The sequence below is a fragment of the Moschus berezovskii genome, chromosome 15, assembly GCF_049115385.1.
Source record: "Moschus berezovskii isolate FMDL1 chromosome 15, NW_MosBer_1.0, whole genome shotgun sequence".
Classification (NCBI taxonomy): domain Eukaryota; kingdom Metazoa; phylum Chordata; class Mammalia; order Artiodactyla; family Moschidae; genus Moschus; species Moschus berezovskii.
Window position 1 is genome coordinate 30705191 of NC_142474.1, and position 116661 is coordinate 30821851.

At 44.3% G+C, this 116661-nt stretch overlaps 2 protein-coding genes, 1 non-coding gene and 1 pseudogene across 4 annotated transcripts; 3 read left to right on the top strand and 1 right to left on the bottom strand.

The window, feature by feature from the left end:
- The first annotated feature begins 12344 nt into the window (after positions 1-12344).
- PCMTD2 (protein-L-isoaspartate (D-aspartate) O-methyltransferase domain containing 2) lies at positions 12345-30760 on the top strand. The gene is made up of 6 exons (XM_055432943.2): positions 12345-12475; positions 16386-16716; positions 20791-20893; positions 21700-21871; positions 25793-25916; positions 28036-30760. The coding sequence occupies exons 1-6, from the start codon at positions 12389-12391 to the stop codon at positions 28413-28415; spliced, it is 1197 nt and encodes a 398-aa protein (XP_055288918.2). The 5' UTR covers positions 12345-12388; the 3' UTR covers positions 28416-30760.
- Positions 30761-64094: 33334 nt separating this feature from the next.
- GINS1 (GINS complex subunit 1) lies at positions 64095-82822 on the bottom strand. Of its 2 annotated transcripts, XR_016039149.1 has the most exons (8): positions 82644-82822; positions 77093-77157; positions 73933-74031; positions 73278-73368; positions 70992-71108; positions 69798-69872; positions 67917-68128; positions 64095-64219 (listed from the first exon to the last, which is right to left on the bottom strand). XR_016039149.1 is itself a non-coding variant. In XM_055432936.2 (7 exons), exons 1-7 carry the CDS (start codon positions 82716-82718, stop codon positions 68060-68062), a joined length of 591 nt encoding a protein of 196 aa, XP_055288911.2. In that variant the 5' UTR covers positions 82719-82822; the 3' UTR covers positions 65854-68059. The 2 variants fall into 2 exon arrangements, 1 of the variants encoding a protein (XP_055288911.2); XM_055432936.2 differs by lacking the exon at positions 64095-64219 and having other exon boundaries at positions 65854-68128.
- Positions 74213-74285, top strand: TRNAQ-UUG (transfer RNA glutamine (anticodon UUG)). Its single transcript has one exon. It is a non-coding gene; the product is annotated as a tRNA-Gln (tRNA).
- LOC129560728 (melanocortin receptor 3-like) lies at positions 82717-111993 on the top strand (annotated as a pseudogene).
- Positions 111994-116661: the final 4668 nt, after the last annotated feature.

Below are 116661 nucleotides of genomic sequence, written 5' to 3' on the forward strand. Positions count from 1 at the left end.
GCACCGATGCCTGTGGAGGCGACAGTGTGCAGGTGCAGATGTGCTTGCCATGCTGGTCCCCAGCCAGCTTCATCGTGGGTGCTCTGCCGGTGGGCTCTGTGAAGCCTGATTGGTCTGAAGACCCAGGAAGACAGCATGACTGGGAAGAGGGCCCTGGAGGTCAGCCTCCAGAGCAGGTGAGTGTGCATGTGTAGGGAGACCCGGGGCTGTGGGGGGTGGGGACAGGGCTGGAGCAGGGCTCCCTCCACTAGCCACATTGCAGTGAAGACTTCGGTGCGTAGCTGGGGACAGGTGGGCCATGGTGAGAGGGCAGCCGGGGAGAGGTCAGTTCCAAACCAGCCCTGGACTGGCCCTGGGCCTGGGCTCCGGCCAGGATGGACTCAACTGTGCCTTTCAGGGCTGTTCTGGCCCACAGCTGGCTGGGTGTACCAAGGGTGTGCCCCTGGAACGTGGGTGGCACCCCCTGCTGTGGGATCCCGGAAGACCTCTCAAAGAAGCTGTGTTTGGGATGTGGCTGGTGGGTCGGAGGAAGGGCTCGCTGGAGAGAGAGCACTGAGCACCTTGATGGATGCTGGTGTGTAGGACCCTGATATTGAAGAACTATGGCACAGAGGAGGCTGCTTGGTCCTGTAAGACCTGCAGATTTTCCCAACTCTGTTTCGGTTGCCAGAGTTCTGGGATGTACTAGGGAGCCTGGTCTCGGGGTTCTGGGTCCTCAGTATCTTTCCTTTGGAAGCTCTCGGCTTTCATCCACCATGATGTCCTGGGCTTCTGAGGGTTTGTCCACTGTGGGCTCAGCAGACTGAGCTTGAATGGGGCTCTGCCTTCACCCACTGGTATCTATGCCTGATGCTGTGGGCAGAGGGACCACAGTAGCCCCCTGGCTTCAAGCAGATGCAGCATCACCGTGATGCTAGAAGGTTGTAGAGTTCTGCAGTCTGATGATGACATTAGCTGTTCACCCCGAAAAAGCTGCTTTTCACCTCTTGCTTGAAGGGTCTACCTTCACGGTTGGAGGAGGGTCTTGGTGTCATTGGCATATGCTGTTCGGGACTTATTTTTGGTATGGGGACCTCATCCATAACCAGGCCTCCTCTCCCAGCCTGTAGCCCCTTCTTTTACACTTTGCAGGGAGTACAACTCAAGGCTTTATCCGGAGGGAGGGGAGCATTCCCCAGTGCCAGTCATCTTTGTTACGGGCCCCCTCTTGTTCTCTAGCATCACCTGAATCTGCCAGTTCCTGGCTTCCTGAGGAGTGGACAGCCTTGGTCCTGAACTTCCCACACTCTGGCTGTAATTTAACCTTTGGGTGTAGAAGCCATTTGCTACACGTTTGTGTGTTTTGGCTTCTAAATCACATTGTTGTCTCCTCTTCCATCTTCCCATTCCTGCCAGTTTATACCTTAAAAGTTGTCAGTTTAGCCAGGTCTTGAGAGGGTGCCAAGGCAGATAGGTGAGTCTACCTGCCCCCCTTACCTGGACCCACAGGTGGAGAGCACCTGGCTGTGTGTGGAGGCTGCCCGATTGCAGGAGAGACTTTCCCCCCTTCACCACTGCGCCGCTAAGGCTCATGGCTCTGTAGAGGCTGTGACAGCTGTGGGTGTGGAGGGTTCCTAACATGGGGCAATATAGGTCCAAACTTGCCATATAGGTCAGCCAGTGTTATAGACGCTTCCTTTCTCTTTGCTCCTCCTTCAAAATGGCTTCTCCAACAGAACTCCAGTCCCCACGTCAGCCAAGTGCCTGTCAGGTTAAACCACACAGGGGGCCAGGTGACTCGTGACTGTAGGCATCCTACCAGTGCTGGCAGCTGGCCTTTGGGAGAGGCCCTGTGGTCTCCTCTGTCGCCCAGCCCTCTGCCCCCACTAGCCTCTCCCCTTTCCCTGTCCCCTCATGTCAAAGGTGTGTGGGCAGCTGAAGTCTGGCCTCTCCCCTCCTGACACCTTTCATGGCTCCCCATCCCTCGGTCTCTGGGCCCTCCTCCAACCTGTCCCCTTGCACCCTGCAGAGGTGGCCCTGGGTCACCCCTGGCCCCTGCCCTCTCTTTCTCACCCTCCCTACAGCAGTGTGCCATGTGCAGAGAATGCCTGCACTGTTCCCCGAGGCTGCCTTTCCCAGCCTAGCGCTTTCTGGGTCTCCACTTGAATGTCCTACCTGTTGCAGGAGGGCTGATCAGGGTGTCTATTGTCAGGCCAGAGTGGGCAGGGAGATGGCTGCACTGGGCAGGAGGAGGGCCCAGGGCCCAGGCTGTGAATTAGGAAGATCCAGCTGTGCCCTTGGACACCTTGGCTAGGGGCAGCTCAAAGATGGGAGCCATGCCTGGCAGAAACCCGAGGGTTAAGAAGTCCCCAGACCTGCTTGGAGCATCAAGCGAGAGACCCTGAGCCTAACCCTCCTGATAGGGGGTTCCAGGGTGAACTCCAGCCTCAGCCCCCTGCCTTCTGGTCCCTCCTTCCAGATGCTGAGGGCTGAGAGGAAAGCAATCAGTGCTTCTGATTTGTAAATAGCATCGGTTTAAAATGTGAAGGGGGCTTCCCTGGTGGCTCAGATGGTAAAGAATCCACCTGCAATGAGGGAAACCTGGGTTTGATCCCTGGGTTGGGAAGATGCCCCTGGAGGAGGGCATGGCAACCCACTCCAGTATTCTTGCCTGGAGAATCCCCATGGACAGAGGAGCCTGGTGGCTTACAGTCCATGGGGTCGCAAAGAGTCGGAGACGACTGAGCGAGAGTGGCCACAAAGAGACAGTGTTTGTCTCCCTTCACCTTGAGCTCATAACAGATTGGATCTTTTTTCCCAGGATGAGGAGAAGGCTCATTACAGATCAGCATGTCTGTAATGTGGCCTGAGGCATTTGGATGCCCCAGGGCAGTGTGGGAAAAGCCAGGTGGAAGCTGACCTCAGTGTCTTGGACAAAGATGGTGATGTAGCCTCAGGCGGCCCCGCCTGGACATAGGGGGTCTGTGGCTTTATTTCTAGGTTCACACAGTCCATGTCCTCTGAAGGGAGGAGGGCAGACCAGCCACATGTTCTGATCTGCTCTCTGGATCCTCCTGGAGAGGGTCCACCTTCGCTGTAAGCTGGGGATGGTGCCGGCCACCAGGCAGCTCACATCTGCTGTCGGAGTGGCCTCGTGAACAGGAAGGCCCAGAGGCCCCTCTTCTGTTGTTGGTGAGGATTCACAGTCACTGGAGTGACCACAGGTTTCCCACAGAGTGGCCAGGCTTGTCCATGAAGCAGTCTCCTCCAATGCACACATTTTTGGTCATACGCAGAGAGGAGTAAAACATGGTCCTTGCCCTGGGATCACATTTTCCAGAACTTTGCTGATGATTCCAGAACCATCTCCACACTGTACCCTCCCCAGAGGCCCCTCCACATTTACCGTATCCTCAGAGGGTCCGGCGGCCTCCTGGCCTCATCTCCTGTGCTGACCCTGGGGTGAGGGGAAGGTCTGTCCTGAGTGATTCCCACCAAACTCGGGTCTGGGATCATGACTAGACCTACAAACACGTTTCCTTTGTGAAGTGCTGAGTACGGGGGCCTTTTAGAGTCCAGAACAACTTGAAATTGAGAAATGACATGTGCGTGTGCAGAGGGTTTCTTTACCTGGTCATAGCCCTCTCCAGATTTTTCAGTGCAGCGGGGACACGTCCCTACTCACAGTCCCCACGTGTCCTGTGAGTATGACACTAGGAGCAGTCCAGACCCTGGGCAAGTCAACCCCTCTGTATGGCAGTTTCCTTGTTAGTTCAGGGGGCGTACAAGCTGAGACATGAGTTCACTGCAGTGGGGACCAGGCCATTCTGAAACATCTGGATGCCCCAGCCCTTCTATCGCAGGTCCCTGGGAAGCCAGCTCAGAGGCATCTGTGAGAGAGGGTAATAATGGTGGTGATCTGCTCCGGGTCTCAAAGCTCACCCCCTGCCCTCAGAGCTTTGCCCCAGAGGCCATCCACACTCCTCACTCTTGCTGGAGGTGCTCTGGGGGCACTTTCCACAAGGCTTATGCATCCCTGGGTAACCAGTGGTGTTGGGGCAGGGGATTCTACTGCCGCCCCCCAACACCCTGCTGTATGTTGGAGCTGTGGGTCAGAACAGGCGACCTTCAAACATTGTTCAGTCACTCGAACCCTTTAAATGCAGTGACACCTGGAGCCTCTGAGCTGCTCTGGCAGAGGCTGAGGGTCAGGACTGGTGTGGTCATGCGGAGCCAAGCACAGGCTTCATGCTCAGTGGGTTGGAGGAGGGCCCAGGAAGCATATCTGGACAGGTGCAAGGAGCAACTCATGGAGGTGAGTTAGGAGTGCTGGGTGAGATCCCCTCATGGGGGTCCTGGTTTCTGATATGGTTATGTCATGATTTCTCGTAACATCTTATGAAAAACCCAAACCAACTTTTTACTTTACACAGGTGTCAGCTCGCGGGGTGTGAGTCCAGGCCCACCTCACACCTGGGGACCTTGAGCAGGATACTTCTGGCCTCTGTGCCTCAGCTTCCTTCTTTATAAATCGCTTCATAGCACATGCAGCTGAAGAGGTATGGGAGGGAGTGATGGGAGCCCAGACCCCAGGCCACACACCACCTCTGACACTCTGTGAACACCTCTAGCCCACCTCCCCTTCCTGCAACCCCATCAGCACCAGCCACCGTTCCTGGCTCCAAGGTCAGACCCCTGCTGTCTGATCACCGTGGCCAGCAAAGCTCAGGGCTTGCAGGTGCCACTGGGGCAGTGCCATGCCACCCACCTGGCGACCACACGTTGAAGGTGTCTGCTGCTGCCGCCCTCCCCTAGTACCTGGTTTTGTCCACCAACAGCTGCAGCCAGAGCTTCTGGAGTTTGCTTTCTCCAGACCAGCCTGTGACTCTAAGGCTGTTACCCACTCATGCTCTGCCCTCAAGCTTTCCCTCTCATGAGCCACAAAACATAGTGGGGGGTGGCTAAGGGGCTGGCTAAGGGGGAGGGGACCCTTGGACCTGGGAATAGCATCCTAAGAAATGGGGGTGTCAGCTTCTTGAGGGTGGGTGCTTCCAGCCCAGGGGTCCTGCAGACAGGCTTCTGGACCCTGGTCTGGCACCCCTTCTGTGGAAGGACCCGGTTCTAAGGTTCTCCAAAGAAACAGAACCAAGAGGTAATGTTTGTATCAGCCGTATCTCTTTCTGTAAGCCTACATTTATATCTGTATATCAAGAAAGATATGTTTTCAGGAACTGGCTCACATAGTGTGGACATGTAAATCTGAAATCTGCAGAGCAGGCCAGCAATCTGGAGACCTGGGCAAAGGTGATGTTTGGAGGTGGAATCCCTTCTTCCCTGGCCCCAGTAGCAGGGGATGGAGGGTGGGAACGGGAATGGAGGGGTGGGAGGGATCTCCGTCTTTGCTTTTAAGGCCCCAGATACATGGATGAGGCCTTCCTACATTTTGACAGATAATTTGCTTTATTAAAAATTAACTGATTTAAGTGTTAACTACATTTTAAAAATACCCTCGCAACAATACCTAACTTGTATTTGACAAAATATCCGAGCACCATAACTTAGTCAAGTGGACACGTAAAAGTAATCATTGCAGATTCCTTCCCTGTGTCCAGGCATTTCTAACCTTTTTTTAAGGTGGTCCATTCTAAAGGAGATCAATCCTGGGTGTTCATTGGAAGGAGTGATGCTAAAGCTGAAACTCCAATACTTTGGCCACCTCATGCGACGAGTTGACTCACTGGAAAAGACTCTGATGCTGGGAAAGGCTGGGGGCGGGAGGAGAAGGGGACGACAGAGAATGAGATGGCTGGATGGCATCGCCAACTCTATGGACATGAGTCTGAGTGAACTCCGGGAGTTGGTGATGGACAGGGAGGCCTGGCATGCTGTGATTCATGGGGTCGCGGAGAGTCGGACACGACTGAGCGACTGAACTGAACTGAACTGAAGATGAGACGTTATTTTTTAGAATCCCTTTCCAGTTGTTTTACATATGTGAATACATGTAAGTTCACCAGTATTTTCAGATCAAAATTAAAATGCGGTCACCTTATAGTACAAATAGCCTAGAAGCTTCAACTCATGTCTAAAACCGGGGTTAATTTCAATACATTTGGCTTAAAATGAGATCAAAATTTTTTTCTCTTCACACAACCTACTTTGGATGCTTTCAGCACACAGTGGCGACGCCTTGTGGTCAGTTTGGCATCCTGTCGTTGTTGTGGCCTGAAACCAGGGTGTGGACCCTTCCTGGCTCACTTCTCTGACCACCAGAGTCAGGAGTAAGAGTGTTTGCTTGGGCTGTGGTCCCCACCTTGACCACCCACCCACCCCCTGCAGTGAAGTTTGACGCGTCTGTGGGCAGTAAACTCACTTAGAGGCCCAAGATGCCTAGAGTAGGTGAGAGCCCTTCCTTCACCTGAGGAGACGTCGGAAGTGAGGCTGGTGGCTGGGGGGTGAAGAGTGGGAGGCATATTTTAGTTACTGTAATTGCAAAAGCAATTCTACCCCATAGTAAAAACAGACAACACTGCAGTAAGTAAAGTAAGAGGTGACATCCTTATCCAGGACTGAGGTGCACTAAGAAAATAATCTTACATATTTACCCCCATAATTATCATTTCTAGAGCTCTTCATTCTTTTGTGTAGATCTGTGTTTCCATCTCCTATTGCTTTCGGTATGAAAAACTAGCTTTATCATTTCACGTGTGGGTCTGCTGCTTCTAGCCTTTGTATTTCTAAAAAAAAAATTGTCTCCTTTTTAGAAACAAACTAATATGCTTCATTTTTGAAAGTAGTTTTAGGTTTACAGAAATATTGAGGGGGTAGTACAGAGACTTCTCACATATCCTCTCTTCCCTGCAAACAGTTTCCCCTATTATTAACATCTTGCATTTCTGTGGTACATTGTTACAACTGATGTACCAATATTGATACACTATTAACGTTCACAATTTACATTAAGGTCACTCATGGTGTTGTACATTCTATGAGTTCTGACAATGCACATGCCCTATAGCCACCACTATGGTATCACACAGAATAGTTTCACTGCCCTATAAACCCTGTGTGCTATTTATCCCCCTTCCCCCTACCCCACAAGGGCTTCCCTTGTGGCTCAGCTGGTAAAGAATCTGCCTACAATACGGGAGACCTGGGTTTGATCCCTGGGTTGGGGAGATCCCCTGGAGAAGGGAAAGGCTACCCACTCCAGTATTCTGGTCTGGAGAATTTCATGGACTGTATAGTCCATGGGGCTGCAAAGCGTCAGACACAACTGAGCGGCTTTCGCTTTCCCCTCACCTATCCCTGGAAACCACTAATCTTTTTACTGTTTCTACAGTTTTACTCTTTCTAAAATGTCATATTATACAGTATGTATGGAACCACACAATCTGTAGCCTTTTAAGACTGGTTTCTTTCATTTAGAAATGAGCATATAAGGTTTCTCCCTGTCTCTCCATGACCTGGTAACTCATTTCATTTTAGTGCTGAGTAATATTCCACTGTCGTGATGTACCACAGTTATGTACAAAAACTGGCAATTATGAATAAATTGCTATAAACATTCCTGTGCAGATTTCTGTGTGCAGACAAGTTTTCAGCTCCTTTGGGTAAATACCAAGGAAACTGCCGTATCTAATGATAAGACTGGTCTGCTTTGTAAGAAGCTGCCAAACTATTTCAAAGTGGCTGTACTACTTTGTGTTCCTACCAGAGATGAATGAGAGCTCCCAGTACTCCATTCTAATTAGCGTTTGGTGTTGTCAGTGTTTTGGGTTTTAGCCATTGTAACAGGTGTGGAGTATATCTCATTATTTTAATTTGCATTTCCTGATGACATAGGATGTTGAACACCTTTTTGTATGCTTATTTGCCATCTGTATACTTTTTTTGCTGAGGTGTCTGTTCAGGTCTTTGGCCCATCTTTTAATAGTGTTATTTAGTTTTTGTTGCTGTTGAGTTTTAAGAGTTCTTTATATATTTTGGATATAAGTCCTTTATTAGTTATGTGTTTGGCAAATAGTTTCTGTCTGTGACTTATCCTTTCATTCTCTTAATAGTGTCTTTCACAGAGCAGAAGTTTTGAATTTTAATGAAATCCATTTTATCAGTTTTTTCTTTCATGAATCATGTCACTAATAGTATATATAAAATATCATTGCCAAGCTGAAGGTCTCCCCGATTTTCTTTCAGAACTTTAAGGTGATGACGTGAGGTTTGTGTGCAGATCCACTTCTGTGTGTGTTTCAGCTATTCTAGGACTATTTGTTGAAAAGACTGCCCTTTCTCCATTAAATTGATTTGCTCCTTTGTCAAAGCAGTTGACTATATTTGTATAGGTCTTTTTCTGGGCCCTCTAGTCTGTTTTATTGACCCATTTGTCTATTCTTTAATCAATACCACAACTGTCATCCTTACTCATTACTGTAACTTTAAGTCTTAAAGTCGAGCAGTGTCAGTCCTCTAATTTTATTTTATTCCTTCAATATTGTGTTGGACATTCTTTTTTTTTCCTTACCACATAAACTTTAAATCAGTTTGTTGATATACACAAAACAGTGTGCTGGGATTTTGATTGGATTCCATTGGATCTACAGATCAACGTGGGAAGAACTGACATTTCAACAACGCTGAGTCTTCCTACCTGTAAATATGGAATCTCTATTCAGTTATTTAGGTTTTCTTTGATTTAATCAGAGTATTATAGTTTTTCTCTTATCCATCCTATACTTTTTTTGGTAAGATTTATACCTAACGGTATTTTTGGGGGGGCTAATCTAAATGTTATCATGTTTATTATTTCAAATTCCAATTGTCCATTGCTGGTAAATAGGAAAGAGAGATTAAAAAAAGATTTATTAATTTATTTTATTTTTGGCTGTACTGAGTCTTTGTTGCTACTTGTGGGCTTTCTCTAGTTGTGGCAAGCAGGAGATACTCTAGTTTCAGTGTGAAGGCTTCTCATTGCGGTGGCTTCTTTTGTTGCAGAGCACAGGCCCTAGGTGGCTCGTGGGCTTCAGCAGTGGCACTGCATAGGGCTTAGTAGTTCCAAGGCATGTGGGATCTTCCCAGACCAGGCATTGAACCCATGTCCCCTGCATTGGCAGTTGGATTCTTAACCATTGGACCACTAGGGACATTCCAAAGACAGATTTTTGTCTATTAAAATTGTATTCTGGAATCTTGCTACCATCATTTATGACTTTAGGAGGTTTTTGTTTATTTGCTTATATTAGATTTTGGTGTACATTCTATGTAGACAATCTTGTCATCTATAAACAAAGACAATTATTTCTTCCTTCCAAATCTGTATACTTTTTTTTCTCCTTTTCCTGTCTTATTGGGTTATCTAGAGCTCACAGTACAAGTGGTGAGAACATTCTTGCCTTACTACCCATTTTATGGGAAATATCTTTTCACCAATAAGTATGATGTTGGCTGTAGTTTCTTGCAGATGTTCTTTATCAAGTTGAGAAAGTTTCCCTCTAATTCTAGTTTGCTCTGAGTCTTTATAGTGAATGGGTATTGGATTGGTCAGATGTTTTTCTGTGTCTATCGATATGACCCTAAGACTTTTTCTTCTTTAGCCTATTGATGTAATGGATTACACTGAAATGTTAAACTAGCTTTCCATCCCTGGCATAAACTTTACTTGGTTATAGTGTGTACTTCATTCTATGCATATTGGATTAAATTAGTATACATTTGATTTTTGTGTCTATGTTCTTGAGAGATATTGGTTTGTACTTTGTTTCTTGTAATGTCTTTGTCTAGTTTTAGTATTAGGGCAATTCTGCTCTCCTAGAAAGAGTTAGGAAGTGTCACCTAGCTTATATTTCCAAGAAGAGATCATGTAACTGGTATCATTCCTTCCTTAAGTATTTGGAAGAATTCACCAGTAGACCCATCTGTGCCTGGTACTTTCTGTTTTGAAAGGTTATTAATTATTGATTAATAGATGTAGGACTACTCAGATGATCTATATATCCTTGCATGAGTTCGTTAACTTGTGTCTTAAAAGGAACTGGTTCATTTTTTAATTATCACATTTGTAAGCTAGAGTTGTTCACAATATTCTTTTATTATCCTCTTTATGTTAATAGGAACCATAGTGATGATCCTTATTTCATTTCTGATAATTAATAATTTGTATCTTTTTTTCTTGATTAGCCTGGCTAGAGGTTTATCAATTTTATCAATCTTTTCAGAGAACCACCTGTGATTTCACTCCTCAATTGATTTGCTTTCAGTTTCATTTATTTCTGCTCTGATTTGTATTATTGGTTTTCTTCTGCTCACTTTGGATTTAATTGACTCTTTGACGTGTCAACCCCAGCCTACTGATGGTAATGATCTCAGCTAGGAATGCCTTAGAACTTTCTGGGTGTGTATTACCCGTAGTGAGCCCCAGAGACATCCCCTCTACTCCTGCTGCTGGGGCAATTGTGGCTGGACCGCCCCTTGTGGTTCGTATATGATCAATGGAGGCACTTCAGCAAAAACCACGAGGGAATTCTGAGGAACAGAATTATCACTCACAGGTCCTGGAGGGTACATAACAAACACAGCAAAGTCAAAGTAGGAGAGGGAGAGCCTGGGGCTCTGTTTTACTAGGTCTGAGAGTGGAATGTCTGGGATTTCACGGAGTCCCTCCCTATGGTGTGCACCCCAACCCCTGGGACCAAGAATAATCCCAGCTTACCCAACTACTGATGTGTCTGGTAGCCTTGGCAAGGCACTGACATTTCTTTTATAGACAGGGAAACTGTGTGGGCTGGATGCTGTCAGGAAGCAGGGTCATCTAAACCAGTGATACCGGTAAGAGGCAGAGCAGAGGGAAGCTCAGTTGTGCTGACAGAGGAGTGGGGCTCACTGCTGTGGGGTGGGAGAGGGCACGCTGGTGGCACAGGGACCCGGTTTTGGCCTGTGCCTGGACACAATTGTGACATGGCCTTTATCAAGTGCAGCTCCTCTGCCAGGTGTCCATGTCCAGGAGGACAACCATGGGGCCTTGCTGTGAGTTAGGCCAACTTCCGCCATCTGGGCTGCTCCTCTCCTTCTTGGAGGGCATGCTAGTATCCACTGCAAGGAAATAAACTCTGTAAAGTGCTCAGCATGACGCTCAACAAAGACTAATACTGATGGTACGTTATCTGTCATATATATTAGGAAGACCACTGAACAGAGCCCAGGGAAGGCTGTGAGATGTGAGGTGGGAGGCCAGTGAAGAGGCCTCGGTAGTAGACATGAGGGAAGCAAGGCCAAAGCAGGGTGGGGTGTATGGAGGGGGTATCTGTTCACAGCAGGGAGAGGTCAAGGATAGCTTCAGGGCCTCTGTTGCAGACATCACAGGCTCTTGGGCAGGAAGGGCTCAGAGAGCTAAGGTGACTGTCACAATGTTGGCAGCAACCTCAGGGTCACTGATTCAGGGCTGTGGACGACCAAGGGAAGCAGGCCTTCCCTGGAACCATGGAAAGTGGTGAAAACTATGCTCTGAGTGGAGCTCAAATCTGGGGAGGAAAGTGGGGGCAGGAGGGGCCCAGGCAGCAATGCCTGTAGCTGTAGAAAAACAGGTAAAATACAGGGCTGTGTCTAAACAAAGGGTTCTGTTGCTAAAAACTAGTTGGAAAACCTATGTGAGGTTTGTGCTGAGCAAAAGTAGGATAGAAGCAGATCTCACAGAGTCTACTGGGAAGGCCAGGCAGGTAGCCCACAACAATGGGTGGCAACAGGGGGCAGAAGGCCCCAGGGCTACATGGGTGGCTGGGGGAGATAACCTGGAGGATCTGCTAGTGGGCCAGGACGCTGGGCAGGCCACTTCTGAGACGCAGAAAGATCATGACCGACGCCGGGACAACTCTCCCAGGAAGGGCTGATCAAGATGCGGCGCGGGTGAAGGCGGCAGTGAAGCCGGTGAGGGTGGGTGAGCAAGTATGGGAGTGGACCCCTCGCAGGAGTGGTCACGTCAGGGGCTCCTGGCCACTTCAGCTCTCCCTGGCCTGAAGCCATTGGATTTCTCTTGGCACAGCTGGATGTTTCTTGTCTTGCAGATCTTCGCTCGAATGTCCCTTCCGGGTCAGTCAAGCCACAGTAGACACCACCGTGCCAGTTACTGTCCATCGCCTCTGTTTTCATTACTTCCTGACCTGTCGGCCCCCTCCTGGAAGGTCATTTCTACAGGAGTGAGCCCTGCCGGTCGTGCTCACAGCTGGGTCTTGGCCCGTGCTGCGGCCTGGAAGTGACAGCGTTCACCTGCGGCTGCCCTTTGACCTCCGCATCCGAGCAGCTCTCTGGGCTGGCAAAGACCTCAGGATGCGGCTCCAGCTGCAAGGTTGCCCCGTTAAGCGCTGGGCCGCGGCGCACGCGCATTAGGGACGTGACGCGCGCAGGCGCAGTGGGGCGGCGGATGTTTACAGTGGCAGAGGTCGGCGCTGCGAATCGGCAGGCGGCGGGGCAAGGGGCTCCCGGGCGAGGGGCGCCGGAGGAGCTGCAGGTGCGGTCCGGCGGCCGATCCCGCGGGCCGGCCGAGGCGGGAGGTGGAGCCGTCGCCGCGGCTCTCGGCCCGGCCGAGGGGGTAGGGGGGCGGTGCGTCCCCTCGGCCCCGTCTCCCTTCCTCCCTCCTCTCCAAACCTTCCCTCCCGCTGGGCGCGGGCTCCAGGTCCCTCCCCCGGGGGCGCTCCCTCCTCTCCGCGTCTTCCAGTCCTTTTCCGCTGCTCTCTCGCCCCGACCCCAGCATGAACGCCCCTCCTCCTCCAAATCGGCTCCCGCCCCCTCGGGGGTCAGCCGGCGCGGGTTCCCGGGGGTCCCGAGGTCTGTCTCGGTGCGCAGTGTTCACTCCCCTTGGGTTGACTTAACTCTCCAGACGCGCAGCTCGTCCCTAAATTACTAAGTAGGAAACATTGGCCGTTAGCACGGCACGTGAGGAGTTACCGAGGTTTGAAACAGGTTGTGCCTTTTCAGAAGGTGGAAGAGTCTGTTAAGGGAGAGCTGACGCTTCCAGCCTTGGGTACTTGGCTTCAGGCAAGATCTGGAAGAGGTCTTCGGTTGGAAGGGAGCTCTCCTGGCTGTGGTCCCTGTGTTTTGTGTTTGCCAGGGCCTGTCTCTCCCAGGTTGATGTTTGCACCTCAAAAAAGGCCTTTCTCTAAATCCCCACTTGGTTTATGTGCCTGCTAACGTTTTCTTCGTTCGTTTTGGCCAGGGAGGGGCTGAAGTAAGCAGCTGCATTTTTAGTGTTGGGTAGACCGGCAGATTCCTGTAACTCAAGTCCGGACTTGCCTCACTTGGGTGGGAGGACGGTTGAGGCTCCTGAGACCAGCGCCTGGCCTCTCTGTGCTTGCACTTGGCCGGGAGAGACTCCTTGTTCTGACTGTGTGTCGGTATTTCCAGCCTCGATTTTAGAAAGCTTTCTTGTGTATTAAGTAGAAATTCTCTCCATCCAATACGTGTTCCACTGCTCTGTTTTTTTCAGGCCCATGAATAGTGTGTATATGGCAGACTTTCAAGTATTTGAAAACAAATCCCTTGCATTCCTTGTAGGAGTTCTGGTTTTCACGATGAGAAACGTCTCCATTTCTTCCCTTATTCCTCCGGCAGGAGGTGTGATTTTGCTTTCTTCTCCCCAGATTATCTTCCACCTGAGTTACTTTGTCCATGTTGCCCTTAGTAAGTAGCCTGATGAGTGTAGACTTGAATCTTGGCCCCGTTATCAGAGCTTCTTTGTTAACTGGCCCCTGTGACAGCCTCTTCGGCTACCAGTCTGAGACCTTCCTACTCCTGCTCAGCCATCTCCTCCCTGTGCCCTTGCTTTTGGTTTTGGAAGGAGCAGCCTGAGAGTAAGGTTGTCCTGCTGGGCAGTGCCCAGTTACATGGAGTAGTGAATTAAGGGTTGCAAAGTGTAACCAGTCAAGCATCCAGAAAATGATATCCTATTACTTTGAAAACTTGGATTAGAGTGGATTGTAGATCTGGATTTGGTTTGTCAAAGCCATCTCTGAGGTTGTTGTTGGTGTTTTTGGTGACATTAGACCTGATCACATTGATGGTTAGTAATAAGCAATGATTGTTTTCAGTGTTAGGAAGTGTTAGGTTGCCAGGCAAAGTTAATAATAAATATCAGAGCCTACGGATGGTCACGTGCAGCCCACCAGTGGCAGCAGATAAGGTTACCACATAGTTATTTAGCCTGTTGTTTTGGATAGGGATACCAGTGTGTTCAGAGTTAAAGAATTTTGCTCCCTTGAGAATTTTTCAAAGCAGTATTTGCTGTAGGGCAAAACACACAGGCCTGTGTTTGAATGCCAGCTCTGCTTACAGACTGGTGTGTAACCATGAGCAAAGTAACTTTTCAGTCCCAAGTTGCCTCACAATGTTGTGAAACCAAAATGGGGTTGTGACTGGCAGGTGGTGCCTGTAAAAAGATTGTGGTTATTTTTACTAAAAAGCTAACCTTTGCATGTGGGTTAAACTCTTAAAGTGAGGCAAAGTTGAAAATAAGGGATAAATGCTTGGTAGACAGTGAAACATACCCATCATATACTTGGTGTTTGCTTTCTGAGGATAGAACATTACACTCTGGGGGCTTCTGGGTGAAGAGGTGGCTTTCACATCCACCCTGGAGGATGTGTGAGAGCTAGACCTTTCCCTGAAGCAACCAAACAGGACTCCACTTTTAACTAGTGACCCAAATCTTAAGATGATTGTCCTAGCCTGGGGTATAGGCATTAGCCTCAGAACTAAGTAGTTCATCCAGGATTGAATTTGACCTCATTAACACTTCATCCTCTCTGGCTGAGTTAGTTGGCTGTGGTCTGTAACCACCAAGGGCTCTGAAACAACTTAAAAACAGGGTGAGAATGAAATAACTGGGCCATCCTAGTGACTTGAGAAGTCTCATATTCTGCTTTAAAATCTTGACGATGAAAATGAATTGCTCCAGTCATAACATGGAAGAGTGCTTGTGTTATGCCCCCACCTTTCACACACTTTGTGTCCTTGTGAGAAGCTGAAGATCCATGCTCCTGGTCAGTAACTTTCATTCCTGGGGCATGCTCTCCTACCGCAGTTGCTAGTTTTGTGTGTGTGGTGTGTGTATGGAATTTTTCTAGTGGCAATATTTGTGATTCTCCTTTTGCTGCTAGAAGTTCTCAGGATTGTGAGGGAGAAGCAAGCATAAACTTTGTAATAATAAAAATGTAACATTATGGACATCATCCTGATTCAGAAAACATATCAGCCTTTGTGATGTCAGGTTTTTTCTCCCCCCTCCCCGCCAGCAGTTATTATCAAGTGTTTTGTAAAACATTACCATTTTATATGAAGTGAAAGTTGCCTGTGGTGAGTATAAAATTGGAATTGTTCAGGAAGAGTAAAACCTCTGCAGATGCAGGATCATATCCCCTAGGAATCAGATGAAGATACATTGTACTTTAGTAGCTGGCTCAGAGAAAAGCATGTATTGATACATTGTACTTTAGTAGTTGACTCGGAGAGGAGGACATGTTACTTTTTCTTCTTGAAGGCAGTTTGGAAGAGAGCAGAAATGTCCTTTTTACTGTTGAAGAGGTGGAATGGTGGTATGGTAACTACTCAGGAGTTGAGGGAATTCTAGGAGTCTCCTGCTCCTGAGCTGCAGCCTTGTATTTGTTAAAATGAGGTGTTTGAGTTTTGTGGATGTTGTTTTGGCCTGAAGTTTTTACATCAGAACATCCAAATCAAAGATTGAATGGTTTGCTTGACTTGATATTTATGGGCATGTGGGATTTGGAAGTGCTAGGCAAAATATAAGACAACAGTTGAATTTGAATTTCAAAGTAACAATGAATACCTTTTTAGTATTTATTGACCTGAATTTAATTTTTTTTTTGCTTTTAAAGATGTATTTACAAAAGATCTACAGCACTTGAAATATTCAAAGAAGATCCCTCTTAGAATGATTTTTTAGTAAATATATCTGCCCACTTTTCATGTTTACATTCAATTATTTTTCCATTTGTGGAAATATCTTTGTTAAGATAGATGTATAAGCAAGATATTTTTAATCATAATTCCTTGACTTTCTAGAATGATGATTTTTAGTAAAGTCTTGAATTCTTTAATGATGTTTTTAAGTTGTCAGCTGTGTGTTAGGTATTGCATGTTCATTTGTATTCAGTTGATATTATAAGTTACAACTTATTTTTGGATGAATATAATTAAATTTGAAATTTAACTTTTTTGTTTGTTTTGGGTCTGGCATCCTTGGAAGTGGAGGGAGGTGTAGTGTAAGGGGCTGGGTGTTGAGTAAGTATATTCCATCTGTATTATTTTTAGAGTTCAGAATCTGAAATTGGTGTGTGTTTAGGACTTGTATTGTTCTGCTTTAACCTTTAATGTGAGTAGCTCTTTTGAAAATTCTAAAACTGCAGCTTTGCCTGAGTGTGATCTCAAAGATGGGAGGCGCGGTGAGTGCTGGTGAGGACAACGATGAGCTGATAGACAATCTGAAGGAGGCGCAGTACATCCGCTCGGAGCTGGTGGAGCAGGCTTTCCGCGCTATTGACCGTGCAGACTATTACCTCGAAGAATTTAAAGAGAACGCATATAAAGATTTAGCGTGGAAGCATGGCAACATCCACCTCTCTGCTCCGTGCATCTACTCGGAGGTGATGGAGGCCCTGGACCTGCAGCCTGGTCTCTCATTCTTGAACCTGGGCAGTGGCACTGGCTACCTCAGCTCCATGGTGGGGCTCATCCTCGGTGAGTCTGGCTCTGTCTCACGTATAGGAGGGAGAGCCTGCTGGCAACCTGTCCTTAGTGGGGGCCGAGTTGTAACTGCCCTTGGCCTGCCCAGCCATCGTGGTGTCCACACAGTTCTTGGGTTGGAGGGTGATGGTATTAATGGGGAAATTGCTGTAATGAACAGAAGAGTCCCTCTGGAGCTTTCCTGTTGCCCCCACCTGTGCCTCCAGCATCTGACCAGCACAGCCTCCTCTTGCACAGCAGAGGACCTGGAGACTGTATAAATCTGGACCTTATGGTGATTTCTTGATTAATACAATCACTCAGCCTGCCTGTTATTGTCTCTAAACTGGAATAATTAACTTTAAAGTCCCTGGCAGTTAAAAGTTCTTCCAAGCAGTTTTTGTTTTTGTTGTTTTAATACTAAAGGAGTTAATACTTGTAAGTTATTTTCAAATGTATTCCAGGGGTAGGAAAGATTTCACAAGTTATGCTATTTGAAGCCATTTAGCCTGTTTTCTCAAATAAGTTGTAATTATACATGGAAACTGACCATTTTAATACTGAAACATCATTATCAGATTACTGAAGATTTTAAAGATTCCTACATAGTAGGGGACAAGTGTCTGTTTTCACTCAGAGTCAGGTGAACAGTTCTGCGAGAGGAGGGCCAGGAGCCGCTCTGTGCTTTAGGAAAGGGCACTGCGGAGGAAGTGGGCTGGTGCCCCTCGGGGGAGGAAGACCTGGCTGGCCCGAGGCTGCTGGGGCCTTGGTACATGTGGATGTTGGAACTGACAAGGTTTGCTAAATATCTTAGGATTTTGGCTTAGGTATCTTAACATTGTTATCAAGTCAGTGTAAGATTCTGAATATTGGTGATTTCAAGTAATAACAGCTTAAAAGTCAAGTTTAATCATTAGCAGTACATTACAACATTGTTTCTCTGTGGTTATTACAGGCACTTTAGAAAATCTTAGTAGTCACTGTTGCTTTTGTGGGTATGGAATGAAATTTTTGGTTTCTTTATAAGTTCATATACTTCAGAATTTGGTAAAGTTTTGAGATTCTGATCATCTGACTTTGGGCTATAAAATATAAATTTGGGCTATATCCTCAGATTATTAAACGTGTAGTTTTTTGTTTTCTTGTTTTTTTTTAGGCTAAATGCTTTTTGAACTTGTCTTGGATTGAGACTGCTTTGCAAAGAGAGCTCAGGTTTTTCATCATTCTGGAATTAGTGAATTGTAATTCCCGCTGTTGGAGCTGAAAATTGGAGGAGCTAAGGATAAGGTGGTATTTGGGGGGAGGGGGAGGGTTATCAAACTGATTAGATTGGAAATGCTATTAAAAAATGAAATGCTTAGGAAAGGATGACTTAAAGGATGACTCATCTTCAGCTGACCTGGTGCATTTGACATTCTTTAGAAGCCATAAACAGCTCACGACGGATGTTGTTGCTTGTCTTTTCTGAGCCCCCACTTTCTCTTTTCTGGGGGTTTTGCTGGATGTCAGGGAGGAGAGTTCTGAAGGAAGGAAAGCTGTGTTTTTGGTTGTAATGGACACTGCGTGCTGCTTTGATGTATTTGAAGGCGGTAACTTGAGAGTCTGATTTCACGGGTAGAGTCTCGGATCTGCAGGGAGAAGGATACAGGCACTGGACGTTTTCACTCTGTGTGTCGTAGGCCTCCCTCTGTGGTTTATTCAGCTTCATGCTGCTCACTGCCGAGGTGAAGACTTTGCTGGTCTCCCAGTGCCTGAAGTCTTTCATCTGACTTAGGGTGATGTGGGGTCCTTCCTCTCTCTGCCCTGCTGCCTTTTCTGCCCCTTTGCTGTGCTTACGTTGCGACTCCTCACCTTGCTGAGGGTGCTCCTTTCTCGAGGTTCCAGTTGGCAGGACGGCAGGGGGGTGGAGGAGATATGGCACTTGTGAGCTTAACCTGACATTGTTGTGTGACGTGGGAGCTGCTCTGTCTGGGGGGCCTTGTGGGACCAGCTTCAGTGTTGTGTCCTTGGTACCACCATTCTGCTGCTGCTGCTGCTAAGTCACTTCAGTCGTGTCCGACTCTGTGTGATCCCATAGACGGCAGCCCACCAGGCTCCCCCGTCCCTGGGATTCTCCAGGCAAGAACACTGGAGTGGGTTGCCATTTCCTTCTCCATTCTGACCCGTCCCGAACTTCCTCCTCTTTCAGTCATCTTTTTATTGGAGTGGGTCAGGGGATATGTGTCATTACTTTGTTTGGTGTGAAGCTTCTTGTCCTCAGTAAGAGTCTAGCAGAGCTGAGGGGCTAATGAGAATAAGATGAGCGGGAAGTAAATGCCTGTTTTCTTGGTCTCTGGCAAGTGACCAAGAGAGCAGTGGGATTGGACCAGAAGTAATGTGGATGTGGTGTCACAGACGGTGGAAATGTGACTTCTCAAGTAGGCTGTGTTTTGATGAGAGGCGGTTTTAGCAGCCACTCTGTGTGGGAGGCGTAGAGAAAGGAGAGCGGGTGAGTCATCCAGTAGAGGCAGGGACGCCTGCACCTGGGGGAGCTGCTGGACCGGGAAGGGACCAGGTGAACAGTGGAAGCAGAGAAGTGTGGGCAGGACACAGATGGCTGCGTTTACCAGTGTTTCTGTTGGATGTAGGGTTGAGTGTTACACTGTGACTTTATATATATGTCTTCTAAATAAAGCCCTACCCGCCGTGTTCATTTTCTCATGCAGATTTTTTAAAAATCAAGGTATAACTTATCCATAGTAACTTGACACAGTTGCATGAAGCATGTATGAATGTAGTAGGAAGTATGAAGCTTGGTGACTTTTTACATCCTCCTCCATGCAAGCCCCACCCAGAACAAGATGCAGAGTAGAATCTGTGCCCCAGAGGTTCCCACGGCCACCTCTCCAATAGTAGGACCCCACCCCCTCCAGGGGGAAGTATACTCACCTTCATCACACAGATGAGTGTTGCCTGTTTTGACCTTCATACAAATGGACTCTTAAAACCCAGAGATTCAGTGAAGCTGTTTTGTGTCAGTAGTTCTCACTGAGATTTAATCCAGAGGCATTTGTATGTGGAGGAAGCACTTTTATCGTTAAGCCGGCTCCTAACTTTTCTCATAGCTTTATTCCAGTTATTGATAAATTTCTTTCTTTTCTTTCATTCTTTGATTTATTTGGCTGTGCCGGGTGTTAGTTGTGGCATATGGGATCTAGTTTCCTGAATAGGGATGGAACCTGGCCCCTTGCATTGGGGGTGTGGAGTCTGAGCCCCTGGACCACCAGGGAAGTCCCTGATAAATTTATTTTGATTAAAAAATATTTCATTGTGACTTTGGAATTACAGTTTTATTTTGATGATGATTAAAACTATTTTGTGAGGATTAAATACCACATCTGAGTGTCTGGGGAGAACTTTGTTGGAAAAAAGACCTGTGTCCACTTTTTTTTGCAAAGACACGTTTCTTGTTAAATTCATTGTTGTTCAGTTGCTAAATTGTGTCCGACTCTGTGTGACCCTGTGGACTGCAGCACACCAGGCTTCCGTGTCCTTCACTATCTCCCAGAGTTTGCTCAAACTTGTGTCCATTGAGTTGGTGATGCCATCCAACCATCTCATCCTCTGTTGTCCCCTTCTCCTCCAGCCTTCAGTGTTTCCCAGCATCAGGGTCTTTTCCAGTGAGTTGGCTCTTTTCATCAGGTGGCCAGAGTATTGGAGTTTCAGCTTCAGCATCAGTCGTTCTAGTGAATATTCAGGGTTGATTTCCTTTAGAATTGACTGGCTTAGTGGCACCTGTAACTCTTGGTTTCAGACCTTGGCTGTTTTACCTTTTCAGATGATTCTTTAAAAGTTTGAGGACAGGACGGTCAAGGCTTTAGGAAGCTGTGAGTTGGTAAGTTGGTAGTGCCATGTAAGGAGTATTGATGATGTGGTGAGCAGAGGCTAGTCTGCCTATTTAAAGATTGGATTGGGTGATTTCGGCCCAATAAATGTGAATTTCTGTAATTACACATATCCAGTCAAATGTGTTGCAGTCGATGAAATAGAAATAAAGAGTAGGGGTTCTTGTCCTCTTTGTATATGTTTTCTTATTCTGAAACCTTTCAGGCCCTTTTGGAGTGAACCACGGGGTGGAACTCCATTCAGATGTGACGGAGTATGCAAAGCAGAAGCTGGACTTCTTCATCAGGACAAGCGACAGCTTTGACAAGTAAGACCAAAACTGTCCATGGGTCTGGGTGTCAGTTATAACTTAAACTTTGGATTAAGTGGAAAGGAATCAATTTATTACTGTTCATGTTCTGGCAATTGTGATTAAACTGTGGCAGGTGAGTCAGTGATATGTGTGTGTATGTTCTAGTTATTTTAAAAATATTTTGTGCTTTTAAGGACCTTAAGTTGCTTTTTTTAATTATGATACCTAAATAAAGGTAATTTATCACCAGTGTAAGAGAAGGAAATAGAATGTTCATTTTTTCTTAATTTTCATATTTCCAGTAGAGGCAGCATTTTATCATATACTTGTTTCTGAAATGGAATTGTTGCACTTGTCTTTCAATGTACCATGTAACTAGCTCTTGCCATTTTAAAACAAGGCATTTAAGTTCTTACGTTAGGGATTAAAAGTTTTAGAAAAACCAAATATATTTTTTTCTCTTTTTACTCTATTAAATCTTGAATAAGATACAAAGCAAGATAGGATAGTAAAAGATAATGAAGATGTAAGATAATAAGATAATCATAACAGCAAAGATAGTGATATACTTGGAGCTTGGGTGACTTAAGCTGGGATTGGGTTTATGATACTGACTTTCATCATATTTTCTTTGGAATTTCTAGAGTTCTGTTTATTACTCACGTAGTTCTTTCAGAAGTCTGATATCCCAGCTTCTGACTCTTAATTTTATTATGTTGCTGTGGGATTGTACAGTGAAAACATAACCTATGTTTAACGTAGATGTACTGTATAGATTTGTTATGATATATGTAGTTGTGGAAAACATCTTTTACTTTCAGGTTTGACTTCTGTGAACCGTCCTTTGTTACTGGCAATTGCCTGGAGATTTCTCCAGATTGTTCTCAGTATGACCGGGTGTACTGCGGGGCAGGAGTACAGAAGGAACACGAGGAGTACATGAAGAGTCTCCTCAAGGTCGGGGGCATCCTGGTCATGCCGCTGGAAGAGAAGGTCAGGTCCTCTTGTAACTGGCGGTTTTGTGCATTCAGCTGTCTGCTGAGGTCTGTTCTGGGGAGTTTGACAGGCATTTTCCCTTATAACTCTTGTTACAAATCCCTTTGTCTCACAGATGAGGAAACAGGCTAGAGAGACAGCCAAGGTGGGGCGGGTCCTGAGGACTTGCCTAGGTTCTGATTTGATTTATTTTGGAGGAGAAAGGACACCTGAATACTTGCCAGTGGTTACGGAGTCCTTCCTTGTTTAAGATCTTGCCTGTTCTTGCTTTCTGATGCCGGCAGTGGGGCTGGCCCTGACCCACTGTTTTGTTAAGGGCCGTAGAATGATACTCCTCATCCTGTCGTTTCTCTTCATTTAGTAGCTGGAATACACAGGTGGAGAGAAGCACCCTCATTAGTTATTTGTTTACCCTGAGGTATACTTGATAAAAGGAGGCTCAGGATAAATTCTGATTCTTACTAACCTTTGTTTATCAGTTTTTCTCAATAATTGGTTTTCTGCTGCTGCTACTGCTGCTAAGTCACTTCAGTCGTGTCCGACTCTGTGCGACCCCATAGACGGAAGCCCACCAGGCTCCCCCATCCCTGGGATTCTCCAGGCAAGAACACTGGAGTGGGTTGCCATTTCCTTCTCCAATGTGTGAAAGTGAAAAGTGAAAGTGAAGTCGCTCAGTCGTGTCCGACCCTTAGCGACCCCACGGACTGCAGCCTACCAGGCTCCTCCGTCCATGGGATTTTCTAGGCAAGAGTACTGGAGTGGCTTGCCATTGCCTTCTCCGAATTGGTTTTCTAGCGTCTGCCAAAGGTAGTGACCAGTGAGGTTTTGCTTGATTTTTTTCGGCAAAATGAATTCATGCAAAAGCATACTTAGTATTTTGATCACTGTGTGACCCTTGTCAGAGTTCAGACTGTCTCACTTTGGCCATGGCTGCCTCTCCACATTGGCTCTTGGGCTCTGCAGCCTCAAGAATCTTTGTTGGTTTTGTTAATTTCTGGTAAGAAGATGTTCCAGACTTTGTGTACTTTTTTTTTTTTTTTTACCACAAACTTGGAATTAACTCTTTCTGAAAATGAATAATCCCTTTTCGTTTTCTTTGGTGGGAATTGGTGTTTAGACACCACAGTTGGGATCTTGAAGGTGATCGTGGATCTGTGTTCATTTTTCTGATGGACCACTAATGCTTGGGAGTCAACCACCACCCACCGCCCCAACACACACACTTTTTTTTTTTTTGGTGTGATGTTTTGGAATGAAAAGACACCATAGATTCATATCAATACTTCCAAATCAAGATCAGGACCAGGGTTTGTTTTTCTCACATTTTAGTGTTATATCAGTAGCACTTTTTTCTCAAACTGAAAGTCCTGATCCCCAACCACCCCGCTTACTGTTTATCTGCAATGCATGGTGTCATCAGCAGCAATCTGATTTCTGAAACTAGTGCAGGATTTTTCTTGTTTTGTCAGGGAGTGGCTTGGTGCCCCACTGTATTGTCCTTATATTCCACTAGAGATGTTCACATTACTATGTTTTAAGTTACTGGGAATTACACCTCTGTGTGAAGTTATGGCACTAGCCCCAGTGAGCTGCTCATTTGTTTTCTTTCAGTTTTGAGAGGTTGCCATTTTGGGGATCACAACTTTGTAAAATTGTTACAAGATTAGTCTAAGCAAGTCTAAGCAAGAAATACTCGGAATTTTATTCTGTGTATGTCCCCTCTTCTCTGCTCTGTTCACCTGTAGGTGACTTGTTTGTTTTTGGTTTATCTTTCGTTAAAAAAGTAGAAGCTAAAAAAATTTTCAGTGAGGGTACACACTTTTTTACACTCCACCCACCCATTCATACATATGAGAGCTGATAATTTTAAGTTTTATACATAATTTTTTTAAAAGTGATGTTCATTATAGCTAGAAATTCTTTTTTATCCCTGTTTTATTAAAATTTTTGTTGGTGTATAAGAATGTGGCTGTTTCAGATAGGCGTGTATAAGGCTGTGGCTGTTTCAGCTAGAGGTGTATAAGGCTGTAGCTGTTTCAGATGGGGTGTATAAGGCTGTGGCTGTTTTGGATAGGGGTGTGTAAGGCTGTTGCTGTTTCGAATAGAGATGTATAAGGCTGTGGCTGTTTCAGATGAGGTGTAGAAGGCTGTGGCTGTATCAGATAGGGGTGTGTAAGACTTGCTATTTCGGATAGGAGTGTATAAGGCTGTGGCTGTTTCAGATAGGGGTGTATAAGGCTGTGGCTGTTTTGCATAGGGGTGTATAAGGCTGTGACTGTTTCAGATAGGCATTTGAATTCTTTCTAGCCTTTCACTGTTAGAAACAGTGCTTCTGTGAAGAGCCTGCACAGACCGTGGACATTACCTTGGTTTTGTCTGAATCCGTGACCTCCTGCAGGAGTGCCTGACCAGAGGCTGTTTAACCTTGGCCATTTCAGAGGCGGGTCGCCAGGAACTGGTTCTTATTGCTGTTTTAGCAGTTTGCAGGATAGAGCCAGACGTTCCTGTGTTTGCTTTTCTTTCTCAGAGTATTGTTTTAAATACGTATTTACTTATACAGATGAGTATAGAAGTCTGTGTTGTGTTGCAGAAATACATTGTGTTAACATCTGGGATGTTAATGAGGGATGGAAGACATCTTTTCAGTATTCATGCAGAAGAATGCTCCAACATGAAATAGGGATTTATAGTTTTCTTTACAGGTTTACACATAGTTTACTGATTATATTCAGATATTTCACATTCATGATAACTAGAAATTCTGCTTTTAAAAGATTTTTGAAAAAAAGATTTTGCTGGCATATAGGAAAGTGTTAAGTTGTTGATGTTTGTCTGGCACATGGCTACTTATTTCTTTTAGTTCTGAGATCCAGGACACAGAGTCTTAGTTTCTAGAGGATTTGCTAGCTTAGATATTTTTAGATGAGAGTGCAATCATCGTGGCTTGTCAAAGCTGACCAGAAATCCTCCTGTGAACTGCTCAGGCCATTCAGCGCCTGCAACAGTCATGGAGCGTGTGCGCGACCGTGTTGTCCCGTCGCATTCTCGAGGTGCTCCCTGTACTGGGGTTCACAGGAGCCATCTGGCTGACCTACACTGCAGCATGTCAGCCGGACAACCCTGTGTCCCATGGGGGCTGCATCCCTGGAAGCACTTTAGACACATCGCTGTGCACCTCTAAGAGTGAGGCCAGGTACCCACACCCAGAGTGGCCCACTCACCTTTGAGGAAGCAGCACTGATTTGTGATGGTAGCTGCTGTTCGGTGGGGGCCAGATGGTCTCTTCTTGGAGTTCCCGTCCCCAAGAACAACAGCCAGGACTCAGTCTAGGTTGAAGGTTGCAGGTAGTTGTGTCTTTAATAACTTTTACTTCAGGATCGCCCTGGTCTCCCTACGTTTCCCCTACAACAGTGACTTCTTTGGAGAGTCTGTAAGAAGCTTGTCTTATCAGATTCCCCACATTCCTTCTCTTATTGTCTCCTTAACTTCTGTACTAGGAACTGGAGTACCTTTGCAAGAATGTCGCTAAGTTAGGTGTCGCTCTGGTCACGTCACATCAGAGGCCTGTGTTGTCCGGTGTTTTCATCTTTAGTGTCTGTGCGTTTTTAGATTGTATATAGGAGTGTTTATATTTATGAACTGAAATTGAAAGTGAGTGAAGTCGCTCAGTCGTGTCCGACTCTTTGCGACCCCATAGACTGTCGCCTACCAGGCTCCTCTGTCCATGGGATTCTCCAGGCAGTAGTACTGGAGTGGATTGCCATTTCCTTCTCCAGGGGATCTTCCCAACCCAGGGCTTGAACCCAGGTCTCCCGCATTGTAGAAAGACGCTTTACTGTCTGAGCCACCAGGGAAGTCCGAATATAAACTACCAGTAGTCAAATCTTTTGAATATTCTCATTTTAACCTCTGGGACAGCTGACTAAGATAACGCGCACTGGCCCTTCTGCTTGGGAAACCAAGAAGATTCTGGCTGTCTCCTTTGCTCCGCTGATCCAGCCCTGCCAGTCCGAGTCCGGGAAGTCGAGGCTCGTCCAGTTACGTGAGTGCAGAGATTCTTACTTACCTTTGAAATCTTTTTACTCTTTCTAGAATTTGAAGGGAAACAAAATTCATCAGGAACCTTTTAATATTAAAGAGCATTTTTCCACTCACTGAAGCCTTAAAGTTTTACACGTGATTTTTAAAAAATCACTTGAAATCATTTAAAAATTATAATTGGCTTTTAGCTTATTTTGAGTTATTTTAGGTCATTTGTGCTTAATTTTCAAGGGTGAAAAGAAACTCTCTAGAAAGAGAAAAAATAGAAGAGAAGCATGAGCTGAGGCAGGTGACTGTCAGCTGGAGGACCCGATGTGCGCAGTTAGGTTGTGGGAAGCACTGGGTGGGCAGGTGCTTAGACCTGAGTTCATCATGTAGGTGGTGGAGTCTGTCCCGTATTTTAAATAGAAGATATGGCACCTCTGGATTCCTTGGTGGTCAGGGGAAGATGACTTTATCGAGTGCTTGCTTCCCTGAAAATGCCTTCAGAACAAGTAGGCAGAGGTGACATGCGGGGGGAGGGCACTGCTGTCCAGAGCCTCTGCAGAGTTTTGGAAGGTGAGGGCTCAGGCCGGACCTGAGAGCAGTGACTTGGTCACGCTTGGACAGGATCATGATGGGGTGGAGGGCACCCAGAGATGCAGGTTTTAAGGCCAGGGCTTCAAAGCAAATGTGGCCCAATGAACAACTATGATGCTATTTAGGGCTCCTGAAGTGAACATTCCAGTTATTTGTAACTTCGTCTCCTGGGCCAGAGGTTCCTAGACTAGTAGAGTCACGTTGATGAGGGTCAGCTTTTGGATGGATAGGCTGGTGATCAGATTGAGGGCAGGGGCCAGTCAGGAGACCCTTAGGATTTTCCAGGCAGGAGATAAAGACCAAAGCTAAGACGCTGGGCTCCAGAGCGTCAGGGACTCAGGAGGCACACAGGGCCTTTCTGAGGGAGGATGTGGACATCAAAGCTGGCTGGCGTGTTGAGAAGGTAGGTGTGTGGGAGGCTTTGACCCCAGTCAGGCCTGGATTGGAACCCAGGGAGCCTTTGGCTGCTCTGTGATTCCTGAGGCCATGGGATAGATGTCAGACCAGGGCAGTAGGCATAAGCAGAGGGGAACCTCTTTAGGGAACATTCCAGGCTGGGTGGAAGAGGAAGAGGCAGCAGGAGAGACTGGGGCCAGGGGGACGAGGTGGCTTCCACCCGTGGCACGTTGGGGTGAGCTAGAGGCCAGAGCTGGCCATTGGGAAATCTGAGAAAGCATCCTCGGGGGTCACAGCAGAAGAAACGCCGAGTGGCATTTGAGCAGTTTGCTGTCGTGGGGTGTCTAGGAGCAGGTGAGTGCCAGGGCCCCTCCTGTGTCCTGACAAAGGAGCCTGGGGTCGCTGTGGGGCAGCGAGTGCAGAGCCAATTTTGTGAAGGCCTCTGTGGTTTGGGTAAGAGATACTGCAGGCAACAGGAGCCCTCTCTATAGCGTGGGTTATTATTTTTTGGAGAAGTTAGGTTCGGGGGATAGAAAGTGAAGCTCATTTTCAGTTTAATGTATTTAAAACATGATCGCTAATAATTCGTTTCCCCTCAGAAAAACCCTTATATTGCCATGTAATTTAATTACCAGATTTTATTTTTCCTTGATGTACTTTGGGAATTTTGTTCCTAAAAATGTTTTGGAACTGCTTGTTCTCTACTTTAATAAAAAAGGGAACAAATAGTTAAATTTCTGAAATACTGTGAAAATATTAAAATAGATAAAAGAATGCTGGAGCCCCGTGGTCACTGTATTTCTGCTGGATGAGAGAATGCATCAGTGCACACAGCAAATAGAGAAATGAAGCCAGATGCCAAAGGACCAAACCCTATAACCCTGATTCTGATTCTTCCACTGATTGATTATCCAGGCAGTGCTGCTTCCTTTTCTTATCTGATTTAAGGGTCAGTTTATTTGAAAATATGTTTTGAAAAATACCATATGAATGCAAATTAGAGCATAGATAACGTTTGCCTCCAACCCTCTCCTGTTCTTGTCACGTGTTTGTAAATATGCCAGTGAATGAAAATGAGGTTAGAATTTTCTCAGATGTCTAGACCTTGTGATGTCACGAGGCTGAGTCTTGTTCTTTGCATGCAGCACCCCTGGCGGTTCGCAGCCTCCAGGACCTGGCACGCATCGCCATCCGGGGCACCATTAAGAAGGTCATTCACCAGGAAGCAGTAAACAAAAACGGAAATGGACTGAAGAACACTCCCAGGTTTAAAAGAAGGAGAGTTCGCCGCCGCCGAATGGAAACGATTGTCTTTTTGGACAAAGAGGTCTTTGCCAGTCGGATCTCCAACCCCTCTGATGACAACAGCTCTGGAGACCTGGAGGAGGAGCGGCGGGAAGAAGAGGTGACCACCCCGCCGGACACCAAGCCTGAGCCCCCGGTGAACTTCCTGCGTGAGAAGGTCCTGAGCCTCCCTCTACCAGATCCCCTGAAGTACTACCTGCTTTATTACAGAGAAAAGTAGGTCTGTGGTCCAGGGGAGGAGACCCAGTCTGCCTGGAGGGCCACCGGAGCAGGTGCGCTGGGGAAGGAGGGGCCCCTCTCTGCATCTTGCCTGCCCTTGACTGTCCTCTGGAATGCCCGTCCCTCAGTCTGACTTCTGTGAACACAGTCCACGAGTTAAGGATGTTTTCTCAGAAGGGCGAGACCCTCCCTGGAGAAGGCGCTGACTTCCCGCTCTCAGGAATCGCTGAGGCCTGTGTGTGGAGGCGGCTGGGAGACTGTTCCTTACACGAGATACACTGCATCAAAAAGAAAATCTGAAGTTGAAATTAACCTATGTTGCTTATAAAATGTGAGAGAGAAAGCACAAGTTTTTAACTGTATAAAATCTTTTCTGAGTGGGACACGCCTGTGCCCAAGTTTGAATTTTATAGGATCAACCTTTTAATTACTGGCACCGAGTTTCACTAAGTAAGTGAAACTCAGTGAAAGCTTCACTAAATCCTTCAGTTATCTGGAGTGGGGAGACACTGAAAAGCCCTCCCTTATCTTAAGTAATGAAATCTTATGTGAATTGTCAGTTGTAATTTAGAAAAAGAAAAATTGTGATGGGGGAGGAATGAAAGTATGAAATTGCCAGGTGTCTTTGTGGAATTGTAGATTTCCAAGGAATTTTTTGTGACACCTTTGTTACCTTTAAAAGAACCGGCATTGAGTAATACCATCAAAGAAAATCCTGAAGGAGGAAATCAGTGTTGTGTTAAGAAAGAAGCTACATTGCTTGTGCCACAGTGACTGAGATGATCATTGATTCGGCTTTGAGGTGACAGTGTCTGAGGCTCTGTCCTCAGAGCACGTGGGAAGGTACTGGCTACAGAAAGTGGATTGGGGATGATGTGGACAGCCCGTGAATTTTTCTTCTGTTGGCTATTTTTCTGTAATCACATTACATTACTGACTCATAGATTTTATCTTTTGTAATTCTGGAGAAAAAGATTGGTTAGTTTTGTAATTTTTTTTTTAAGAACAAACATAAGTGATCAGCAGCTCTGTTGCAGTGGAGTGGTTTCACTCAGCAGTCATACGTGCAGTCCGTCTTCTCCAGGTCTGGGTGTTGAGAGCTTCCTGTCTTATCTCGTCCTGGGTCTTGAAGCAGAGGCCATCCTGTTAGTCAGGTGGCAGGATGTTTACAGGTGACACTGCTTCTTCCAAAACGTTGGTTCTTGTCAGACTTTTCAATTTTATCCAAAGACTTGTATAAAATCTTAATAGTAAATCCAAAATCAGAGTGCTGATGGAAGATTGATCATCCAGATTTTACGATTAATTTTATCCCTTAGCTTCTGAAATGTTGTTGGAGTTCAATGCCTTTGTGGTTTCGCTATCTTCACTGAGTTCTATTTTCGTTTCATTTATGCTTTTTAAATGTTGAACCATTTTATCATAGAATATTGTGTGCATGCACAGCTGCACTGCTCTGAATCAGTGCAGTTTATTATAAAGACATTTCTTCATTGCTGTACTTACCTGCGTTTCACTGGAAGTCAAGCCTCATTCTTTCAAGAGACGGAAGCGTGAGCCGTGTTTACTTGCTAAGGCTTCTGTTTGCAGACCTTGTTGACGTTATTCTAACTGATTTGTAGAGACCTCTGCAGCACATGGACATTTTTGGACATAATGTTAAATAAGTGATATCTGAAATCTGTTGTTATTAGGTGGCTTGACTGAATTTTTTTCTATCATTGTGTATGGATTTCCCTATTTTTTCAACCACATTTGCCTTTATCCTGGATTGTAAAAACTTTTTTACAATGCATAAGACATTATTTTCCCATATATATGTTAAACCCTTCCTAACATTTTGTATCTACATGTTGGTTTGTGACTTTTACACCACAAATCGGTTAAAAAAATATATATATAGAGATAGATAGATACTGAGTATACGTGAAATAATTTGATGTTGATCTATATTATAAAGGAGAGTCATCAGTGAGCTTCCCCATGTATCAGCACCTTTCTCTAGAGTTCAGTATGAGTGCTTTCTGTTTTCAAAAACAGATGAATTATATATAGTCTGTGTTGTCTGCAAGCTTTGCATTGTAAACCATAGACATTGGTTGACTTTTATGTTTTGAGTAGTCTGTATTTTTATATGTGACTTTTGTCTTGAAAGTAGTAAAGCCATAGACATGTGGAAAACAAATAATAAATTTATAAATATTAAGTATGTCATATAGAAATCAGTTGTGTACTTAATATTTTCCCAGTCTGGAACTTTCAGGGGATTAATGCAAGAAATAGGAAACAAAGACTTTAATGAGCTGATATTCGAAAGATTCCAATAAAGGTAATTAAGACACTTTAGCCTTCTTGGAATTGCTTGTTTCCTGTGTGGAATTAAAATTCTTGGCTACTTTTTTTTTTGTTCAAAAAATCTTTTAAAGTAAGTTTTAAAAAGTTAGGATCATGTGTTTTCTTTCACTGTATTATTGCTGAATTCTGTACCATTTTAGCACTCCTGGGTGGGGCCTGATTTGTAATTAAACGCAGAAAGTTGGAATAGACAAAGTCAGACTATGTGAACATAGGTGTCTGTAGAGTATCTGGTTAGTTTTTTGGTACGATTTCCCCCTATCATGAAAATATTAAAAGATAATTGGATAATGGCAGCATATCTTATAGGGCCATAGGGGTGAGGGTAGGGTTTAGGTGTAGGGTTGGTTGGGGGTCAGGCCAGGGCCATGGTCCAGATTTAAGGTTGGGGTCCGAGGGTTGTGGTCCAGTATGTTTCAGTTACCAGCATCTCGTGGTTGAGAAAAGGACCTCCCCTCACAGCCTTGTGGCCTGCCAAGAGAGACATTAATACTCTAAACACTTGTGTGTCCCTCCATAACCATCCAGCACTCTGTGGCCCTGCAATCCTTTGGCCTCCCAGTTGTCACAGACTTTTGACACTCATACTCATTAAGACTCAAAGATACGGGAGCAACTGGGCCTTTCCAGGGGAGGTTCACACTGCAGTTGCCTGGTCTTGGGGAGCCACATGCACCCGTGTGTGCTCTGAGAGCTGCCAATCCTGGATTCCATGAAATGGAGTAACCCTTGAGCCTCCCACTGCATCACTGAGCAAGAATTTCCTGACGACCGTAGCATGTAGTCTCTGCCCTTTGTAAAGAAGGGAGGAGACTGGATAAATGAGCAATATTGTTCTTGGGGCCTGGGTGAGGAATGCAGCCAGGGGACAGGCATGACTCCTGCACCCCCACCACCAGGGTGCCTTTTGCAAGTGAAGGGCTTCTTGCTGTCGTGGGAGGACCGCAAGGACTGAACAGGTGGTTGCAGCTCCTGACCTTCAGTCCCCTCCTTCCTTGGCCTTCATGTCCCATGGCTGTCAGTGATACAGAACCTGCTATTTTCCCCAATCCAGCATCTGTCTCAAACCAAAGCCCAGAACCTCAGCTTTCCTTTTGGAACTTTGTTATCATTGAATTGTTTAAGCAGGAGTAGGCTTGTGAGACTACTTAGTAGGCTATGAGTGGTGATGTTAATCCAGATTATGTGATTTTTGATAATCGGGTTAGTGGTATTGTTGTTGGCCGAAATGTTGGCCTTCTTTCCCCACTGAAGCTGAGACAGAGTTTGGAGGAAATAGAAAGGAGGCTTTAATTCTCAGCTGGCAGAGAGGGGAACACAGTAGGCTCGTGCCTCAAGAACGGTGTCGTCCCCCCCCGCCCCATGAAGAGTCTAGGAGCTTCTATAAGGCAAGGGCTCATAGTCAGGAATTGGTGATGAGAAACAAAGGTGATAGGATCTTTTTTTCTTCCTCTTGCATTTTTTTCAGTCATAAACTGGCTTCAGTAACCCAGTAACTGAGTCTGGCAGTTCAGTGGCTCTGCAGCCTTCTTTCTTTCTACAAGGGGAAGGGTGTTGTAAGGGTAAACACCAGATAGGGGATGTATTTAGCATAGAATCCAAGGAAAACATGTGAATTGTAGCTCCTGCAGAGTTAGGGGGCAGAAAAGCAAACTCGGTTACACACATTCAGAATTAGGAACTAGGAATGTTCAGACCTGCTCACTGTTCTCTTTATCTTCTTGTCCTCAGGAAAGGAAAGGGGAAAAACTCATTGCTCTTTTTTGTCCTTTTCACTGACACTGCAGCCGTATGAGCATGATTGGGATAATGATTTTTAGCACTGGAGCAGATTAAGATTTTGTACGTTCAGTTCAGTTCAGTTCAGTCGCTCAGTCGTGTCCGACTCTCCGCGACCCCATGAATCACAGCACGCCAGGCCTCCCTGTCCATCACCAACTCCCGGAGTTCACTCAAACTCATGTCCACAGAGTCGGTGATGCCATCCAGCCATCTCATTCTCCGTCGTCCCCTTCTCCTCCCGCCCCCAACCTTTCCCAGCATCAGAGTCTTTTCCAGTGAGTCAACTCGTCGCATGAGGTGGCCAAAGTATTGCAGTTTCAGCTTTAGCATAAGTCCCTCCAATGAACATCCAGGATTGATCTCCTCTAGAATGGACTGGTTGGATCTCCTTGCAGTATAAGGGACTCTCAAGAGTCTTCTCCAACACCACAGTTCAAAAGCATCGATTCTTTGGCGGTCAGCCTTCTTCACAGTCCAACTCTCACATCCATACATGACCACGGGAAAAACCATTGCCTTGACTAGACGGACCTTGGTTGGCAAAGTAATGTCTCTGCTTTTTAATATATTATCAAGGTTGGTCATAACTTTCCTTCCAAGGAGCAAGCGTCTTTTAATTTCATGGCTGCAATCAGCATCTGCAGTGATTTTGGAGCCCAAAAAAACAAAGTCTGACACTGTTTCCACTGTTTTTCCATCTATTTCCCATGAAGTGATGGGACCAGATGCCATGATCTTTGTTTTCTGAATGTTGAGCTTCAAGCCAACCTTTTCACTATCCTCTTTCACTTTCATCAAGAGGCTTTTGAGTTCCTCTTCACTTTCTGCCATAAGGGTAGTGTCATCTGCATATCTGAGGTTATTGATATTTCTCCCGGAAATCTTGATTCCAGCTTGTGCTTCTTCCAGCCCAGCGTTCCTCATGATGTACTCTGCATATAAGTTAAATAAGCAAGGTGACAATATACAACCTTGACGTACACCTTTTCCTATTTGGAACCAGTCTGTTGTTCCATGTCCAGTTCTAACAGTTGCTTCCTGACCTGCATACAGGTTTCTCAAGAGGCAGGTCAGGTGGTCTGGGATTCCCATCTCTTTCAGAATGTTCCACAGTTTATTGTGATCGACACAGTCAAAGGCTTAGGCATAGTCAGTAAAGCAGAAATAGATGTTTTTCTGAAACTCTCTTGCTTTCTCCATGATCCAGCGGATGTTGGCAATTTGATCTCTGGTGCCTCTGCCTTTTCTAAAACCTGCTTGAACATCTGGGAGTTCACGGTTTACATACTGCTGAAGCCTGGCTTGGAGAATTTTGAGCATGACTTTACTAGCGTGTGAGATGAGTGCAATTGTGCGGTAGTTTGAGCATTCTTTGGCATTGCCTTTCTTTGGGATTGGAATGAAGACTGACCTCTTCCAGTCCTGTGGCCACTGCTGAGTTTTCCAAATCTGCTGGCATATTGAGTGCAGCACTTTCACAGCATCATCTTTCAAGACTTGAAATAGCTCAACTGGAATTCCATCACCTCCACTAGCTTTGTTCGTAGTGATGCTTTCTAAGGCCCACTTGACTTCACATTCCAAGATGTCTGGCTCTAGGTCAGTGATCACGTTATCATGACTATCTTGGTCGTGAAGATCTTTTTTGTACAGTTCTTCTGTGTATTCCTGCCACCTCTTCTTAATATCTTCTGCTTCAGTTAGGTCCATACCATTTCTGTCCTTTATCGAGCCCATCTTTGCATGAAATGTTCCCTTGGAATCTCTAATTTTCTTGAAGAACTCTCTTGTTTTTCCTATTCTGTTGTTTTCCTCTATTTCTTTACATTTATCACTGAGGAAGTCTTTCTTATCTCTCCTTGCTATTCTTTGGAACTCTGCATTCAGATGCTTATATCTTTCCTTTTCTCCTTTGCTTTTCACCTCTCTTCTTTTCACAGCTATTTGTAAGGCCTCCTCAGACAGCCATTTCGCTCTTTTGCATTTCTTTTCCATGGGGATGGTCTTGGTCCCTGTCTCCTGTACAATGTCACGAACCTCCGTCCAGAGTTCATCAGGCACTCTATCAATCATATCTAGTCCCTTAAATCTATTTCTCACTTCCACTGTATAATCATAAGGGATTTGATTGAGGTCATATCTGAATGGTCTAGTGGTTTTCCCTACTTTCTTCAATTTCAGTCTGAACTTCGCAATAAGGAGTTCATGATCTGAGCCACAGTCAGCTCCTGGTCTTGTTTTCACTAACTGTATACAGCTTCTCCATCTTTGGTTGCAAAGAATATAATCAATCTGATTTTGGTGTTGACCATCTGGTGATGTCCATGTGTAGAGTCTTCTCTTGTGCTGTTGGAAGAGGGTGTTTGCTATGACCAGTGCATTCTCTTGACAAAACTCTATTAGCCTTTGCCCTGCTTCATTCCGTGCTCCAAGGCCAAATTTGCCAGTTACTCCAGGTGTTTCTTGACTTCCTACTTTTGCATTCCAGTCCCCTATAATGAAAAGGACGTCTTTTTTGGGTGTTAGTTCTAAAAGGTCTTGTAGGTCTTCATAGAACCGATTAACTTCGGCTTCTTCAGCATTACTCGTTGGGGCATAGGCCTGGATTACTGTAATATTGAATGGTTTGCCTTGGAAACAAACAAATCATCCTGTCATTTTTAAGATTGCATCCAAGTACTGCATTTTGGACTCTTTTGTTGACCATGATGGCTACTCCATTTCTTCTAAGGGATTCCTGCCCACAGTAGTAGATATAATGGTCATCTGAGTTAAATTCACCCATTCCAGTCCATTTTAATTCACTGATTCCTAGAATGTCGACGTTCACTCTTGCCATCTCCTGTTTGACCACTTCCAATTTGCCTTGATTCATGGACCTAACATTCCAGGTTCCTATGCAATACTGCTCTTTACAGCACCGGACCTTGCTTCTATCACTGGTCACATCCACAACTGGGTATTGGTTTTGCTTTTGCTCCATCCCTTTATTCCTTCTAGAGTTATTTCTCCACTGAGCTCCAGTAGCATACTGGGCACCTACTGACCTGGGGAATTCCTCATTCAGTATCCTATCATTTTGCCCTTTGTTACTGTTCATGGGGTTCTCAAGGCAAGTATACTGAAGTGGTTTGCCATTCCCTTCTCCAGTGGACCACATTCGGCTGTGGTCCATATGATCAGATTGGCTAGTTTCCTGTGATTATGATATCAGTCTGTCCGCCCTCTGGTGCCCCCTAGCAATACCTACCGTCTTATTTGGGTTTCTCTTACCTTGGTCGTGGAAAATCTCTTCACAGCCGCTCCAGCAAAGTGCAGCCGCTGTACCTTACCTTGGGTGAGGGGTATCTCCTCGAGGCCGCCCCTCCTGACCTTGAACGCGGAGTAGCTCCTCTCGGCCCTCCTGCGCCCGCGCAGCCACCGCCTGTTGGACATGGGGTAGCTCCTCTCGGCCACCGGCCCTGGCCTCAGGCGTGGGGTAGCTCCTCACGGCCGCACCTCTTTGCGTGGTTCGTTGTGCCGGGGCCGGCGTCTCTCGCGTCGCGTCTGCGCCGCCGGGGCCGGCGTCTCTCGCGTCGCGTCTGCGCCGCCGGGGCCGGCGTCTCTCGCGTCGCGTCTGCGCCGCCGGGGCCGGCGTCTCTCGCGTCGCGTCTGCGCCGCCGGGGCCGGCGTCTCTCGCGTCGCGTCTGCGCCGCCGGGGCCGGCGTCTCTCGCGTCGCGTCTGCGCCGCCGGGGCCGGCGTCTCTCGCGTCGCGTCTGCGCCGCCGGGGCCGGCGTCTCTCGCGTCGCGTCTGCGCCGCCGGGGCCGGCGTCTCTCGCGTCGCGTCTGCGCCGCCGGGGCCGGCGTCTCTCGCGTCGCGTCTGCGCCGCCGGGGCCGGCGTCTCTCGCGTCGCGTCTGCGCCGCCGGGGCCGGCGTCTCTCGCGTCGCGGTTTGTATGTAGTCAGTGCCAAATGTATTTGATGCTGTAACTAAAGAGATAATCCAGGTGCTGTTTCACAGGCTGCTTTGTGGTAAAGAATCCGCCTGCAATACAGGAGACGTGGTGGGTTTCATCCTTGAGTGGGGAAGATTCTCTGGAAAAGGAAATGGCAACCCACTCCAGTATTCTTGCCTGGGAAATCCCATGGACAGAGGAGCCTGGCAGGCCACAGTCAGTGGGATTGTAAGAGTCACACATGACTTAGTGACTAAAACAACTACAACAAATACCTCCCGTATACAGGTTGCGAACAAGTAAAACTGAGTTACTCCCTGAAACATCCAAAGCCATCACCTTAAATAACATCTTCAGCTAAAAACAGAAGAAAGGCATTGGGAGGTGAAGTCAGTTATGGCAGATTATCATGCGAAACACAGTAAAGAAAGGGTATGGTTGTTTGCAGATTTAAGTTGGGACCTCACCACTGATTAGAGTTACTTGAGTTTTAATTATCCTTGTATTTTTGATGCCAAGAAGGATAGCCCTTAAATATGGAGATTTCTTTGTTGAAAATGTCCTTCATAAAAGGGCAATTGCTACTTAGTTTTCTGAGATTTTTTTTTTTTTTTCCTGAAGCTGAGTTAAAGATCCTTACACCAGAGAGGCATATTTTGGGGTGGCATATTCTGTTTGAGTTCTTTTCTGTAGCTCAGCTGGTAAAGAATCTGCCTGCAATGCAGGAGACCCAGGTTCGATCCCTGGGTGGGGAAGATCCCCTGGAGAAGGGAATGGCAACCCACTCCAGTATTCTTGCCTGGATGATTGCATGAACAGAGGAGACTGGGGGGCTACAGTCCATGGGATCGCAGAGAGTTGGACACGACTGAGTGACTAACACATTCTAATTGCCTTGACATACCCCAATTTGCTTATGCACTCATCTATCGAAGAATATCCTGATTTCTTCAAGTTTTTAACTATTTTGAATAGTGCTGCTATGCGTAAGTCCATCTTATTTGCGTTTGGGCATGGATTGTCAAAGCCATTTTCTAAATACTGGAAGCACTATTGTTGATCTCCTCCAAGGAGATCAAACCAGTCCATCCTAAAGTCCTGAATATTCATTGAAAGGGCTGATGCTGAAGCTGAAACGCCAATACTTTGGCCACCTGATGTGAAGAACTGACTCATTGGAAAAGACCCTGATGCTGGGAAAGATTGAAGGCAGGAGGAGAAGGGGATGACAAGGATGAGATCGTTGGATGACATCACCGACTTGATGGACATGAGTTTGCGCAAGCTCCGAGAGTTGCTGACGGACAGGGAAGCCTGTGTGCTGCAGTCCATGGGGTTGCAATGAGTTGGACACGATTGAGCGACTGAACTGAACTGACCTTTTGTTGAATCCCAAAGTGAGGCTTGTTCGGCTTTGGAGAAAACTGCCCAACTGCGTGACAAGGTGGCTGTGCACGTGTCCCACTGGCAGTGAGGGGGAGTTCCTGTTGCTCCTCGCTTTGCAGCATTTGACATTGTCGTATATATGGAGTCTAGCGGGCCAGATTGGTGTAGGGTGATATCTCTTAAGGTGTAATCCCCTAGTGGGCTTCCCTGGTGGCTCAGACAGTGAAGTGTCTGCCCGCAATGTGGGAGACCCGGGTTCGAGCCCTGGGTTGGGAAGATCCCCTGGAGAAGGAAATGGCAATCCACTCCAGTACTATTGCCTGGAGAATCACATGGACAGAGGAGCCTGGTAGGCTACAGTCTATGGGGTCACAAAGAGTTGGACATGACTGAGCGACTTCACTTTCACTCTTAGGATATTTTTAATCTAATTATGTGATGTTTACTATCTGTATATATCTTTTGGTCAGGAGTCTGTTCAGATTCTTACCCATTTTTTATGGGATTATTTTAGAGGTCTTAGTCTATTTTGAGTCCAAATTCTTTATTAGCTATGTGGTTTACAGATATTTTTCTCCCAGTTTGTGGCTTGTCTTTAGACTTTCAGAATAAGGTTTCTGAGTAGAATTCTTTAATTTGATAGAGTCTGTAAGGTAAGTCCAAGGAGTCTGGGCAGAGCTGGGTCAGAGGACCCCTGCTTGAGACCAGAGGGGGTGTCTGGATCTCTAGAGGGGGATTTGGGCAGTCAACTTTCCAATGTCCCTTTATGCCACAGCTGGGACACGGACCTGGAAGGGGCCTCGGCTTTAGGTGTGAGCGGGCCCAGTGACCTTCTTTGCCAAATTTGAAGCAAGGCCCAGGTGGCTTCCTGTCTTTGTTGGTTGATGGAGGCTTAGAGCCATGTTGAGCAGCAGCTAAAAGGTGGTGTTTGGCCTGATTTCGTTTGGCCTTCTCTACCTTTGCCTGTTCTTCCCTGTTTTGAAAGCCTTAAAGGCTAATTTTAAAAGGCCTTGTTCAAGGGTTTGAGGGCTGCCTTCAGCCTTTTTTAGTTGGATATCTGGGGACTACCGGGAGATAAAATGGGTGTTGTGGACAATGGTGCCCTCTGCTGAAGTGGGGTCTGTTATTTTTGTAGGGCTTCCGTTAACCTGGCTAGAATTTGTGCCGGGTTTTCGTCTAGTCCTTGAGTTACTAGCTGGAGCTTATCAAAGATGATGGCTTTATGTCCTGCCTTTTGAAGGCTCACAATGAGGCAAGCAACCATGTGATTACAGGCTGCCTGCCCAGGTCTCCCTGCCTGATAATCCCAGTTGGGATCATCTCTGGGGACATGTGTATCTCATCAGCATGTGCCTGAGAGGCTTACCATACTCTTTCTTTCTCTTCTGGGAGAAGAGTGGAGGAAAGTATGATGTAAATATCATGGCAGGTTAAGTCATAAGACTGGATAAGATACCTGAATTCTTTTAGATAATTATCTGGCATCTGAGGAGAAGGAGCCAAGATGCTTTTTGATTTGAGATAGGTCGATAAGGGAGAATGGGGCATGAACCCAAACAAAAACGCCTTCTGATAAAGGGAGGAGAAGAGCAGGGAAAGGAGTGTGGTCCTGCCATGAAGTTTCCTGCTTTAAAGTTGTTCGGGACCTGGTATGGGGAGGGGATCTAGGGAGGTCAGGGTACAAACTTGGGACCCTTGGGGTCGAGGGTGGGGCTGAGGTCTCAGAGTTTGCCTCCAGCACAGGCAGGGGAGGGGGTGTTGGAGCTGCAGCAGCTGTGGCCTGTGCTTGAAAAGGAGAAAGGGAGGGAGGAGGGAAGGTGGAAGTTGTGGAACTGGATCTAGAGTGGCTGCAATGGGATTGGGAGCGAAAGGGGGAGCTCCCTTGAGAAGGGTGAGCTGTGGTCAGAAGGGTCGAAGGAAGAAGAAAAGTCTGAACAGGGATTGGGAAACATTGTATTAGGAGGATGTGGCCCAGAGTCGGCTAAGAGTATTTGAGCAGTAGAACAGGATTCACAGAGGGAGGGTCGAGAGCGAAGAGCAAAGAAAGCCTGAATATAAGGGATCTCTGACCACTTGCCTTTGCGGTGGCAGAAGTTATCGAGATCCCATAGAGTATTAGAGAGTTCCGTCTTCTGGCCATTGGGACCTACTATCAAGTCTGTATTGTGGCCAGACAGTGTTAAAATAGTAAATAAGTCTTTTTGGTCTTAACTCCCCTTGGAAGCCCAAGGCTTTTAAGTTTCAGAGAAGGCATCCTAGAGGAGTAGATTTTGAGGGCTGGGATTGAGAATTTCCCATTGTGGCTGAATAGGAAGGGTAGACAAGGGTGAGACAGCGAGGAGAAAGGTCCAAGAGAAAAGCCATCCTCATTCTCAGGACCTTCTCAGAAAGTGACAATAGTCTGCTTTGAAATGGGCGTCCCTGATTTCACAGTCAGACCGGGCACAAGGCCAAGGGCCAAAGGGCCGTGGGGATCCTCCCGCCTAGTGCTGGGACTTGGAAACAAGGCCAGAGAGAGAGGACCTGAGAGAATGGGATTTCACTCACCTTTGTAACCGATGGATGAAATATAGGCCGGTGTGTGGATGTCAGTCCAGCAAGGCAAGTGGAGAGTCCTGTCCTGGGGCTCATCTCAGTTTCTCGGCAAGATCTGGGGAGGGGACCACCGGAGGTGGGCTCGTGAGAGGAGCCCTCCCAGTTGTGGTGGATCTTCCCTCCTGGCACCAGAATGTAAGATGAGTGTGGAGAAAAAGGAGCGAGCCGGGCAGTCAGGCAAGCAAGGAAATTTATTAGAGGGAAATGAGAGGGTGACTGGCCCTTGGTTAGAACCTTTTCTGTCGAGGTTTTTCTTATACCCTGCCAATGAAAAATTCTCTGAAGGGGTGGTTAATTTTTAGCCTGTAGTTAAGTCCTGTGGTCATACAGCCGGAGGTCTGGAATCCAGTGGTCTCCTAGCCTTGAGAAGGTAGGCACCCGCGGGACAACAGAATGTCGTTTGGGCAATTTGGTCAGTCTCAAGGGTCACTGTGATTTTATTCTTTGTTTGCGAGGTCAACATAATGAGCCATTTTAATCATGAGCCCCCATGTAGGCCCTGTCAAAGTCCACAGTATTTTTTTCATCTGCATACTGGCTTTTTGTGTGTGGTATAGACGGAGCACAGTGTTCTTTGGTGTGTGGCACGGTTTATTGAGCAGACTGCCCTTTCCCCGGCATGTGTTCTTGGCTCCTTTCTTGTGAGTTAACTAACCACATGCCTGTAGGGTTATTTTTGGTCTCTCTGTTCTGTTCCTGTGCTCTGTGTGCCCATTTTTGGGCCAATTCCACACTTTTTTGGTGAATTAGCTACATCACATAGGGTGACGTCTGGGAGGAGATGCCTTCAGCCTGTTCTCTTTTCTCAGAGCAACTTTGGCTATTCAGAGGCCTTGGTGTTTCCATACAAATGTTCAGAATGTTTGTTCTGTTTCTGTGGAAAATGCCATTGAAATTTGACCAGGTTTGTTTTGCATTTGAATATTGCTTTGGGTAGAATGGACACTGTAACCATATTCTTTGTGTCCTTGAGCGCAGGATAGCTTTCCATTTATTTGTGTCTGTTCAGTGTGCTTTCACATCCTTAGTTAAATTTATACCTAGGTATTATTTGGGATTGTTTTCCTATTTTCTCTTTGTTACTTTGCATGTGCTTTCTCTAATTGTGGTGAGCTGGATTGGGGTGGGGCTACTTTTTAGTTGAGGAGCATGGGTTTGAGAGCGCGGGCTTTAGTAGTTGTGGCTCACGGGCTTAATTGGCCCATGGTATGTGAAATCTTCCCGGATGAGGGATAGAACCCATGTCCTTGGATTGGCTGGTGGATTCTGAACCACTGAACCACCAGGGAAGTGATTGATTTTTCATTCTATTGGCAAATATTGGTGTATAGAAAGACAACTGATTTTTGTACCTGGCAGTATTACTGAATTCATTTATTCTAACAGTTTTTTTTGCGGCTTGATGTGGAAAACTTGAATACAGATATCCCACTATTTCTACTACATCGAAGTCTCCCGCAACACCCAAGACATAGTGGCCCCTATTATAATCTCCCCCCCAAGCATCTTGATAACACGTGGACTCCTGTTAACAGCAATTAGCATCACCACTTTGGGTGAGCTGAATCTGATTAAGGCTTGGCCTCTGTAATGAAGTTTGATGCCTTCTCTGCTTTTTTTTAAGCACGGTTTTGACGTCGTTCTTTTGAAAAGTAGTTTACCTTCTGGTCATTTCAAGTGTATAAAAGTGTAAGTAGCAGTACAAAGTACTCCCATTTGCCAGGTCACATATGTGTTTTACCCCATATTGGGATATCCTACCAGGGAAGCAGCACAGAAACCCCCAAAGAGGAAATTTCATGGTTCCACCTTTTAATCCTATCCACAGGCCCCTTCAACCTTCACCCTTGCCCCAGCTGTACAGAAGTCTTTCCCATGCTATTCAGTTTTCTTTTTCTGCAACTACTGGTGACACTTTCCCTCCTTTTCAAAACCTTTGTGGATTTAAAGCACACAGGATGATTAGGACCTGGGTGGCCTTTTGTGTGTGACTTATTTGATTTAATGTCTTCAGTATTCATCCGTGTTGTAACATGTATCATAACTGCTTCACTCATCTCTTCATTGCAATTAGAAATATATAACATTGAGCATTGAAACCACTTCAGTGCAGTCTATAGCATTAACTACCCTCACTTTGTTGTACACATATTCTCACCACCGTCTCCACAGCTTATTCATTTGCCCATGAGAAACTGTTTAATTTCTCTACATTTTTGCCAACATTTTGTTACTTTTAGTTTTCTTGGTTGTAGGTGCTCTGGTATTGGAGGATATGGTATTATGGTGTCAATTTGCATTTACATCATGGGTAATGATGTTTCACATCTTTTCACATGTTTGATGACCATTTGTATGTCTTTGCTGGAGAAGACATACAAAAAGGACTATTCCAGTCCTTTTTCCATTTAAAAACTTGTGTTGTTTGCAGGAGCTAGCAGCGCACCCGGGCCCAAGTCAGGGCTGCCAAGCAGGCCTCTTGGTCGTACTGGTCTCAGTCTCCACGCAGAGGAAATCCGAGCGCCGGGATATTGCTCTCGGCTTTATAAGGGCGCCACTTCCTCCCTGGCGTTTGCAGGAGAGGGGACTCCAGGCCACAGGTGCCCTGGCACTGGAGAGCAAGGAATCTGCGGCTCCACGTGGGCGTGGTCTTAGTGTGGCAGGATTTACTCGGCACTGCTGCCTGAGAAACCTGTATGCAGGTCAGGAAGCAACAGTTAGAACTGGACATGGAACAACAGACTGGTTCCAACTTGAGAACGGAATACGTCAAGGCTGTATATTGTCACCCTGCTTATTTAACTTATATGCAGAGAACATCATGAGAAACGCTAGGCTGGATGAAGCACAAGCTGGAATCAAGATTGCCAGGAGAAATATCAATAACCTCAGATACTCAGATGACACCACCATTATGGCAGAAAGCGAAGAAGAACTAAAGAGCTTCTTGATGAAAGTGAAAGAGGAGAGTGAAAAAGTTGGCTTAAAACTCAACATTCAAAAAATTAAGATCATGGCATCTAGTCCTATCACTTTATGGCAAATAAATGGGGAAACTGAGAGACTTTATTTGGGGGGCTCCAAAATCACTGCAGTTGGTGACTGCAGCCATGAAATTAAAAGACGCTTGCTCCTTGAAAGAAAAGTTATGACCAACCTAGACAATATATTAAAAAGCAGAGACATTATTTTGCCAACAAAGGTCTGTCTAGTCAAAGCTATGGTTTTTCCAGTAGTCCTGTATGGATGTGAGAGTTGGACTATAAAGAAAGCTGAGTGCTGGAGAATTGATGCTTATGAACTGTGATGTTGGAGAAGACTGTTGAGAGTCCCTTGGACTGCAAGAAGATCCAACCAGTCCATCCTAAAGGAGATCAGTCCTGAATATTCATTATAAAGATTGATGCTAAAACTGAAGCTCCAATACTTTGGCCACCTGATGTGAAGAACTGACTGATTTGAAAAGACCCTGATGCTGGGAAAGATTGAAGGCAGGAGGAGAAGGGGATGACAGAGGATGAGATGGTTGGATGGTGTCACCGACTCAATGGATGTGAGTTTGAGTAAACTCCGGGAGTTAGTGATGGACAGGGAGGCCTAGTGTGCTGCAGTTCATGGGGTCACAAAGAGTCTGACACGACTGAGCTACTGAACTGAATTGACTGAATTTAAAATGTACAGAAAACTCCTAATAATGGTGAAAATACATTTGCCACATCACCTAAAATACTCTATGTGTTTTATCCAAAATGGGCTCATTTTTCTGTGGAACCAGCACAGTTCAGTTCAGTCGCTCAGTCGTGTCCAACTCTTTGCGACCCCATGAATCACAGCACGCCAGGCCTCCCTGTCCATCACCAACTCCCGGAGTTCACTCAAACTCATGTCCATCGAGTCGGTGATGCCATCCAGCCATCTCATTCTCTGTCACCAGCACATAACCCCTGTAATCAGGAAATCACATGGTTTCCAAATTATAATGTAATCCACAGGCCTGCTTCTATTTTCAGCAATTGTCCAAGTATATGAATGTATCTTTTTCCCATCCTCCTCTAATTTTTGTTTGGAGTGTTACTGAAATTTTCAGTCACTTGGATAACCTTGTGGATTTAAAGCAGTCAAGGTGAATATGTGATCTGAGTGGCCTTTTCTGTATGGATTTTTTCACTAAAGATATTTGTAGTGTTTATTCATGTTATAACATGTATCAATACCACGTTCTTTCTTTTCCCATTGTAATTAAAAATAGATAACATGCCATTTACCATTTAAATCATTGTAAGTGTACAGTGTTGTAGTATGAACTACCTTCATTTGTGCAGACCAGTTTACCTTGTACCTTGTGTGTGCTTTGGAGAAATCCAGGAAGTTGAGTCAGTGCTTGAAGTGCTTGAAATGGCCCAGGATATCACCTTAGACACCGTCTTCATCTAAAAACAAAACAGGGATTTCCCTGGTGTTCTAGTGGCTAAGACTCTGCCCTCCCAAAGAACGGGGCCCAGGTTCAGTCTGTGGTCAGGAAACTAGATCTCACATGCCACAGCCAAGAGTTTGTATGCCACAGCTAAATATCTGGCTTGCCTCAGGGAAGGTCAACCCAGTGCAGCCACATAAAAAAAATAAATATTAAAAAAATAAAAACAAGAAAGGGAGGGCGTGGTTGTTGTATAGATTTATATCTTAGCCTTTCCTATCAATAGTTTCTCAAGACTGTCTTCCTTCTATCTGGTATAGAGACTTCCTTTGAAGTGGAGATTTCTCTTGTAAATGTGACTCTCTGAAGAGCCATCTTGACTTGGGTTTCAAAGATGATCATGTGTCCTCTTAAAAAAAACTTAGCTCTAAATAATTCTCATGCTGAAAAAGTGTATTTTGGGGTAGCATTTGCTCCCCCTCACTTTGGCTGTGTCCATTTCCTTACACAGTCATCTATGGAAGACATCCTGACATTTGAAAGCTTGTAGCTATTACAAGTAGAGCTGCTGTGCCTGACTGCAAGATAGTTTTTGTTTGGATACTTTTTCAAAGCCTTTTTCTAAATACTAGACATGCAGTGTTCAATCCTCAAGTGAACCTTGTTTAGCTTTGGGGAAAAACAGCTAAGTTGCTCTGAGGCGTGTGGAATCTTCCCGGATAAGGGGTTGAGCTTGAGTCTCTTGGGTTGTCAGGTAGATTCTTTACCACTGAGCCACTGAGGAAGCCCCTGGGTTTTTTTTTTTTTTTTTTTTTTGAGTTTACTGGTTCTAATAGGTGTGCAATGGTACTTCATTGTAGTTTTAATTTGTAATTTCCTAATGAAAAATGATTTTTTTTAGTATTTTTGATATGTTTATTTACTATTTGTATGTTTTCTTTGGCCGGATGTTCACATTTATACATCTTTAATGAGGTTGTTTGTTCCAGGTTTTTTGGTATTGTTTGAGTACAAGTGTTTATCAGATATGTATTTTGTAAATGTATTTCTCTGTTTGTGGCTTGTGTTTAGGTTTTCTGAATAAGGTCTTTTACGAGTTTATTTTTTAATTTTTTAAAGGTCATGTTATAAATTTTATATCCTTTTTTTGGATAGACTTTTGTTTTTTTGTTAAAATTCATAAGCAAAACAGGTACTGTATAGATACAGCTTCGCATTTTGTCTGTTGAGAAGTTTGAGTGAATTTGGTGTAAATTGTAAAAATTTTCTTTCTACTTTCATTTGATTGCATATGGTTTCCAGTTATTTATGTATCAGGTTTTGGAGATGTCATGGGAAGTCAGTTTCCCCAAGTGAAACTGTGTCCATGAAACATCAGCTCTTTTCAACCCCTGTTCTGTCTTCGAATTTGACTTGCTTTGAGTTGATTCCACTATCTCATACTAGCAGAATCACAGAATGTTTGTCCTTCTTTGGTCTGGTTTGTTTCACTTAACATAATGACTATAAGGTTCATCCGCATTGTCAGAATTACCTACTTTTAAAGGCTGAATCATATTCCACTGTGTGTATACCACAGTTTGTTTATGGAATTGTCTGTCCATGGACACTTGGATTCCTTCTGTTTGTTGGCCAGTGTGAATAATGCTATAGAAATATGAGTATAGAAATATGTTTATTTTTATCAGCATGTTTTCTCAGATTTTTTGGGTACATAACCTGAATTGGAATTGACATATTGTATGTTAATTCCATTTATTAGTTTTTGAAGAATTTCTTTAATGTCTTGCACAGTGGCTGTACCATTTCACTGTATTTTTTGTATAGTAGAATATTATTGAAGCTTTTGCATGTACCCTGTTTTGCATATTAATTTGTCCACTGATGGATAGTTGAATGGGTTCTACCTTTGGGCTGTTGTGAATAATGTTGCTATGAATGTTTGTGTACTGGTTGTTGTTTGAACATCTGTTTTAGTTCATTGATGTATATATCCAAGGATGGAGTTAGTGAAGTAAACAGTAAGTATATTTTTATCTTTCTGAGGAAATGCCAAACTATTGTACATATAGTCTGTGCTATTTTCCATATCCACCATGTCCACAAGCAAAGTGTCAGGTTTCCAGTTTCCTACATTGCTGGTACTACTTTGATCTTGATTACAATCATCTAGTGAATGTGAACAAATATTGCAGTGTGATTTTAATCTGTATTTCCATCATTACAAAGGAAATATACCTAAGACAATTTTTAACTCAAACCTCAGCATCCTGCTTAGTAGCCATGGATGTTGCATTACCCAAAACTACTAACAGTTACGCTATATATTAAAAAAAAATCCCCCAAATCACTCATCAGAATTCATTAGGATAACACAACCAATTCTACCATGTTAGTAAATCCAAGCCCACTACAAATTTATGAAGATTTTGAAGAAAAACCTTATAAAACTAACAACAGAATACAATGAATGTCATCACTATTCTTACATGGAATGGGAACATGGCAATGGAGTGAAAATTCATCACTGTGTTTTGACTGTAAGAACAGTAATGACCAACGTTTGAAAATTCGAGGTGTTGATCATAACTGTTAACAGCGCATTTATTGATTTACCATCCCCATCAAATAATCTCATGAAACTTCCATTGCTTGCTTCATATTTGTTTACTTTTGCAAATGAAATCAAAACAGATTTATTCTAGCAATTCATTATACATGAAATATAAGTCATATGTACCAATATGTAAGCAGTCTATGGATTATTTGTTAATTGCATGAAAATGGAGGCTCCATGTTCTTTCTTTATTTATTCATGTAGCATGAAGCCTGCAGTGAGGATTTTACACCTTTTTAGAATTATGAACAGTAGAATCAGCTTACTGTTTCTTCAATAGCCATAGCATTTATACATTAACCTGTTACAATGAGGCTAAATGTCCTTTTGAGGAGAAACAGTTATGCCAAACTTTGTTTTAGCCATTCCTCCCAGCACTAAGTTAGTCAAAAGAATCAGGAGGATTCTGATCTGCATTTGATTATTTGCTGTCCATTTTATCCTCCCATTTTTTTTAATTGAAATTTTATCAGCCGATTACCTACTAATCTGTCATGAAACAGGGTCTGGTAATCCAACAGGGGTCCCATCCAGCTATACCAAAATCTCATTTCATCCAAACTACAAAGTTAAGCATCCCTTGGTTGCTTTGTTCTTATTAATAGTCTAGTTCCAAATCGGGAAAGGAGTACATCTAGACTGTATATTGTCACTCTGCTTATTTAAGTTATATGCAGAATACATCATGAGAAACCCTGGGCTGGATGAAGCACAAGCTGGAATCAAGATTGCCGGGAGAAATCAGTAACCTCAGATATGCAGATGACACCACCCTTATGGCAGAAAGCGAAGAACTAAAGAGCCTCTTGATGAAAGTCAAAGAGGAGAGTGAAAAAGCTGGCTTACAACTCAACATTCAGAAAACTAAGATCATGAACACTTCATGGCAAATAGATGGAGAAACAGTGGAAACAGTGACAGACTTTATTTTGGGGGTCTCCAAAATGACTGTAGATGGTGACTGCAGTCATGAAATTAAAAGATGCTTGCTCCTTGGAAGAAAAGCTATGACCCACCTAGACAACATATTAAAAAGCAGAGACATTCATTACTTTGCTGACAAAGATCCAGCTAGTCAAAGCTGTGGTTTTTCCAGTAGTCATGTATGGATGTGAGAGCTGGACTGTAAAGAAAGCTGAGCACTGAAGAATTGATGCTTTTGAACTGGGGGTGTTGGAGAAGACTCTTGAGAGTTTCTTGGACTGCAGGGAGATCCAACCAGTCAATCCTAAAGGAAATAAGTCCTGAATATTCATTGGAAGGACTGATGCTGAAGCTGAAGCTCCAGTACTTTGGCCACCTAATGCGAAGAACTGACTCACTGGAAAAGACCCTGATGCTGGGAAGGATTGAAGGCATCCCCAGTGCCTTCATTCTCCTCCTGAAGGCAGGAGGAGAAGGTGATGACAGAGGATGAGATGGTTGGATGGCATCACCAACTCGATAGACATTAGTTCGAGCAGGCTCCAGGAGTTGGTGATGCACAGGGAGGCCTGGCGTGCTGCAGTCCATAGGCTCACAAAGAGACACGACTGAGTGACTGAACTGAACTAGGGTCCTGATGTATGTAATCCCTGGCCAATCAGTTTAAAAAATCATCATGTCAGTGTGTCAATTTTTATGGCCCTCTTTTTGATCTCCCAGTTCTTGAATTTTCTTCTGATATTGAGTCTCCATCCCCTTACCTTTTCTCCTGACTTCAGGCCATTGTCTAAGGACCAGATGTATGTTCTAAAGTTAATGGGCCACCTGGTGTTTTTCACCTTGATCAGTTTCTGATTGTCCTGTCATGGGTTTGGGTGATTTATAGCCTTCAGGTCAAGGGGGCATGGAGGCATTCTCTTTGAATGTCAAGAAACTGGAACAGCCAGTATGGTTATAGATTACTGGAGTGAAATGCTCATGAGAAAAATAAGTGAAGATTGGAATTAGATTTTTAGAAGAAGAAACCAAGGCCTTGTTTTCTGTTGACCCTACACTGACTACCTAATATTTTTCTACCTCACTAGGACCAAGATGGCAATGAATCTGACGTCCAGCAGACCCCAAGTCTCATAGTATGTTGATTTTAGTATACTATTGATGTAGGAGATAGATGGGCTCCAGGTTAGACATTTATAACTGGCCTCCTGTTTGCATTTCGTGTGACACAAAGAAGTGGCCTTCAGGCTGGATGCTTACAACTGTGTTAACATTTCTGAGAGAAGAGATAGATGAGTATTTACAATCAACCTCCTGTTTGCCCTCTGAAATGGAAGTAACAACTGAGTAAATAGCCAGTGTTTGTCTCTTGTAAACACCTTCAGGTGATAGTCACGGCAAGGACAAAGTGGGGGCAAAAGCCTGTGTGAGTAAAGGATTCAGGGATCTCTGCCCCCCACTCTTGGAACAACGGAGACCCTACACATGCACAGAAAGGCTTCTTGTGGGTCAGAACTCGAGATAATGCCAGGCCATAATGAGTCTTGCTCCTCCCAGAAGCCTTCACTTCGAGCTCCATCTTGGCTGAGGGGTGAGTGTGCATCCAGGGGAGGGTCCCAGGGTAGGTCAGGTGTGGGAAAAGAAACCAGATAATTGGGCTGAAGGTAGCCAAAGACCTGGAAGAACTGCCCTCTGTAGATGACTTAACTACCTCTTTACTGTGTGCCCCCTCACTGGGGGGGGGGGGTGGTGCGCCCACACCCTTTTCTGCCTTGCTTCTATCTTAACTAACCATTTTTCTCTGTGCTCTCCCACTTGTTGTTAAGCTATGTCTCTAACAATAAATTTTGCACCTGCATTTACAGTTTCTGCCTCCATGGTAAAAGCATTTTTCATTGGGGCAAAGATCTGGGGAAAAATAGCTTCTAGCCTCTAGCCCTTACTGGTCTGGTGGCTAGGATTCCTGGTTCTTATCCAGGTTTCCCATGTTCAGTTCCTCGGCAGGGAATTAAGATCTCTTCACGTCCCCGCTCGCTGCTAACTTGATCATTATATTAAATGACCCACCAACCATTGGCCATGACCCAACATGAAGAACCAAAAAAAGGTGAAAAGGAGGCGGCACCCCACTAACTTGGAAAAGCCCTAAATGTACCTGCCTCCCCAGCATTAGCCTCACTCTTCCTCCCTTTGTCTTTGCTGTTTAAAATCAAACCACTCTCTCCAGGTGGGTGAGAAGTTGAACTGTGAACTTTGTTCCCACTTTTCCACTCTTTGGCCCCTGAATAAAGTCTGTGCTGAGTTGGTCTCAGCTTTGGTTTCATGATTACCTACTTGAACCTGAATGGAAAAAAGAAACCTTCCTTGTTGAAGGCAGAGAGGCTTTGGCCAAGCTAGGGCCTGAGCAGGGTCCATAGGGCTAACTTGGTAAAAATCTATAAGGGGACTGTGGTCTCTGCCTGTGGGGTGGGTGGAGGGTGCACCTACAGCCACAGCAGCAGCTCCATGGACAGTGCAGCCCCTCCTGGGCCTGGACTGTGTGCTCTCGTCCCCACACCCTGACACCACCTGACAGTCTGACTTGGTGACACTGGCTGCTGGGCGTCAGGAGGGACCCAGAAGCATCACTTGGAGCCAGATCAGATGGGCCGCCTTTTCACAGGCTGTGGATGTACTGGGTATGAGGACTTTACATGTAGAAAACAAACAGAGCCGCTAGAAGCACATGTGTGCTGTGGATTTGAAACCTACGTGCAGGACAAGAGTTCCCACTGGACCCTGGGTTGGAAGCTTCTGCACAGGTGATGGCCACCATAGTGCTTCCTTGCCAAGTTCTCCAGGCCTCCCTGGTGGGCACAGCTGGACCCACACCCCACGGGCTCCCTGACCCAGAGCCTGAAGAGCTAATGCTGGCAGGGCCTGGGGACAAGAGTGGTCACTCCACCAACCACCAAAACCAAGCCCATCCCAGGCTCTGCTACAAGTCTGCTCACAGTTGCTCTCTGGATCCTGAAGACAGACATGCAGGAAACAGGGGCCATGAGTCCCATATTGATAATGTTCTGTGGAATTTCCATGAGACCCCTTTCTGCCCTATTTTGTGCAAATGACTAGTCAGTCCATGCTACTGTCACCCCACGAGCAGCCTGAGAGGCTGAGGCTCCAAGGAGCCAAGTAACCCACCCAGAAGGACAGATGGGCAGCCATGGAGTGGGTGGGGTCTGTGCCTGCCACTGCCCAGGGTGACTGCTCATTCATAGCACGTTCACATCTGCCTCTTTCACCCTCTCCCGGGGCAGCAGCTCAGCGAGCCTCATCTTAGGGGGACTCAGTCACCTTCTTTTATCAGGACTCTTGTCTCACAGTCCTGTTTCTGGGCTCATCTGAAAGGCTTGTCACTCTGAAGTGGATTCAGTCTCACATCACCACGGTTGCTTTCCTGGATCACACTTACCACCTGCTCGTCCACTCCCAGCTCAGACCAGAAAGGCCCCCTCGGGCCCCGAGTTCCATGGCTCTGCCTGGGCGCTCACTCCCCTCCAGCCAGGTCCTTCCCTCTCACATCCCCTGCAGGGTCACCAGGAGCTCCCACTGCTTGGGGCAGGCTGTTTTCTCTGTCCTGGGGAGGTCTCCATGGTTGTCAGGTGCAAGAACCAACAGGTACCTGTGGGACCTCCCACACACAGCATGGCGGCCAGCACCCGCCTCCTGCCCTCTTCCCCCTGGATGGGCCCAGGGTGGGTTCTCATCTCATCCCAGTGCTGCCTACGGGGAAGTTGCTAAGTGACTCTATGCCTGCTGTACAGAGAGGGTGCTTGTTCACAGACCCCTCCCAGGAGCATAGGGTTCTGGTGAGCAGACTCCTCCAAAATTGTATTAAAGGTTTACGGAGCGTGGCCCTGCCCATCAGAACAAGACCTAGTTTCCCCCTTGGTCAGTCATTCCCATCAGGAAGCTTCCACAGGCCTCTAATCCTCCATCAGAGGGCAGACAGGATGAAAACCACAATCACAGAAAACTAACCAATCTGATCACATGGACCACAGCCTTGTCTAACTCAATGAAACTATGAGCCATGCCGTGTAGGGCCACCCAAGATGAACAGGTCATGATGGAGAGTTCTGACAAAACATTGGTCCACTGGAGAAGGGAATGGCAAACCTCTTCAGTATTCTTGCCTTGAGAACCCATGAACAATATGAAAAGGCAAAAAGACAGGACACTGAAAGATGAACTCCCAAGTTTGCCCATTATGCTACTGGAGATCAGTGGAGAAATAACTCCAGAAAGAATGAAGAGATGGAGCCAAAGCAAAAACAGCCCCAGCTGTGGATGTGACTGGTGATGGAAGTAAAGTCCGATGCTGTAAAGAGCAATATTGCATAGCAACCTAGAAAGTGGTTTGACCTCAAACTGTAAGTGGTCAAACAGAAGATGGCAAGAGTGAACGTCGACATTTTAGGAGTCAGTGAACTAAAATGGACTGGAATGGGTGAATTTAACTCAGATGACCATTATATCTACTACTGTGGGTAGTAGTAGAAGAAATGGAGGAGCCATCATAGTCAACAAAAGAGTCTGATATGCAATACTTGGATGCAGTCTCAAAAATGACAAAATGATCTCTGTTCATTTCCAAGGCAAACCATTCAATATCATGGTAATCCAAGTCTATGCCCTGACCAGTAATGCTGAAGAAGCTGAAGCTGAACTGTTCTATGAAGACCTACAAGACCTTCTAGAACTAACACCCAGAAAAGATGTCCTTTTCATTATAGGGGACTGGAATGCAAAAGAAGGAGGTCAAGAGATACCTGGAGTAACAGGCAAATTTGCCCTTGGAGTGCAGAATGAATCAGGGCAAAGGCTAACAGAGTTTTGCCAAGAGAACGCACTGCTCATAACAAACACTCTCTTCCAAAAACACAAGAGAAGACTCTACACATGGACATCACCAGATGGTCAATACCGAAATCAGATTGATTATATTCTTTGCAACCAAAGATGGAGAAGCTCTATACAGTCAGCAAAAACAAGACCGGGAGCTGACTGTGGCTGAGATCATGAACTCCTTATTGCCAAATTCAGACTTAAATTGAAGAAAGTGGGGAAAACCACTGGACCATTCAGGTATGACCTAAATCAAATCCGTTATGACTGTACAGTGGAAGTGACAAATTAGATTCAAGGGATTAGATCTGATAGAGTGCCTAAAGAAATATGGACGGAGGTTTGTGATACTGTACAGGAGGCAGTGATCAAGACCATTCCCAAGAAAAAGAAATGCAAAAAGGCAAAATGGTTGTCTGAGGAGGCCTTACAAATAGCTGTGAAAAGAAGAGAAGTGAAAGGCAAAGGAGAAAAGGAAAGATGTACCCATTTGAATGCAGAGTTCCAAAGAATAGCAAGGAGAGATAAGAAAGCCTTCCTCAGTGATCCAGGCAAAGAAATAGAGGAAGACAATAGAATGAGAAAGACCAGAGATCTCTTCAAGAAAATTAGATACCAACGGAACATTTCATGCAAAAATGGGCACAATAAAGGACAGAAATGGTATGGAACTGTGGTGCTGGAGAAGACTCTTGAGAGTCCCCTGGACTGCAAGGAAATCCAACCAGTCCATTCTAAAAGAGATCAATCCTGGGTGTTCATTGGAAGGACTTATGCTAAAGCTGAAACTCCAATACTTTGGCCACGTCATGTGACAAGTTGACTCACTGGAAAAGAGTCTGATGCTAGGAGGGATTGGGGGTAGGAGGAGACGGGGACGGCAGAGAATGAGATGGCTGGATGGCATCACTGACTCGATGGACATGAGTTTGAATGAACTCCGGGAGTTGGTGATGGACAGGGAGGCCTGGCGTGCTGTGGTTCATGGGGTCGCAAAGAGTTGGACACGACTAAGCGACTGAACTGAACAGAAGCAGAAGATATTAAGAAGAGGTGGCAAGAATACACAGAAGAACTGTACAAAAACATCTTCATGACCCAGATAACCATGATAGTTTGATCACACAGGTAGAGCCAGACATCCTGGAATGCGAAGTCAGGTGGGCCTTAGGAAACATCACTATGCACAAAGCTAGTGGAGGTGATGGAATTCCAGTTGAACTATTTCAAATGCTAAAAGATGATGCTGTGGAAGTGCTGCACTCAATATGCCAGCAAATTTGGGAAACTCACCAGTGGCCACAGGACTGGAAAAGGTCAGTTTTCAAATGCCAAAGAATGTTCAAGCTACTGCACAATTGCAATCATCTCACATGCTAGCTGGAGAAGGCAATGGCAACCCACTCCGATACTCTTGCCTGGAAAATCCCATGGACAGAGGAGCCTGGTAGGCTGCAGTCCATGGGGTCGAGAAGAGTCAGACATGACTGAGTGACTTCACTTTCACTTTCCACTTTCATGCATTGGAGAAGGAAATGGCAACCCACTCCAGTGTTCTTGCCTGGAGAATCCCAGGGATGGTGGAGCCTGGTGGACTGCCGTCTATGGGATCGCACAGAGTAGGACACGACTGAAGTGACTTAGCAGCAGCAGCACATGCTAGCAAAATAACACTCAAAATTCTCCAAGTCAGGCTTCAAGAGTACGTGAACCGTGAACTTCCAGATGTTCAAATTGGATTTAGAAAAGGCAGAGGAACCAGAGATCAAATTGCCAACATCCGTTGGATCATCAAAAAAGCAAGAGAGTTCCAGAAAAACAACTACTTCTGCTTTATTGACTATGCCAAAGCCTTTGACTATGTGGATCACAACAAACCGTGGAAAATTCTTCAAGAGATGAGAATACTGGACCACCTGACCTGCCTCCTGTTAAATCTGTATACAGGTCACAAAGCAACAGTTAAAACTGGACATGGAACAACAGACTGGTTCCAGATTGGGAAAGGAGTATGTCAAGGCTGTATATTGTCACTCTGCTTATTTAACTGTGCAGAGTACATGATGAGAAATTCTGGACTGGATGAAGCGCAAGCTGGAATGAAGATTGCTGGGAGAAATATCATAACCTCAGAGGTGCAGATGACACCACCCTTATGGGAGAAAGTGAAGAAGAACTAAAGAGCCTCATGATGAAAATGAAAGGGGAGAGCGATAAGGTGGCTTAAAACTCAAGATTCAGAAAACCAAGATCATGGCATCTGGTCCCATCACTTTGTGGCAAATAGATGGGGAAACAGTGGAAACAGTCATAGACTTTATTTTTGGGGCTCCAAAATCACTGCAGATGGTGACTGCAGCCATGAAATTAAAAGATGCTTGCTCCTTGGAAGAAAAGCTTTGGCCAACCTAGACAGCATATTAAAAAGCAGAGACATTACTTTGCCAACAAAGGTCCATCTAGTCAAAGCTGTGGTTTTTCCAGTAGTGATGTATGGATGTGAGAGTTGGACCATCAAGAAAGCTGAGCACCGAATAATTGATGCTTTTGAACTGTGGTGTTGGAGAAGACTCTTGAGAGTCCCTTGGACTGCAAGGAGTTCCAACCAGTCCATCCTAAAGGAAATCAGTCCTGAATATTCATTGGAAGAACTGTTGCTGAAGCTGAAACTCCAATACTTTGGCCACCTGATGTGAAGAACTGACTGATTTGAAAAGATTCGATGCTGAAAAAGATTGAAGGCAGAAGAAGAAGGGGATGACAGAGGATGAGATGGTTGGACGGCATCACTGACTCAATGGACATGAGTTTGAGTGAACTCTGGGAGTTAGTGATGGACAGGGAGGCCTGTGGTGTTGCAGTCCATGCAGTTGCAAAGAGTCAGACTCGACTGATTGACTGAACTGAACTGAATAAATAGTGATGTTGACATCTTTTCTTGTGATTATTTTAAAGGGTGTGAGTTATACTTACTTCTTGAAATTGGCTTCATTAATGCCTGCCTTGTTTTGAATGCTTTTCCAATGACTACCCCTAAGGCATTTCTCCATGCCTTAGGAGGGCAGGTGTTTCTACTTTGTGAAATGAAAATATCTCCTGCCATATTAATAAACAAGAAATGTCACAGCCATCAGTGATTTCTGGCCCCCAAATGTCAATGAGGGCTCCCACATAAATCAAAGCACGATCCTCTATGACCCGCCTCCTAGGGTAACAGAAATAAAAACAAAAGTAAATAAGTGGGACCTGATTAAACTTAAAAGCTTTTGCACAGCAAAGGAAACTATAAGCAAGGTGAAAAGACAGCCCTTATAGTGGGAGAAAATAATAGCAAGTGAAACAACTGACAAAGGATTAATTTCCAAAATATAAAAGTTGCTTGTACAACTCAATATCAGAAAAACAACCCAATCAAAAAGCGGGAAAAAGACCTAACAGACATTTCTCCAAGAAGACTTACAGATGGCTAACAAACAAGTGAAAAGGTGCTTAACATTGCTCATTATTAGAGAAATGGAAATCAAAACTACAGTGAGATATCATCTCACACCAGGCAGAATGGCCATCATCAAAAAGTCTGCAAACAACACTGGAGAGAGGGTGTGGAGAAAAGGGAACGCTCTTGCACTGTTGGTAGGAAGGTAAATTGATACACTCTCTATGGAACGTGAAATGGAGATTCCTTAAAAAACTAGGAATAAATCCACCATATGACCCCACAATCCCACTCCTAGGCATATACCCTGAGGAAACCAGAGTTGAAAAAGATACATGTATCCCATTGTTCATTGCAGCACTATTTACAAAAGCTAGAACATGGAAGCAACCTAGATGTCCATCCACAGATGAATGGATTAAGAAACTATGGCACATATACACAATGAAATACTACTCAGCCATAAAAAGGAATGCATTTGAGTCAATTCTAATGAGGTGGATGAGCCTAGAACCTGTTAGAGTGAAGTGAGTCAGAAAGACAAATACTGTATTCTAACGCACATATGCAGAATCTAGAAAAGTGGTTCTGAAGAATTTACTTACAGGGCAGCAATGGAGAGACAGGCATAGAGAACAGACACATGGACACGGGGAGAGAGGGGAGAGGGCGAGATGTGTGGAGAGAGCAACGTGGAAACTTACATCACCACATGTAAAGTAGACAGCCAGCTGGAGTTTGCTGTAAGGCGCTGGAAACTCAGACAGGGGCTCTGTATCAACCTGGACAGGTGGGATGGGGAGGGAGATGGGAGGGAGGTTCAAAAGGGAGGGGATATATGGATACCTATGGTTGATTCATTTGTTTGACATAAAACAAAATTCTGTGAAGCAATTATCCTTCAATTAAGAAAGAAAGAAAGAAAAAGGGGGCTCCCAAAACTGAGATCCAGCGGATGCTGCCACCTCTCCCCCCAACCCAAGGTGATTGCTGAGGAGCTGGGAATGGAAGCGGCAAGGTGAACGAAGAAACAGGATTAGCCCTAGATAGCTGAGGTGCATAAGAAAGGAATGAATACAATAAGCCTAAGATTTGCATCTTCCCATACATAGAATGTTAAATTCCTTAACTTGATATCTGATCTTTGCTGTTCAGACTGCCTGCTCCCTTTGTTGCAAACTTGTATATAGCCTGATTCCCCCTCCTGCCTCCTTGGAGCAGTTTTCTCAGAGCTACTGAGATGCTGTCTCCCAGGCTTGGAGTTGTAAATATTCCCACCAAGTAAAATAACTTTCTACTCTCAGGTGTGACTACATTTTTCAGTTGACAGCTAACTTAGACTTTGAATCCTTGTGAATGTGCCCAGCAGCGCAGCTCTCCATGGTGTTGTTACAGACAATGGCCACAAGGCGGCAGCACTTCTTCATGCCGCACTTTTTTGAAAAACTAATTTCCTTATTTTCTATTGGAATATAATTGATTTCTAATGTTGTGCATGTTTCAGATGTACAGGAACTTGATTCAGTTATATTAATACACAGACATTTATGTATTCTCTTTTAGTTTCATTTTCACTTATAGATGATCACTGTGTGTTCAAAAAACTTCTCTATGCTATTCGGTAAGTAGTTTTTGACCATCTATTTGATATATATTAATGTGTATATGTTAATTCCAATCCCTTAAATTATCCCACATGTATCTGGAGGGCAACAGGCACTCCAGGTTCATTGTTGGAGCACACTGCCTGCCACATGCTCCCAGCTCCCTCAGCCCCAGGACACTCCAGCCTTGGGACCCAAGCTAATCAGGTTCCAGGGATGACACCAGTCCAGGTCACTATGTCCTCAGGAAAATAGTCAGCATTTCTTTTTTGCTTTTGCTGTTTTTATCTCATCATTTGAACTGGAGTATATAGGTGAATTAGTCTTGTGGGTGGTTTTTTTCCCTTTTATCCACAACTAGTTTCACTTCTGTTAATACATATTGAGTTTTTCCCATATAGGTTATTACAGAGTGTGGAGTAAGTGTCCTTGTGTTATACAGTAGGTCCTGGTCATTTATTTTATAACTAATAGTGTGCATATATTAGTCTGAAGCAACTCATTTCTCCATGCCCCACATCTTCATACCTTGGTGATTAGAAGTTTCTTTTCTAAGTCTGTGAGGCTCTGTCTCCGGGCAAGAAGTTCCGTGGTATCCATCTTTAGATTACACCTAGAGGTGATACCATATGATACTGATACTTGTCTCTTCCTGTGTCTCTTACTTCACACGGAATGATCATCTCTACTTTCTTTCCTGTGGCCAGCCTTGGCATTATTTCCTACTTTCTTTGTGGTTGAGAAATACTGCGTTGTGTACATGTACTGCATAGTCTGTATCAATTTAACTGTGCTTCTACAATTAGCTTGATTCCCAGTCTTGGCTATTTTACCTTACGGGGTCAAAATCACAGGGTTACCTATCTTCTTTTTAAATAGTTTGGCTGTATTCTCAAACCCACCTCAGTTTAAACATGAGACACAAGCCGGCTCAGGCTCCAGGGATGGGATAGCAGCCCAAATCAAGGAGGTTGCAGGGAATAAATTAGGCATTGATTTTTTTCTGTTTTCTTTAATCTCATGCTGAAGCTATGTCAGAGTACAGTCAATTTGCAGTTTGGTGTTGGTGTTAGTGTACAACTGCCTGATTCAATTATGACATATATATATATATACAGTGTATCTCTTCCTTTTTGAATTCTTTTGCCATAGAGATTATTGCAGAAGCTCAAGCAAAGTTCCAGTTGCTGAACATCAGGTCCTTCTTGAGCATCTATGACAGCTACAGTTTTCTGTGTATATAATGGAAGGAAGGAAAAAGATAATCCTTTTGGATTATCTATTACAGCTACAGATTTCTGTGTATATATAAGTCCCTACCTCTGAATTCATCCCTGCGCTTTTTTTTTTTTTTAAAGGGAACCCTCTGTCTTTGAATCCTCAGAGTCTCTCTTTGGGTTGTAACTTAGTTCCTTTGTGTCTCTTTTTAAATTTTTCCTACAAGGGACATCAAAGGCTGTTGTCTTCCTTTCAGAAATCAGTCTGGCTGATTTCACTTAGTATATGATCCTTCAAGGTTCCATCCTCCTAGCAAACAGTGGCATAATTTCATAATTTTAGTGGTGCTTTTTCATGGCTGAGTAATGGTCCATTGTCTATACGTAACACATCTTCTTTAACCTTTAATCTGTCAGTGGACATTTTGCAGGTTCTTTTTTGGCTGTTGCAAGTAGAGCTGCAGTGAATATTGGGCTGCACGTGATTTTGTTGAATGATGACTTTCTCAGGATATTGGCCCAGGTGTGGGGATGTCTGATCCTAGTGAAGGAGGAAACAGACAGAACAGGCTCCATCTTGAAAGCAGGATTCCATCTTGGGCCAGACTGTGGACTTTGAGTTATCTGCCCAGTATCTATGGAAACGACATACCAACTAGAAAGCCAGGCCCCCCCAGATGGAAGAACCCCAGGGCTTGTACCTAGACTCTCTGTTGCCTAAAATAATACCCTAATTATCTGTGTAACTGAATAGAATCATAAATTCTATTATGTTTATTGGGATATGACCACAGGCCTTTTGATAATTGTCCAGTTATAGGCTTAAGGCATATGAAGCATGGGTTAACGTTGATTATACCTTTCTTTTCCTTTGTTCAGACTATTTTCAGAGAATTTGGGGAGGTGGGTTTGAGCATGTACACTTAGTGTATATAAGGTTTTCACAAAAACTGGTCGGGGTCCTTGGCTGAGGAGACTCTGCCTTGGGTCCCCCCGTGTAATAAACTGCACTCCACTATCTGCATTGTCCTTCTGAGTGAGTTTGTTTCCTGGAATGCGTGGCTTCAACACTAGGATTGGCTCTGTTAAGAGATTTTTTTTCCTTGACATTTGGAGGCTGTGCTTTCTAGTGGCTGTTGTCAGTGTGTTTCAACTGAACACGTAGTGGGGTTACCTCACATGCCAGCTCTCTCCTGCATTTGTTTGTAGACTTGTGAGGATGGCAGTCTGACTGGTGGGATTTGATTTCACCAGTTTTGATTGGCGTTCCTGCAGCAATTAGGGATGCTGTGCATCTATTCCTGTGGTGGTTTGCTTTTTTTTTTCTTGTTTCCTTTACATTAAAGGGTGTAAGGAAAATTTATTGGCTTCTTGAAACTCTGTTGTGTTTGGAATTTATTTCTGCAACCCCCCACCCTGGGAGTTTTCCCGAGGGCAGCTGTCATTTACCGAAAGCCCAGGCCTTGTGAATTAGAGGTGCTGGTCAGCGTCTTTGTTCCAGCTGTAGTTACAGGAAATGTGTACAGGCGGCTGCACTTTTTAAAGCACATCTCTGGTTCCTGGGAAAGTCAGCATCCTGGGCTGTGGATTAGTGAACTGTACCTGAGCAAACACCTAAGGGCTTGTGTTCAGTATTTTTCCCCCATAAGGCATCTCACACACACACTGGACTAATTCCTACTGGGTCCACAGAACCCTGCTGAGTGTGTTCATGCCCAGCACCAGAGCATGTACAGGGTTCGTAATAGTTGTTCCCAAGTCCCTGGAGGCCTGGATCCTGCTGAGGAGTCTGGTCCGAGCCAGAACATAGCAGACAGTAGATATTTAAAAAAGGTTCAATGAAGGGCACCCTGTCAGGTTCTGTCAAACTCACCCCAGTCCAGCAGCCTGACAGGGAAGTCAGGAGGAATAAAGAAGGCACTGCTTCATTTTCCTTCTCTTTAATATCATGCCGATGTTATGTTGCAGTATAGTTGATTTGCAGTGTTCTGATTGTTGTATATAGCTGCCTGATTCAGGTATAACATATCTATGAGATATGTCTACTCTTTTTTGGACGTTTTGTCACAGGTCAAACAGAGTGGTGAGCATTAGGTCCTGGTGGATTATGTATGTCAGATACAGTTTTCTGTGTATACAAAGAAGGAAGGTAGGAGAAAATTTCTGTGGCTTCTCTCCCAGAGATACAGATTTCCGTGTATAGGTTACAGGTACAGATTCCCATGTATATTGGGAAAAGAGGAAGGAAGGGGGAAAGAAAGGAGATAATCCTTGGGCATTATTGATTACACATACAGGAATATTATATACAGCCCTTGAGGAACATAGGTCCTTGACTTTGTTTAATTGCTAAGTTACTGTTTTGTCTTCTTTGACAGTTTTCTTTTCTTTCTGTGTGTTTTCATGTCTCTTGTTAAATGTACTCTTTGGAACTCAGAGAAGCCTGGGAGTCTAAAGGTTTTCTACAGACAGAGGACATGCTATGTTTTCCCTTAAAATTTGAACATTTTTTGGATTAATGAATTAATCAATGCTTTGTATGATCTTCTCCTCTTGTTTTATTCCCACCTCCTCCCAGGAAGGTCAACAGTGATTAAAGGACATGGTAGGGATTTCCCTGGCAGTCCAGTGGCTAATAGTCTGCACTTACAATGCACGAGGACCAGGTTTATTCCCTGATCAGAGAACTAGATCCCACATGCCACACCTCGAATATCCCTTGTGCTAGACTGGCACCAGCCAAATATTATGATAAATTACAATATAAAATACATATAAATGTATGTATTTATATGTATATATACAATACATATAAAATTTTTAATTAAAAAAGAGAGGTGTCACTAGACAGGCCATGCCTCCGATACCAGCACTACGAGAGGCAGTGATCTTGGTAAACAGGCAGGATTTGTCATTGCTGAGTTCATTCACTTGTTTTAATCTTTCCTTGAATGTATGTCTGTGCTTGAAACAGCAGGACCCTGTCGTCCTAGGTCCCCCGCCCCCACCATGTCCTCCGCCTGCCTTTTGTCTGTGGAGAGTTTCAGTCAAAAAGTAAATTTAAGCAGAGAAATGAGAAATGCTGAAACAAAGGAAAACAGTCAAAGGAGACTAGACAATAACAATACTGTCATTAAGCATCGTCAAGGACCTTTAGTTCTTTCTCTAGGTCTGTAGATAATATTCTGAGCCACATCCTGTGAGCTGTCTTATAGATATCAAAACATCAGGTGGAGAACTAGATGATGACCAGACTGTACCCAGGACATGAGCTGCCACAATTCAGAGAACTGGCCACAAAGAAATGGGAACAAACTGACCCTGGAACCGAAGATTAACTGTACATAAAGCAAGATGGCACTGGTCAGACCCTGATGACCAATTTCAAGATGACAGTCAGAGCTGACTGTGCTGTTTCTGCATGAAGCCCGTCTCCCCCATTCCCAACCCCCAACCCACCCTGTGTCTATAAAAGCTCTCACCCCCCCGTATGTCAGTGGTGGGACATCCACCACTCCCACTCCGCTCCTCGCAGTTGCCAGCATCTAAAATAAAGCACTTTCCTTTCTGCCAACCTGGCCTGTTTTTTGGCTTTAGAGCAGCGAGCAGCCAGACCTCATATATTCTTTCAGTAGCATGCTGATTAACAATTGTTTTAATAAATAAATAGGTATTGGTTTATTTTACTGTTAACTATCAGTGGGCTTACACAATTCTGATATAAGCTTTATGCAAGCAGAAAAATTTCTCGTTACTAATATGAACAGTATTGCTTCTATTAATAAATTCAGTTCAGCTCAGTCAATCAGTCTGTCTGACTCTTTGCAACGCCATGGACTGCAACACGACAGGCCTCCCTGTCCATCACCAACTCCCGGAGCTTACACAAACTCATGTCCATTGAGTTAGTGATGCCATCCAACCATCTCATCCTCTGTCATCCCCTTCTCCTCCTGCCTTCAATCTTTCCCAGCATCAGGATCTTTTCAAATCAGTCAGTTCTTCACATCAGGTGGCCAAAGTATTGGAGTTTCAGCTTCAGCATCCACCTTCCAATGAATATTCAGGAGACTCATTTTCTTCAGGATGGCCTGGTTGGATCTCCTTGCAGTCCAAGGGACTCTCAAGAGTCTTCTCCAACACCACAGTTCAAAAGCATCAATTCTTCGGCGATCAGCTTTCTTGATGGTCCAACTCTCACATCCATACATCACTACTGGAAAAACCACAGCCTTGACTAGATGGACCTTTGTTGGCAAAGTAATGTCTCTGCTTTTTAATATGCTGTCTAGGTTGGTCATAGCTTTTCTTCCAAGGAGCAAGCATCTTTTAATTTCATGGCTGCAGTCACCATCTGCAGTGATTTTGGAGCCCCCCAAAATAAAGTCTCTCACTGTTTCCCATCTATTTGCCATGAAGTGTTGGGACTGGATGCCATGATCTTAGTTTTCTGAATGTTGAGTTTTAAGCCAACTTTTTCACTCTCCTCTTTCACTTTCATCAAGAGGCTTAGTTCTTCTTCACTTTCTGCCATAAGGGTGGTGTCATCTGCATATCTGAGGTTATTGATATTTCTCCCAGCAATCTTCATTCCAGCTTGTGCTTCTTCCAGCCCAGCGTTTCTCATGACAAGGTTACTCACATAGCTCTGTCTATAACAGCAAAAGGATGGAAACTGCTCAAGTGTCTCTCAATTAGGGAAATACATTAAAAAAAAAAGATACTAAAACACCCTCTATTAGTTTGCAGGGGCTGCCAAAACAGAATATTACAGACTGGGTGACTGAGACAAAATTAATTTATTTTCTTACAATTCTGGAGGCTAGAAACCCAAACTTATTAGCAGGTTTGTTTTTCCTGAGGTCTCTGTCTTGACTTGTAGATGGCTACCTTCTTTGTTACTGAATTTTGTACTATATTAAAACATTGTTTTTATAAAGTTACAAAACAGAATGAATTCAACTCATCCTAAAATACCATCAATTGTGAAAAGCAGTAGACCATGTGAAATTAGCACCTCCCTGCACTACATCCTAAAGGATTAATACAGTATCATTACAGATGCTTCTTCTAGTTACAGGACTAAGACCAAAAAGGAAAGACAGACACATATTAAGGATAATCATATGTAGTGAAAAGAGAAAAAATTCTGTAACATTTCAAAATATAGATTAAAAATGCTTAGAAAAGAAGACTAACTGAAATTTACTTAAGAAAAAGTAGATAAGTTTGACTTCAGACTAAAGAAAAAATTCATCAAGTATCTCTCTCCAAAGAAGACTCATACTGAGATAGTTCTATAGGTATTAATGCTATTTTAAAAGGTACATTTCTATGAAAAATAAAGGAACGTGCACCACTAAAAACTGACACCAGAACCCTGACACCCCGTCTGACGGTGGGGCCTCTTGCTATTCTGCCTTTATGTGGTTCCTGTGGCCTCTTCATTGACTCTGAGCACCTGGGGCTGTATTAGTTGACTGAATTTGGCAGAAAATGGCACTAGTCCACTACCAGGCCTAGTCATTCAGAAAACTAGCAGCACGCACATCTACCTTCTTAACCCTGAACACTGACAAAGCAGACACACATGTGAATACACACACATTCATCCCCTCTTGCTAAGCACTATAAAACAGCATCACTCAAAGTTGCAAAATTCCACAATAAAATAACAGCAAATCAAACCTTGCAGTTCGGTTAACACACCATGGCCAAGAAGAATGTTACAAATGGACTGTAAGATAGTGCAGTTATATATATGTAATATATATAACTATAATATATAATATGTATAATGTTATAAATATAAATTACAATATATATTATATATTATAATATATAAACAATATATGTTATAATACATAATATAATTATATTTTAATTATTTTAATATATAATTATTATAATAATATATGATATATATATAAGTTATATATATGTAATTGTAACTTTAGGGAGTTAAGCGAGAAACCATATATGATCATCACTCAAGTTTCAAAACTGCATTTGGAAAAAATCATGTTTGTTAATTACAACTGTTTTGCTATGGTTTTAAATTTATTTTGAAGTTTCAGGTTTCACTGAGGGAGGCCACAAGTCTTAACGAGTTTTTCCTGGAGAAGTATGGGGCAGAGAGATGAAGAAGACTGTGTCATTCAGGTCGAGTTAGGAAAAGGATAAGCTGCCAGCTATTACTAGCAGTAGTCAACGTTTTCCTGAAAATTCCAGATGACAAAATCAATGTGAAAAAGAAATAACTTTATATAGCAAAGTGGCAAAGTCATCATAATTTACTGCTTTTTAATATTTATCATCCAAAACCAGTTAGAAAATAGAAAAGATTTCATTCACATTAGGAACAAAAACTGGAAAGTATTTCATTGGAAAAACACCCGAAGTGGGATTATACTTTATATCCGTAATGAGTTAACAGTGGGCACACTGGAGGTAAAATAGGAACTTCAGAGGGTAAAGCGTCTGCCTGCAATGCAGGAGACCTGGGTTCAATCCCTGGGTCAGGAAGATCCCCTGGAGAAGGAAATGGCAACCTACTCCAGTACTCTTGCCTGGGAAAATCCCATGGACAGAGAAGCCAGGTAGACTACAGTCCAGGGGATCGGAAAGAGTCGGACACAACTGGGCAACTTCATTTTCTTTCTTTCTTTTCATTTTCTACATTGTATGTTTTCTTTTATCTTTTTAATTGTGTACTTATTACCTTTAAATAAAAAAACATGTATTTTAAAATTCTAGCCACAACTATTTAGGACCAATCAACATAAATCAATGAAACCTACAAAATTTTAATTTTTCAACCAGTATACATTTACTTCAAGTAAGAAACATACTTATTATTTTATTTTGGGAATGAATCAGAAAAGTACATCATATGGTATATATACAGGAATGATGCTGGGCTGGTAGCAGGGCAATGGCCTTTACCGCAGGTTCCTCCTCACAGCTGACTCACATGGACTCTGGGCTCACCTGCACATGTTTCCACATGCTTGGAAGAATAGAATGCAAGGGAAGTGACCACTGACCTACAGTTAAAACATCATCCAGCCCATTCACTAGGGAAGTTTTCCTTATTGTTTATTGGCAGAGATTCAGATGAAAATCTGATCTGGCTACGAATCTATGGAAGGAATTATTTTAGGGGTCTGTGCTTTCAACGCCCAAGGCACAGCTTCAATCTCTGGTCAGGAAACAGATCCTGTGAGCTGCACAGCTTGGAAAAGAATTTGCCAAGGGCCGCCTGCAGACTAAGTATTAATACATGTGTTGTGAAAATATGCAGATCCACACCCTAGGTAGAGGCTCTCCATAGCCTGACTACTTGAGTATAATTCTGGCCAGTAATATTCCCGTTTAAGAAATACACTGCACAGAGAGTGCCAGGTACTGGGTTTATCTGTATTTTAAACTTGAATGTCTCTGAGATTACTGGGCTGGTCATGGAGGGGACTGGTGGAGAAAGGCCATTCACCTGGTGCTTCTCTGATGCCTATCATTTTATTGGGCAGGAGAAATTGCCCTCCACTTAGCTGATTAGCTCTTCATATGACTTTTTGGTCAATGTGACTCTTGGGGAGAAATTGCACAAAATTCCTTTCCTAGGCCCAATCTCAATTTCCCTTTCCAAAATGCACGTCCTGTGACACAAGCTTGCAGACAGGCACGAGTCAGATTAGCCACCACTGCTGGAAATGGGCAAAATCCACTGTGTTCTTTACAGACCACCAGCTCCACCTGGCCCTATGATTTGGAAACACAAACTTCAGAAATTCAGCTCCCTGGCCTGCACAATGCACACTTCCAGCAACAATACAAGAGGCAAAGGGACATAAGACCTCCCTATACATCCAGGTAAAACTCTTCCTCAATGTTTAAAAGAGATGAACATGTAACAAATGTTTACTGTGATGAAACTAAAAAGCACGATCGTCTTTTGGGAATTGTAGAAACGTTATGATTACAGATACAACTTACTACACAAAGGGGAGAAGCCTATACAAAAGAAAATCAAACTGCTTGCATGTTGTGAGGACAGAATGAGAAGATCGCCGTACATGAGCCGGGAAGCATTCTCTTGCGCCACAGCATCTGCTAGAACGCTGATCTTAGACTTCGCTCTAGAGCTGTGGACAGCAGGGTGGATGTCTGTGGAGTCTCTCTACGGCCAGAGTGCAAATTCTCTTTTAAGAACCGATACTTCAAAGTACAAACATACAACGTAGATTCACAAATATGTTTACCATGGAAGGTAATCGAATTATATTCAGAAATGAAATAAAAGAGAAACTAACATCCAAATGAAAAGAGAAAAAGAAAAAAAAAACAAACCATACTCCTCTGCCAAGCGTTCCTGGTTAAAGAATGTCTGTTTTAGAACCAAAAAGCAGTGGGCCTTGGGGAATTGGAGAAGTGACTTTGGTTGGGTGCAGTCTCACACCAGCAGGGATTCTTAGCAGCCATCTGGTCAGGGGTCATGACAGCACGTGCTCCAGAATGCCTTGTCTAATCAGCTGCTCACACTTCCACCGAGGTAAAAAGTGCTGAGGGGTTGGGGGAGGAAGAGGAATGAAGAGCATTATTTTAAATCACATGTTGTGTCATTAAAAAGCAGCAATGCATGCTGAATATTTCAAACTGCACCAGTGAAGTAGTTAAAAGCTAAGCTTAAGTATATTTGCTATTTTCATCAACTGAAATTGATGTTACTTAGAGCTGTACTAAAACCTGAATTTTATAAACAAATTCATACTTTGCTTAAGTTTAAACTAAAGACTTCTGAATTCTAGTAGGTATTTTCCTTAGTGTTTGCATTTTTAGGTTTATGCACAGGAAAGCCAGGTAGAGGTGATCTGGGCTGCAGACCACAAGGGATGCGGCAACAGTTCACTAAGGAGGCAAACGGAAGGAGTATCTTCTCCATTAAAGCTCTTCGAGGATCTATGTCTGAACAGTCATTCCTCTACTAACAGTGCAACTAGTCTCCCATATTTTTCAAGGATGAAAAGTCTTTGTAACCTATGGATGCCGGCCACACGCTATACGTGAGGAAGATGGTGCCCAGCTAAGGCTCATCCTCCGTGTCTCCAGAGAGCACACTGCTCTCACTCTGAGGTGGAATGGCATCTTCTGGTCTCATTCCCTCCCAAACAGCAAGGCTTAACAAAGAAGGGAACATTTACTAAATTCTGGAGTGGGGAGGTACAGGGAGTGAGGCAGGAAGACTTTTCAAGCTCACAGATGACCAAAGAAATCTCAACGGCTAGACAGACATAGATACTTGAGTAAAAATGAAAAACAGTGCATTAGAAAGTGCAGCGTAGAGAACTCTAGAAGGTGAACTGAAGGAGAGAGTACGGCAAGTACTCAAGGAAGCGGATGCCGCTCAGCAACACCACGCACCTCGCAGCTCTTCACAAACTCAAGGCCTCATGTGGGACCCATGACCAAAGAAACTCCTGCCAGTCATGAAGACCCATGGGCCAAGGATTGATGTCTAACTTAACTGAAGTTTTTAAGTCTTTCGACTATGAAATGTGAAAAAAAAAAGGAAAAAAAAATGGAGTTGTTCACTAAACAGTTATTCCAATGTCTACTAAAGACATTTGTTCTCATTTCTGGGCAATGAGAAACATGCCCCATAGAGTCAAGAATAAAGGACTGTATGGTAGGAAAATGTTTCCCTATTAATATTTCACATTATGTGGGTGATCTATAACACAGATTTTATAGAAAACTTATTTCTGATGTGCTCAGACATGTTAGAAGCCTCTTAATGTCCACTACAGTAGCTGATGCTTTTAAGTCACCCCAGTTTTAGAGTGATACTGAGAGACAAAGCCTCATCAGGAGGAAGGCTTCTGCCCACAAACCCTAGAGTCCACATGCCACAGAGCCCACACGCCACAACTACCAAACCTGCGTGCTGCCACAATTAGAAGCCCGTGCACCTAGAGCCTGTGGGGAGCAGGCGGTCTGACTGTACCCAGAATCCCTGCATGATGTTTAAGGGTCAGCGGTATTAACCCTTTCTTACTATACACAACGTTTGCTTCAAGTCTTTAGAAAAAGGATAAAAGGATATTTTATGATAAACTTAATGCCTGTGACACAAATGATCATTGCAAGATGATATTTGTTTAGCTACTGACTCCAACATTTCCATCATTCAACACTCTTACAAAATTTAAAGTATCCCAAGACAGTAAATACCTGGCTATTTTTTTTTAATAGCACTGAAGTACCATCCTCAACTTCAAATTCTCCGTAGTCTTTTAGACACCGCACCTGAAAACAAAAACTGATGTTTTATAATATCTAAATTATTTTTTATTATGAAGTAACCATCAAGTAGCTGGGGACCAAACATGTACGTACAGGGAAGTATTAGGCTCTGTGTAGTTAGGCTTAGTATTCCTCACTGAGGCATACTAGTGGTTCCAGTGTCCACTGCTGGGGAGGAAGAAAAATGGCAAATCTCTGAATATATGTGTAGGTTAGCACTGAGAGCAAGGAAACTGAAGGAGCTGCCAAAGAGAGTTTTGGGTTGGTTTTTCACTTTGATTTCATTTTGTTTTAACAAATGTTGGAGAAGACTCTTGAGAGTCCCTTGTACTGCAAGGAGATCCAACCAGTCCATTCTAAAGGAGATCAATCCTGGGTGTTCATTGGAAGGACTGATGCTAAAGCTGAAACTGCAATACTTTGGCCACCTCATGTGACGAGTTGACTCACTGGAAAAGAGTCTGATGTTGGGAGGGATTGGGGGCAGGAGGAGACGGGGGCGACAGAGAATGAGATGGCTGGATGGCATCACCAACTGATGGACATGAGTTTGAGTGAACTCCGGGAGTTGGTGATGGACAGGGAGGCCTGGCGTGCTGTGATTCATGGGATTGTGCAGAGTTGGACACGACTGAGCGACTGAACTGAACTGAAAATACTTACATGGTTCTAAAGTCAAAACTTTTAAAACAGGTACAGCCAAAAATTTTTAGCTGTTCAATCCTATTCCCACCACCACCCACAGGTAGTTTTGGGTTGGGTTTATGTTTCCTCATTTGTTTTTTGCTTTATTGTGCTCCTCTAATATTGAATTTCTTTTTTTGACAAACTGAAGATTTGTGTCAACCCTGCATTGTCAGATAGCAGGATGTTTTAGCAATAAAATATGTATATAATGCTAACACATACTCAATAGACTAGTATAAGCATAACTTTTACATGCACTGGGAAACCAAAAGATTTGTGTGACACGTTTAAGTGAATATTCACTTTATTGTGAGTCAGAAACCAAACCTATGGTGTCTCCAAGGTATGCCTATATACATATACCCCCTCCCTTGGACAAAAGTCAGCACACTCTATGCATCAAAGAACACTCATTTTTTTAAAAGGTGTACTTACTTCTATATATAGGCTTTTTGGAGGTTTCATATCCTGTGTGATGTCCAAACCTTCGTCTCCTCCCAATGACCTCATGTAGGTAGCAAGGGACTTTTTGTAACGATTGAACCAATCCATCTGGAAACATAAAGATGGCCATTTGACAAAGCCTTAAGAAAATAAATGTGCAGAAACTGTACACTAACCCTTTCAAAAACAGCACACATGCCCACATGCATGCTTACTATGATCATTCATTCAAACTACAAATATTATTACTGCCTATTATGAACCAGGCACTGGTACCTGTACAGTACAGAACCAGGCACTGTACCTGGTACAGTAGGTATTGGTCATTCTGCATATTGGTACCTAAAAATGCAGAATGATATATCACTTTCAAGGACTGGATAATTCAGTATTATAATAATGTTAACCGATCTATAGATCCAAGTCATTCTCAATCAAAACTCCAATTGTTTAAAAAAAATCGAACTTGACAAAGGAGCCTGAAATTAAAAGCCAAAAATAATCAAGACATTTGAAAAAAGAAGAACAAGATGGGAAAACTTACTTAAGAAGTATTACAAAATTACAATCATTTAAGCAGTATGAAATTGGTACAAGGACAAATAGACTAAGACAAAAGAAAGCCCCCCCCAACAGACATGCAACTCGGCTCATACGTTATTCACAAAAAATCTATTCCAGTACTGTAGATCTTTGTGAAAGATAAAACAAGATAACTCCGAAAAGACTGTACAGAAAAACATCTTCATAACCTTCACTAGTGAAGTATGTGTGTGCATACACACACACATACACCCCTCCCTCAGGTTTAATACTCTGCCAGAACGACTCATGGGACCCAGGAAAGCACTGTCCTGACATTCACTGTTGTATTGTAGTGAAAGGAATACAAATTAGAACCAGCCGAAGGCAAAGACACCCAGGGTGAGGTGTCCCAAATGTGAAGCTTTGGCTTCCTCTCCCTGAGGGATCAGGACACACTGAAGTGGAACAATGCACACGATGTCCTGTCAATCAGGGAAGCTCACACAGCTCTGGAGTGTCATGACATAGGCTGCACTGATTGATCAAACCATGATGCAATGAATCACAGGTGACGCAATGAATCACAGGTGATGGAGCCCTCCTTCTAGCTCCCCTCTCCTCTCTGCGATGATACAAAGAGGCTAAAAGCCTCAAATCTGAGGGGAGAGTGGGAACCTTTGAATTTGGAGCCAGTTGGTCAGAAGGGAGAGTGTCCCTGGGAACCCCCCAACCACGGCTGGCGTCTGAAGTGAGGGCAGTCTTAACCTATGAAGTTTGGTCTAACTAGGTAGTTAGTGTCCGAAGTCACTGCAGCAGATGTTATGACCTTCACTTTGTAAATGAAGGAATTTAGGCACAGGGAGGGATGGAGTCACCTGCCTAGGCTCTCACAGAAACAGAGAAAAGGTTTCTACATGAGTTTGCTTGCCTTCAATCCTGTGTCCTTAAATATTGTGCCTCAGTGACTGGATAAATCAAAATTCATCACACATTCACAAAGATAAGCAAAGTTACTGTGTGCATGCTGAGTCTCTTCAGTCGTGTCCAATTCTCTGTGACCCTATGGACTGTAGCCTGCCAAGGTCATCCATCCGTGGGATTATCCAGGCAAGAATACTAGAGTGGGTCGCCAAGCCCTCCTCCAGGGGATCTTCCCAACCCAAGGATTGAACTCACATCACTTACGTCTCCTGCACTGGCAAGCAAGTTCTTTACCATAAGCGCCACCTGGGAAGCCCGAAGCAAAGTATGTACACACACATATATTATGAAAAACCTCCAAATAATAATGCCAGTTTTGAATCCTACTGATGGATCACTAGCAGCTAATATAACGGGACCCTTTATTTTGTTTAGTAATAGTTTTCCATACAGCATTTAGAATTATTCGTACCGTTCTCAACAGACCAAAAACAACTGAAAAGCAAATGTTAAAAAGACAAATACTATAAATACTATTACAAAACAATGCCGGGGGCTTCCCTCATAGCTCAGTTGGTAAAAATCTGCCTGCAATGCAAGAGACCTCGGTTCGATCCCTGGGTTGGGAAGATCCCCTGGAGAAGGAACTGGCAACCCACTCCAGTATTCTTGCCTAGAGAATCCCCACGGACAGAGGAGGCTGGCAGGCTATAGTCCATGCCATCACAAGAGTCGGACACGACTTAGCAACTACACCACCACCACCACAAACAATGCCAGAAGCTCAGCCAGTTTCTGAATTTACAAATTTGAACAAGAGTGCTAACTTACTTCTTCAGCAGACATGTGAAATCGTAAAGCACTTGGCAAGACACTGCCATATTCCCACCTGAGTGCTCTAATCCGAAGCAGCCGGTCATACCTAGAACATTAATACGGTAGTGGATCAGAAGCTGTCTTGATTAGGAGAGGCTTAAGACTCAACCACCAGAAGGTAACACGTGGACTTTGATTTGATTCCAGAGGCAAACAAACCACTATAAGAGGATACCTTTGGGACAACATGGAAAGTAAGAATAGACTGGATGGATGCTGTGAAGGTATGTTCACTGCTCTAGGTATGAGAATTATACAGTGGTCATGTGAGAAAAGGCCCCAAAGGCCCTTATTTCTTAAAGATGCATACGAAATTATTCAGTGGTAAAATGTCTAATGTTTAGCATAGACACATAAAAAAAGATGAAGCAATTATGGGATAACGTTAAGAACTGTGACCTATATGATGGCTCCATGGGGGGGGTTGTAATATTATTCCCTAGTTTTAAGAATACTGTAATTTTCCATAATAAGAAAATGTTTAAGTGGAAAAAAAAGAGAAAATTCAGAATGTTCATAAAAGAGAGACAACTCTAAGAATTTCTGATACCCACTTGGATGGGAACCCTCCACTGCTCCCTGCCACCCCTGCAAACACAGAGATACTCACAGGTAGGCTACAGTGCAGCGCTGATTTCTTAGCAAAGAACAGTGTCGAAACTTGATGGTTGGTATCAAATCACCTCGTCCACTTGACTTTGCTTCATTCCTAGTAAAACATTTAAGGAAAAGAGTCTATTGAGTACAGGTTAAATTTTCAAAGTCAGCTAACTACTGACTCCATACTTGTTTTTAGCCATTTATGTCAGTAGTTAACCTACCTAAATAGTAGCAAAAGCTCTACATCGGAACTTTTGCTAACAGAATAAAATAGAAAAGAGCCAGGGAATTCCCTGGTGGTCCAGTGGTTAGGACACTGCAATTTGACTGCCGAGGGCACAGGTTCAATCCCTGGTCAGGGAACTAAGATCCTGCAAGCTGTGTGGACAAAATTTTAAAAAATTTAAAAATACCTATCTAATTTGCCTAGGACCATACTCCCATTGTTTTCTTTAGCCATGTGGCACATTGCGTTTTGCACACGGATTAACTTCCATTATTTCCAAAAGACAACCTTTTGCCTCACTTTTTAGAATCCCTTTATCATGCTGGGATAAGAGATCAAATATCATGGGGCATAAGATTATGGCCTCACATCCTGTTCTCATCCTACAGAGTCCTCTTTCTATGGTATCAAATCTTTCCAAATCCTCATTCTCATAAAGTGAGATAAGAACTCTAAAGTCAAATGCTCCTCCACTCATCCAAGAAATAGTTCTTGATCTTCAACTATGTTTGCACTTTAGGGTCCTTCACACAAAGAGGGAGAAAATTTTGGTTTTACCCTATTAAAATATATGTCTCCTTAGATATCAGATAAGCAGCACCCTTTCCAATCACATGTACAATTATTTACTGGGTGTGGTGTTTCAGTTTTGTAAAATGAGGAGCTCTGGAGAAGGTGTGGCGATACAACATTAGGAATGTTTGAGTACACTCAATAGCATGTGTGCTCGGTCACTCAGTAGCATCTGGTTTTTCTGACCCCACGGACTGTAGCCTGCCAGGCTCCTCTGTCCATGGAATTTTCCAGGCAAGAAAACTGGGGTGGGTTGCCATTTCCTTCTCCAGGGGATCTTCTTGACCCCAGGGACTATGAATGCACATCTCCTGCACTGGCAGGTACCACTGAGCTATCACTGGTGTGTATCTTAACTACAATTGAGAAAAAAAAAAAGGAAAACAAAACCAAACCATATGTACAGAATTAATAAGCATCTACTTTGGAGTTTTAAAAGGCAACAGATAAATACAAAATGTATGTGCCTGCTCTTGCTCTAGGTCCTGAAAATAGAGGCAAAATATATTTCCCATGACTTCTAGATCTGTACTATGTACATAGATGTACTGCGTCTTCTAGATCTGTACCAGACACCTCTGCCACTCTACAAACGTTACATTTATTCTCCACGTTGTTTACAGTGTGCTCTTGATTATAATGAAATAGCACAAATAAAATACACCCAACTTAACGTCAAAGTACTTCATTACACAAGAACTTCCTTAAAAAAATTCACATTTCCATGTGAGCAATTAAATAGGAATAGATTTCTTCTGACAAAGAATTTTAACCAGAAACTGGTAATAGTGACTGTCCTGTCCAGAACCAAACTAGGAGGATAGGGCACAGAATTTTGGATCCTGAATTTCCCAATGGTATGAATACAGGAAAATCATTCCCTTATTGGACCAAGGCCTGTTCAGTTACCTCCTAAATAGGTCTGTAAACTGCTCTCTTTTTCCCTAGTCTGACTCACCCTTCCTGTCACCTGCATGACCACCATATTCCCTCTCAGTCCCACCATCCACTATCCACATGGTGACCAGGGTGATCGTGAGAACACACACATGCCACCACCTCCCCCACATGCTTAAAAATCTCACCTGGTGTCGCCCTTTGCCTGCTCACTAGGTTTCAGCCACACTGGCCTTTGGTAATGATCAGGTCACTGAGCATCCCACCCTCTTTCATGACTCAGGGCCTTTGCACATGCTGTTTCCTCCAACTAGAAATGCTCTGTGTCCACAATTACTTCCTCACTAAAACCTACTTATTCAGGCTCCAGCTGAAGTGTCTCTTCCTTGGAGACATTTCCAGGATTTCTCAGTCTATTAATATTTTCAGTGCATTACTCTCTCTCCGAGTGCTGTGTTTTCCTTCACAGCAGGTAGTCCAACCTGGTTTACCTGCAATTAACATCTGTCTTCTGCATGACACTGAGGGCCAACGGGGCAAACCTCTTGATTTCTGCTGTGTACAATGGAAACACCGGAGCCCTTTATCAGCTCATAAGTCTCCAGTGCCTATCTGTTGCATGAACAAATGAATGACTTGGGAACCTGAGTTGAGGACTTTCCATTTCCCTTAGTTACTGCAGACCTCTCGCACATCAGTTCCTCGTTCATCGGTATCTGTCATCAAACACAGTCACTGCAGTGTTTCTACTCTTCTGTGTACTCCAAACCTTAACAACACGCTACTGATTTCTATGTCTAACTAACTGATGAAAACACTACCTAACAAGGCCAAGGATGAAATGTGATGTTGCAAACAGACTTCTCTCCAGGGTGAGCTCTGAATACCTCATTTTCCTCCAGCAGTCAGTACTCTTGCGTCTTATTCTTCACCCAGTCACAGGCTCCTCTGAAGTCTGTTGCTCAGCCCAGATTCTCCACTGTGCCAACTACCATGGTTGGCTCTAAATAGTCTGCAACTCCAGAACCCTCTAACCTACCAAGCTGTAGCATTCTGTAGCACGACTTCCCAGCGAACTTCACTCACGCTTTTGGAAGTCACTGCTATTCCTGCTAAATTTGCAAACTGCCTGTTCTCCCTTTAAACCACTAAGGCCTCACCTGATGGAAACAATACACTTCACTCGTTAGGTCTGTTACTTGCTCCTGTCTCATCTCTTTTGGATCCATCCTAAATCCTTTCCAGTCATACCAGTCCAACAATAACTATCGAACACTTACCATGTGTCAAGCTCTATTTGGTCCCTATAGACATAAGAATCATTAACACAAATCCTACTTTTGTATAGCTAGGGTATGATCAGGGTCACAGAGAATTAAAAAAATCAAATCATATCTAAAAACTTTATTAAGATGATCTGACTTCAACATTGTATTTCTTAAATTGTTTTAAAATATCAAGCTTACCAACTTACACATCAGATTGGTTTTGCTCGTATAAAGCTTTCATCTCCTCCAGAACTTGCCTCAGTCCATCTTCCTGGAACATATAAAATTACACTCATTAATTTACCCACCAAGTTTGTAGCAATACTCTATGCTTATGTAACTTATGAAAAACCAATAGTCCTTCACACCTACTAAGATGGCTATAATGACAAATGTTGGAGAGGATGGGGAGAAACTGGAACCCCTTGTCCAATGCAGGTAGGAATGTAAAACGGTACAGCCCTACAGAAAACAGCCATGTGGGTCCACAAAAAGTTAAATTTCAAATTCCCATATTATCCAGCAATTCCTCTTCTAGGTATACACTCAAGAAAACTGCAAACCTAAGTGTATACAAAAACTTATGCTCAAATATGCAGAGCAGCATTATTCATAACAGCCAAAAAGTGGAAACAATCCAAATGTCCAATTGATGAACAGATAAGCCAAAATGGTATGTCCATTCAATGGAATATTAGTCAGTCAAAAACAGAAGTGTGGATACATGCAACAACATAAACTTTGAAAACATTGCTTAGTGAAATAAGCCAGACAGAAAACGACAAATATTCTATGATTCCACTTATCTGAAATGTCTAGAATAGGCAAACTCATAGAAACAAAGTAGATTAGAGGTTCCCAGGCTGAGGGGGAAGAGGAGTGGGGAGTTACTGCTTAAAGGCTATAGAGTTTATTTGGGGTTATGAAAAAGCTTTGGAAATAGGGGTGATGGTTGCACAAAAATGGGAATATAATTAATGCCACTGAAATGTACAAAGAAAAATGGTTAGAAATGGCAAAGTTTAAGTTATGTATTGTTTACCACAATTAAAAAAAAAGGAATGAATTGCCAACAAAATACACAATCAACATACTAATTAAGGATAATCTTAAATACATTGTGCTGAGAAGTCAGACAGAAAGGAGTATATACTGTATGCTTCTAACTGGCCCTAAACAGAAAAGTTTGCAATTCCTGGCATGCTGACTCCAGAAATACAATAAAAAAGACAAATATAATCTGTAGGGGAAAGAAAATCCTTGGTTGCCTAGGGCTGCAGATGGGAGGTAGCCAGTGCCACAAAAGAGAAAAGGGAATCCTTGGGATAGCAGAAATCTTGTTTGGGTTGCTGGTTACAAGGACTGTATACATTTGTCAAAACTCAAAGGTCTATTAAAATGTGTACTGTGTTGTATATAAATTATACTTCAATAAAACTAATAACAAAAAACCAATAGTCTACAGAAGTAATAACACATGACAAAAGCATGTAAATAAATTATTATTTATTAGAAAATAATCTTAAAAGGTTATTATTAAAAAAAAAAACACACAAAACAACCTACACACTGCTAGGACAGAAAACAGAAAGGTCAAAGTTTTTCTGCCATCTACTTGGGCAAATTTCTAATAAAACTTCCCTTGGAAGGATAAAAACATTAGAATTATAAAATTCATAAATATTATACAGTGTCTGTCAAAATGCAACCCCTACACCTGAAACACTGTAAATAAACTATATTTCAATTAATATTAAAAAAAAACAATAATGCTATAACAATGACAAACAAACAACAACAACAAAAAAACACCACACAAAACCTCCAAACAAAACAACGATAAGCAACCCATCTACTTTTAGAGCCAAAATATATGCATCAGCAAAAATGTTTTAGCACTACTGGTATAACTACAAAATTACACTACTTAACCCTGCTTGAATGTAAGAAATCATTTCTAATCAAAAAATGAAAGCATGACTTCTACTTTCTCTTTCATCAACTGGTTAAAAAGATATCATGGAAAAGTCTGATTTACTAGAATTCAGTTAAAGATACAACCAAGTTTTCAGATTTAAATTTTTATTTCTTTTTTTAAGACTTAGATTTTAAAAATTTACACTGGGAATTGTGTAATGTACACTCCTCATTTTGTGCTCCCACCTCCAGCTGTAAGCCCCTGGGAACTCAAGATAATTTTCCTAAAGACTCAAACGATTATCAGTTCTGGATATCCAAAGTGCATCATTCCAATTTGCCAAACACAGGACCTAACCATGAGGGATTCTGGAGTAAACAAGGCAGAGTCCCTGCTCTAAACCAGCTACCATCTGCTGGGGAGGAATGATTCTCAAAAGTGTGTGTGGGTCAAGGGTGTGAGGGGTCAATCAGATCAAGATCAATTCTTAGTCTAACCCAGCTAAGCTGTCTCAGTGGCCAGCCCCCAAAGGCAGGCACGACTGCAAAAAAAAAAAAAAGGGGCACCTATGCCCTCTAAGACCCAGAAAAGCCAGGATTTTACACTTCTAAGAAACCAACACTTAAAATCTGAGCGAAAAAAACAGCTGGACTCAGTCTGAAAAGCCAGCACCTGTGGGAAGTCTCTGCACCTTTGGGCTGGTTTCTTGTGACCTAGTCTTCCCACTCTAGTGGGGCCATATTGGAAAGCCTCCAACCCCTCTCAAACATCTGGCTTAAAACTCAGCATTCAAAAAACTAAGATCATGGTATGCGGTCCCATCACTTCATGGCAAATAGATGGGGAAAAATGGAATCAGGGGCAGAATTTATTTTCTTGGGCTCCTAAATCACTGCAGATGGTGACTGCAGCCATGAAATTAAAAGACCCTTGCTCCTTGGAAGAAAAGCTATGACAAGCCTCAGTTCAGTTCAGTTCAGTCGCTCAGTCGTGTCCAACTCTCCGTGACCCCATGAATCACAGCACGCCAGGCCTCCCTGTCCATCACCAACTCCCGGAGTACACTCAAACTCATGTCCACAGAGTCGGTGATGCCATCCAGCCATCTCATTCTCCGTCGTCCCCTTCTCCTCCCGCCCCCAACCTTTCCCAGCATCAGAGTCTTTTCCAGTGAGTCAACTCGTCGCATGAGGTGGCCAAAGTATTGCAGTTTCAGCTTCAGCATCAGTCCTTCCAATGAACATCCAGGATTGATCTCCTTTAGAATGGACTGGTTGGATCTCCTTGCAGTATAAGGGACTCTCAAGAGTCTTCTCCAACACCACAGTTCAAAAGCATTGCTTCTTCGGCGATCAGCTTTCTTCACAGTCCAACTCTCACATCCGTACATGACCACGGGAAAAACCATTGCCTTGACTAGACGGACCTTGGTTGGCAAAGTAATGTCTCTGCTTTTTAATATACTATCAAGGTTGGTCACAACTTTCCTTCCAAGGAGCAAGCGTCTTTTAATTTCATGGCTGCAATCAGCATCTGCAGTGATTTTGGAGCCCAAAAAAATAAAGTCTGACACTGTTTCCACTGTTTTTCCATCTATTTCCCATGAAGTAATGGGACCAGATGCCATGATCTTTGTTTTCTGAATGTTGAGCTTCAATCCAACCTTTTCACTCTCCTCTTTCACTTTCATCAAGAGGCTTTTGAGTTCCTCTCCACTTTCTGCCATAAGGGTAGTGTCATCTGCATATCTGAGGTTATTGATATTTCTCCCAGCAATCTTGATTCCAGCTTGTGCTTCTTCCAGCCCAGCGTTCCTCATGATGTACTCTGCATATAAGTTAAATAAGCAAGGTGACAATATACAACCTTGACGTACACCTTTTCCTATTTGGAACCAGTCTGTTGTTCCATGTCCAGTTCTAACTGTTGCTTCCTGACCTGCATACAGGTTTCTCAAGAGGCAGGTCAGGTGGTCTGGGATTCCCATCTCTTTCAGAATGTTCCACAGTTAATTGTGATCGACACAGTCAAAGGCTTTGGCATAGTCAATGAAGCAGAAATAGATGTTTTTCTGAAACTCTCTTGCTTTCTCCATGATCCAGCAGATGTTGGCAATTTGATCTCTGGTGCCTCTGCCTTTTCTAAAACCTGCTTGAACATCTGGGAGTTCACGGTTTACATACTGCTGAAGCCTGGCTTGGAGAATCTTGAGCATGACTTTGCTAGTGTGTGAGATGAGTGCAATTGTGCGGTAGTTTGAGCATTCTTTGGCATTGCCTTTCTTTGGGATTGGAATGAAGACTGACCTCTTCCAGAGCGTTTTAAAAAGCAGAGGTACCACTTTGCAGACAAAGGGCCCTATAGTCAAAGCTACAGTTTTTCCAGTAGTCATGTACGGATTTGAAAGTTGGACCATAAACGAGGCAGAACACTGAAGAACTGATGCTTTTAAATTTTGGTGTTAGAGAAGACTCTTGAGAGTCCCTTGGAGAGCAAGGAAATCAAACCAGTCAATCCTGAAGGAAATCAACCCTGAATATTCCTTGGAAGGAATAATGCTGATGCTGAAGCTCCAATACTTGGGCCACCTGATGTAAAGAGCTGATTCATTGGAAAAGACCCTGATGGTAAGAAAGATTGAGGGCAGGATGAAAGAGAAGGGGGCTACAGAGGGTGAAATGGTTGGATGACATCACTGACCCAATGGACATGAATTTGAGCAAAGTCAGGGAGACAGTGAAGGACAGGGAAGCCTGGCCTGCTGCAGTCCATGGGGTCACAAATACTGGGCCATGACTTACGGACTAAACAACAGCAACAACAACCCCTCTGCGTTCTGTGTCTCCAGTGAACCTCCCGCTGTGGTCTCCTAACTTTTTAGATATGGTAACTGCCTGAAGTTGCAAGAATAACAGACTGGAATCTGTTCAAGAAAACTGTTCAAGTTGAAGCTCCGCTTCCAACACACTCCAACTTCAGACAAGCCCTTTAACTTGATCCTTAATTCCAGCAGCTCAGTTTCCCCATCTGTTAAATAACCCAAGTGTCAGACTAACTGCTCTTGAGTGTTCAAAACTCACCTTACCCAGAGGCTCTTCCTGCTGACCGCCAGATGTTTACTCCGCTACCTGAGTGAAGCCTCTAGAGACGCCGGTCTCTCCACTCCCCGGCTACTCCTCACCTCTACCCGTCCTCGTACCTACCAGCCCTGTCGTCTTAGGACACAGTGTTCAGGGCCCCCCGACCGGGCTGTGGACCACATCCATCTCTTCTGTGGTCTATTTATAACCCACTCTGAACCAGCCTTTCTTCTATCCGGTCCATTCCCCAAAGTGCTGCGACAGCTGTCAAAACACAGAGTAATCCCGTCGCTCCTCTGAAATGCTCTGTAGTGACGAGCAAACCTCCCGGCCCCGGAGCCCCCTTGCTGCCTGCCCTTCCCCGGCGGGGAAGGGAGAGGGTGTTTGCACGGCCGGCTCCCCGGTGGGGCTACACTCACCGCAGCCCTCGGGGCGCGGCCCTAACGGCCGGGCTACCCCGGTCCACACCTCCAGGTGTAACTCACACCTGAGCTCTAGCACCGGGTCTCCCGATCTCTCTGCGCCTCACCCGGGAGAGACGCCCACCGCCCAGCCTGCGCGCACCGCAGCTACGAGGACGCCGGCGGCGGCGGGGGGCGCGAGGAGAGTGGCGGCAACCCCTGCGCTCGCGGGAAGCCACCAAAACCGACCTGCCCACGACCTTCCCACAACCCTGGAGGCGAACCACAGGCACACCCGCCATCCCGCTCCGGGTTGTGCAGCCCCAGAGAAGCGCCCTGGGGAGGACCCCGCCCTCACGTTGAAAGCAGGCAGCCTTCCCTCGGCCGCGCGGTGCAGCTCCCGGACCAGATCCATGGCCTTCTCGCAGAACATGGCCCAGGCACCGGGCCCTTTGGACCACCAGCTCTCACCCAAAAGGCCGCCTCACTGTTCCCTACGGCTTCTGCTCCTATTGTTCCCAGGCGCGCAGGGCCGACCCCGCCTCCGCCCCGGTTTGGCGCCAAAACAGCGACCAATAGGAGCGCACTGCCGGCCTCCGCGCTACGGTGGCGGCCAGGGGACATTTGCCTCCGCGGTGCAGCCGTGGTGCCCCAGGGATCCTCTTTCTGGGGCGGTTGCGGGCCTCAGTCCGGCTTCAGTCCCACCTCGCTGTCCAGGCCTTGGTCCAAGCTCAGGCTGAGCGGCAGGACAGCTCTCACGCAGCCCAACTCGGGATGGGCGCACGCCCGATCGTCCGTTGGATTCAGTCATTCTCCTTTTGGTTGACAGTGCGCGTACCTTGAGGTTTAGAAGGCAGGCCCGGAAAAGGTGGGCACTGATGTTGGGACCCAGCGTGGCGTTCCGTTCGGTTTTGCAGTGTGGGTTCTTTGTTTTGTAACAAAGGGAAAACAACTTTTATTGGGTAGCTCTTGTGTGCTAGGCCTAGGCTGTGACATTCTTCATGTAATTCTCATGGTTAGTCCTAACGTGGTTAAGATTCTTGGCGCTGAGTAAGGAATGGAAGTTAGATAACTTGCCCAGGGTCACACAGTTCATAAAGTGACAGACCCTGTATTTCAGTCTTCCACTCTACAGCATCACCTTTGATATTAAACCTGTCATTTAGAAGCGTGTAAATTAACTCACAAGGTGGGAGAGGGGATTATTGCGATGGATTAATATGAACACACATAGCCATATTCTCACCTCCATGATTATGGAAATTTTCATATCCACAGAGAATCAAAGGTGGGAATTACTACTATAGAAACCATTCATATTATTTTTTTTTTTTGGCTCCCCTGCAAGCCTTAATGGCAGTTTTGTTTCTCACCTCTGCCCCCTGCGCAGAGTCCTAACCCATGGACCACACTGACCTTTTTTTTTTATTTAAAGCAATGTTACTTGGATTCATTCTATCTAACTCTAGAAAATTTGTTCCTTTTTGGCAAATATAGACATAGTAGATGTGTGATCTGAGAGATGAGCCTGGAAATGGCTCACCGGGCCTCTGAATCTTATCTTTGGGTGCAGTGACATTTCTTTCCCAGCTCTACAGTAATGGATAATTTAAGTGTTTTTATTAAATACATAATTCTATAGTGGACCACCACCTGCCTTACAGAGGATCGGTGAGAGCCTGGCGTGCTCGCCCTGTGTCCCCACCTCAGCGTCTGAGCTGAGCTTTTGGAGAGCATGTTGGTTTCCCAGCAAACCTGCTCCTCCTGCCACTTCCTGTCCCATTTTAGGGACCGCCATCTCCAGCTTCTCATACAGAGCCTTGAAGTCACCCCTTATCGCCCATAGCCAGTCTACCACCCAAATCTCTCAATGTTCCATCCAAAATGTTACACAAAATAGTATCCTCTTCATCTTCATCTTCACCCTTTAAGACCGAGGAAATAGGCAACAGCCTCCTGCTCATTTTTCTATCTTTAGTTCTGGCCCAGCCATTTCATTCTCACTGCCAATGGAGTAATCTTTCCACCACATCATTTGGGTACAGCCACTCCTGGTTAAAACCTTTAACTGCTTCCCAACTAGAAAGGTCAGAGTCTAAAACCTCAACGTGACCTTCTAGGCGGGGACTACATGGAACTTACTTACTTTTCCAGGTTCCTCAGGCCACTCCTCCCTGTGCTTAAGGTGACCCCTCTTCTGCCTGATCCCACAGCCTATCTGACCTCCTTCTGTTCCTACCTTCTCCTCTGCTCCCACCTTCCTCATGGTCCTACCTGCCTCCCCTTCTTCTCAGCCCCACCTCCTACCTGTCCCATTTTCTTCTGTTCCTACCTTCAACAGTCCTGCCTGTCCCAGAGCCTTTGCACTTGCTGGCCCCTCTGCTTGGGACATCCCAGTACCATTCTTCACTGTGCCACCTCCAAGGCATCCTTTGCATTGCAGCCTCAAGGGGACCTCACAGAGCCGTCTTTCCCCCGGTCAACAGGACAACCCCTGCTCCCGCACAGCACTGTGGAAATTCTCTTTGCAATATTATCACAATGTGTCATTTTATGACATTTCTGTGATTGTGTATCTATACTTGGCTTCCACACTTGCCTGAAGGCCATCAGGGAAAGAACTGTGTTTATTGCTTGTTGCCCAGCACCTAACACACAGAATAAGCTCAGAACGCATTTGTTGAATGAAGGAGTATTTATGACTGCGGATGATACATATGTCACAGCATGCAGTAGGGCAGCCCCACACAGGGATGCTTTCAGGGTGCTGCATTAGTGGCCAGGGTGATCGTTAGAACACACACATGCCACCACCTGCCCCACATGCTTAAAAATCTCACCTGGTGTCACCCTTTGCCTGCTCGCTAAATTTCAGCCACACTGGCCTTCAGTAATGATCAGGTCCCTGAGCATCCCACCCTCTTTCATGACTCAGGGTCTTTGCACATGCTGTTTCCTCCAACTTGAATGCTCTCTGCCCACAATTCAGTTCAGTTCAGTCACTCAGTCATGTCTGACTCTTTGCGACCCCATGAATCACAGCACACCAGGCCTCCCTGTCCATCACCAACTCCCGGAGTTCACTCAAACTCACCTCCATCTAGTCGGTGATGCCATCCAGCCATCTCATTCTCTGCCGTCCCCTTCTCCTCCTGCCCCCAATCCTTCCCAGCATCAGACTCTTTTCCAGTGAGTCAGCTTGTCGCATGAGGTGGCCAAAGTATTGGAGTTTCAGCTTTAGCATCAGTCCTTCCAATGAACACCCAGGATTGATCTTTAGAATGGACTGGTTGGATCTCCTTGCAGTCCACAATTACTTCCTTGCTAAAACCTACTTCTTCAGGCTCCAGCTGAAATGCCTCTTCCTTGGAGAGAATTTCTCTCATTCCTCAATCTAATATTTTTAAGACATGATTCTCTCTCCAAATGTGGTGTTTTCCTTCATGGCAGGTAGTCCGACCTGGTTTACCTGCATTTAACATCTGCCTTCTGCATGACACTGTGAGGGCCACGGGGGCAAACCTCTTGATTCTGCTTACAGTCAAAATACCAGAGCCCTTTATCAGCTCATAACTGTTGAGTGCATATCTGTTGCGTGAACAAATGGTTGTCTTGGGAACCTGAGTTCAGGACTTTCCATTTCCCTTACATTTACTGCAGACCTCTCGCACATCAGTTCCTCGTTCATCCTCAAACACAGTCACTGCAAAGTGTTCCTACTCTTCTGTGTGCGCCCCAAACCTTAACAACACGCTACTGATTTCTATGCCCAACTAACTGATGAAAACACTACCTAGCAAGGCCAAGGATGAAATCTCATGCTGCCGACAGACTTCTGTCCAGGGTGAGCTCTGAATACCTCCTCTTTCCTCCAGCAGTCAGTACTCTTGCGTCTTATTCTTCACCCAGCCACAGGATCCTCTGAAGTCTGTTGTTCAGCCCAAATTCTCCGCTGTGCCAGCTACCATGCTTGGCTCTAAACAGTCTTCAACTCCAGAACCCTCTAACCTACCAAGCTGCCTTCTGCAGCACGACTTCTCAGCAAACTTTAAACTTTTGGAAGTCAGTGCTGCTCCTGCTAAATTTGCAAACTGCCTGTTCTCCCTTTAACCCACTAAGGCCTCACCTGATGGAAACAAGCAGTGGAAACAATACATTTCACTCCTTAGGTCTGTTACTTGCCCTTTTGCTGAAAGTTTCCACCTTCGTCTCAGGTTCAAAGGGTTTGTTAACAAAACAAGTCACTCATTATATAAAAATAAATAATATATTTATTAGAGAATTACCTAGCTTACTTTCAACATACTAACATTACAAGAAAAGAGAAATAGAGCAGAGACTACATCACCAAATTGGGTTTTTGACCAACATCTAGACTTAATCAGCGCTGGAAAGTCCATTTGTGTCACAGCACATTTGGAGTCCCAATTCAGAAAGGGTCACAGGCCGTGAGTCCACTTCTTTTGTGAGACTTAAAAGATTGCTATTTGGGGTTCCTGTTTATAATCCCAGGATGAAGGCAAACTGATACCATCATCAAGCTGTGACCAGACTGGCTTCCTTAATGCTGTTTATTTTTGTCTTGTAAAACTTGGAATGTGACTAGGCCTGGGGCTTGGTTGGCCAGGCCCCCTCCAGGGGCTCTGCAAGTCTTGAACTCACAGCAGACAGTCACTCCCAGTCACTCCCAGTCAGGACAGTGTCAAGGCAGGTTAGAAGCAAGGTCAGAGGCTGTTCTGCTTTGTCTGTGAAGCCTAAATAAGACTATTTTTGTACAGTTCCCTAACAGTCCACCCCAAGATTGTTGAACATAGGCTGAAGAACATTGGAACAAGGCAAAATAACACAAGCAGGCTTATTAACTCTAAGTAACAATGTAGAACATATTGTAGGTTTCAGTGAAAACAGTCCATTCACAGTAACTGATGGAGTGTTCCAATAAACAGAGTTCTCAAAGTTGAGAAGTTGGTCCATACAGCAGTCCTGTAGTCTTGCCACAGTCTGTCAGTACACAGTTATCAAAGTCTAGATAATTTAACCACCTTTGGAAGAGTGTATGATTTTATGCTTCTGTTGGCCAATAGCAGGGCAGGTGAACACTTGCTGTTGGCCAGGTGATATTTTTGTGTCACCATTTGGAGATCCATTTGCTGCACTCTCAAAGAAACAAACTTAACAAGAGGGCTAAAGATGCATAAAAGTAGAGAAGAGCTGTCCAGGTGCCTAGGAGAAAGGCTAGACAGGAGAATTGGAACCAGACATTGGCACATGATGTTGTAAGAATGGGTTAGCATAAGAACGGCCATCTTAGAGGCCGGAAAAACCATTTTTACTGAGTATGTGACTTGAGGGAAGAAGAACTAGATCAAACCTGGAAGGCAAGTTAATCTTAAATACCAAGAATGTGGGCGGCTTTGACACTGAAAATTAGGTAAACAGGTCTGATAAACTTATCTCATTAAGACACCAGGATAGAGATATGCACAGCTGTGTGTGTGTGTAAAGAAAATTCCTGTGAGTTAGGTAATTTAGAAATATCATGATTTGAAAATGCTATATAACCCCTTGGCTCTGAGTGCTCGGGGTCCTTGTTGAAACCCGCTGCGTCGGGCGGACACTTGGACCCCAGCTAGCTGGAAATAAACCTCGCTGTGTGTCTTGCATTATTGTGAGTGTCCTCTGTTCCTTTGAGGGAAGGGCGACTCCGGACTCTAACAATGTTAGTGTTTCTGTAGGTATGAGAAGATGCAAGAATTTGAGCTCAGATAAAAGAAAACATCTTTACCTGAAAACATCTGACTATCTGAAGGCCTGTTTTGTCCATTTTTCCCAGAGCACAGATTGAGTGCCTCATTTCTGAGAGCCACCCTGAATTCTTTTCAAGAGGTGTTGAAGTTCAGCAGTTATAGTGACCATGATTTAATCTTTGCACATGCAGTCTGCAAGTGCTAGTTTTCAGTCGACAGGGCCCCTTCATAGCCACAGATTTGACCATACTGTGGGGGCATTTCATGGCCATTGTGTCCCATGGGGCTGGAAAGGCTCATTTCCAGGTCTAGCAAAGATTCCATTGATAGGTCACTCAGCATGCTGTTATTGGACTAGGCCCTGTGAATAGCAAAAGTCTCTGGACCATACCTGTCTTAATAGCCTCTTGGTCCAGGAAAATATTCCTTCTTATTTCTTCTTCCCATATCTAGAGTTACATTATTACAGTCATTGATCTCATATGGCAGTATATATTATCATCTGTTTATCAGTGGCTCAGTCAAATACTTATTAATGTAAGAGACAACAATTTTCTGATATAGGCAACATAGAAATGAATATAGCTGGCAGTTATTAGTTAGATCACAAGCTAGAATTTAAGTCATTAGGTATAGCCCAATATACCCCAGGCCATCTGACTTAGTTAAATGATTATAGCCAGGTTTGAATTTCCTGGTTGTACATCATGGAGCATTTGATCTTTCAGAGATTGACTACAGATATAAACTTTAGAAACAAAGTTACAGTGTCCTTTTAACAACTTGATGAAAATCTTAACAATACAACATAACAACAAGGAAGTGAATAACAAAACTAGAATGCAAAGTTCAGTGAAACATAAACATTTTTCTTTGTGAGAGCATTTACCCTGCAGCCAGGGAAGGCTTTATTCCATCAAATAAAAATGTCTTTCATCAGGAAGCCAGGAAAAGCCAAGCAGCCATCTTGGATTTCCCATAGCCCTGACTTTGATTTACAGCTACTGCTTACCCAGTTTAATTTCTCCAATTTAGGAGTAGACTATTGCCATGTTTCAAGGACGTCAGGATAGCAATAGTTTGACAGTGAGGGGTTAATTTTGTAGAAGCAGGATGACCTTTCTCTACAGGTACCATAATCTTCATAGATCATTGTGAAATAATACTTATTTACTTTGCCAAAGTAACAAAAGATTTTAAAAACAAATCTCACTTAAAGGCAAAGAAATTCACAATCTGTCTTCAAGAGCTGCATTCTAAGAAACCTTTGTTCTCTTAACAGAGACAGAAAACCGAATTCCACTCTGGCACCAGTTTACTGTTAATACAAAATTTGTTTATCTAGTTAATCTTAGAAAAGTCTTTTCCATAAATCTTGAACTAGCAGTATTCTTCCAAAGGCATCAGGGTGAAACCACAGAAGGCATGTTTAAAATCTTTTGCATTGCAATTGACAAAACAACCTGGTCATTGCTGTGACATGTAACATTTTAATATGATCTCTAGAATTATAATTGACAATATTTTATCAGGACATATAAGATCTTTATGAATTTCACATAATTTTAGGATATCTATGTTAGTAACATCAACCATACAGTAACCTGATAAGTTGTATCACTTCTCCAACAATACGTCCCATGTAATTTAGCATGTCAAATGAACCCATGCATTTTAATACCTCTCTTTGGGATGCCTCAGGGGCTCTATGAAGCATCCCAAAGTCAGCTAAAAGTCAAAAGAATGGCATTAGAATTTAATTTTAGCAAGTTTTGCCAAAAATACCAGCTGGGTCTATAACAGTCAGATAGGATCATATAGATCATTGTGAAACAACAGTTAGTCACTTAGCCAAAATTAACAAAAGATTTCAATGGTAAACACAGAACAGATCATTTCAGAGATAAAGAAACTTAAAATCCATTATCAAAGGCAGTTCAACTTTTCATACTGTTCATGGGGTTCTCAGGGCAAGAATACTGAAGTGGTTTGCCATTCCCTTCTCCAGTGGACCACATTTTGTCAGAACGTTCCACCATGACCCATCCATCTTGGGTGGCCCTTCACAGCACGGCTCATAATTTCATTGAGTTAGACAAAAATGTACGTCAAGGCTGTATATTGTCACTGTGCTTATTTAACCTATATATAGAGTACATCATGAGAAGCTGGGCTGGAAAAAGCACAAGGTGACATCAAGATTGCCAGGAGAAATATCAGTAACTTCAGATATGCAGATGACACCAACCCTTATGGCAGAAAGTGAAGAGGAACTAAAGAGCCTCTTGATGAAAGTGAAAAAGGAGAGTGAAAAAGTTGGCTTAAAGCTCAACATTCAGAAAACTAAGATCATGGCATCCCGTCCCATCACTTCATGGCAAATAGATGGGGAAACAGTGGAAACGGTGGCTGACTTTATCTTTCTGGGCTCCAAAATCACTGCAGATGGGGACTGTAGCCATGCAATTAAAAGACGCTTGCTCCTTGGAAGAAAAGTTATGACGAACTTAGCATATTAAAAAGCAGAGACATTACTTTGCCAACATCAGTCCATCTAGTCAAGGCTACAGTTTTTACAGTAGTCATGTATAGATGTGAGAGTTGGACTGTGAAGAAAGCTAATTGCCGAAGAATTGATGCTTTTGAACTGTGGTGCTGGAGAAGACTCTTGAGAGTCCCTTGGACTGCAAGAAGATCCAACCAGTCCATTCTAAAGGAGATCAGTCCTGGGTGTTCATTGGAAGGACTGATGTTGAAGCTGAAACTCCAGTCCTTTGGCCACCTGGTGTGAAGAGCCGATTCATTTGGAAAGACCCTAATGCTGGGAAAGATTGAAGGCAGGAGGAGGAGACGACAGAGGATGAGATGGTTGGATGTCATCACTGACTCAGTGGACACGAGTTTGGGTAAACTCGGGGAGGTGGTGATGGACAGGGAGGCCTGGCATGCTGCGGTTCATGGGGTCGCAAAGAGTCGGACATGACTGAGCGACTGAACTGAACTGAGACAAGGCTGTGGTCCATGTGTTCAGGTTGGTTAGTTTTCTGTGATTGTGGTTTTCATTCTATCTGCCCTCTGATTGAGAAGGATAAGAGGCTTACTGAAGCTTCCTGATGAAAGAGACTGACTGAGGGGGAAAGTGGGTCTTGTTCTGACGGGTGGGGCCATGCTCAATAAATCTTTAATCCAGTTTTCTGTGATGAGTGGGGCTGTGTTCCCTCCCTGTTGTTTGGCCTGAGGCCAAACTATGGTGGAGGTAATGAAGATAATGGTGACCTCCTTTCAAAGGTCCCATGCACAGTGCCCCTGACCCTGCAGCAGGCCACCTCCGACCCGACCCTCCGCCGGAGCCTTCTGGAAAATAAGACTAAAATATGTAAAAATACAAGCACACACAATCATAATGGCTAATTCCATTAGTCATTAGAGTTCTGATGTCACATATCCTGTCTGAAGAACTCCACTGTGCACTCAGAACAGAATAAGAACGGAAGTAATGTTCAGAGTTGTTAAAATAGTTTTGACCTCTCGGACCCCCTGGCCCAGTGGGGGATTCTCAGGGCACACTTCAGAACAACCATTTTAAACCACTGACGTAGTTGGATGTGAAATGATAAAGGGGCCCTTGTGTTGACACGGAGTTTAAAGTTTCACTTTTACATTTCTTGCTTATTTCTTTGATTTCTCTTAAGAAATTTAGACCTGACAATTCCTATTTTTTAAAGCGAATATTTTTGTGTTGTATTCATTCTTGCCTCATGGCACTCTGCTCTTTGGATCCAGTGTAGTCCTAGACTTATCCTATTTTCACGTGGAAACAATTAGTCACCCACAAGGCTATCATTTCTTATATAGGTTTATGATGTCTATCCAAGGCTTAAAAAATCAGTTCTGAAGATATTGATAATTTGAGGAAAGACTGTCTCATTGTGATTAAAGTAGTTGTTGCTGTTGGTGATGTTCAGTCACAAAATCAGGTCCAACATTTTGTGAGCCCATGGAGCGCAGCACGCTAGGCCTCCCCGTGCCTCACCATCTCCCGGAGTTTGCCCGAGTTCATGTCCATTGAATCAGCAGTGCAATCCAACCATCTCATCCTCTGCTGTCCCCTTCTCCTCCTGCCCTCAATCTTTCCCAGCATCAGGGTCTTTCCCATTGAGTCGGCTCTTCACATCAGGTGCCCAAAGTATTGAAGCTTTAGTTTCAGCATCAGTCCTTCCAGTGAGCATTCAGGGTTGATTTCCCTCAGGATTGACTGCTTTGATCTCTTTGCTGTCCAAGGGACTCTCAGGTGTCTTTTCCAGCACCACTCTTTGAAAGCATCAGTTCTGCACTCAGCCTTCTTTAAGGTCCAACTCTCACATCCGTATGTCACTACTGAAAAAACCATGGCTTTGGCTGTACAGACCTTTGTTGACAAAGCGATGTCTTTGCTTTTTAATGTTGTCTAGGTTTGTAACGTTAATTAAAGTAGTAGCATTCATTAAAAGTGTTTTTAAAACCATGGTCTCTAGAACACAGAGTATTGTAAGGCATAATTAAGTGTAAAATAAGTTACATATAGATTTTCTTTAAAATATATCTGTATGTTGAAAAAATTATTGGTAAAGTTCTTATGGAATACAGAGTATGTAATATAAATTGAGTGAATCAAAATCAGTAATACTAGAAAATTAAAAAGTAGAAGAAATGAGACACACTAGTTAACATCTCCCCATGAATGACAGTGACTCATCTGCATATCTGGGGTTATTGATATTTCTCTCCACAATCTTGACTCCAGCTTTTGCTTCATCTAGCCTGGCACTTCCCATGATACACTCTGCATATAAGTTAAATAAGCAGGGTGACAATATACAGTTTTGATGTACTGCTTTCCCAGTTTGGAACCAGTCTGTTGTTCCATGTCCAGTTCTGACCATTGCTTCTTGGCCTGTATACGGGTTTCTTATGAGGCAGGTAAGGTGGCTTGGTATTCCCATCTCTTTAAGAATTTCCCACAATTTGTTGTGATACATAGTCAAAAGCTTTGGCATAGTCAATGAAGCAGAAGTAGATGTTTTTCTGGAACTCTTTTGCTTTTTTGATGATCCAACAGATGTTGGCAATTTGATCTCTGGTTTCTCTGCCTTTTCTAAACCCAGCTTGAACATCTGAAAGTTCACGGTTTACGTACTGTTGAAGCCTGGCTTGGAGAAATTTGAGGATTACTTTGATAGCGTCTGAGATAAGTGTAATTGTGTGGTGGTTTGAACAATCTTTGGCATTGCTCTTTTTTGGGATTGGAATGAAAATGGACCTTTTCTAGTCTTGTGGCCAGTGCTGGGGGTTCCAAATTTGTCAACATATTGAGTGTAGCACTTTAACAGCACCATCTTTTAGGACTTGAATTAACTCAACTGGAATTCCATCACCTTCACTTGCTTTGTTCATAGTGTTGAACTTGACTTTGCACCCCAGAATGTTTGGCTCTTGGTGAATAATCATACCATTGTAGTTATCCGGGTCATTAAAATCTTTTTTGTACAGTTCTTCTGTGTATTCTTGCCACCTCTTCTTAATATCTTCTGCTTCTGTTAGGTTGCTACCATTTCTGTCCTTTATTGTGCTCATCTTTGCATGAAATGTTTTCTTGGTGTCTCTAATTTTCTTGACGATATCTCTAGTCTTTCCTCTATTTCTATTGGTTTCCTCTATTTCTTTGCATTGATCACTGAGGAAGGCTTTCTTATCTCTCCTTGCTAGTCTTTGGAACTCTTCTTTCAGATGGGTATATCTTTCCTTTTTTCCTTTGCCTTTTGCTTCTCTTCTTTTCTCAGCTATTTGTAAGGCCTCCTCAGACAACCATTTTTGCCTTTTTGCATTTCTTTTTCTTGGGGATGATTTTGATCACTGCCTCCTATACAATGTTACAAACCTCCGTCCACAGTTCTTCAGGCAGTCTGTTTATCAGATCTAATCCCTTGAATCTATTTGTCACTTCCACTGTATAATCATGAGGGATTTGATTTAGGTCATACCTGAATGGCCTAGTGGTTTTCCCTACTTTCTTTGATTTAAGTCTGAATTTGGCAATAAAGAGTTCATGATCTGAGCCACAGTCAGTTCCAGGTCTTGTTTTTGTTGACTGTATAGAGCTTCTCCATCTTTGGCTGCAAAGAATATAATCAATCTGATTTTGGTATTGAGCATCTGGTGATGTCCATGTCCAGAGTTATCTGTTGTGTTGGAAGAGGGTGTTTGGTGTGCTTGTGCGTGCTCTTGCAAAACTCTGTTAGCCTTTGTCCTGCTTCATTTTGTACTCCAAGGCCAAACTTGCCTGTTACTCCAGGTATCTCTTCACTTCCTACTTTTGCATTCCGGTGATGAAAAGGATATCTTTTTTTTTTTGGTGTTAATTCTAAAAGGTCTTGTAGGTCTTCATGTTCAACTTCAGCTTCTTCAGCATTAGTGATTAATGCATATACTTGGATTAGTGTGATACTGAATGGTTTGCCTTGGAAACAAGCCAAGATCATTTTGTCATTTTTGAGATTGCACCCAAGTACTGCATTTTTTACTCTTTTGTTGACTATGAGGGCTACTCCATTTTTTCTAAAGGATTCTTGCCTACAGTAGTAGATGTAATGGTTATCTGAATTAAATTCACCCATTCCTATCCATTTTAGTTCACTGATTCCTCAAATGTTGATGTTCACTCCTGCCATCTCCTGTTTGATCACTTCCAATTTACCTTGATTCATGGACCTAATGTTCCAGGTGGAGAAGGCAATGGCACCCCACTCCAGTACTCTTGCCTGGAAAATCCCATGGATGGAGGAGCCTGATAGGCTGCAGGCCATGGGGTCGCTAAGAGTCAGATACGACTGAGCGACTTCACTTTGACTTTTCACTTTCATGCACTGGAGAGGGAAATGGCAGCCCACTCCAGTATTCTTGCCTGGAGAATCCCAGGGATGGGGGAGCCTGGTGGGCTGCCATCTATGGGGTCGCACAGAGTCAGACACAACTGAAACGACTTAGCAGCAGCAGCAGCAATATTCCAGGTTCCTATGCATTGTTGTTCTTTATAGCATTAGACTTTACTTTCACCACCAGACACATCAACAGTTGGGCATTGTTTCTGCTTGCTTTTCATTCTTTCTGGAGCTATTTCTCCTCTTGTGGTCCATTGGAGAAGGGAAAGAAAATTAAATAAGCTCCAACTTCGGGAGTTGGTGATGGACAGGGAGGCCTGGTGTGCTGTGATTCATGGGGTCGCAAAGAGTCGGACACAACTGAGCGACTGAACTGAACTGAACTGAACTGATTCATTATAATACCTGTTTTTGTTCTTGCATTCTCTGCAGGAACCACTAGATGGAGCCACTTCATAGAGGTTAAAAAAAAAAATCCCACCTTTCTCTTCATTGATATCTAAGTTCTTATTAAATTCGGATAAATTTTTTGGGCTCCAAAATCACTGCAGATGCTGATTGCAGCCATGAAATTAAAAGACGCTTACTCCTTGGAAGGAAAGTTATGACCAACCTTGATAGTATATTAAAAAGCAGAGACATTACTTTGCCAACCAAGGTCTGTCTAGTCAAGGCTAAGGTTTTTCCTGTGGTCATGTATGGATGTGCGAGTTGGACTGTGAAGAAAACTGAGTGCCGAAGAATTGATGCTTTTGAACTGTGGTGCTGGAGAAGACTCTTGAGAGTCCCTTGGACTGCAAGGAGATCCAACCAGTCCATTCTAAAGGAGATCAATCCTGGGTGTTCATTGGAAGGACTGATGCTAAAGCTGAAACTGCAATACTTTGGCCACCTCATATGATGAGTTGACTCACTGGAAAAGACTCTGATGCTGGGAAAGGTTGGGGGCGGCAGGAGAAGGGGACGACAGAGAATGAGATGGCTGGATGGCATCACCGACTCTGTGGACATGAGTTTGAGTGAACTCTGGGAGTTGGTGATGGACAGGGAGGCCTGGCGTGCTGTGATTCGTGGGGTCGTGGAAAGTCGGACACGACTGAGAGACTGAACTGAACTGAACTGAACTGAAACTTATACGAACTTAAGCTCTGTAATTCAGTCTTTCAGTGGATTAACCCTTGGAGTAAATTTTAAGAAAAATCTACATCATATTAAATTGAGTTTATGTCTGTATTATGTGGGTTTTTGCAGAGCAATAAGCAAGGGTTTTATGTCTGCACTTGAGTGAATGAACAAATAATCCATGAGCCTCCACCACATGCCAGGCACTGTGCTGAGTTTTGAAAACACAGTGCTGAACACAATGGACCAGGTCCTCACTGTCCTAGAATGGAACTGTTAAAGGTGTGTTATTTTCAGAGTTGGGAAAACGTTCATTATATCATGCTACTGCTGCTTAGTCATTTCAGTAGTTTCTGACTCTGTGTGATCCCATGGACTGTAGCCTGCCAAGCTCCTCTATACATGGAATTCTCTAGGCAAGAGTACTGGAGGGGGTTGCCATGCCCTCCTCCAGAGAATCTTCCTGACTCGGGGATCTAACCCGGGGCTACTCCAGGTGATATTGAGGAAGGCAAACCAGCAGTCTCTGCAATTGTGTGTCTGTTTGAACTTAGATGATCATCAAGAAAGTATTTGATGAATTAAAACAAGCTCATCACTTTAGTCCCTGCATTCTGAAAATCATTTGAAATTTAATGGTGACTTCTCACATTCCATTCCCTCCCCAACCCCTGGGTATAAGAAGCTTTGTTCATGGTGTCACTCACTGGCTACGTTAGCAGCCAAGTTTTCTTGAAGTTCCCCAGCTGGAAAGATTCTCAGGGCTGCAAAGAGCCTTGCCTGCTGCTCTTGAACAATTTAGCCATCAGTGGAGACTGGGAAACACAAGAAGCGGTGAATAAGAGGGAATAGCAAAGTTAGCAGAAGCAGCAAGAAAAATCACAGGGAGGCCACGGTTCATTGGAAAGTGTGAATCACTCATCTCATGAGCTTTTTCTCAAAGGGAAAAGTGTCAATTTCCGCAAGGTTTAATTACAGCAAATCCTAGACCTGAGGAATATTTGATCCAAGAAGTTGAATCAGTACATTACCACTAGGGCATCTAGAAAATTAGCAAGTCAAAGAGGAAACACGGCATCTTTGGGGTCCTATTAGGCATCTGTTACCTGCTTTATAGGAATTCCCAGGTGGTACTCTGGCCATGTGAGGCGAAGAGCCAACTCATTGGAAAAGACCCTGATACTGGGAAAAGATTGAGGGCAGGAGGAGAAGGGGGCGACAGAGGATGAGATGGTTGGATGTCATCACCAACTCAATGACTTGAGTTTCAGCAAGTTCCAGTAGATGGTGAAGGGAAGCCTGGTGTGCTGCAGTCCATGGGGTTGCAAGGAGTCAGACATGACCTAGTGACTGAACAACAACAACAGGTGGTTCAGTGGTAAAGAATCTGCCTGCCAATGCAGGAGATGCAGGAGGCACAAGTTTGATTGCTGGGTCAGGAAGACCCCCTGGAGGAGGAAATGACAACCCACTCCAATATCCTTGCCTGGAGAATTCCACAGACAGAGAGGAATGACGGTCTGCCGTCTATGAAGTCACATAGAGTCAGACATGACTGAACAACTAATCAAGCACCTGCTTTATAGCTTGAGAAGTTGCTAGTTATTACCATGAATTTCTGGAGCAGATGATCTTATCCAAAACCAGATTATCTGACAATCTAATAAAGCATAAAGGACCAGAAATAAATGCATGCCTAGACCTGAGTTTGTCAACCTGAGCAGTTGCCTTCTCTGATGAAGAGGCCAGATGTCCTTAAACTCAACCATAAATTTATCTATGATAAAAGGTCCTTCTGGAGGCAAACTTTACATAATCTTGTAATGCTTTGACTTCTGGGAAACCTGCCAGAAATGTACTTTCTCCCTTTAGGAGTGTGATTGAATGCATAGCACTCGGCATTTCATCACATCCACTTGTGCCGTGTTACCCAGCAAGACACCCCACTGATTCCCAAAAGGAAGAAAGCCAATGAAAGTGGATGACTGAAGAAGCACTAGGAAAGCAGAGGTTGGGAGCTAACAATCTGCAGATGCTAACCAGAGACAAGGACAGGACCGCAAGCCAGACCTGCACGCAGCCTCTGCAGTTGCTCTTGGACATCACGTGCTCATGTGGAATGCACCCACTTGGACATGAAGTCAAGCCTGTCACATTATAGCTGTCACCTGAGTGCTCCCCACTGGGCAAATCTCGATTCTCAGAGAAGCGTGGGCACATCTGAGGCGAAACCTTGACTATTCATCATCAACAGGAACCCAGTCCTATTTTTTCTCTGAAAAGAATGTTTTCATAAAAGCCTTGACTTTTTTTTTTTAAAGCTATCTGTAGCAAGGAAAACATTCATGTTGCCATGGTTTCGATCACATCAGAGAGCTATTATTCTCCCTCTGCTTTAGGGAGAAAGGTTCTGGTGGCAGAACAGTCACCCTAACTGTCCTTCAAGCACTTAAGCTCCTCTTTCCCATTCCATTTTATATGAGATCAACATCTGTTTTTATCAAACAATGTTCCTTTAAATTATGAATTCAGCAAAACAGGAAAACCTTCACGGTCAACCTCATAGGACTCTGAAGGATTCTACCTGTTGTGACTCTTATATCTTACTTGGTAAAATTTCCATGGGTTCCATGGGTATGCCTGACAAATACAAAATCTTTTCTCAGAGTAAAACTGACCAAAGTCACAGAAGAACCAGGTCAAACAGTCAAAATTAATTTCTCTAACCCAGTCTCAGGGGCTTACCAGGTGGCACAGTGGTAAAGAATCTGCCTGTCAGTGCTGGAGATGGGAGTTCGATCCCTGGGTGGAGAAGATCCTTTGGAGGAGGAAATGGCAACCCATTCCAGTATTCTTGCCTGAAAACTTTCATGGACAGAAGGGCCTGGTGGGCTACAGTCCACCAGGTCACGGAGTTGGACACAACTGAGCACAGCACAGCAAGATCTCAACTATTACATTTTTACAGCACTTGGCACACTGTGTTTTGTATATGTTCTGTCACACACACCACTTTTGGGCTCCTCAAGACCAGAGCACACAAGGAATATTGACAAGAAGTGTGTCCCGGGCAGGGTGATATTACCAAAAAGTATTGTTGGGGACTTCTCTGGCAGTCCAGTAGTTAAGATCATGTTCCCAAAACAGGGGGAACGGGTTTGATCCCCCACTCGGAGAATCCCAGGGACAGAGGAGCCTAGTGGGCTGCCGTCTATGGGGTCGCACAGAGTCGGACATGACTGAAGCGACTTAGCAGCAGCAGCAGCAGGGAACTAAGATCCCACATGCCATGCAGAGTGGCCAAATAAATTTTTAAAAAAGTTATTGCTATTGTGTTGGAGTCACAGAGCAAGCACATTTGACACATGCAAACACAACTCCATGTGTTCTGGAATGTTCTACAGAGAGAAAGAGAAGCCATCTAATATTGATGGAGATTCTAGCCTGCACAGCTGTCAGGAAGTATAAGCCAGATGCCCATGAGCTGAAAGCCATGAATCTTCCCTTCCTTCTGTTGGTTTCTGTCCTTTTCTTGCAGGAGTATCTCTCTGGGATTTGTCTTCACGTCTGGTTTTAGAACTTGAATCCTCCTTAGGCAGACCTGACTGAAGGAGACAGATTATGGTGTGCTCTTAGGCACTTGCACTGTATAGATACAGAGAGGGTTGTGACAGATGGGCAGGCGCAATACACAGTCCCCCTTCCCCTGCTGGGTCAAAAGAGCCTTCCTTAGCTGTGGGGAGAGCTGGGGGCCAAAAGCAAGCGGCCGAGTCCTTCTCTGAGACTTGCTGGCCATTAGCTGAAGAGGGACATCTGCATGAGGCTGTGTGGGCAGGGGAATCCCACACAGATGATCGTTAGATGCTAGGGTGCAAACTCCCAGGTCAGTCCAGCTCTGCCAGCCCTTCCAGCTCTGGGGCTGCTGCAGGACTGGCTGAGGACCATATTGCGATGGCAAGTTCAACTCTCCCCTCCGCCCCATCCTGCTTCCTCCTCCTCACACAGTCAAGCACTCCTCCAGAAGTGTTCCTGCCCGCCCACCTCCACCCTGGAGAACCCAGTCTGCCATCAGGTTCAGTTCAGTTCAGTTCAGTCGCTCAGTCGTGTCCGACTCTTTGCGACCCCATGAATCACAGCACGCCAGGCCTCCCTGTCCATCACCAACTCCCGGAGTTCACTCAAACTCACCTCCATCTAGTCGGTGATGCCATCCAGCCATCTCAATCTCTGTTGTCCCCTTTTCCTCCTGCCCCCAGTCCCTCCCAGCATCAGAGTCTTTTCCAGTGAGTCAGCTCTTTGCATGAGGTGGCCAAAGTATTGATTGGAGTTTCAGCTTTAGCATCAGTCCTTCCAATGAACACCCAGGATTGATCTCCTTTAGAATGGACTGGTTGGATCTCCTTGCAGTCCAAGGGACTCTCAAGAGTCTTCTCCAGCACCACAGTTCAAAATCATCAATTCTTTGGCAATCAGCTTTCTTCACAGTCCAACTCTCACATCCATACGTGACCACGGGAAAAACCATAGCCTTGACTAGACGGACCTTGGTTGGCAAAGTAATGTCTCTGCTTTTTAATATGCTATCTAGGTTGGTCATAACTTTCCTTCCAAGGAGTAAGTATCTTTTAATTTCATGGCTGCAATCAGTATCCGCAGTGCTTTTGGAGCCCAAAAAATAAAGTCTGACACTGTTTCCACTGTTTCCCCATCTATTTCCCATGAAGTGATGGGACCAGATGCCCTGATCTTAGTTTTCTGAATGTTGAGCTTCAAGCCAATTTTTTCACTCTCCTCTTTCACTTTCATCAAGAGGCTTTTTAGTTCCTCTTCACTTTCTGCCATCATCTGCATATCTTAGGTTTACCCCGATTCTAGAGAAGAAGAGAGAACAGGATGTTCCCCTCACCTTCCCCGAAACCCTGCAGAACGGGGTAGAAGCTGATGAATGCAGTCAGACCACACCCTTGGGTGGAATTCACTCAGAGCTGGACACCATTCTCAGTGAGGATCTTCCTTAAAGTGGGAGACAAGCACTGCCCAGTCTGGGAGTGTCTGTGTGGCCCTGAAGGACTGATGATCTGACACCTCCAGAGCCTTCTCCCTCTCCCCAGAGGGTGGATGTACGGTCTCTGGAGGATTCTGACCAGGTGCAGGGAAGGAAGTTCACCGTCCCCCCCGCCACCCCTTACAGCGTTATCTTTCAGAGGCTCTGGGCACAAAGGCCTGGCACCTGTCCCCATGGGAAGCAGCACAGAGCTACCACAGCAGGTGATCTGTCACCACGTCTGGACTTCTGGCTGAGAGAAATGCGGGGATGAGGTTAGAGACCGGGACACGACTTAGCAACTGAACAACAACAGATGGTTACCAAGAGGGAAAGGCAGGGAGGGACAAATTGAAAAATTGGGATTGCCATATATACACTGTTGCTGCTGCTGCTGCTAAGTCACTTCAGTCGTGTCTGACTCTGTGTGACCCCATAGACAGCAGCCCACCAGGCTGCCCCGTCCCTGGGATTCTCCAGGCAAGAACACTGGAGTGGGTTGCCATTTCCTTCTCCATATACACACTACTACATTTAAATAAATAACTAATAAGGACCTACTGTTTAGCACAGGGAACTCTACTCAATACTCTGTAATGACCTATCTGGGAAAATAATCTAAAAAAAAAAAAGAGTAGCTATATGTATTTGTATCACTGATTCACTTTGCTATACAGCAGAAATGAACAACATTTTAAATCAACTATACTCCAATAAAAATGTTTCAATAAAATAAGATATTAAATAAAAGAAAAAAAGGTTATGGGCCTAGAGATGGGAAATGATCCTAGATTACCCTAGTGGACCCAGTGTAATCACAAGGGTTCTTGTAGCGCAGGAAGCAATAGAGTCAGGAGTTACGAAAGGAGATGTAATGACAGAGGTCAGAGTCAGAGGGAGATTTAAAGACATGACAAGGCGGGCTTTGAAACAGGAGGATGGGGCTGTGAGCCAGGACATGCAGGTGGCCTCTAGAAGCTGAGGCATGCAAGAAAACACCTTCTCTCCTGTCACCTCCAGGAGGAATGCAGTCCTGCTAACCTCTTTTGGATTTTTGATCCAGAACTGGGAGAGAATACATTTCTGATGTTTTGAGCTGCTAAGTTTGGGGAGACTTGTTAGAGCAGGAAAAGGGAGCTCATAGACTGTGATACACGGTGTCAGAGGCACCGTGTGCCAGCTTCCATTCCCGTATCAGCTCTTGCTGTTCAGTCGCCAAGTCATGTCTGACTCCTTGCGACCACATGGGCTGCACCGTGCCAGGCTTCTCTGTCTTCACCGTCTCCTGGGATTTGCTCAAATGTATGTCCTCTGAGTCAGTGATGCTATTTAACCATCTCATCCTCTGCCACCCTCTTCTCCTTTTGCCTTCAGTCTTTCCTAGCATCAAGGTATTCATCACTAATACATCCCAGAACTCTTTTTCCAAGTGGGATGAAGCCGTGGATTCTTCACTACCCAGCCCTCCAGGTAATCGATACCTTTGACCCCGACTGGAATGCACGAGTGGGTCAGATTCCTGGTTATAAGTAACAAAACCCACTCTGGCTAGTTTAAACAGAAGAGAAATTTACTAAATGATATTGGGTGGCTCACAACCTCTCTGGGGAGGTCAGAGCATTGAGTTTAGAGGCCACACAACAGGACTGATGCCTGCTTCTGGGCAACCCCCTATGTGACCAACACTGGTCACACACCAAGTCACTGGTCACACACAAAGTCCAGCAACTGGGGCATCCACTGGGCCTTTGAGAATGGGGTGCTCCTTTTCCACATCAACAGAGTGAACTCCACGCGTGGCTGGCTCTCCTAGCACAGCTTCTCCATCCATGTCTGCAAATGATTAGATCACTTTCCTCCCTACTCACAGTACAGTCTGTGGGCCAGCAGCATCAGCATTGCCTGGCTGATTCAGATGCACAGCAAAGGTTGAGAAGCTCTGGTCTGAGATCATCTGTCCTGGTGTGAGACAATTCAGTGGCATAGTCCCCAGCCCTGTAATGTCATCGGAGTAATGTCCCTCCTCACCAAAAACACAACACTCAGAACATAGGACTCAGGTGCTAAATAGGCAAAGGTAACAAGAGGTGAGGAAAATTAAGGGCACTTAATTCTATGATTGAAGAAAATAATACAACAACAAAGTGCTAAGACTGATTTTTTTCAACCAAGAATTTAGACAGATTTTTTTTGTATACCATGGAGGTCTTTTATTCATCATATCTGGTCCTTTAACCAGAAGAACTGGGATCAACATGGACCTTTTGTTTTTCTACCCTCAGAAAACTGCTTTTGATGATTAATTTGACTCAGTTGATACAATTGTCAACTAACCATAGGAAAATGGACTTGGAGAAGCAAAATTTTACCCTAAGTTTCCAAAAGAGGTTTCAGCAGAGAGCAAGTAAAGAATGTTCTTTTTAAAAATGTGAGTGAAGGGAGGAGGGAGGTGAGAGGGGGGTTCAGGAGGGGAACTCATGTACACCTGGGGCGAATTCATGTCAATGTATGGCAAAACCAACCAATATAATATTGTAAAATAAAAAAAAAAATGAGTGAAGTGAAGTCACTCAGTCGTGTCTGACTCTTTGCAACCCCATCGACTGTAGCCTACCAGGCTTCTCTGTCCATGGGATTTTCCAGACAAGATTACTGGAGTGGGTTGCCATTTCCTTCTCCAAGGTCTTTTTAAAAACCATGCACAAAAAAAGTGTCTTGATCTGTTCCTTGCACTGAAGTGTTCAGAAAACAAAATAACTCACTCTCTATTCATAACATCTTGAAATTCAAGAGAGTAAGAGGAAGAGATTTGTGTTTTCTTGTTTTGATTGTTTTTACTTTACTGCTTTTATGCTGAATTTTAATACAGAAGAATTTACAGTTGTTGGGTTTTTGTTGTTGCTTTTTGTTTGCTTTTTGAAGTATAGTTGGTTTGTAATATTGTATTAGTTTCAGGTGTACAGCAAAGTGATTCAGTTATATATTTTTTCAGATTATTTTCCAGTATAGGTTATTATAAGATATTGAAGATCGTTCCATGTGCTACATATTAAATCCCTGTTGGTTACCCATTGTAGGTAAAATAGTTTGTATCTGTTAATCTCATACTCCTAATTTATCCCTCCCTGCTCCCTTTATGCTTTGGTAACCATAAGTTTGTTTTTTTATGTCTGTGAGTCTGTTTCTGTTTTGTAGAGTCATTTGTATTATTTTTTAGATTCCACATTTAAGGAATATCTTATAATATTTGTCTATTACTGACTGACTGACTTCACTTAGTATGATGATCTCTAGGTCTAGTCACATTCTGCAAATGATAATATTTTGTTCCTTTTGATGGCTGAGTAATATTCCGTTGTATATAAACATCTTCTTAGGCCAGTCATCTGTTGTTGGGCACTTGGATTGTTTCCATGTTTTTACTATTGTAAATAGTGTTGCTATGAACACTGGGGTGAGTGTATATTTTTTCAAATTAGTGTTTTCATCTTTTCCATATATATGCCCAGGTGGGAGTGGGATTGCTGGATCATACAGTAACTCTATTTTTAGTTTTTTAAAGATGCTTCACTTTGTTTTCCTTAGAGTTGGCTGGTTCAGTTTAAATTTTCACCTATAGCTATTGGTTTTGTTTGTTTTTGAATTTGAAAAATGAGAAAGTCAGAAAATGGAGGCTTTGGTGATCCAAAAGTTAAACACAGCCTCGATGAGCGTATTTTTCACTGTCACATAGAGATAGAAAGTAGATTAGCAGTTGTTAGAGACTGAGGGAAGTAGCAAATGAGGAGTGACTTCTAATGGGGATGAAGTGATGAAAATGTCCTGGAATTAGGTAGTGGTGTTGGCTGGGCAACCTCGTGAAGATGTTAAAAAAAAAAAGCAAACAAAACCCCACTGAATTGTATATTTCAAAATCACTAATTTTCTGGTACCTATAGCTCAATTTTAAAAAGGTAAAGCAAAATTCACAGGCATAAAAATATTAGGAACCTTGAGTATAAGTAAAAATAAATCTTAGGGAATTCCCTGACATTCCAATGGTTGAGATACTGCACTTCCACTGCAGGGGCTGTGGGTTCAATCCCTGATGAGGGAACTAAGGTCCCATATGCTGCGTGGTGTGGACAAAAACAAAATAAAAATGAAAATAAATCAGTAAATCTTAAAAGCAGCTATGTAATAAAAGTTTCTTCAAGTCATGGGATTCAAATATTTGGACAAACATATGCTATTGCTTATACGTGGTATCTGAAAAAATGGGTACTAATGAACTTATTTACAAAACAGAAGTAGAGTCAAAGAAGTAGAAAACAAACTACAGTTTCAGTTTCAAAGTCTCTGTGCTACTCCCCTAGGAGAGCAGAAAGTAGAGCTTAGAGGAGACCAAATCAACACTCTTTAGGCATGAGCGTGCCGGGTGCCTCCTGCTCACTCCCAAGGATGCTCATAAACAGAGAACAGAAGCAGAGAAAGGTGGTCGGTGCTCAGCCCAGGCCAAACACAGAGCAGGGAAAAAACCTAATAGTCTGATCTTTACAGGTAAGATGAAGGTCCCTGAAACCACAGACAGGATAGTATAAATACACCTCTGGATGTGACCCAGAGGGTGAGGAAGAGAAACCTCCACAAGGATTAGGACTGTGTTTTCTGTAACCTGGAACATCAGAAATGAAGTCACTTTGCTGAAAATCAGTAGAAGTATGTCTCATGCCCCTCAGTTCACAGACTGAGATCCACACTCAGGTGCATTTCTTTTTATTTTAGTAGAAACTGAAAATGATGACACTATCCACAAACACTGGAAATGCGTGAGAGTGTTTCCCCAGCACTCTCTGCTGGATTTGATATTTTTTTCACCCTTGTCAATCTGAAGTCTGATTTGCATCTCTTGGCTTCCCCAGAAGACTGAATATCTTTTCATAAGTTTATTAGCCACTTGCATTTCCTCCTCAGTAAATTCCTATCCCTGTTTTTTGCCCCGTGTTCTAAGAGGTAAATCATCTCTTTCGTATTAATGTGAGAGTATTCTTTGTACTGAAGAGACAGTAATCTTTGCCTATGGGAAGTCTTCTCTTCCTGTTTGTCTTCTGACTTTGGTGACATTTTCACACTTAATTTCTGATTGCCTATCTTTTTTTTTTAAAACACTTTATATTTTGTGTTGGGATATAACCGATTAAGAATGTTGTGATATTTTCAGGTGGACAGCAAAGGGACGTGGTCATCTATATACATGTATCCCTTCTCCTCCAAACTTCCCTCCCATCCAGTTTGCCACATGTGACTGAGCAGAGTTCTTTGTGCTTGCCTTGTTGGTTATCCATTTAAAATATAGCAGTGAGTACCTGTCCATCACAAACTCCCTAACAATCCCTTCCCCCATCTGGTTGCCTGTCTTGTTAAGAAGACCTCTCCACCCCCACAGTTTCATAAGTATTCTAAGTTATCTTCTATTTCATACGCACATTTCTTCTATCTAATACACACACAGTCACACTCACATACATAGTTAGCTGATAGTTGGATAATCAGAACATCAGTCTACCTGTAATTGATATGCAGATACTGGGCGAGGAGGGCCAGGGAAGCAGACTCATTGTATTCAGAGTTTACATCATCCTCCTGTCCAGCATCACATCTGACATGAACTAAGTATCAAGGTCAGCTGCTAAATTCTGCCTTCTATTGTGTTGGCCACAAAGTTCTTTTTGGTTTTTCCATTAGATGGAACAGAAAACCTGAATGAACTTTTTGGCCAACCAATACATTTTCCATCTCTGTTCTTCCTGTTACTTAAGAAGGAAGCAGAGGTGTTCCCTGCGCTGTCCCAATCCATCACGCTCACATCTCCAGAACCCACCACCCTAAGCATCTCTGACCACTCCTTCCACGGGCCCATGGCCACCTCCTTGCTTTGAATCTCTGCAGTCCTGGCCCCCCAGGCTCCTGACTCGTCCTCTCCTGAGGCAGTCTCCACCAGGCAATGAGAAATCTTTCTAAATTGCAAACCCCACCTCCTCTCTTCCACACCCCCCTGTCGGCTTCTGGATACAGCCCCAAACTCCCACACTCGGCTGAGACTGCCCTTCAGGATCCTTGCCCTTCTCCGCTTAGGAAAGGAAAAAAACTGCAGGCTCACTTCTCTAATTATGTCTTCTGGCTCCACACTCCAACCGGAGAAAACTAAAGTCCGTCAAAAGCACCAAGCTTTCTTTTCCGTAGATCTCAACCTTGACTATGTCCTCCCTCACCCATTGAACATTGAAAACACACCTACCCACCTCCTACCCCTGGGTGATTCTGATTCAGGAGGTCAGATGCGATCCCCGTGACCACATGACTCCTACGTCCGGGGTGCAGAAACACTGCTTTTAGCCTGCGGGCTGTGAGCATGTTATTCCCGCTGCCAGGAATCCTCTTCTATCTCCTACAACCCCAGCCCCCGCCTCGCCACTCGGCATTCCCTCTGTTCTTTGAAGTCATAGCTGAGAGGCTCCTTCCTCCGGGAACTTCCCTTGGTCTCTCAGGTGAGGGGGGTCCCCTCTGAGCTCCCCCAGCCCCTGGCATTCCCCGATTCAAGTATGTATCCCCCTATAATAAAACTGCCGTGTTTCTCGTCTTCCACCCGACTCTTGAGTTTGGAAGAAACAAGGATGTTCCTGCAAGGGGCAGAAACTCGACACATGGTAGGCATTTAGTAAATGTTTGCTGTCAAAAAAAAAAAAAAGAGCAAATGAATGGATGGAAAGATGGCTGTGGCCGTTTTCAAGACAGAAACTGCTCATCCCAGCCAAGGGAGAGATGAGCAGTCTGGCCTGTTGAGGGCACCAGGCTGCTTTTGAATCTCCAGGTCCAAGTCCTGGGAGCCAGCACTGCTGTCAGTCAGAGAGGCGCCCGATGCTCACTGGTCATTTTGCTGCACTGAAGATTAAGTAGGAGGTGTTTGCCTCCAGCCAACGTATATAAACTGAGTTTTCACCCCTCACTCCTAACAACAGGTACCACGTCCCATGACTTACCATGAAAACTGCCGTAACTGTACCAGTCATTGGCTGGGTTTCTGTTCCCAGATGGGATGTGAGAGGGGAAAAGAGATGGAAGGAAGGTAAGAAGGGAGAGAGAGAGAAGAGTTTCTATTAAAACTGCTCATCCTGGAGAAGCAGAGGAAAGTACTCTGTACGTCTCCAAGCTGACTTTTTCCTCTCTCTCCCTCTCTCCATCCTTTTATTCTGGGGAAGAACAAACGCTAAGAGTGTACTGGAAAAGCATCTAAAAGAAGGATATGGAAGGAATTTTTTTCTTTCCTGGAATTAGCAGCAACTGGGATCTTGGGACCCTGCTGGAGCCCCTGCTCCGATCAGCCAGCCACCTGTGAGCAATTTGCACTCTGCTCAACCATCGCTGCCTACCAGCTCAGAGCATCTCGCAGCCCCTAACTTCAGCAATCAGAGTAGCAGCAGCTTCTGCGAGCAGGTCTTCATCAAGCCTGAGGTCTTCCTGGCCCTGGGCATCATCAGCCTTCTGGAAAACATACTGATCATCCTGGCTGTGGTCAGGAATGGCAACCTGCACTCCCCCATGTACATCTTTCTCTGCAGCCTGGGCATGGCTGACATGCTGGTGAGCATGTCCAATGCCCTGGAGACTCTCATGATCCCCATGGTCAACAGTGACTACCTGACCTTCGAGGACCAGTTCACCCAGCACATGGACAATGTCTTTGACTCCATTATCTGCATCTCCCTGGTGGCCCCCATCTGCAACTTCCTGGCCATTGCAGTCAACAGGTACATCACCATCTTCTACATACTTCGCTACCACAGCATCATGACCGTGTGGAAGGTGCTGGCCCTGATTGCAGCCATCTGGCTGGGCTGCAGGGTCTGCAGTGTGGTCTTCATCGTCTTCTCTGAGAGCAAGATGGTCACTGTATGTCTGAGCACCATGTTCCTTACCATGCTGCTGCTCATGGGCACCCTCCATGTGCGCGTGCTCCTCTCCACCCTGCTTCACATCAAGCACATCGCTGCATAACTGCCCACCGATGGGGTGGCCGATTGACCAGCAGCACTTGTGTGTGAAGGGGGCAGTCACCATCACCAGTCTGCTGGGGGTCTCCGTCTTCTGCTGGGTCCCCTTCTTTCTGCACCTTGTCCTTACCATAACCTGCCCAACCAACCCCACTGTGTTTGCTACACAGCCCACTTCAACACCCACTGGTCCTCATCATGTGCGCCTCCATCATCAACCTGATCTATGCTTTCCGGAGCCTAGAGCTTTGCAATACCTTCAAGGAGGTTCTCTGTAGCTGCAACAGCATGAACGTGGGATCAGACGTGGGGCCATGGGAAGGGTACTCAGTCTGGATACCTTCAACCCTCCAGCCAGCCCAGGTGTTTAGCAAGAAGGGAGAAAACTACTTAAAAGACATAAAAAAATGTGTTAGTAGCCATAACCCTATCTGTCTTTTGTTTTTAAGCTTGCAGAGAGCCTTTTGAAAGGGAAAAATGGATATAACAGGCTCTCTGAAAGGATGCCCACGTGCTGTGTGACTGTGTTAAATCGCTTCAGTTGTGTCCGACTCTTTTGTGATCCTGTAAACTATAGCCCACCTTTCTCCTCTGTCCATGGGATTTTCCAGGCAAGAATACTGGAGTGGGTTGCCATTTCCTCCTCCAGGGGATCTTCCTGACCCAGGGATCGAACCCGTGTCTCCTGTGTCTCCTGCACTGCAGGCAGATTCTTTACCGGGTTAGCCATGGGTAAGTCACAAACTTCGATTTCTTGAATAGTCACTGGTTGGGGGGAGGACTTGTGGGGACCACTCGGGTGCTGTCTGCATTCATTTTCACGTACCCAGGGTCTGTGATGCTTCCCACTCACTCCTTCATGTTTCAGGTCAGACAGACTGAAGGATTTTCAGTAACAGTAAGGGTAGCTGGAATCTCCCTCAAGCAAACCTGTTACAGCTACCAACACACCTAACTGCCGGCTGCTCAAATGGCTTTGCCCTCATCTCATAAGAGACTGAGTTTCTCATCTATTACTCTATTTACAGTAAAACAACTTCCTAAAATCAACAACCTCTTTGTGGAAGAAGTAATACTATGCTGTTTGCCCCCCTTCTTGACTCCATCTCCCCCATCACCAAACTAGCATAGGAATGGAACCCACTTCTATTTTTGTGTTATTGTTATTGTTGTTTTGGGGTTTGTAAGCATTCAACACAGGGCAGCTTGCAAGACTCTAATGAAAGAGAAATAAAGTGCTTTGGAGAATCAGAACTTACCCATGTACAAAGTATTTTGATATCTTGCTGTTTTAAGGCATACATTTCCCTATTTCAAAAAGGCAATTTTTCCTATGATTCCTTTTCTGTCTTAAAACAAAAGAGGGAATTGTGAGTGAGAGGACATGTGTTTCAAGAAACTGTTGGACTGTAGTTTCAGGGAATTAGACTTAGCTGCCTGTGGTTTTCTTGGAAGCTGTTTTGCTCATAAGAACTGAGGCTCTATCACAGGTTTTCTATTTGCTGTGATCTATGAAGCCTGTATGCAGGTCAGGAAGCAACAGTCAGAACTGGACATGGAACAACAGACTGGTTCCAAACAGGAAAAGGAGTATGTCAAGGCTGTATATTGTCACCTTGTTTATTTAACTTATATGCAGAGTACATCATGAGGAACGCTGGGCTGGAAGAAGCACAAGCTGGAATCAAGATTTCTGGGAGAAATATCAATAACCTCAGATATGCAGATGACACTACCCTTATGGCAGAAAGAGGAACTAAAAAGCCTCTTGATGAAAGTGAAAGAGGAGAGTGAAAAGTTTGGCTTGAAGCTCAACATTCAGAAAACAAAGATCATGGCATCTGGTCCCATCACTTCATGGGAAATAGATGGAAAAACAGTGGAAACAGTGTCAGACTTTATTTTTGGGGGCTCCAAAATCACTGCAGATGCTGATTGCAGCCATGAAATTAAAAGACGCTTGCTCCTTGGAAGGAAAGTTATGACCAACCTTGATAGTATATAAAAAAGCAGAAACATAACTTTGCCAACTAAGGTTCATCTAGTCAAGGCTATGGTTTTTCCCGTGGTCATGTATGGATGTGAGAGTTGGACTGTGAAGAAAGCTGATTGCCGAAGAATTGCTGCTTTTGAACTGTGGTGCTGGAGAAGACTTTGAGAGTCCCTTGGACTGCAAGGAGATCCAACGAGTCCATTCTAAAGGAGATCAATCCTGGGTGTTCATTGGAAGGACTGATGCTAAAGCTGAAACTGCAATACTTTGGCCACCTCATGCGATGAGTTGACTCATTGGAAAAGACTCTGATGCTGGGAAAGGTTGGGGGCGGGAGGAGATGGGGACGACAGAGAATGAGATGGCTAGATGGCATCACCGACTCTGTGGACATGAGTTTGAGTGAGCTCTGGGAGTTGGTGATGGACAGAGAGGCCGGGCGTGCTGTGATTCATGGGGTCGCGGAGAGTCGGACACGACTGAGCGACTGAACTGAACTGAACTGATGAAGGAGTATGGTTTCTAATTCACAGTTCCTTCTGTTCGACATGGTGTTGAAGTTTGGTGACCCTGTTATCAAGGTCTATACTGTATCAAGTAAAGTGGTTCACTCCTGTGAACTCAGGGTAAGCTTTGCTGATGAACGCTGTCCAAAACTGTGCTACATGCATCCATCAGACCCCCTTCCACCCCAGGGGACTTTGGACCGTACTTTCTGGATGTCCCCATGTTCCCCTCTCCCATGAATTCTTACATTATGCTGTGTCTTCGGTATACAACTGTGTATTTTTCTTGTGCTATAATGTTTTGGGGTTTTTGTATTTTATCTGTGCTAATGTGAACAATATGATTTGTTTCTTGCTTTGGTTGTGATGTTTGGAAATAATTAAAAGCTTTTGTGGCTGATAAACGTGTGTCACATTGAACCATACCACCTGGAAGCATCCTACTGGCTTTTGCTCATGGCCATCATTTGTGACATTGCAATTCCATGACTACTTTGTCAATGGTGTAAACATCCCCATTGACCACACTGCTAGTCTTTTCTGCTGCTAAGTCACTTCATTTGTGTCCTACTCTGTGCGACCCCATAGACGGAAGCCCACCAGGCTCCCCCGTCCCTGGGATTCTCCAGGCAAGAACACTGGAGTGGGTTGCCATTTCCTTCTCCAATGCATGAAAGTGAAAAGTGAAAGTGAAGTCGCTCAGTCGTGTCCGACCCTTAGCGACCCCATGGACTGCAGCCTACCAGGCTCCTCCATCCATGGGATTTTCCAGGCAAGAGTACTGGAGTGGCTTGCCATTGCCTTCTCCGAGTCTTTTCTAGGGTAATGCTTTTTTGCCAAACTACAGAACTCTCCCATTTAGTTTCCAAACATACCAGGCTGAAATTCCTGGGCCTCTGTCACTCTGCATTATTGTAATTGAGACACCAAATAATCGGTTTTTGACACTTAGCAACTTAACGTGGAAAATGGGGAATTGAATTCTTTGAAAATGGTATTGATAGCCATAGGGATTATGATGTCTTTTTTCTATGTAAACAAGATAAATAACATACTTTGCACTCTTTTATATTAGTTTTCACATTAAAGTCTCCAACATAGGTGAGTCACCTCACAGATGAAGAAACTTCATTCCAGAGGGGTTATGTGACCGCCCCAAAGTGCCCAGCTAAGTCAGGGTCACTGTATATTTTGTGCCCTGGTGCTGATGTCTTTTTACACCAACATGGTGCTGCCTACAGGTTTCCATAGCAAAACCAGCTGCCCTTTCTATGTACATGTTAGCTGAGAGTAGTGCTTCTGAACAGAAATGCCTGCTGGAATCACCCTGGATCTTGTTGAAGTGCTAAAGCTAATTCAACGGGTTGGGAGTGGAACCTAAGATTCTGAATTTCTTTTTTTATCCTTTATTTTTAATTGGAGTATAACTGCTATACAATGTTGTGTTAGTTTCTGCTGTACAACAACGTGATTCCGCTATAAGTATATTTATATCCTCCCTTTTGAGCCTCCCTTCCATCCCCCCCCTCCAGGTCATCACAGAGCACCAAACTGAGCTCCTTGTGCTTCCCACTAGCTATTGTACGTATGGTAGTGTATATATGTTAATGTTATTCTCTCAGATTCTGAATTTCTGACTCTGACAAGCTCCCATAGGATATGGCTACTGGTCTGGGGACCTCCTTTTGAATAGCAGGGACACAGAGCACTTATACATGAGCACAGTGCACAGCCAAAAATACACATCTGCATGCAGAGCTGACCCCCTGCCAGGAACTGGGCCAAGTTCCTCACAGGCAGTCACTTCTTTGATCTCTGCACAACCTCTTGAGGCAAACACTAGGCTCATCCTTATTTTACAGATGAGGCATCTGAAACTCAGGAGTCTACAGCAACTCAGCCACAAGTGGAGAAGTGGAGATTCAAACTCGAGGTGCCTACCCACATCCCCAAGTCCAACCTGGACACCCTAGCACCTCTCCTGAAAACAGCATCATTGAACTGTGCCCCAGTGACCCCAGAGGGTCATTGCTGCTGTGGAGGGAGGCTATAAGGACTATTTCTACAACCAGGAGTCCATATGTTCATAACAGAGCTTCCATCAAGCTGTCATAAAAACCAAGAAAACAATTAATCATTTTACTTGCTCTACTCTTCCAAAGTCTGTGGGTAGCCCTGGGAGTGCAACCTTTTCTGGAGTGAATGACCCTGGATGTCATGCTGCCACTGTCTCCTCCATGATCACTTTCCCAGACCTTCATGCGGAAACCCATTGTGCATTTTAAGCAGTGGGACAGTCAGGTTCAAAAAATGCTTAATTTTTGGAAATAAAAGTACATTGTGATTTTCACTCATTTGTTGGGCTCACTTTCACCCTCTTTCGCCAAGGCAGAATCACAGCAGGTGTTGACTTATGGCACCCCTAGAAATCATCACCCGTGGTCCTTATTTAAGTTGAACTTTTGAGCTTAATTGTGATGACTTTCTATAGGGCTTGGGGTTGCAAAGAGTCAGACATGACTTAACGACTAAACAACAGCAACAACATCCCAGAACCCATATAAATGTAGAAACTGGAAAGAAACAGTTGACAAAATGCAGAAAACAAGCAAACCCTCAAAATGAAGAACTCAACCTTTCTCACATAAGAACACTTAAGTGAGAATCAAATAAGTAAGTGACAATAATAATAAAATGCATTATCTGACATTATTATGTGCAGGACATTGGACTTAGGTATATTAACTCATTGAATTCTCATGAAAACCCTATGAGGTAATAAGCACCATTAAAATCTTGTCCTGTGGAAAAAGAAACTTATTAATAGGATCATGGAGTAGGTTAATTATCCAGACTCGAGCTACTCAGAATTCGAGGAGCAGAGCTGGGACTCAGCCAACTATCAGGCTCCACGGTCCATGGGTTGCCCAGGTACCCATTGTGTGATGAAGCATGTGGCCTGTGGCGATGCTCTTCAGGTTTGAAGGGACTCCAGCAGCTCTCAGACCCAATAGAGAACTTTGTGTACTTTCTAATGGAAGTATTAATAATGAATATACCGAAAAATCCTTACAAATTCTCCTTTCTGCCATCTTTTCATCAGGTGACACAGAAAGCCTCTTTACCCCCAGAGCTAGCAGTTGAGTGGAAGTGGGAAGCAGCTAACGATGTGAGTTGCTCAAGCCAAAGAAATGCATTTCCCATGAAATACCTGGATAATTGGCTCATTTCCCTGAATGTTATATAGAGCACAGGTCTGACCCGAAAAATAGATACTGAGAAACAAAGAGGAAAGGAAGATTCTTTCTTGGTTTCTAATTGCAGGAGGGAAAGAATCCTTCCCTGTGTTTATTCCGTTCATGTGGTGACAGGTGCTGGATTTTAAAAGGTTGGCACTTTCATGCATCCTCAGAGGGAACAGAAGAGCAATGTCACTGATGGTCCCTTAGGATGGATGCCACAAGAGGTGCTTTGAAGAACTCTTGTTTATCAGGAAATAAATGGTCTGCCCCTCTCTGAAAACACTGGGGGCGTCAACAGAGGAAACTGAGCTGGCGTGTCTCTAGTCTGGTGTGGTCGTGAGCAAGTGTGTTACCGTCTCTGGGCTTCCGTCATGTATCCCTGCAGCTAGCAGAACTGGATGCGATGGGAGGTTTTCAGCTTTGCCCCTGTCCATGGCGGTCCCAGGTGACTGCTGCCTCAGGACTGCAAATCAGGTGACTCAGACCCCACTCAACATCAGCCACAGGGAGGTGCCTGGTCCATGAGTCCTCTACGTCTGGGGAACAGCAGCCACATGTGACCCAAAGCAGCCCGGGGAGACTCTCAGAACTTGAACTACTGAGAAAGAGCGGTCCCCCTTCCCATGGACCACTGGGTACCAAGTTGCGCGGGGCTGCAGGAGTGGTATCTGAGGATGAAGCCACCATCAAAGAAAGCAGGATGCAAAGGAAAGAGACAGGATGCCAGCTGTTCTCATTTGCACACCTGCCTCCAGCTATGCCTGAAGCCAGTCCTATGCCTGGACTTTCTGTCAGGAGCTACTGTCATTTGTAAACAATATCATCGTGACAAATACAGAAGCCCATGGGGGTGGGGTGGAACATGAAGGGGAGGCAGGTGGGGGAAGGGGAGAAAAGAGAGGCAGAGACTGAGAAGAGAACGACTTCAAGCTCAGGGAGACAGATTCTCCTGTGATCTGACTTACATGTTGGGTTTACATATAAGATGCTGTTATGCCCTGAGTCCGGTCCCCCTTAACTGGTAGAATAAGACACTCACAGCAATGGAAAAGCAAGAATGGGGTTTATTTCTAGCTCTAGCTAGGGGCTCCTGCCCCTTCCAGCGCCCTGGAATGCGGACAAGAGCCCGGGAGCCCAGGTCACAGCTGTTTTTATAGTCTCAGGTTACATAAGCACCTATTTCTGTTCAAAATATCAAGCTGGCAGAAGCTCATTGGCCAGTTCATGCGCGCGCAGAAACTCATTGGCCAGTTTATACGCGCGCGGATGCGCACGGGGTTTTCTCTGCTGGATTTCCCTTTTTCTTCTGATTGGCCCAATTTTGGCGCCGGTGGGATGTTTCTAGGTAGGAGTTTCTTAATTCTTGGCTCCGGCGGGAATTTCTTAGGGAGGAGTTTCTATGAACCTAGCCTCCACCCTATCGCCAGGAAATTGAAACTTAGGCCTAAGCAAGATCTCAGGCCTATCACAGCTACTCAGATGTTAGGGCTCCTAACAATGCAATGTTAACATCAACAAGAATTAGCTAGAAGTGAAAACAAAAACCTCTAGAGGAGATGATTCGAGGGAACTTGCGATTTGCCTTCCTGTTCTACTGAGGATAAGGCAAGCAGAACTCCCTGGAAATGTTTCTAATTAGGGTATGGAAAGAAGCAGAAATCTAGACAACGAAATTAACACTTCCAGTGCCATGATTTGCTCACCCTCTCCTTGACCCCTTGATCTTTAGATGAACCCAGATTGATACCATAACTAGAGAATGCAAGGATGCGAAC

What these genes read in the sequence shown, in the direction of transcription:
- PCMTD2 (XM_055432943.2), top strand. Translation starts at nt 12,389, where the DNA reads ATGTTTACAGTGGCAGAGGTCGGCGCTGCGAATCGGCAGGCGGCGGGG. An exon ending in ACAAGCGACAGCTTTGACAA is followed by an intron (nt 20,894 to 21,699) that starts GTAAGACCAAAA and finishes TTTTACTTTCAG; the next exon opens with GTTTGACTTCTGTGAACCGT. An exon ending in GTCGAGGCTCGTCCAGTTAC is followed by an intron (nt 25,917 to 28,035) that starts GTGAGTGCAGAG and finishes CTTTGCATGCAG; the next exon opens with CACCCCTGGCGGTTCGCAGC.
- GINS1 (XM_055432936.2), bottom strand. Translation starts at nt 82,718, where the DNA reads ATGTTCTGCGAGAAGGCCATGGATCTGGTCCGGGAGCTGCACCGCGCG. An exon ending in GAAGGCTGCCTGCTTTCAAC is followed by an intron (nt 77,158 to 82,643) that starts GTGAGGGCGGGG and finishes TATATGTTCCAG; the next exon opens with GAAGATGGACTGAGGCAAGT. An exon ending in TATTAAAAAAAAATAGCCAG is followed by an intron (nt 68,129 to 69,797) that starts GTATTTACTGTC and finishes CCAACCCCTCAG; the next exon opens with CACTTTTTACCTCGGTGGAA.